Below are 144,179 nucleotides of genomic sequence, written 5' to 3' on the forward strand. Positions count from 1 at the left end.
ATATGTGTCCTAAGACCATGATGTTACTTTCAACAACCCTGTGAGGATGATGCTCTTATTATCTGCATCTCATTTTGCAGGTGAAATGATATAATGTCTGGGATGGGTTTTAAGATACTTGAACAACAAGTACAAGAAGGGAGGGTGGAGTCGATGAAACAAAATTAGAAAAATAATAAGTTGTAGAACCTGGATATTGTGTACATAAGAGTTCATTATTGCAATTCTCTCTTTATGTCTGGAAATTGCCATAATTAAAAGTAAACTTATAAAAATAAAGAAGCAGAAATGGCACATAGTACATGCTCATTAAGGGCTTTAAGTATGTACTATCTCATAAGGATTAAGTGAGGTAATGTGTGTAAAGAAACTAGTATAATTCCTGTACTCCAGAAAAGGGCAGGAGGGCTGTGGTTTCCCTAGAGCAGGCCCCTCCTGCTGTCCTATCACCCTGTCCTGTGCCCTTACCGACAATCTCCTACTCCTGGACAGGCCTCGGATCCTGGTCTCCACCCACCAGCTCCATCCTGGAGGGCCCTGCAGCACTGCCATCGCCCTTGAAATGACCGAGTGGCTGTAAATGATGTGAGTGAGTACCCGTGCCCTGTCTCCCCGTGTCCCCGGGAGCCCCCTGAAGCGGGCACACAGGAGGCAGGAACAGCCTCTCTCCTGCATCCATTCGGCAAATACTTGTGGAGCCAGACGCCACCGTGGGAACGGCAGCCTCACGAGCTCGGGAGGTCGCGGGCTGCCTGGGGCGCAGCTGAGCCGTGCTAACGTGAGCCGGGAAGCAGCCCGAGGATCGTGACTGCCCAGAGTCCGGGGAGGCCGGGAGACCCGCGGGACCCCTCGTGTTCTCTACAGGCCCCGCAGGCCGCCCCACGCCCGGACACAGGAAGTGGGGCGGGGGCTCGCCTGCTGGCCCCTCCCAACATCCCAGACGCCCAAGGCAGAAGGCGGCCTCCTCTGGCTCTAATTTTAACCCCGAGGAAGGTGCCAATCGTTCTTTTTCAAAGCTGTTTCAAAGTGACTCTGATAAGCAAATTGCTGGCAGCCCTGGCGGGTGATTATTCCTGCATTAATCAGGGGGAAATTATGCCAGTTACTGATTAACTAATTACAGCAATCAGATCGGCTGGGAGAACAGGGCACAAGGAGGCGGCCAAGGTAAACACAACCTGGGAAAGGTGAAGGAGGCAATTAGGGGCGGGGGCAGAGGGCAGAACCCATGGTCTCTTCCTGCCTCCTCTTGCCCAGCCCCCCGCCCCCCGCCCCCCACCAGCTGAGCTCCCGGGAGGCCAGAGCTGTGTGTCCAGGCTGATGGGGGAGGCGGGGTCCGACGTCTGGGGATTAGTGCTCCTCTCCCAGCTTCTGCCAGTTCCCCATCTGCTGAAGGACACGGGAGGCCCCTTTCTGGTACAGGAGGCTACCCCACCCCACCCGTCTGAGGGAGGAGACTAGCGAGAGCCCACTAGGCACCTGAGGAGATGCATGGAGAATCCTTCCCGAATCCTCTGTGCTCACTCCCTGACCTCCTGCCTCCCAAATGCTTCTACTCATGATTGTCTGGGGTATGGGGGTGCAGGGGCAGCGGCGGGGAGGTAACCAAAGTTGGGGCCTGGTTCAGAAGTTGGCTGACTGCTACCTGACTCAGTACAGAATGTGTCACTGAATGAGATGCTGATTCTAGACATAGCAGAAGCCAGAGGACAAGGAGGGGCAGCCATTTTCTCCCCAAGGCTTCTAATTATGGGGAGGGGGTGAGAGGCTTGATGCCCTCTGATCACAGGACGCTGTGGAGGAGCTGTAGGAACCCAAGGAGGCCACTGCTGGCGTGTGTGTGTGTGTGTGTGTGTGTGTGTGTGTGTAGTTCAGTTAGGGTCATCTACAGGCTGGATTCACAGGGTTTCCCAGCTTAGACTAGGAACTTGCTCCTCTGCATGGGAAGCCCCTGTGTGCCCCTTCCCCAGAGTTCAGGATGATTTCTCTTCCTGGGGTGGCAGATCAGGGAACGGGTGCCCAAGGATGGGGGGTGAGGGTGGCCTAGCCAGAGGCTGTAGGGGTCAGCTGCCAAGGTGGGCACTGGCTGGCCCTGGGGGTCATGCAGTCAGGGTCTCAGACACCTGTTCTCTTCAGGGTTCCCAGTTCTCTTCAGGGTCTCTACAGGGTGCCCCAGTGCCTCACCCCACCCCCAGGAGGATGACTCAAGGTCCTGGGGATAGAAGGGAACCAGAGCCAGCAGCAAAGATGCTGCCCAGACTGTTGTGCTCTGAGAAGAGCTGCAGAAGGGTGAGGTCACTTAAGGGACATCACACTTCTGTCCTCCTCCTTCTCCCCTTGTTCTGCCAGCTTCCACATCAGGGCTGGTGGGAGATTAGGCTGGGGCTGACCTGACCTGTCCTGGACCTGGTCGCAGGGCTGGGCAAAGGATATGCGCAGCATGATTCCTCCCAACTGGAGGAGGGCTAAAGAGAGGAAGGAAGAGAGAAAGATTGCAGCCCCAGCTGTCTGTCAGTCAATTATCACTACCATTTGTTGAGTGCTTACTGTATGCCAACCGGCATCATGAACTCCAATTTACAGATGGGGAACCTGAGGCTTTAGAAAGTAATTGGCTTAAGTGTTATTACTTGAATCCAGGCAGCCTCCTGGTCTATAACCGCTACACAGTATTGCACCCCAATCCTATAAAATGGAGGATGATGGTACTGACCTGATGGGGTGATGTGAAGATTAAATGAGGCAACGTTTGTAGGGAGCATCAGGCACATCCGTTGAACATCTACTATGTAACAGATACTATGTGAGTGCCGGAGGATATGAACAAATGAGTGACAGTCCCTGCCCTTGAGGAGCTCCTGGTCTAATGGGGAAAGTGGACGCAGTAGAGATAAACCACTAGATGGCACAGCATCTGCTCTAAAAGAGGACTGGAAGCAGCAGGGTTGAGGGGAGTGGGGTTGACCAGCCAGGGCGAGGAGGGAAGATTTCTAGGAAATGACTTTTGAATGGCAGCTGTAAAGATGAAATGAAGAGCAGGAAGGACATTTTAAGAAGAGGAACCAGAATACACAGAGGTGGGGAGTTCCTGGGGAAAAGTGGGGGGTTCAATGTGGCCATAGCAAGGTACAGGGAGGAGAAAGGAACCTGCTAAGTGGCCCAGGCGATGTGAGAGGGCTTTGAATGCCATGCTGAGCAATATATTAGAGTTTATACAAGAATTACAGGAGCCATCAGAAAGGTTTTTAAGAAACATGTTATTGGGATTTTTTATTACAAAAGTAACAAAGTAACACTTTTCTTTTTTGGCCACGCTGCACCACTTGTGGAATCTTAGTTCCCCGACCAGGGATTGAACTCGTGCCCCCTACAGTGGAAACACAGCGTCTAACCACTGGACTGCCAGGAAATTCCCTAACACATTTTAAAATAATTCAGACAGGTAAAGTAGTAAGTGTAGGATGTAAAAAATAAAAATTAATATTTGATTACTCCCCATGCCCCTTCCCAAACACCCTCCCTAAAGTAATCAGTATAAAGTTTGTTTCCTTCCCCTGGGCAGAGACAATTAGTTGTCCCCCCCCATACCCATACTCTTCTTCCTGAAAGACTTTTAGCTGGGTACTTGGCTACTTGGGATGAAGAATATATTTCCCAGCCTCCCTTGCAGCTAGGTGTGGCTATGGAGCTAGGCTCTGGTGAATGGGATGTAACCAAAATTAATATATGAGACTTTGAGGAAATGACCTTTTAAGGGAAGAGGGCATGCTACTCTGGGTGCCTTCCTCCTTCCTGTTGGTTAGGATGATGGAGTGATGGCTGAAGCTAAAGCAGCCATCTTGGGCCATGAGGTAAACTTGGGAATGGAAGCTAGTCATGGTGAATAGAAGGGAACTAGATGACTTCATGAAGTAGAGCCACCACACAAGCTCTGAACCACTTACCTCCAGAATTTTAAGTGAGAGAGAAGGAAACTCTCCTGTTTAACACACTTGTTGTTTTGTGGTCTTTTTTTCTGTCATTCACAACTAAATTAATCCTAATGTGACCCCTCAGTCTGCTTTTCTCTACCTCCCCCCAAAATGTAAACATACAAATTTTTTTTAATAGAACCCCAATACACCTATTACTCTGCAACTTGATTTTCTCATGCACAACTTTCTAAGTCAACAATTAGGTCAACCTCCTTTTTATTTTTGGCTGCACTGCACAGCGTGCAGGATCTTAATTTCCCCCCCACCCCCCTGCAGTGGAATGGCACAGGGTCTTAACCACTGGACCATCAGGGAAGTCCCAAGGTCAACCTCCTTTTTAACAGTTGTGTGATATTCCCAAATTGGACCGTAAGGTATCCAACCATTCTCCTATTAATGGATATTCAGCTTTCCAGTTTTTCTGCTATCACCAGCAATGTGGCAATAGATATCAAGAACAAGATTCTTGTGGGCTAGTGATTTTGCTTTGTTTCTGTTAGATAAATTCTGCAAAAACAGGCTTGGATCAAGGGAAAGGGCACTGAGGACAGACCTGCTCCTGAGTCCTGAACCTCGAAGGCAGAATAGGAGGCCTTATTTGGGTGGCTTCCCAGTGTAGGAAGGATCTCTTCTTTTCCTCCTTCCTCTCCTCCTCTTCCTCTCCCTCAGAGGTTCCCCTTTTATCAGGATACAAGTAGTTTTACACCACAGGTGGAGAGAAAACTTGGCCACCTCTCAGAAAGAAGCCACTTAAACCCATTCAGAGGTACCAGCCCTTGGAAGCAGGTCATTTCCCCAGAGCAAACCCTGAGAGTGAAGGGGCCCTGGTCCCCTGAAGAGGGAGTGAAGAAGCTTTGAGACACAGAAAAGAGAATTCTGAAAGGGATACTGAGGAGTCCAAAGACAAAACCTTATGCAGAAATCCAGAAAACCAAAGACCAGGATTTCCAGCCCCTTCCATCACAACTTCCTGTGTGATTTTGGGCTAACCTCCCACTTCCCTTAGCCTCTGTGTCCTCAGCTGAAAATGGGGCTAAAATTTACTGTACATTTTGCTCAGGGTGCACCTGGTACATGTCTTGTAACTCGGGGCTCCCTCTCCCCTGCAACCCTCACCCCCACCACCTTGTTCTCCTACTGTCTTCTCTTCCACATGGCCTGGCAGAGGCAGAGTGATGTTCCCTGCCTCCGTTTCCCTCTAGTTCAAGTTTGAGGCCATCTTCTTTGTTTCCTGGGCAGGTAACAAGGGTGCAGCTCAATGAAGAAAGCTGCGCATATAATGCGGGGAGTCCCCGGCAGAGCTCTAGCAGGCTGTCAGGGGGCAATTTGGGGCAATTGCTTTCCACCAGGCTCATTGTTTCACCGCAGCAAATATTTCCTCAGCGTTGCTACAAGACATCCATTCGGCAAACCCCAGCAGGCCTGCAGGCCCTGCTCTCTGCCGGTAAAGAGGCGGGCGGCGCTATTGATGGCTACAGTAAATCTGAACTCACAATTAAAATCTCTTTAGAGATTGCAGCCAAGTGACTGATGGATAGGACCACAGGCTCCATCTGTCCCCCTCCACACTCCTCCGCCAAGACAGATATCGACAGGGCATCATAAATAGCCTCGCATATCCAAGGCCTTGGAGGCTGGCAGGAGGTGTAGTGGAAAAATTCAAGGAAAGGGCTGAATTGGGTTCTGCTCTTCAGAGTCCAAGTTGGGGTAAGGGGTTCTGTGCAAATCATCTTGGATGGGTAGGGAAGGTATCTGTGTCCCCTTTCTATAAATGAGAAAGCTGAGGCCCAGGGGAAGCAAAGCCAGACTTCCTCAACTTGAATTTTGGAACCATCCAAAACTCTATGTGGGCCCGGAGGGTCACCACACCCTTTGCCCTTGGTCACATTTTCCACCTCTCTGGCATACCCTTCTCCTCCAGCAGATGATGTCGGGGCCCCACAGCACCCCTTTATCCTTACCACTTCAGTATACACCAGCCTGACTCCCAACAGCCAGAACCTGCTTCTTTGTTTGAAGGATCTTTCTGGCCATCAGAGCCCACTTTGCCATCTGTGCAGCAGGCCAGGAGTGTTGAAGAATTAATGCCTCCCAGGGTGGCTCTCACCAATGATTGATGGGAATTGATGGGAGTATAAATACCCCAGCTCCCTCACCACTCAGTTGGGACAACTCTGAGACAAGTACTTCACAGTTCCCAGAGGGAGTGAGCCCAGTTGCCCACAGTGATAACTTGCTCACTGATATACCCTGTATTGACTCCCTTCCTTCCAGGTCTCTCTTCCCCACTCCTGCTAGTGCATCCTGGGATCCTCCCAAATTAACTCCTTGCACTCTTTTCCTTGCCTTAGGGTTTTCTTCTGGGTGAGCTCAAATCAAGACATCTACCCATCTTTGAATTCTCAGCCCAACTTGCTCTCCACCTAGGAAGCCTTTCCCACTCCCTCCCTGTGCCAGATGCAATGCTATCAGGCATTGACACAGTACCTCTAACATTTTCTGGCATGTATCAGCCCCCAAACAAGTCTCCCTAGCTAGATAGGAGCCTCTTGAGGACAGGAACATTGCTTTGTATTATCTTTATGTCCCCCGAGTCCCACAGCTGGTACACAACTGGGGCTCAATAGCTGTTTACTGAATAATTAACTGAATGAATGAGCCAGTGAGTGAATTAAGTGTTCTTGTCAGTTAAGGGAATGGGGATGAGGAAACTTTTCTTCCAATGAAAAAAGAAATAAGCAAGAAAGAGCCACATGAACAAAGAACAACTTAGCTCTGTTTTGGTTTAAGCAAGGAATATAAAGCATTTTATCGATCTGCCTTTTAAATTAAGAACAAGAGACGTACAGCCATTCAATAAATAATACATAATAAAAACACTTCGGTTCCAAAATATGGCTAATTAAGGGACACAGAGAGAACAAAGGAGGAGCGAGGAGGGGAAATGAGAGACAGGCCAGAGAGACAGGGACAGGATCAGACACAGTAGGACAGAGACAGTGAGACAGAGACAGGAAGACAGAGCAAGACTGTGGTGGTGGTGAGTCGCAGAGACAGTGAGAAATCTGAAGCTGGAGGTCACTCGGCAGCTGGGGCCGCTCCAGAGGCTAGGCTGCAGGGGAGAAGCAGAGGAAAGACGATTCTTGGCTGATGTTTAGGGGCCAAAATCAAAAGTCTGCTACAAAGGAGATGCCCACTCCAGATCTAGAAGGACAGTGCTCGTTCATTTGAGCCTTGGAAGGAGAATTATTAGGACTGGTCAGGACCATCGGGGATCTGAGATTCTTTGCGGTTAGAGATGAGGCCAAACTGGAATGCAGAAACTGAGTCACAGGTGGCGGGACACCTGCATTAGTTATTCTACTAACTAAGGCAGATTAAGCACTTCCTGCCTGCCAGGCTACATGGGCTAAGTGCTTTATGTGCATAAATGCATTTAAATGTTATAACAACTCTATAAGACAGGTACTGTTATCCCCATTTCACAGATGAAAAAACTGAGGCTCAGAAATGTTAAATAACTTTCCCAACACGTCACAGGGCAAGGAAGTGGTAGAGTCAGCCAGAGTCTGACCCCATGTCATCTGACTCCAGGGTCTGCGCCCTAATGCCTTCCTGCTGCCACTTTGGAAGCATAGGGAAGGGGACAGTCATTGTGGAGGCTCATGAAGGGAGAGGAGCTCTCTTACGGACTATAGCCTCTGAGACACTCAGCCCTGCACCGACTTCTCTCTCTGCTTTCTCTGTGCCCATTTCATATTTTTTTTCTAACCTGTAATAAGTTTAATTTGCCAAGTGGCCATGGAGGATCTAAAAAGCAAAGTATGGTGGGGGAGGAGAGGTTTACATTTTGACCAAAGGCTTGACACCCCTAGTTTGGGGGTGTTGGGAGAATGTGGGTTGGGAATCTAGAAAGATGAGGCAGTGTCTTCTCTAGGTATCATCACTCTGTGTCCTTCTGTGCAAGTCCATCTGTGGGACCAGGTATATACCTGCTGGACCTAAACTCATCGAGATACCCCCAAAGCCTCAGACTTGCCTTTTATGAGCTTAGGCTCTCCCCCAGCACCCCCCACCCCCATACAACTCCTCTCAGCCCTTCAGGTTCTGCTCTGGGTCCTTCAGGGTCTGCGGGCTGAGATATCCCCCCTTCCTCTCCTCCATCTTTTATCCAGCCCAGAATTAGCTGGGCTCAAAGTCCAAGAGCTCAGGACACTGCTGTTCTCTTAGAAAAGAAGTCAGGGGAGGAAAAATAACCTCCTATACCCAGTGACCCCGTGGACCTCATATGTCCCAATCTAAAAAGAATACTTTTTAGACAGAGTGGGGAGTAAAAGAGGAAGTCTGGAAGTTGGAAAGGGTTTTGTGACTGAGTTTCTTAATCCCCATCCCCAAACCAGCATCAGCCGACCAGACGCGAGACCCCTTACCAGTGCCTGCTTTGACCCACCCCACATGACCTGTGCTCCAACCTCAAACTTCACCCAACTCGGGTCCCACCACTCATTCTGTAACCTCCGGGGACCTCAGCGAAGTCACTGAGGATTTTAAAACCCAATGGATTTTAATAGCCTGACAAAAGTAATACCACTATTTATAAGGAACAAACAGATACCATAAATAAATACATTACTGACTCATTGGATTAGTGTTTAATTACTTGAAATTACCATCAGTTACCACCAATTACTTGAACAAGGAATGCATTCTTTCTCCATTACACATGGCAATTCCCAGGGTGAAATCCAGGGGGCTCAGGCCCCATTAGATCTCACCTGGCCCTTCCCACACTGCTTCCCTCTTTTAAAAATTCACTCATTTGCTCCTTCATCACATATTTGTTGAGCATTTATGATATGCCAGGCACTATTCAAGACATTGCGGATGCATCAGTGGGCAAAAATAGACAAAACCCTGTCCTCATGGACCTTGCAATCTGATGGGTGAAGATAAACACACCAACAAACAAAAATTATATGTCCTTTAGAAGGTGGTAAGTGGCATATAGAAAAATAAGCAGGGAAGAGGTATAGAGTGCTGGGAGTGATATTTAAATAGTGCAGTCATGGGTAATGACCTGACCACCTTCCCTTTGCCTCTCCAGACTCACTCACCACCCTTCTCCACCAGGTTCTGTGCCCCGTGAGGCCACATCACCTGGGCCCCCGGCTCTCTGGCTTCTGTTAAGTCTGGCCAATGGGGAGCCCCACAGATCAGAGGGAAAAGGGGGAGTACCCAGGCTGGCTGCATCCTTCCACCAAGGATCTCAGCCCCTAGCAGGTTGCCCTTCCCACTCAGTCCTTTTCGCATCCTGGATTTTATAACAGCTGCCTCCCTCCCACTGGACCTCCCCACCCTGTTGTCTGTCCTTGGGATGGTCATGGCCCCTCACTCTTAATAGCCTAGGGGTCCTGCTCTATCCTTTGTGGTTTCCAAACGCCCTGCCCACCTCTTTGTAAACTCTCCTCAAGAGATCTCAATCTGAGTGTGCCATCTGTTTTCTGCTGGGACCTGACAGATAGAGATGGCTTCCGTGATAAGGTGACATTTGAGCAGAGGTCTGAAGGAGACCAAGGAATACTCCATGTGGATATCTGGGGGGAAAGTTTTCCAGACACAAGAACAGCAAGTGCAACAGCCGGAGACAGGACTGTGCTTGGCGTCTTTGTGGCTGGAGCAGAGTGAGTGAGGGGGAGAGCGGTAGAGATAAGTCAGAAAGGAGGCAGGAGGCCAGGTCAGCTAAGGTCTGGTAGGCATTTTAAGGACTTTGACTTTTACTCTGAGGGAAACGGGGACCCCTTGCAGCCTTTGGAGCAGTGAAGTGACTTGATCAGACACATGTTTAAAAGAGTCACTCTGGTGGCTGTGTTGAGAATAGACTATCATGGAACAGGAGGCCACTCGGGACTATTATGGTCGAGACCATAATAACGACTATTAAGGCAAGAGGCCGTGGTGGGGCTTAGACCAGGGTGGGAGCGATGGGAGTGGCGAGAAACAGCCACACTCTGGATGGATTTTGAAGTAAAGCCAACAGGATTTGCTGATGGATTGGAATGACAAAAGAAGGGAACTGTGGACCCCTCCAAGGTTTTTGGCCTGAGCAAGTGGAAGGATTTACTGAGATGGGAAGACATCTGGAGAAGCAGGTTTGGGGGGAAGATCCAGAGTTCAAATTAGAGCACATCAGTAAGGGCATAGCCCAGAATGTGGGCACATGGTGCCCCAGGTGTTGGGGGGTCAGCTTGCCATCCCCACCCCAAATCCAGGCAGCTCCTCTCTCAGTCTCCCCGGCTGGGCAAAGATATAACTTCTTCTCATGTCCTCTCCTACCCCCTTCCCTGGTGGAGCTGCTCCTTTCACTAAAACGGAAATTTCAAAGGCGTTTGGGCTTCCCTCCCTCCCTGGCCCAGCCCCTCCTCCTCTCCATTTAATGGCGGAGTGCCCAGGTATGGCTGAGTCCTGGAGCAGGGAAGGAGAAGAAATTAGGGAACCTGGGAGACGATTCCTGCTTGGGTACAGTGGAGAAAGAAGGAGGTTGTTTTCTTCTCCCCACGCCTTAGGAAGCTTGTGACAAAAAAATAAATGTAGATCAAGAGTAACCCCAATCTCACTTGGGTCAGAGCAATCAAAACGTAATTGGGCTTGTGAATAACTAATGTTTACACTGATGTTGTCCTAATAGGACCATGAGACCTGGAGATGTGACGCTGCCGTCTCTGCTCAGTGAGAAACTTGGGTTTTCACAGAAACTGGGTCAGGCACTGAGAGATGGAGAGAGAAGCCACTGTCCTGGGTTAGGTGACCAGGATGGGGAGGTCCAGGAGATGCTCTGGGCAGACGCACAGAGGCTGTCATTTTGGGAACTGGGTGTCTAGGAGAGCGGTTTCACCCAGGAATAATGTAACTGTGATCATCATTTCACGTGCCACACATTGAGCACCTACTATGTGCCAGACACTTCACTCTGTTATCCCTACAGTAACCTAGTGAGGTGAATTTTATGCTCCCCTCTTTACAGACAAGGCTACTAAGACACAGGGAAGCATGTGATTGGCTCTGCGCCTCTCATCTGGTCACTGGCACAGAGGAGTCCAAGGTCAAGTCTGTCTGGAGCCAAGCTCCTCTCACAACCCCACTCTGTCTCCATAATACCAGGGAAGTGACACAAGAAGGACACTACTTCTAGGAGCCATGGAGGTCCCTTATGGAGCAGAAGTCAGGAGTGGAAATAGAAGCAGCTGTGAAATTTCTGACCGCCTTGTTTTTCTGAGCCAAGCTGAAGTGGGTAGTGAAGCCAGGCTGGTAATTACCTTCCTGTTGGTTATGATGGTGGTGATGGTGGTGCTGATGGTGGTGGTAGTGATGCTGGCTGCTGCCACATGACAGTGATGTCACCAGTGATGGTGTTAGTCTTACTGGTGGTGGCAGTGCCCAAGGTGGCGGGAGTGGGTGTCAGGATGCTATTCGAGATGCTGTTAGTGCCACCTTAGCTGTGGCAGGGCAAGTGATGTCCCACACTGCAGTCCTGGCAATGCTGTTGGAGACCTCCGGGGAAGCGCGACTCAGGCTGGCATTTCCACTGGTGCCTTGCCCCACCCCTGCCCCAACCTGGAGAGCCCCTCTGCCCCTCCTGCCCTCAATGAAGGGGACAGGCTCAGGGCCTCCTGTAGAACTGGTTTTATTGCGTTCCCTGTTCTGGACAGTGTAAGCGATGGCCCTGCCTCTCCAGAGGGACAAATGTGATAAATAACCAGAGAGGACAAGCGGGAGGAAGCCGCCCAGCCACCAGAAGTCATAAGTCTCTGTCCAGCCATGTGGCAGGCTTACTACAGAAAGCTCCGGGGCCATCCCGGGCTGCCTGGCCTGGGGCTCGGGAGAGCCCCCGATGCAGAGCTCCCAGCCCTGTTGGCTCTGCAGCTCTGCTCCTGGACTCACCAACCTCACCTCCTCATCCCCTCTCAGGACACCAGGCCAGGCACACCCAATACACCCTTGAGGCATCTAAGGGCTCAGGCCTATCTTATCCCCTCCCCCACCCTGAAAAATCCAAGGAGGCATTTGACAAGGCTTTCCTAATGTCCTTGGAAGTAGGGGAGACAAATATGAGCTAGATGGCAGCCCAGTTAGATGCACTGGGCTGCAACATATCCACAGAGGCCTGAGTTCAAATCCCACCTCAGGTACTCACCAGTCAAGTGACTTTGGCAATTCACTTAACTTCTTTTCACCCGCAAAATGGAAATGATAACCACACACTTTGCTTCATTAGGATGAAAATCTGAGATGGGACTTCCCTGGTGGCGCAGTGGTTAAGAATCCACCTGCCAACTCAGGGGACACGGGTTCGAGCCCTGGCCCGGGAAGATCCCACATGCCTCAGAGCAACTAAGCCCGTGTGCCACAACTACTGAGCCTGCACTCTAGAGCCCGTGCTCCGCAACAAGAGAAGCCACCGCAATGAGGAGCCCGCGCACCGCAATGAAGAGTAGCTCCCGCTCGCTGCAACTAGAGAAAACCCATGCACAGCAATGAAGACCCAACGCAGCCAAAAAAAAAAAAAGTGTGAGATGATGTAGGTAAGGTCCTGATTACAAATGTAATGTTAACATTTATGTGCCTTCTATGAGCCTGGTATAGGTCTTTACATAAATGATCTCATTTAATTCACGTATGGATGCTGTGTGGTTAGTACTATCCTATCCTTCTTTTACAGATACGGAAACTGAAGCACAAAGAAGTTAATCAACTTGCCTAATGACACACTGCTAGTAAGTCATGGAACTGGCATTTGAGCCCAGGTAAGCTGCCATCAGAGCCTCTTTACTATTAGATTGCCAACCTTGTATGCATCAGACACTCAACAATGCATATTTATTGAGCAGCTACTATATTAAGCCAGATTCATGAGGTCCTCCCAACTCTAAGACACATACAACGTTTGCATAGAATATTACATTTGATAAACTGTTTTCTTATTTAACCTTAGAAAACCCTGTGAAATGGGTATTATTATCTTTATTTCCCTGAGGAGGGAATAGATGCCTAGAAAGGCTAAGTGACTTCTCCAATATCAATGTTCAGAAGTGGTTAGGCCAGTGCCTGAGCTCAGGGTTTCTGACAAGGAACCTCACAGCGCTTCACTGTGGCTATTGGGCCTGCCCCCAAAGGGGTCCTGTTCCCTTCAACATGTGGTCTCTGGATCCTTTCATCTCCCCACACACCTGGACCACTTTTCAAGAGTAACAGGGGGCTTGATTATGAACATGACAACTGAATCACCAGCCCCTCTGTGACGTGGTTTCTCACTAAAGGGACACTCATTCACTCCCGGGATCAAATGCACTCATTTGCAAAAATAATTGGCTGAGGTTAAGAGCAGAGTCAGTGCACATCTAGATTGCAAAAAAGAAACTACAGCAGATCAATAAGAAAAAGGCAGAAAACCCAATAGAAAAATGAGCAAAAGATTTAAACAGACACTTCACAAAAGAGGCCATCCAAATGGCCAACAAGCACATGAAAAGATGCTCCACACCGTAAGTCATCAGGGAAATGCAAATTCAATAAGGTACCACTTCACACCCAGAGAAGGGATAAAATTTTAAAGATTGACAATACCAAATGTTGGTGAGGATGTTCATATATTTCTAGTGGGAGTATAAAGTGGTACAACTACTTTCAAAGACTGTTTGGCAAAATCTACAAAATGCATACATTATGACCCAGAGGTTTCACGTCTAGGGATAGACTCAAAATATGAGTGCACATGTGCACCAAATTATAAATAACTGTTCATAGGCATGCTGCTTATAATAGCCCCAACATCGAGTCAGATGGATAAATCAACTGTGCTGTATTCGTATAATGGAGTATTAAGCATCTATGAAAATAATACGGAGGAATCTCACAGATAATGTTGGGCAAAAGAAACCAGATCCAAATGAATACATCTTATATGATTCCATTTATACACAGTTCAAAAATGGGAGAAGCTAACCTATGGTGTTAGAAGTCATAAGATGATCACTCCTGGCGGGGGAGGTAATTGGAAATGTTAGAGATGAGGGGGTCTTCAGGCCGCCTGTATCCTTCCATTCCTTCATCTGGATGCTGATTACATTGTGTGTCACTTGTGAAAAATTGTCAAACTGTACGCTTATGATTTGGGGCCTTTTCTGAATACGTGCTTCAGTAAAAAGTTTTTCTAAAGTGTGGCATCAGTGACTGGGGAACAAAATCCACTTTTCTTTTCTTGACAGGGTTGCAGACTGACAGGAAGGAAACTGTGTCAGCCGTGGTGTGTCTGGACTTCACTGAGGAGTGTGACAAGGCATCTTGTGATATCCTTGTGAACAAGATGGACACATATGGCTGGGTGACCCTGTCATTAGGTGGATTGAACCACTGTCCCCAAAGGATGCTAATTAAGGAATCTGTGTCCACCTGGAGGGAAACTTCTAGTGCCTCCAGGCTCTGTCCTTGTCCTTGGCAGTCCAACACTGTTATCAGGGACTGCAATGAAGACGTAACAGGCAGGCTTATCACATTCACGGATGACATGAAGTCAGGAGGGAGAGAGAGGACAGGGCATGGCAGGAGCAAGATACGAAATGATTTTGGCAGAATGGCCAAGTGGAGGAAACCTAATAAGATGAAACTGAGTCAAGGATTTGTGGAAGGCCCTGCAACAGGAGCTAAAACCTAACTGCCTAGGAACAGGATGGGTTGGGAGTCATAACTTTATAGCTGCAGCTCTGCAAGTGGAGGGGGTGAGCTTCCCCAAGGGCAGGGACCCTCCTGTTTTCTCTCCAGATGCCCAGGGCCTACCTCAGGGCCTGGCTCAGACAAAGCACTCAGAAAGAGTTACCAAATTCGTCGTTGAATGAAGGATGGGGCAGTGCCTTGTTGTGACACCCTGGCCCCTAGGCCATCTGAGGGAACCAGCAGCCTGTCACTCAGTTCTAGATCCTTTTAAACAGATATAGACAAACTGCTACCAGGTCAGACAGGAACCAGAGACCTATCTTCAAGGCAGCATGGAAAGCACTGGCTGTGTTTCACCAGAAAAAGAAAAGCCTTGGGGTTCAGGGAGAGGGAGTCAGGAGTGAGGATTGTCAGGGTCCTCAAAAACCCACAGGGCTGCCCAGCCCCCTGGGGACTCACAGCTCACAGGCAGAGATGAATTCACCATGGAGCTGATGTAGTTTCTGATTCAGGGACCCTGACTTACACAGGCCCTTCCAAGATCCTCCAAGGGGTGTTGGCAAAAATGTTCACATGGTCATATGGCTTTGTAAAATTTGCAAACATAGATAATTTAACTCTCATCAGTTAAGAGCCGTGTCTCTTTCCTCTGTGACTTCCCCTTCATCACACTTTCACTCATGTTGGCTGGTATCAGAGTGGCCGTGGGCATTTATGGGATCCAGCTCAGGGGTAATTAAGTGAGGGACCCACTTAGGTAGGGTTTAGTGCATATGTTTATTTGATTCACGGTCACTTCCATATGAGTTGCTTTATTGGTAGCCTTCCTGGTGCAGGGATGACATTTGGGAATATTCCTGTGCTGTGCTGTGCTGACTGTGCTGACTTATTTGTAATGGGACACAAAGGAGCGGGGTCCATATATGAGTGTGTCCTGGATGCCTGGTCCTGGAAGTATTTGGAGAGGGGAGAAGAAGTCAAGTATGAAATGTATGGAGCCAAAAACAAAACAACAAAACAAAACCCTGCAGGGGGGGTCCTGTGAAGGGGACACTCATTTCCCATGGCCCTATGACCTGGAACACGGACAAAAGGGCAGAGGTGTGGGCTTCATACAAGGAAGTACAGACTTTGTAATAGAGCTCTGAAAAGAGGACAGACATTCTTCTCTGTGTTTGTCTGCATCTTCTTAGTATCCAGCACTAGCTTGCATTACTTTTGTCTTAAGCGTGGGTGGAGTGAGCACCTGTCACTAGAAGGTGTTTAAGCACAGGCTGGAAACCACCTACAGGGTTGTTGTAGGAGAGAGTTCAAGAATCAAATGAGAAATCTTGCCTTCTCTGATCTCAAGACTCCAAAGTTCTAGCCCGTTCATTCCGGAGGCCAATCCCTGGCCAGTACTATTAAAGGCCGGCCATTTATCCTCGAGAGCCCCTTGACTCCACAGAATGTCTCGAATTTTGAGAGCTATATTTTTTAATAATTTTTTAAATGGTGGCAAAATAGACATAATATAAAATTTACCATCTGAACCACTTTTAAGTGTACAGTTCAGTAGTGTTAACTATATTGACATTATTGTGCAACCAGTCTCCAGAACTTTTTCATCTTTCCAAACTGAAACTCTATACTCGTTAAGCAACATCTCCCCTGTCCCCTGCCCCCAGCCCCTGGCACCACCATCCTGCTTTCTGTTTCTGTGAGTTAGACTACTCCTGAGACCTCATATAAGTGAAATCATATAGTATTTGTCTTTTTGTGACTGTTTAGGACTTTTATTTTTGCATTTTAAGAAATGAGGTAAAATTTACATACAATAAAATGCATAAATCTTAAGTATAAAGCTCAGTGACTTTTTACTTATACACACATGGGTATCACTACCGCCCAGATGAAAAATACAGCCTTTCCAGTGACACAGGAGTCCCCTGAGTGCCCCATCCCACAACCACCCCCAACCCAAGGTAGCTACTATCTGACTTCTGCCAAAATTTTTTTTTTTTTTTTTTCTCTACACGGGCCTCTCACCGCTGCGGCCTCTCCCGTCGCGGAGCACAGGCTCCGGACGCGCAGGCTCAGCGGCCATGGCTCACGGGCCCAGCCGCTCCACGGCATGTGGGATCCTCCTGGACCGGGGCACGAACCTGCGTCCCCTGCATCGGCAGAAGGACTCTCAACCACTGCGCCACCAGGGAAGCCCCTGCCAAAATTTTTTATAGAGGAATACACACTGAGCTTGGAATTGAAAGGGCAAGTTCTCATTCCCTTATTAACAGTGTCACTTTAAGGCAAGTTATCCTGAGTCACGGTTTCCTCAGCTGTAAAACAGAGATGTTAATATCTACAACACAGAATGCTGTAGGGAGGGATCAAATAAAATAGCTTATGAGAGAGAGTCCAGAAGAGACTCAATACATGGTGGTTGACTATGAATGCCCTCCTCTTATAGTGGCGCCACGGTGGGGGATGAAGGAAGGGCGATGTACAATGAATGTAATGAGGGGCGTCCTAGGTTACAGAGGTCTGTGAGGGGTGGGTGGGGAGTACCACCACTGCCAGGAAACTCTAGTCAAACCAGCTGAGCTACCAGCCACAGACCTGGGTGCACAAACCCACAAGCAGACCCATGTGCATCCTGCCGGTCTGGCCACACTGGACTCGTCCCATGAGCCCTGAGATGGTGACTGCATTGCTCATTGTATATCCTGTAGTTCAGTCTCCAAAGTAAGCAGGTGTCAGAATTGTCAGGAGGGCTGTTGAAAACAGAGCTTAGAGGGCCCTATCCCCAGAGTTTCTATTTTAGGGTCTCTGGGACCAGACTTAACAATTTTCACTTCCCAGATGATGCTGAGACTGCTGGTCCAGAGACCACACTCTGAGCACCTCTGGTGCAGTAGAACCTGCTGATTAATGCCCAGATCCCCTGCACCCAGGTAGATGCACCATCCCTCAGCTGCTGTGGATTTTGGCTACTAATGGTACCCAGCTGCCCCTTTGCTAAAGGATCATCCTCTGCTGATGGGAAGCACCTTGTCCTGGAGGTTCCCCGCCTCCATGGCCCACAGCCAATGACCGACTGAAGAGGGGTTGAAAAGGGCTGGCCTTCCTCTCAAAGCGGGAGACAACTTTGCAGTGCGGTTTATGCTCCAGCGCCCCCTGGAGACCAGACCAAGGTGAGACATTTGCTGAGGCCACGTGCTTAGTTCCTGCAATGGACTGAACATCTGTGTCTCCCCAGCCCCCCGCATTTGTATGTTGAAGACCCAATCCCCAGTGTGACAGTATTTGAGGGCGGGGCCTTTGGGAGGTAATTAGCTTTAGATTAAGTCATGAAAGTGGGACCCTCATAATAGGGTTGGTGCCCTTATGAGAAGAGGAAGAGAGAGATATCTCTTCCTCTCCCTCCACAAGCATAAGCCAAGGAAAAGCCATGTGAGCCCAGTGAGAAGGCAGATGTCTGCAAGCCAAGAGGAAGGCCCGCACCAAAACTGAATTGGTTGGCACCTTGATCTTGGACTTCGCAGCCTCCATAACCGTGAGAAATAAATGCCTTTTTTTCAAGTCACCCAGTCTTACAGGATGCCATTACAGCAGCTCGAGCAGACTAAGACAGCTCCCTTCTCTACAAGGGGTTCCTGACAAGTGCCCCCTAATGAGCCACATGTGTCTGAATCCCTGTCTAAGGCTCAGCCTTCAGGGAATCTGACCCAAGACACACAGCAGGAGCTTAATAATGTTTGTTGAATGACTGAACAAGTATGAGACACATCAGGCTTGGGAAGATGACTTCCCTCTTCCCCTAGGCCCCTCTCAGACCACAGGACACTAGGTCCACATGGCGAAGGTTGGCAGGGTCCCAGGCCCTCGCCCAGTTGGCGTTGCTGCTGTTTCTGTCCACTGTGCTATGTCCGGGAGACACTGCCGAGGGCAGCCTTGGGCCTGTGGATGGATTGATTAACTAGTTACTGCCAGCACCAGCAAGAGACAGCAGCCAGCCTGACGGCTCAGGCTGCTGGCAGGGCCCACAGCACCCCTCCCAGCTCCTCTTGGCAGGTGAGGTCTCCATTTCCCAGCACCTGGCAGAGGCAGGCTGGGGAAGGGACAGGACTGAACTGGGGGTGGTGGGTGCATAGTCTGGAGAGAGAGAGGACACAGGGGCCTTTGCTAAGGCCTGGGAACCAGCATTTATTAGCCCCCTCACCCCCCCCCCACACCCCCCGCCCAGGGTCTCTTGTGGAGAATTAATCCCACTGTCCAGATAGAGAAACTGAGGCCTAGGGAGACACAGAGATTCCCTAGGATCGCAGGTTTGATGGGGGTGGGGCACCCCAGGCCCTCTGTCTCCTAATGTGGCTTTTGGCCTGCTTTAGAGTGTGGATGGTAAGGGGAGGGGGCAGGATTCCTACTAAATTCTCTCCCTTTCCTCCTCCTACTGTGAAACTTCCCCATCAGCAGGTGCCTTCCCAGCCTGAGACAGACCAGGAGAAAGAGCTGAGAACCCCGAGAACTACCGATGTTTGCTCAGGGGGGTGGTGAGGAATGATGGGGTGCTCTACCTCCAGCTCTGAGCTTCTCTGTGGCTTTCCACCCCTCCAACCCCCACCTCCTCTCTCCATCCCATCCACGTCTTCCTAGAGGCCTGGACCGAGCTGATAGCTGTTGGGCTGATAGGAAGGGCAGCTGCTTCGTTGATCACACACTGAGGAGGACAGGGGAATGTGGGCCAGGAGAGGGGAGGTCCCTTCAGCCAGAAGGCAGGGCTCCCACAGCTGGCTCTGGGTGGGAGGTTTGCAGGGTGGGCTCTGGGGTCTCTTTGTTGTCCTGCACACAGCTCTGTTGCGGTTACAAGCCTGGCATTGGCGTTTACAAAGCAGCCCATGGGGGGAGATGAGAATTCACCTCTCTGGGCCTCAGTTTTCCCATCTCTAAAGTGGGAACAGAAATAATTCCTATGTCAGGGTTGTTGGGAAGAACTAATGTGTTAATACATGTAAAGCAGTCAGAACAGCACCTGGCAGGCAGGAAGTACTGCAAACGTCGCTGTTACCGACTTTCATCAAATCTGAGCTGTCATGGTTTGGATACATCATGACTTTATGTACTTCTAAGAAAAATAAAACGCTCCTGACAACAACTATACCATTCACTGCTTGTAAGACGCATCCTGATTTGAGAAACGTTAAAATTGTGGGAAAAGTGTGCTTGTTAGAAAGGTGAAATATGGCATTATTCTCCTTCTTATTGCTCCCTAAAGGAAGCACTTAGCCCCCCACCAGCTGCACGACAGGTGCTGAAAAAACATTTGCAGAGTGAATGAATCAGTGACAGGGCAGCACCCACGCAAGTGTGGGGAGGCACATGTGCCTCAGTGACAGCCCCTCCCCCACTGCCCTCCCCAACTGGCTCCCAACTCCCTCACAGTGGAGCCTGCCAGGCCCAGGGCTTTTCAATCTCCGCCTCTCCCCCTTTCTCCACATCCAGACTAAAAATCCCCTCCAAACGCCTCGCCAGGCCTTGTGCGGCTCCCAACAGGTTAATTGGGTAGCTAATGGGCTAATGGGCCCTACCCCCGCCCCCACACACACACCCATACAGGGGCGCCTTACATACTCTGGTGCCCTGGCCCAAATAAAGCACACCTCTCTGCGGGACCCTCAAGAGTGATCAGGTCACAGGCAAGTGCAGTTGAAGGACTTCCTGAATTGACTGCATAGAAATGCTTTGGGGGTGGGTGGAGGGGGACGGAGGGCTGGGAACACTGTGTGTGCCTCTCTCTCCCCTTCTCCCCAATCTTCTAGGAGGAGATTCAAATCCCAGCTGACATTAGCAGCATAACCTTGGTCATGTTACTTCTCGGAACCTCAGTTTTCCCTACCTGTCAAGTGGGGGATGACACTAGCAGTTCCCTCTTCTGCTTGATGAGAGGGTTAAATAAAACAATATGCAGGGCTTCCCTGGTGGCGCAGTGGTTGAGAGTCCGCCTGCCGATGCAGGGGACACGGGTTCATGCCCCGGTCTGGGAAGATCCCACATGCCGCGGAGCGGCTGGGCCCGTGAGCCATGGCCGCTGAGCCTGCGCGTCTGGAGCCTGTGCTCCGCAACGGGAGAGGCCACAACAGTGAGAGGCCCGCGTACCGCAAAAAAAAAAAAAAAAAAAAAAGCAATACGCAGAGTGCCCTCCTGCCCTTCCGCTCCCGCTCCCCTCACTCCACGACTGCCTCACCTGCTTCTCTCTCTCTCCCGCAACCCCACTCCAGCCCTGCCCTATAACCTACTTAACACCAAGACTGATTGATTTTCCTTCAATCTAAGATGCACTTGAATCCTGGCGGGAGGGAGGGAAGTGGGGCCCAAGGCCGGGTGAAAGCCTGGGGCTGGGGGCAGCCGAGCCAGTGAGGGGCCTTCCTCACACAGGGAATCTGCACTCTGGCTATTCCCACAGATTTAATTTGTATCTTAATAGGCCTCAGCCTCCTTCATAAAAGCCCTAAAGTGCCTTTTTATTTAAAAAAAAAAAAGTTGCTGATTTTGTCTGCTGCTTCCTAGGGGATGGCAGAGGGAAAGGCAGGGGAAATAGGGGAGGAGAAGAGGAAGAGGTGACAGGGCCTTGGGGCTGTCAGATTCTGCTTTTCCCCTCGGCTCCCCTTGCCTAGGACCAAAGCCATGGGGCACTAGTTCTGGTGGGTAATGAGGAGGTGGCTTCTCCTTGTTGATCTGGAGAGTGCAGTTATGGCCTGAAATACTGGATCTATTTCCCTGGGTCCCAGTCTCCTGGGAGGACAGAGCATGTTGGGATGCAGACATTATACTCAATCCAACCAACAACCCCCACTGATCAGAACTCCTACACTGTATGAAGGTTTGGCTGGGGCCCCTGGGGCTTTAGGGAGGAGAAGAAAGAAGGGAAAAGGAGGAGAGGTTAATATATCACTAATGCTTAGTGGCTCTCACGGGAGGACGGTAGCCTGTTCCACCTCCCTCCCACCTTCCCCTGGCCCTCCACATAGTACCTGCTCAGCATCCCCTTCAAAGACCCGCAGCCATCAGCTAAGACCTTGGCCTCAACCACCTCTGCAACTCTGGCTCCTCCCAGAATCCTTCTTAAAGGCTTTTGTCTCTCCTGTAGCTGAAAAATCCCTACACCTTCCATTATTGGAGGCAGAGGGGTGTGGGTATTGCTGAGGAACCCAGAGTGTGGTGTTTACATGTCCCAGCTGGGAAGTACCAATTCTAAAAACAGGACCCCTAAACCATTGTCTCTTAGTATCAAGATTTCTCCTGCTGACAGACAGCATTCTAGGCCAATAGGGCCCAGGCAGTTAGTTCCAATGAGGAGGAACAGATGTATCTGTGCAATACAATTCAATGCTGATCAAGATAACTTGTGACACTACAGATTAAAACAAAATAGCAGGGACTTCCCTTGTGGTCCAGTGGTTAAGAATCCACCTTCCAATGCAAGGGATGTGGGTTCTATCCCTGGTCGGTGAACTAAGATCCCACGTGCTCTGGGGCAACTAAGCCCGCGAGCCGCAACTACTGAGCATGTGGGACACAACTAGAGAGCCTGTGTGCTGCAGCTACAGAGCCCATGCACTCTGGAGCCCATGCGCCACAACTAGAGAGAAACCCACATGCCATAACAAAGATCCCACGTGCTGCAGCTAAGACCCGATGCAGCCAAAAATAAGATAAATAAATTTTAAAAAAATAGCAAAGCTTCCAGCTTTCCTTCTGTTGAGTTTTTTTTTAATTGAAGTATAGTTGATTTACAATATTATATTAGCTTCAGGTGCACAGCATAGTGATTCAGTATTTTTATAGATTATACTCCATTAACAGTTATTGCAAGATAATTGCTGTAATTCCCTGTGCTATACAATATATCCTTGTTGCATATCTATTTTATACATAGTCATTTGTATTTCTTAACCTTATACCCCTAATTCGCTGCCCCTTCTCTCTCCCCTTTGGTAACCACTGGTTTGTTTTCTATATCTGAGAGTCGGCTTCTATTTTTTATATATATTTGTTTGTATTATTTTTTAGATTCCATATATAAGTGATACCATGCAGCATTTTTCTTTCTCTGACTTATTTCACTAAGCATAATACTCTCTAGGTCCATCCATATTCCTACAAATGGCAGAATTTCATTCTTTTTTTATGGCTGTTGAGGTTTTTTTATGTCTAATGTCACCATGCCAACTTCACTCCACTGGGCATGGATGAATGCGCTTATTAGCCAACTTGAAAAACTGAGGCAGAGGGAGAAAAAACAGGCAGGAGTCAGTAGGTTTTACAACCAAGGAATCAGAAATTCAACCAAGCCAAGGTGAACCATCCTGAAGTCCTTCCTCTCCTGCCCCAGTTTCCTAACTCTGATTTTTTTCTACTTTTCCAGCCTAGCTCCAGGATTTTTTAAGTGGAGAAAATTAGATAGAGGTTGTCTCACCAAGTACCACTCCCTTCACTATGGTTCTCTGGAGTTTTGATCTCTGGAGGTTACCTGAACCAGTGACAACAAACGTACATGCCTACAGGAGGAAGCCAGATGGGAAACACAAATGTACAAATCAAACCAGGTATAGCACTGCAGGGAGAGGTGAGGTCTGTGGCAAACTGGAGTACATGACTTTCCATATAGCAATCAAACTCAAATAATTAAAGAATATGAATCTTCTGATCATGTTACTAATATGATTAAACAAAGTAATTGAATGTACACATCTGTCTCTGTTCCTTCCTAAAACACCACTAAATGACAGTTAAAGATATTTTTAGGGGCTTCCCTGGTGGCGCAGTGGTTGAGAGTCCGCCTGACAATGCAGGGGACACGGGTTCGTACCCCGGTCCGGGAGGATCCCACATGCCGCGGAGTGGCTCAGCCTGTGAGCCATGGCCTCTGAGCCTGCGCGTCCGGAGCCTGTGCTCTGCAACGGGAGAGGCCACAGCAGTGAGAGGCCCGCGTACCGCAAAAAAAAAAAAAAAAAAAAAAGATATTTTTAAAGGCAAAAACCCACAAAAAGAAAGAGAATGAAGAAGAATTGATGGCAGATGAGAGATGTCATTAAAATTTTGGAAGTTGGAAAGCTGATGGATGGGTGGTAATGGATTTTTGCTCTAAAAAGCAGCATTTTAAGCCCACAAGTTGGAAAGCGTATGCCAACAAGAAGCTAGATGATTCACACTGCAGAACCTCAGGAAGGCTTGAGCATTAAAGATGCCAAGTACCACTGTAGGTGGAGGTGAGGGGTGAGGCTGAAGCCTGGAAGATTAATTTAAAAAGTTTCTAGTAGGAGCAATTATACCCTCAGGTGTCCTCTCAGACCTCGGTCAATTACTCCATCCCCACTCCAGCAGAAGACTGGCAGCTTATTCCCAGGAGAGGCTGAACCAAAGGGCGTCTGGTTTCAGGGATAACAGGCCAGCTGGAAGTAAGGTGCTATGTAAGTTTCCTAGGGCTGTCATAATGAATTACCACAAAACAATAGAAACAATATTGGGTGTCTTCAAACAATAGAAATTTATTCTCTCACAGCTCTGGAGGCCTGAATTATGAAATCCAGATGTCAGCAGGACTATGCTCCCTCCCAAAGCTTTAGGGGAGAATTCTTCCTGCCTCTTTGAGCTTCTAGTAGCTCTTTGAGCTTCTAGTAGCTCCAGGTGTTCCTTGGCTTGTGGCTGCATCACTCCAATCTCTGCTTCCATCTTCACATGGACTTCTCTTTGTGTCTCTCCTTTGTATGTCACTTATAGGACACTCGTCATTGAATTTAGAGCCCACCTTAGTAGTCCAGGATGACCTTATCTGAAGATTCTTAACTTAATTACATCTACAAAGACCCTCTTTCCAAATATGTTCACATTAACAGGTTCCAGGAATTACAACATGGACATATTTGGGGTGGGGGGTGGGGGCATCTAACAACTTGCTACAGATATTTTACTGGAAAAGACAGTAAATGAAAGTCTGTACTCTGAACAGTGGGACTCCAGCTCTCCTCCCCTATTCAGGTCTCAGTATCCTGGCAGTCAAGTTCATACCACCAGGGGGAAGATTGGAAATCTTTCCTAGAGAAACTGGTTGACTTAAGAGAAAAGTCTGTATATACTGACACTGGGCTTCTATCAATGAAGCAGCTAGGTCCCCACCTGACCATCCTTCCATGAGGCCTAGTGGTTGATAGCTTTCCCATGGAGCTGTCAAATGATTTCCTAGTAACCCACTATTAAATATGAACAGACAACAGACAACAGGGATCACCACATATGGACAGAGAGTCTCTAACCTGAAAGACAGAGACAAAACAGAAAAACAGAGAAGTAGAAATCAGAGGAAACAGAAACCAGGAAACAGATGAAAACTTAATAAAAAGCAATATAAAATCTATTTCAGGGAGATAAGAGTATGCTGTATCCATGAAATAAAAATAAAATGTTATAAAAGGAATCATTCAGAAAACAAGTGCTCTTAAAAATGAAAAATAATTTAAAAGAATAACTGCTTAAATTTAATATAAAAATTTAAAAATAAAGTTGTGGAAATCTCCTACAAAGTAGAACAAAAAGACAAAGAATTACAGTTGAGTCGTATGTGTATGATATATGTACATCTCTATATGTGTGTCAATAAAATGTTTAAAATTTAAAAAAAGACAAAGAATGAGAAAATGGGAGAGAAAATTTAAGAAAACAAAGATCAGTTGAGAAGATCCACATTTGACTAACAGGAGTATCAGAAAAAGAAAAACAGAGCCTATGGAGGGGAAAAAAGAAGCAAAGATATAATACAAGAAAATTTCCCAGTGAGACATGCTTGAGATCATCTAGAACAATGAACAGAAAAAGACCCCTACAAAACCACCTCATTGTGAAATTTCAAAACACTAGTGCTAAAAAAGAAATCCTAAAAGCTTCCAGAGAGAAAAAAAATAGGTCACTTGCAAAGAAAAGTGAATCAGAATGGACTCAGGTTTTTCAACCATACCAGTAGAAGCTGGAAGACAATGAATCAATGCGTTCTAAATTCTGAGGGACATGGTTTTCCCTTGCATACCCAGCAAAACTATCAACCAAAGGGAGGGTAGAATAAAGACATTTTCCAACATGCAAGATTTCAACATATATATATATATCCCCTGCCAGGAGCCTAGAGTCTCCTGATCCTGCTTTTACTTAAAATGCTGATATTTGGCTGATTAGTATTAGTTTCCTATTGCTGCTGTATCAAAATGCCACAAAACTTAGTGGCTTAAAACAACAAATTTATTATTTTATATTTCTGTAGGACAGAGTCTGACACTAGTCTGACTGAGCTAAAACCAAGGTGTCAGCAGGACTTCATTCCTTTCTGGAGGCTCCAGGGGAGAATCTGTTTTCTTACCTTTTCTAGGTTTTAGAGGCTGCCCGCATTCCGTGGCTCATAGCCCCATTCCATCTTCAGAGCCAGCAGAATCTTCATCACATCACAGTATGTCACATCACATCACATCAATCTGATTCTGCTTCTGTCATTACATTTCCTTCCCTGATTCTGGCTCTTTCTGCCTCTCTTTTCCACTTTTAAGCACCCTTGTGACTACATTGGTCCCACCTGGACAACCCAGGATAATTTCCCTATCTTAAGGTCAGCTGATTAACAATCTTAATTCTATTTGCAACCCTAATTCTCCTTTGCCATATAACAACGTATTCACAGGTTCTGGAAATTAGGACACAGACCTCTGGGGGGAGGGGGGAGGGGTAGTTATTCTGCGTAGCACAGTAATGGATTTTGTTTTGCATTAATTTTGATGTTTTTAAATATTGCATGAAAATATTTTGGGACACCCCTTAAATTTTATGTCTGAGCTGAGTGAGGCATCCTAATCCAGGCCCTATTTTTCCTTCTTGCCCATCCCTCCCGGCCTCAGACCCAGCCCAGCCAAGCAACCTGGGCCTCTGGCTGCCCAGAATCCAGCCAAGATCTACAAGCCCTTTCCCAGCTATGCATTTCTCTGCTCCCGTCTGAGAGAACAGGGCTCAGGTTGCCGGAAGCGAAGTTGTCCGATTACTCCCAGGCCCCAGGGAGGAGCTGGGCCCTTGCTGCCCAACACCTGATCCCCCCCTCAGGGCTGCAGAGATAGCAAGCCTTCCAGCCTGGCAGCAAGCAGGGAGGATTGAGGCTGGAGGTGGGGAGAGCAGATAGGAGAGCTGAAAGAGGATCCTGGTACTGCCTGAAGGTCAGGGGCAGTCAGCGGTGTCTATGCCACCGCAGGGGGGAATGCTGGAAAGCTGATGCTGCTCACTCTGGAGAGGCCCTTGGGAGGTGGGGGTCTGATTCTCAGCCTCCTAGCAATGTCACAAAGGACACTGCTGAGGGAGGGTGGATTGGGAGGTGAGAAAAAGCCTGGGAAAAGGGGGTCTCCACCCCAGAGATGGGGGCCAGGAGGGGGCTGGCCAATAGCGAAGGCACGTGTGTGTAACGGAGTTCTTAGAGTACGGAATCCAGGGTGTAGAAGGCGAAGGGCAGGTTTAACAAGCACACTCTAACTTCTACATCTACGTGAGCCTGCAGAGCAGTCCTCGTGGGAGGCTGTGCACTGGAGGCCTTACCCTTGCATAGATTTTTAAAGTCCCCAGAGCCCTTCAACATTCTCTTCTAGTTCTCACCACAACCCCAGGAGGCAGGCCAGGTAATCCCCATTTTGCAGATGAGGGACTCCATGCAGGGAGTCCCAGGTGTCATCACAGCTCAGACCCCAGATCTCCCAGTTTCCTCCTCTTCACCTCCTGGCCTCTCTTCCAGGAAGTGAAGGGAGAGTGATTTAGGAAACAGGGAACAGGAGAGGGTCCCTGGGCCAGATGAGGGACAAACACCACCGTCACCCCCAACAGCAAAATGTCTGGCTCCTGGTGTTACTATGTAGGACGATGTGAACCTCAGCTCTCCTCCTAGAGCCAGCACTCGATGGAGCCGGCATAGGAGCCAGAGGGGGAGCCAGCATGGGGATGTCATGGGGTCTGCCCCCTTCTGTCCCTCCACTCAGAACTGCCTGGTCCCCCCTTGCTACCCACGTCCACCTCTACAGAGGGTCAGACCGTGGGGTCCAGTGTCACTGGTCTCAGACCCCTGCAGCCCCCTCCCCTGGGGTGAAGGTCGGGCCAGTTGCCTCCCATCCCTACCCTCTGGCCTCCCTTACTGCCTGGCTTCAGGGCCTCTCACCTTCCCAGAGAATGACCCAGAGGCAGAGTTCCCTACTCAGGCCTGCTGGGCTACGGATCTCCCCTTGCTGGCAGGAAGGGTGCGTTGAGGAAGGAGCTTTTAGAATATGGCTCCTATGAAGACACCCTGCGCACCGTCCGCTCCCCAGCATGCACTGCATTTTACAGTCCCTGGACACTGCCAGGCGCACAGCAGGGACTTGGCAAATATTGATTTTCTTCCCCCCCCCTCCCAGCTGTGGCAAAGACTCCAGGAAGACTTTTCCCCCTCAAACAGGTGCTGGGAGAAGGCCTAGGTGTTCAGAAAGCCATGCCACCCTTCTGGGTCCTGCCAGCCTGGAAAGGCCTCTCTACATGTCCAGCATGGCCTGGTGGGAGGCAGGGGATGGACAGGGCGCCCTCTCGGGGTTCCTCTGTGCGGCCCTCAGAGGCAGACGTGACTGGCAGCTATGGGTTTTCTCGAAGAGCTGAGACGATAGAGCAGGTCCTCCTCCCTCCCACCCCCACCCCAGGGTTGGCTGGGCCTTCTGAACGCATCGAATTAGACCTAGGTGCAAATTAAGTGATTGCGGCACAAGGGCATCGAAGTTGGTAAATTTTCCATCAAGAGCACTGAGCGAAGGTCACTGGGAATAACTAACAGGTGGGCGAGGGAAGCAGGAGGTGGAGGTCTCCAGAGACTCAGAGGCTAGAGGGGAAGGGGCAGGGTGAAGGCAGAGGGAGAGGGAAGGGATATTCACACGCCCTGAAAAGGGAGGGGAGGAGAGGCCCTGGACTCTGGAGAGGGTGGCCAGTTTGCCGGGGTTTCTCTGAGACTCTGGCTGCCTGAACCCCTCACTGCCCAGGGAGGGTATCATGCCAGGGTGCCCAGGAGGGCTGGCAAGCTGAGGGGCCAGAGTTCCTGGTCTGGACCCATGAAGGCCACCCTGCCTGACCCTCCCCTGGGCCCAGTTAGAGGCTTAGAGCACAGAGCTGTCAACTTACTGCTCAAACGACCCAAGCTGTTGACCCACAACTGATCACTAATCGTTTGCATATTTTGCATATCATTTGCATTCTCCAGGGGGCTGTCATAATCTGCAATTGCTCCCAGAGGCCTCTGCCCCTGTTTCTCAGGTCTCCATCCTCCATCCCTGTGTCCCCCATGTCCCCCAAGCCTAGCCCCACAGACTCCCATCTCCCTGCTCTGCTCTCTCATCGGAGATCAGATAGGGCAAGCCATGGATGGGGGCATCTCTAAACCCCAAGGGCACCACTGGGGCAGCTGGGGGCAGCTTGGAAGGGGGTGGCTGAGACCTGCCTGGTGATTAATCCTCCCGCTATTGGAGGCTTCACTGCCACCAGGGCTTTTAAGGAAACTCAGGGAAGCCCCTTAGCACCATCAGAGCTGTCTCGCAGGTCCTCAGCAGGCTCATTAGCTGCCCTCTGCCTTGCAGTTAGCAGCCCCTCCTCCGAAAAGCTGTGGGAGGCGATGAAAGCCTCGTGGAGCCCTGAGTGGACTGTGGCAGCCTCCACTACTCCCCGTCCACAACCACTCACCAAATTCTCCGAAATGGAGTGAAACTGCCCCTGCCTCTCTTCCAAAGTACACGTTGCGTTGCAGCTGGAAAGGATTTGTATTCACCCTGACCTATCCTAGACAAGGTAAGCAAGGTCCAGAGAGGACATGAGGCTTGCCCAAGGCCAGCCAGGCCATGGGGCAAGCCCTACTGGAGGCAGGCGTCCAGCCTCCTAGCACTGTGTCCCCGACCTGGGGTCTCCTCTGCTTCCTCCCCCACCATTAGCAAAGGCAGCCCCTTCTCTAAGGGCTTTGCAAAGCAAGCAGGCCACTGACCTGGTTAGGACCAATCCCTGGGCTGGAGGCCAAATGTGATGACCCTGGGAGTCTCCTATCAGCCCAGGACACTGGGCTCTCCCACATGCTGGGCAAGAGCAAATGAGGTGACCCAGTTCACTTTCAAAACTGGCTATAAAGCTCCCCATTGTTGGTTGCATAGCAGTTTAAGGCAAAGGAGGCTCTCTAGGGGAGAAATCATATGCAGAGAGCAGCAGTCATAATTCCCTGAGAAAGCCTGTCCAGGAGGAAGGGTTGGGCATGGGAGGCACAGAAAGTGAAAGAGATGTGTCTTTGCTCTCAGGCCAGATGGATGAGCAAATCTTTTCAATTATTCTGAGACTCAGTTTTCCCATCTGTAAAATGGGAATCATACCTGGTACTTTAGGAAAGCTGAAAGGCCACAAAGAGTTGGTTTGAGAGAGCAGCCATGGATGATGGTAGAAATGACAGTAAAAGTCTACAGCACAGCATCAGCTGTGTGAGTGCTCAACAAATAGTCCTCGGTGTTGTCATTATTTGCTGTAATGGTGGTTGCTATGGAGATAGCTTTCTGACCTGAGGGTCCCAGGCTGGGAATTATATACTGCAACCTTTCCTCCCAGCTCCCAACAGATTACAAAATAGAGGAAATGGTATTTATTAAGCACCTACTGCATGCCAGGCACTGTGTTGGACAATCTGCATGTGTTATCTCATTTAATCTTCATGATCACTAACAGAATAATTAACATCCTCCCTCCTCATTTTAGAGATGAGGAAATTGGGGCTCAGAGAATTGGGGCACCTTGCTGGAAGATTCTGCATCCGCAATTCCAATGTGTGGGTGGAGCGGTAGGGGGAGGGGGTTTCCCACATACCACTAAATCGTTCTCTATGACACCAGCTGGGTGTCCTATAATTAAACTCAATTCTGACACTATCTACCCAGAGATAACATCAGATCTCACTGGTTAAGGGCTCAGTCCCACAAGGCTGCCCCCTGCTTCAGATGCCAGTCACAAGCCCCTGTTGTTAACTGTGCTTCTGACGAACAGACCACAGATGGGAGGTCCGATTAATTTGCTAGAGCATTGCACAGAGCTCAGGAAACTCGTTTATCCACTAGATTACTGGTTTATTACAAAGGATATTAAAGGATACAAATCGACAGCCAGATGAAGAGATACAGAGGGCAAGGTTCTGAAGGAAGGAACTGTGTCCTCATGGAGTGTGAGGCCCGGCACGGTGGCACCTGGAAGCTTTCTGTTTCCCAACCTGGAAGCTCTCCGAACCCCATTCTTTTTTGGGGTTTTATGGAGGATTCATCGCAAAGGCACGATTGATTAAATTATTGGCCATTGGCGATGGATTCAACCTCCAGCTCCTCCCCACTCCGCAGAGTTCCTGGGGCGGGGACTAAAAGTTCCAATCCTCTAATCATTTGGTTGGCTCCTCTGGCAACCAGCCCCTCACCCCGCCAACGCCATGCTTAGGTGCTTTCCAAACGTCACCTCATTAACATAAATTCAGATGTGGTGGAAAGGGGCTTGTTATGAATAAGGCACCCATTTCACTTTTATGGCTCTGAAGTGATTTCAGGAACTGAGGACAAGAGACCAAACATGATAAAAGATGTTCCTGTTGCTCTTATCACTCAGGAAATTCCAAGGGTTTGGAGAGCTGTGAGCCAGGAACCGTAGACAAAAAACATACCTATTTCTTACAAATCACAGTATCACACTTGCTTAAGGTAACACTGCTCTCAATATGCAGAGTATAACAGGTACAAGAATGTACCTGTTTTATTCATTATAGCCCCAAACTGAAAACAACCCAGATACCTATCAAGAGGAGAATGGTTGACTGAACCGTGATATAGATTCACACAGTGGACTATTCCATAGCAACGAAAAATAATGAGTTACTGCTACAAACAGCAACATGAACGAATCTCATGGTTGTAATGTCGAGCAAAAGAAGCCAGATACAAAAGGGTATCTACTGCATGATTCTATTTATTGATATATAAATTCACTGACAAGCAAAACTGTTCTGTGGTGATAGAGGTCAGAATAATAGTTACCTCGAAGCGTAGGGAGTGGAGTGGGATTTTGGAATGAAGGGGGCTTCTAGGGTGCTGGAGATGTTTTCCATCTTGGTCTAAGTGATTGGTGGTTATGAGTATGCGTGTACATATGTAAAAACTCATCGAGCTGCATCCTTAAGATTTTCCTCCATAAAAAAGAAAGAAAATGAACAAATCAGTAAATAAATCAATGTGTAATATATGTCATTTAAAAAGATGCCAGGCTCGGCCTTCCCTGGTGGCACAGTGGTTAAGAATCCACCTGCCAATGCAGGGGATACGGGTTCAAGCCCTGGTCCGGGAAGATACCATATGCCGCGGAGCAACTAAGTCTGTGCGCCACAACTACTTAGCCTGAGCTCTAGAGCCTGCGTGCCACAACTATGAAGCACGTGCACCTAGAGCCCGTGCTCCACAACAAGAGAAGCCACCGCATTGAGAAGCCCGAGCACCACAACGAAGAGTAGCCCCCACTCGCCGCAACTAGAGAAACCCCGTGCGCAGCAACAAAGACCCAATGCAGCCAAAAGTAAATAAATTAAATAAATTAATTTAAAAAAAATAAAGATGCCAGGCCAACAGTGGAGTAGCCAAGTAAACTCTGGCTTTGCATCTTGGCAGGGAATGGGGGTGGGGAGGCAGACCCTGTCCCACTCTCCCTTCATTTGGAGGGAGAGGTCCTGTGTCTTTGCAGAGAGGGAGGAGTGTCTGCATCCTGTGTTCCCCCCAGTGCCTCCCCCAGGGGAAGTGCCAGACCAGTGCCCCCCTCCATCCGAGAGGGGAAGAGGGAGTGAGAGGCAGGAAGAGAGGGAAGAAGAAAGAGCAGGGAGGAGAGAGGAGAAGGCAAGAGGTGGGTAAGGGCATGTTTCCTCCATGCCTCCTGTGGTTCTGACTCTCAGAGGATTAAGTTCAGGGAGAGCTTCTTGGTCACCCAGGGAGCAAGAGTGGGGCTGGCAGGAGCCTGGGAGGCTGGGAGAGATGAGACATTTCCGTGCATTTTGATGGGCCTCGAAGAGCATTCGCTCTGAGTGCTAGATGATATGCCAGTGCATGTCCCAGATGGGGAGGATGGGGAGGTTGGCTTGCTAGCGGATTTCCTGGAGGGGCAGATTCCTGCCGGCTTGTGTGCCCGGACCCAGCCACCCCCACAGGTGCAGTGTGCAGAGCCAGTGCCCGCACCCCCAGGGCCCAGGCCCAGCCCTCCCAGGCCTGGAGCCCACCCAGCCTGCCTTCCCTCTGCCTCCTTCATCCTCCTCTGCTTCTCTCCATCCAACTACCCGACTGTCTTTTCTGCTGTTTCTGTATTTCCTACCCCCTCCTCTACCTCTCTCCCTGTGCTCTCTCCCCACTTCCCTCTCTACCTCCCACCTCTTCTCCCAGCCCTCCCCCTGCTTGCTCCCCCTATTCCCCAGGCATGTGGATCCTCTCTACCCCAATATAAATAATAGAAATTAATTTGTCAGCCAGCACACGTGGCCCAGCCAGCACAGCAGCAAGCTGAGGAGGCAAGCTGGTTGAAATAATTATTCTTGACTTAAGAAATCATTCTTCTTATTCCTGAAGGCTAATGAAATGAGAGCAGCGCACGGCCAGGCTATGCTAATGGCGGACAGCGTGGGCCTGGGGAGGGGAGCAGCCTCTTCTGGTCCTGTACTGAGCAGACCCCCCCACACCCACGATCCACCCCACTCTCTATTTAAAAGACAAACGAAGCATTGAGCAGCACTCTCTAGGTTAATGGAGTCACACACACGGTTTGGGGACAGGATTTTTCATCAGGAGCACTCCCTCCAGGCCCTCACTCCCCCCTCTCTCCAGTACACAGCCCCCCATCCAGCCCCCGACCCAGAGGGGATGATCTCCCCGTCCCAGGTCAGGTGGAGGCAGATGTGGAGAGGAAGCCACTTCCCAAAGGGAAAAGAACCTAACACCTACCGAGGTTCTCCGGCATGCCAGGCACTGTGCTAGACCCAGGACTCAGGAGGACATATGGAATCCTTACAGCCACCCTTGGAATGAGGTCTGACAATCATCCCATTTACCCACCAGAAAACTGAGAGCTTAAGCAACTTGTCCCAGATCGAAGAGAAGAATCACCAGTGCCCAAGGGGAGACATACAGACTTCCTCACCCCAGCACGGGTGGAGAGTGATGGGATGGGGGAGGTGAGGAACGTATCCATCAGTCCTGGCCAGAAACACAGGGCATACTGCAAGGTTTCATCGAAGGCATGTAAATGTACTATTTACAGAGATATGGGCAGCTTTAAAGAAACTAATGAGACAATGAAGCCCTCAGGGCTAGTTACTATCCCAGGCATGAAGGGGGAAAAGGAGGGGGCTGGATAGAGCTGTAGCTATGGGAGCTGGCAGCCCACCCAACAGGAGCTGCAACCTATGGCCTTGGTGGGGAAATGCAGCCGCAGCCCAAACTGTAGCCTGGCGGGGAGGGAGGTGTGCTAAGTACCCTGGCCTTTCTCTCTTGCTGCTCTCAGATCTATTGCTAGTGTCTGCCATCAGCCAAGCCCAATTAGAAGCCAGAGAGCCAAAGAGACCAAAGGATGCAGTTGTGAAGGTTGGCCTTCCAGGGTTCAAAGTAGATCAAAAAGGAACGAGTAGCCAGTTTGGGGTGGGACATTCTTTCAGGGCTTTCTGAGAAAGGGCCAACTGGATCCAATAGAGATTGCGGAGTCTACAGGGGAGAGGAAGGGAGTGCCCCCAGACTTGGAAACCTATTTCTATCTATGGGGGCGACATCTGTTCCTGTCTAGTGGGGAGGTACCAAGCTGGGCATCCTTAGGCTGAGACATCAGTTGGGGAACCAGGGAAACCCAAATAGAACTGGGACCCCAAGAAATGGCTGAAAAATTAACCAGGAGAGAGTGAAGGTTCCCTGGAGAATGGGAGTCTGCCTGCAAGTTTGAAGGAGGGAGGTAGAGAAGGAGCGACTTTTCTTTTAATTATATGTTTCAGGTGTATAGCTTTAAAATCAACACCTGTATACACTACAAAGTGCTCACCACCACACGTCTAGCTACCATCCATCACCATCCAGTTGACCCCCTTCACCCACTTGAAAAGGAGCTAATTGAATGATTACCTGGCACCAAGCACAGACATACTTGACAGGGGGTGAGGGACAGCAGAGTTTGGTGGCAGAGAGGGCACACAATCTGCATAAAAGCATCCAGGTAGGAAAAGGTGTTGGGAGAAGGGTTGGTGGGGGGGCGGTTGGGGGAGAACCTAGAAATCAGTTTTCTCAACAAGAGGCTGAAGTCATGGGAAGGACTGGGGGCTCATCTAATCCACTACCCCACCCCCGCCTGCATTTTGGAGGTAAGAAAATTTGTCCAGAAAAGGCTGTGATTACCCTGCTGAGCCAGTGAGCATGGCTAGACCTCCAGCCTGGAGGATGGAGCGCCCAGCCAGCCTCCCTGCTGCTCTGCTCCTGTGGTCTCTCATCCCATCCATCTTCCCTCTGCACAGCAGCCTCCGGGATGTTTCCAAAACACCAGCCTGTTCATGTCAGTCACGCTTGAGTCCCTCCCATGCTCCCCACTGTACAGATCAAGCCTAGAGTCCTGCCCTGCTCCATGGCTGACAAGGCGAGCCCGTCGGGGCCCCTCTGACCTTACCCCTCGTTCTCCATCCCACCCGTATTGAATCACCAAGTGCCCAGAATGTATTACGTCTGCCCCTTATGTACGTTGTTCCCTCAGCTTAAAGTCTCTCCCCACCCCAACTCATACCCCCATCTGGCTAATGCACACTCTGTCTTATGGTAGATGTCGCTTCCTTCAGAAGCCTTTCCTGGCACTCCCCTGGCTTTCTATTTTAAAACATACTTCTCCCGTTATTAAACTAATTATACAGCAAAGGTTCTTATCTTTGTCTCCCCCTGACTGTAAACCCCATGAGGACAGGAACTTTTGAGTTTTTTATAACCCCACCACCTAGTGCAGTGCCTGGCACTTAGTAGGTGCTTTGTATTTAAGGTATCATCCATACAATGGAATACAATTCCGCTGCATAGAAATGAGGAAAGCTTGATATGTACTCATATGGAACCACCTCCAAAATATCCTGTGAAAAGTTGAGCACAGTATATGTTTGCATAAAATGGGGGAAAACAGAATATACATGAACTTAATGGGTCTATACATATATTTTCAGAAGAAAACTCAAAGAAACTGATGAAGTTGGCTGTCTCTGAGAAGAATTTGGGGGTTGGGGATAGGAGTGGAGAATCTGTGGCTTTTGGATTTAAGACCTATTCAGTAAAAAAAAAAAAAAAAAAAAAAAAGAAAAAGAAATCAATTAAAACTAAGTGGGAAATATTTGGTAATTAAATTGGTAGCCCAGAAGCCCTGGAGTGTGGAATGCATGGGTTTGGTTCAAGCAACTTGCTGCTGCCACCAACTCTTCCTGGGTTGTCCTGACCCTGGGCCTGCCACCAGTCACCTGAGCCCTCAGGAGGGCAGGAGGAGGGAGGTGTCATTTTTTTGTGTGTTTATTTTCAGCTCTCTTCTCCCTTAGGGTGGGGTGAAGGGAAAGTCTGAGCTTTCAATCTACCCCAGACACACCCATAACGAGCTCAGTCACCATACATCCGCCTTCCCACAGGCAGGTCCCAGGCGGAGCTGCTTTCTCACCAGTTAATGGAGAAGCCCTGCCCTCACAGAAAGACCACCCCCACACACAAGGAGCACACTCCGACCTCAGCTCCAGCATCCTCCTCCAGCTGAAGGGAGCCCTCAGCAAGGAGAAAAGAGACTGGGCTCCCACCCAGCTCCCCGCTAACTCACCAGGAGACCTTCAACAGCAATAAGGTCCTCAATTCTCAGGCTTCTTTCCTCAATGGTAAAATCCAATAAACTCCAGAGGTTTCAATGAGGTAAAGCACCTGCAAGGGCTCTGAATGCTGTCTCTTCTTAAAAGAAGATCTTCATTTGGATTTGCAGGTTGTCCGTGCCATTTGTTTAGTTTGCTTAGCGTGTCAGGAGAGAACCCCAGGGAACAACCCCACAAACCAAGGGCAAGACCCCCTCAAGGTGATTTAGGGGATGGTTAAGGAAAGAATCTTAGAACAATGGGCAGGAGTCTGAGAACAGTGGATGCCCATCTGCCCCCTCCCCCCGAGAGAGCCCCTGATCCTCCCCACCTGCCCAGACCCCCGCCCCTCCCTTAGGCAAAGCTTTCATTATCCATTCAGGAATCCGGAAAAGTGGCAGGGCGTGGGTTAACACCCTGGGAGACGTTGACATTATTTTCTAAATTGAGATATAACATATATGTGGAAAGTGCATGAACCTTAAGCACACAGCTCAATTAATTCTTTTTAATAAATTTGTTTATTTTGGCTGTGTTGGGTCTTTGTTGCTGCACAAGGGCTTTCTCTAGTTGCAGTGAGCGGGGGCTACTCTTCGTTGCGGTGCGCAGGCTTCTCCTTGCGGCGGCTTCTGCTGTTGCAGAGCGCAGGCTCTAGAGCGCAGGCTCTAGAGCGCAGGCTCAGTAGTTGTGGCGCACGGGCTTTAGCTGCTCCATGGCATGTGGGATCTTCCCGGACCAGTGCTCGAACCCGTGTCCCCTGCATTGGCAGGTGGATTCTTAACCACTGCACCACCAGGGAAGTCCCTCAATTAATTTTTACATATACATATACTCAGGTAACCACCACCTCGATCAAGACATAGAACATGTCCACATTTCCAGCACCTCAGAAGGTGCAGGTGTCCTCCCAGTCAACACCCCTGCAAGGGTAGCCACTATTACAATTTTTATTGGCATAAATTAATTTTGCCTCTTCTCAAACTTCATATTAATGGAATCCTAAAGTGTGTGATGTTTCTGGTGCCTGGCTTCTTTCACTCAACATTACATCTGTGAGATTCATCCATGGTGTTGCATGTGGTTATAGGAATTCTTTTTCATTACCGAGTAGTTTCATTGTATACTATTAGCAGTATTACATTGTGTGTAAATGCATATAATACATAAAATCACAATTTATTTATTTAACTTCTTGTTGGTGGGTATTTGTGTTGTTTCCAGTTGTTGGCTATTATGAAGCTGCTCTGAACCCCGTTGTACCATCTTTTGATGAATCCATTAACATTATTTTGAGACACACACTTGACTTTTAAAATAAACAACAACATACCACTTTCCACTTCCTCCCACTGAGCTGGGCCATGCTGGGATGAGATTGCTGCCACTCCACAGTGTGGAAGAGCCTGTGGGAGAAAAGGCAGCCTCAGGACCCCCTGGACACACCCCATAAACCTCTAATTATAGCCTTGGGTCTTTGTGCCACTAGATAAGGCCCTAGCCAAGTTCTGTACCCAGAACCTAAGGGCAGGGAAAAGCAGAACAGGTTCTAAAACCTGCCTGGGTGCGACTAACATGGATTTTATGATATGTATACTATCTCACAGATGAGGAAACAGAGGTTTGGAGAGGCTGAACAACCTGGGTTCAAATCATCGCTCTGCCAGCTTCTAGCTGTGTGGTCTTAGATAAGTTTAAGTTCTCTGAGCCTCCATTTCCTCACTTAGAAAAATAGGAATAGTAATATTTACCTCATAAGATTGTCAGGAGAATTAAATAACAGATGTAAATCACCTAGCACAGTACTTTGCATCTATAATAATGATTTTTTTTCTTGTTTATTTTTTGCTCAAGGTCACACAGCTAGTAAGTAGAAACAAAACAAAACAAAACAAAAAAATAAAACCAGAGCTCTTAAAGGGAAGGGGAAAAAGTGAAAAGGAATATTTTTTGAGCGCCAAATTAGGGTCTGTGACTATACTTTGTGTCTCTGCCTTCTCCGTATCTGGCATAATACCCAGCATACAGTTAGCACTCAATAAATGCTTACTGGATGACTGAATGGAGGAGTGAACAAATAAACCCAGTCATTCACACCCAAATTGCTTTGAAGCCTTATTTTAGACTGGCTACCAACTGGGATTTATTAGGATGGAGAAACTGGCTGGGTAGGACCGCAGGGTTGATGGGTGTCCCTGGCAGGCTCTCACCTCAGCCAGGAAGGATTTATTGGCTGAATGAGGTTGGGTCAGAGAGTATGTGTCAGGGAGCAGGTAGAAAGGGAAGGTAGGAAGAGAGAGCGGCACTGGAGCAGGTGCCTAAGGGACAGTAGGGGAACCACATTGGCAATGAACCGGGCTCTCATGGAGCCACATTAAATATGGGAGTCCCAGATCTCAGCTGGCTGGTCAAGAGGTCAACCAGGGCACCTGGGAGATAACACTGCCATTCTATCCCTCTGTAAACTCAGGGGCCAGGCAAGCAAGTTTGCAAAGAATGTGAAGAAAGGCAGGGAAGCCGTTCTGGGATTCCTACCTCCACCTCAAGGAGGTGGGGCTGGTTCTCCCACTCATTTATCCTTTGGGATGACTCATGGTTGAGCTGTCATGAGTGCAGAGGGTTCCAGAGAGGAGGGGCAGCCGCCACCTCGCCCATCTGTGCGCAGCTGGTGCTGGCAGCCCAGCAACACGACTATTCCCAGGCTGGCCACAGGGGGGCGGGGGAGAGCCAGGCCTGGCGTTCAGGCCATCTGGGCCATTCCTGTGCGGGGAAGAGCACTGGGCTGGGAGTCGGGGCCTGGGCGCTAGACCTCCATGGGCCTCCTGCATACTGGCCACGGTGGTGGGCAAGCCCTTTTCTCCCTCTGTGCCTCAGCTAACTCCAAAACGGGCATGATGAGACCTCTCCTGCCTCATTTGTCCTTTGTGTTTATGCCTCAAGTTTGATTAAGTCAGAGAAGTTTTCCTGGTTGATTGATGTAGTTAATCACAGTCCCAGCTTTGTTCCCCAGAAAGACTTAGAGAAACTGCTTTCATTTACAAAGTCTTACAAATCCATCAGGGGTACAAATAAGGAATAAGAGAACACAACAGTGCCAGGCAGACTGTGTGAAATGCTTTGCTTTCACCCTCTCTGTGAATCCTCACAACGGCCCTTCAGGCTGGACTTGAGAATGAGGGGGATCTTTTCTGATTCTTTACTTCTGTATAAGCTGTAACTTACATGCAGTAAAGTGCCCTAACCTTAACTGCACATACAGCTCAACAAATCTTTACCTGTATGTATACCTGTGTAACCATCACCCAGATCTAGATACAGGAATTTCCAGTGCCCCAGCAATCTCCCTCATCCCATCCCAGTCAATAATGCCTACAGGTAACCTCTATTCTGAATGCAAAGTAGTATTTTTTTCCCATTACCTGGATGAGGATACTGAGGCTCAGCAATGTGAAGTGACTTGCCCAAAGTCATGTAGCTGGAAATAGCACTATATATGTTTTTGGAATGAGAGAGTGTTTGGAGTGCTTGAAAGAGGATGCAAGTGTGCTGGAACCCAATCTCATCATTCAGCGCTGTCCAGCGGGCTCCCACCCTTCCTGCAGCAGCCAGCTTCAGGCAGGGAACAGCTTTGCCTCCACTGGCTGAGGCTGCATCCTCCCTCACCCCCTCCTTCTCATCCCCACTGGCAGCAGGGTGCCTCACCTTCCTTGGAGGGTCCCCCAGGAGAACAGAACCATGTCCCATCCCAAATGGCTTTAAGCCTAAAGCTTTTACTGGAGAAGTGACTGAGGCTTCATTCTGGGAGCAAAATCCAGCAATTTCCTGTCAGTGGTTGGTAATCCCTCTCCATAGCCCAGTACTAGGCCACCTGGAATGCTGCAGACGGTCATCAGGAAAACTTGCCCTGTACTGGGTCCTCCCTGGGGTCCTGTCTGGGCTTGGGCTGAACTCTCTGCCCCTTGAGGCTAGCACCTCAAGGTGCTAGCACCTGGGGAAGTGACCCCAGTCCTTCTGGGAGCCTTGGCCCGGAAAAGCATATGAGAGGATGCTCCAGCCACTAGTGTCATTGTTATTTGCCAGCCCCGCACGTGGAAGTCATCCATCCCTGGGGGGCTGACTTAGAAACTGTTTTTAATGTACATATGTGTGTTGATCTTTTTTTTTTTTTTTTTTTTGTGGTAAGTGGGCCTCTCACTGTTGTGGCCTCTCCCGTTGCAGAGCACAGGCTCCGGACACGCAGGCTCAGCGGCCATGGCTCACGGGCCCAGCTGCTCCGCGGCATGTGGGATCTTCCCGGACCGGGGCACGAACCCGTGTCCCCTGCATCGGCAAGCGGACTCTCAACCACTGCGCCGCCAGGGAAGCCCTGTGTGTTGATCTTGATCTCGGAATTCTCTGTCTCCAATCCCTAACATGCTCTACCCCCTCCTTAAAGTTTTGTAAACACCTTGCCCTGTCCTTCTGATTGCAAGAGGCAGCATAATTTACCTAAAGGAATCCTGGGTCTGGTGTTTCACAGAGATGTGCTTGAGTTTCAGCTCTGGCAACTTCTCTACTGGGTGACATTGAATAGATTACTTAAACCTTTCTGTGACAAATACTCTCTTCTTGCCTCTCTTCTTTCATAGTAGTAGAACCTCCAAATTTTAGTTCAGCACATGGCCACTCAGAAGACAGTTCTCAGCCTCCCTTGTATGTTCATAGGTGGCCATGTGACTAAGTTTTGGCCAATGGGAAATAAACAGAAATGTCATGTGACAGCTCTGAGGAACCTTCCTTAAAAGTCAAGCATCCTTTTACCCTCTTCTTCATTCTCCCTTCATCCATATTCTAGCTAGAATGAAGATGTAATTGGCTGGAGCTCTAGCCACCATCTTGCACCATGGTAACAAGGGCCACACTAGGAGTGATGGAACAGCAAGCCCTGAGGACTGGGCGCAGAAGAGCTGCCATACCAGCCTGGACAGCTCACCTACGGACTTTCGCATAAGCAAGAAGCAAACTTCTCTCTTGGGATCTTTGTTACTTGCAACATGACCTATTCCTCACAATTATACCTTCTAAGCCTCAGACTCCTGATCTGTAAAATGGAGATAACAGTGTCTACCTTGAAGACTGCTCTGAGGAGGATCAAAGGGGGGATAGCTAGTATAGCGTAGTAAATACTAATTTACTAAAACATGCTAATAGTATAAATAGCATATATAGTATAAATAGTATAACAGTAATAATACTAAAACATCTGTCTACACCCTCCACCCCAATGTCTATACTCATTCAGTGCAGTAGCATCAAGTATCCCCTTTGCATCCGATATTACACTGGGCGTTGGAGATTCAGAAATAAAAGCTGCAGTCACTACCCTCAGGGGACTCCCAGTTCACGAGAAGTCAGATGGGTAAACGGACACAGTGTGGCCAGTGCTCGGTTGGTGAAATTGTCACCAAGGCACAGAGAAGGAGTGCCGATGGAGGAAGAGGAGAACAGACTGGGCAGAAGGGGTAGGGCCTGGGGAGGCTTTCTGGAGGAGGTGATGCTGGAGCTGAACCAAAACTGAAGGAGCAGTTAGCCCAAAGGAAGGCATTCTGGTAGACGATGCCAAGTGTGCAAAGGCGTGGAGGCATGGCTGCATGAGCCATATTTATGGAACTTCAGGAAGCCATTAGGACTGAAGCCTGAGTGGGAGGAAGCAGCTGCAAGAGATGAAGGCCTTGCCTGCCGTAAGCATCTATCTTTTGGCCCCAGGGGCAAGAGTACCTGCGTGACCTTGATTAACGACAGGTAACAGAAATTGGAAGTGTGTGTGTGCGTGTGTGTGTGTTTTGGAGTGGGAGTATATATGTGAACACACACACATACATACACACACACAGAATAAGATTATACATGTATATGAGACTGTGTTTGTTAATACTCTGGTTGCAAGCACTAGAAACTAATTTAAGGAAGAAAGGGGAAATTTATTATGATGAAGACAGAGGAGTGTCTTGTGGAACACACAGGTACCATCACAGCTGGGCCCCAACATAACGAGGCCTCTGCCCCAAATGAGCTTAGATTAGAGGACTAGCCTCAAGAGGCTCCCTAGAGCCCTCTTTCTTTCTCTCCATTTCAAATGCTTAGGCAGAGCCTTCAAATGTCAAAGCTCAGGGCAGGTACCATCCCTGATCCAATCCTAGGGGCCAGTGGACAGGGCCATAGTTAACTAACTTGGCCCCTGGAGACTTTCCCTGTGAAAGTCAGGAGGAGGGAACAGCCCCACAGGAGAGTTCGAGGTAAGAAGGAGGAATCTCAGAGACTAAGGTGAGCTCAATGTGTGCTCATTCTCAATTCAGTGTCTTACAACTAATAATTATGGTATAAAATACTAATAATATGTGGTATAATAATACTATTAATAGTAGAATAATAATGGTAATGATAGGAACCATGCCATACTGAGGACTTATTCTGTTGCTGGGTGCTGTTCTAAGCTTTTTAAGTGTATTAATTCATTTATTCTTCAAAACAACCCTATGAGGAAGGGGCTGTCATCACACCCACTTTACAGACAAGGACACTGAGGTGTAGAATGCTTTTAGTTAAGTCTGCACACTTAGAAGCCAGTATTTGAATCCAGGCGGTATGGTGTCAGATTATGCTTTTGTAATCGTGGTGCTCACCTCCTCATCCCTATAACACAGGAGATTCTACTTTGTGTCCCAAAGTGTGTGTCCCAAAGTGTGTGTTTGAGCCTTGGCCCCCAACCCACATGCACATGCACACACACGCACACACAGCACCACTTAGGTGTGCACCGTTATCTATTTGGCTCCCAGCCCAGAAAATGCCTGACCCTGGATGCTAGGGGTCTATATCCCATTTATTTTGGGGCCAACAGTCCCCAGGCCAAATTGTCCCAGAACCTCATGCTTTCTCTCTTCTTCTCTGGTATCAGCGCTGCTCCCATGAAAGTATTTGCAATTCATTCTCACAAACACGTAAGTGACTGAGAAGAGTTTAAAATACTACCCTGTCCTGAGTAGTCCCTGAAAGCCAACCCTATGGATGCTCAGCCTGGACCACACATGCTCTTTCTCTAACATCATCCACAGCTCTCCATTTATTTCAGAACAAAACCCAAACCCTAGCCTAGCATTCAAAGCACTGAATCCAAACCATCTCTTCAGCCTTATCTCCTACTTCATACAACCAGTGTGTCCATTTTTTAAGGCACGTAGTTCAAATAAATAGAAATACTTGTCCAGTTTAGCAAGGAAGTGCAGAAGAGAGAGAACTTTGGGAGTTTTCAGGAAAAATGTGTCCCCACAGATGGAGAGTGGTGCTGAGAAGTGTTGGCAGAGGGTCTGCTTGGCAAGAAGGACATGGGCAGTGAGCGGATGGGGTAAATGGAGCCAAAGGAGGCTTGTCTTTCTCTCCACATGTTCTGTGCCCCAAGGCTGAAAACTAGAGACGATGATGATAGTAACAATAGTGATGATGAAAGGAAGAACTAATGTTTATGGTCAATAAAACAGCCAGGCACTGTTCTGAGCATGTAGGTATATTGATGCATTTGATCCTCACAATAACACTGTAAGGTAGCTACTACTGGCCCCATTTTATGGATGAGGAAACTGAGGCACAGGTGGGTAATAAACTCAACTTCTCTGGCTCCTCTGATCAACTCCGGTCTCTATTAGATTCCCATTTGACTCTCCTCTCCCAACTCATCTCTTTCTGTTTTTATTCCTCAGTCAAGGTTTGTATCTGGGCCTCTCACTCTGCCTCCTGTTCCTGGCCTCCTTCTATTTCTGTCTGCCTGCCCCCCCCCCCCACCAGCTGTTTAGTACAAGCACACACACTTCCCACTCCAATCACTCATCAACCATCAAAGTCAAAAAGGGAAACTGGCACTGTGACCAAACTCTGTGCCATCAGTAATATGCTAACGCCTCACCCTGGAGGAGGCTGCTGGAGAGAGGGCTGGGGGACAGGGATGCCTGGGGCTGGGGAAGTCAGGGTGGGAGGGTGGTACCCTGGTGGGCATAGAGTATCTTCCTTAATCCTGTTTGTCCTGAATGGGCTTTGCTGTGAAAGATGCATGGATTTAACCTCAGCTCTCCAGGAAGGTCTGGAAAATGATCTGGATCTGGATTCCTTATTTCTGGATGCCTCCCAGATTGAGATAGGGCGACACAGCGTCCATCAAGTTCCAGGTCCAGGCCCCCTAAGGATGAGGCTCCTTCCAGAGCTGGAAGGCGGGGACAGCCCAGGGAGGGCCGCAGCAGGAGGGAGCAGGCAGGCAGAGACCAGGGAGCCATGTGTCTGTTACAAAGAGGGATTCCACAGAGGAGCTGGAGGAGTCACTGAGAGCCCGGGCAGCTTCAGCTTCAGTCCTTCCCACTGCACTTTAAACCCACTCCTTTCCGTCTGTCCTCAGGAGGGCGGGGCACAGTGTGTCTCCCAATGACAGGGTGGGGGGTGATCAAAGCAGCTCTTCTGTACGCTTGGGAAGGGTGGAGGCTGTACTTGGAAGTCACTGCTGTGCTGATGGACCGAGATGAAGGTGTGTGAAGTGCTCACCCTTTTGTCTTGTCAATGGTTTCTTTATCATCTGTATTAGGGTCTCCTAGCATGGCCAAATTATCAGAGAAAAATTTCAAATTAGCCCAAAAACTTAGCACAAGTGCAACTGGGTCCAGATCTGCACATTTTGGTAAGGTAGTAAGTCCAACAGCCATGGGTCAAATAAACATCCTACAAACATGAAGCTGGTTGGACCACCTCCAGATAATGAACGTACTTTTGGACAATGATTTTTACTGACTCTCAAAGATCAGAAATTCTGACAGGAACAGACTTTGGCAAAAAGTAGAAATATAGGGCTTCCCTGGTGGCGCAGTGGTTGAGAGTCTGCCTGCCGATGTAGGGGACACGGGTTCGTGCCCCGGTCCGGGAAGATCCCACATGACGCGGAGCGGCTGGGCCCGTGAGCCATGGCCTCTGAGCCTGCGCGTCCGGAGCCTGTGCTCCGCAACGGGAGAGGCCACAGCAGTGAGAGGCCCGCGTACCGCAAAAAAAAAAAGTAGAGATATAGCAAACATGTACACAGAAAACAGATTATGATGAAATCCAAGGATGGGGGATGGGATTTTAATTATTTTTGTGGTAATGAATCCAGTAGGAGGTGGGGAGCCTTCCAGGCTCCTGGACTTCTGGGCTCAGGCTTTGTCCTGTGATTCTAATTCATTTTCTTTGATTTCCTCTGTGTAAGCTGGAATGCTCTGGGAGGCCTTCTTCAGGACCACATGAAAGCTTTAGGACATTTATAAGTAGAGTTAAAATCCCAGATTGTTTTCCCACAATTTGGTTCTGTACATTGAGATGGCTAAGTGAGGTGGCAGGGCCCAGCGTGGAGGGGACTTGCCCTGTTCCCCCCATCTCCCGGGGCAAATTCACTGCTATTGCCTGTGCTATCAGGACCTCTGAATCCTGGAGCATAAAGCTCCTCTCCCTTCCCAGCTTTCTCCCCACAAGGTATGAGGGGGCTGCACCCTGGGAGAGCTTTTGCCAGCCCCCAACGTGCCCCCTCCTGTCCCTACCCCCAGCAGGTGAGTACTAGGAAGAAACTGAGGAATTCTAACAGCCCGGTCTGTAAAAAGTGTTGGGGGCTATTTCTATTGGAGAATCGCCTCCTATTTGGAACTTCCTTCTTTGGGGAATCTTCTTTTGGTAAGAAATTTCTTCCTTCGTGGGGAATCCCAATCTACTGAGAACTCCTTTACTTGGGGCATCTCTACCGATGGAGAAATTGGTAGAGGAATTGGTACTCAAGGAAAACCCCTTTCTTGGTTTCTTGGTGGGCAGTCCTCGAGTCTGGGCTGGGTAAACTGGGGGACTGGAGTGGGAGGGGGCGGAGAGAGGCTTCTGGATGGAAGAGGTCAGGGTTCCTGATGTTTAGTCCAAAGGTTGGATGGTCATTTATTACTTCTGTTAGGACCATGTTAATATGTTTTAAGAAACTGTACCGGGAGGCAGGATAGGTGAGCTTGGTGGATAGTGAAAAGGTCCCATAGGGTTTTGTAGCCCACCTCTCCCTCTTCCTCCTTCCTCTGGTCTCCCCACTCCCCTCCTCCAGGGCAGGGGTTCCCGACTAGTGGTGATTTGTCCCCACTGGGGACATTTGGCATTCAATACCTGGAGACATTTTTGGTTGTCACAACTGGGAGAGTGGATGCTGGTGGCACCTGGTGTGTAGATACAGGACAGCCCCCATAACTGTGAATTATCAGCCTAGAATGTCAATGGTGCCAAGGCTGAGAGTCCCCAGGCAAGGGCAATGGAGTCCACTCTGTGCAAGGGTGGGGAGACCCAGGGATCAAGTCCTGGTGAGGGGGCCATCTGTGGCTCTTGGCTTGGTGGGCAAAGAAAAAGCCATTCTGCTCTGTTCCAAAGATCCAAAAACTTCAGAGGGTCATGGGGGGCCATGGGAATGGGGGTATCTGCAGAGAGTAGTTAGGTGGTCAGAGTTGGCTTGGTCTCAGGTGGAGGAAAAAAGGGTAGAAGTGATATGAACTCTCCCCACTCCCCAGAAGGGATGAATCTGGACAGTGTGGCCTGTCCTTCCAGAACACGGAGGATGGGGAAGGGGTTGGGAAAGAGGGACACAATGCTGGTCACACTGCTATTATCTGGGTTTCTCTCTCCATAGCTGATCTCAGGGCCAGCGTTACTGCAGCCCATTACAGCCCTAACCAGAGACAAATACAGTAGCGTTAATTTAATTTTATTTACGTTTCAGAGCCATTTAGAGGGAATAAATTGAACCGAAGTTGATTGAAAGTGTCCTACAAGATAGGCCCTGAGCTTCCTTGGGCTGCCAGGCCTTGATGAATGATATCAGCAGCTTCTGCCCAGAGCACCAGTCTCCCTGGAAGGCTGGGCAAGGGGTGGAGGAACCAGTGGGAGCAGTCCGCTCCCTCCAGAAGCCAGTGGGTGGTGCCCCACACCTCCCCACTTCGCTGCCCTCCACCAGCTCCTTAAACAATTTGCCCTTTTTTCCTCTCCAGTTTTCCTCATAGGCTTAGGATGCCTTCCTCCCGCAAATCCATCCTTTAATTTGGATTCAACTACAGGATGCATTCATTGAGCTCTGACAATTTGCTAAATTCTAGGGATTGGAGGTGAACAAGCCACCTTTGTGGACTTTGGAGTCAGGACTCAACTTCCAGTTGTACCCATTAAGAGTTTTGTTTGTTTGTTTTTTGTTTTTTGATTATTTATTTTTGGCTGTGTTGGGTCTTCGTTGCTGCATGCGGGCTTTCTCTAGTTGTGGCGAGCGGGGGCTACTCTTCGTTGCGGTGCATGGTCTCCAGGCGCTCGGGCTTCAGTAGTTGCAGCATGAGGGCTCAGTAGTTGTGGCACTCGGGCTCAGTAGCTGTGGCTTGCGGGCTCTAGAGAGCAGGCTCAGTGGTTGTGGCGCACGGGATTAGTTGCTCCACGGCATGTGGGATCTTCCCAGACCAGGGCTCGAACCAGTGTTCCCTGTATTGGCAGGCGTATTCTTAACCACTGCACCACCAGGGAAGTCCCCCATTAAGAGTTTTTTGATCAGGACAAGTTATTTATCCTCTCTGGGTCTCAGTTTCTTCATCTTTAAAGTGAGACTAAAGCAGGGAAAACAAAAGTGCTATTTTTTAAAAAGCTAATACAGTCTCTTCTACCTTCTGAGTAGGTGGTTCTTTCATTCAGGGAAACACCTTGATGAGTCCCATAGGTGATTTTGGCAGGAAAGAGGAGGTGCCCTGGGCCACCCCGAGTGAGGAGCTCTAGGCTAAGGGGAACTAAATTGTTTTGCATAACAATGTAGTGGGGGGCAGGAGGCCTGAAAAGGGGAAAGAGAAAAGCCAGAAGGGTCTGGAGCCAATAATGCAAACTGGCTGAATGCAGAGACTTTTATTAAAAACACGCCCCTCGGGCTTCCCTGGTGGCACAGTGGTTAAGAATACGCCTGTCAATGCAGTAGACATGGGTTCGAGCCCTGGTCCGGGAAGATCCCGCATGCCACGGAGCAACTAAGCCCGTGAGCCACAACTACTGAGCCTGCGCTCTAGAGCCCACACGCCACAACTACTGAAGCCCACGCACCTAGAGCCCGTGCTCCACAACAAGAGAAGCCACTGCAATGAAAAGCCCACACACCATAACGAAGAGTAGTCTCTGCTCGCCACAACTAGAGAAAGCCCGTGCACAGCAGCGAAGACCCAACACAGCCAAAAATAAATAAATAAAAATTTAAAAAGGGAACAATAAGGTATTAAAAAATTTTTAAAAAACCACTCCCCTCATCCTGCCTTAGGGACATAGAGGTGGAGCTGGAAGTGGCTACCCTGGTCCCTGGGTCCCATAGTCTGGAGCTCATCACAGTCCTTCCTTACACCCAGGCCACTTCACCTATGTATGTTACTTTCCTGTCTCATGTAGGATTTGGAGTTTGGGATCCTTACCGGGCATGGGGAGCAATCACATGATGAAGGGACCTGGGAGGGACCCATGAAATGACAGAGAATGGCCAATGCAGTTCTAGGGCTTGTGGCACCTACTAAGGAACTTTAGGTTGTTTTCTATCCTGTGTTGTATTTGCTCCCAATTGACTAAATCTTCAGTAAAAATCGATACTGTCACAATGTGTTAGTGGCACTTCGAGGGGATGAAGGAAGACAGGTGGTAACCAGTGTGGGGCAGAGTGTTGCAATAAGATGATAGTGGCCAAGGGACTTCCCTGGTCATGCAGTGGTTAAGGCTCCGTGCTACCAGTGCAGGGAGCCCTAGATCCCACATGCGTGCCACAACTAAGGAGCCCACGTGCCACAACTAAGGAGCCCACGTGCCACAACTAAGGAGCCCACATGCCACAACTAAGGAGCCCGCCTGCTGCAACTAAGACCCAGCGCAACCAAATAAACAAATAAATATTAAAAAAAAAAAAAGATAGTGGCCAAGGAGCCCAGGGCCAACATTAAGAGCCACGTGAAAGTAGAAATGGAGGGTGACAACCCCTGAGTGCCTGCTCTCGGGCAGTATTGTTCCAAGAACAGGCAACACTCCTCTATGGTGACAAAAGTCAGAATGGTGGTTACTTTTGTGGGGGACTGGCTAAAAGGGGCCTTCTGGGGTGCCAGAGATGTTCACTGTCTTTATCTGGATGGTAGTTATGGAGGGGTGTTGGTGGGGGAAGGGTGTAAGTCAAACTGTACATTTAGGGTTTGTGCATTTTTTGTATGTATATTACGCTTCAATAAAAACAAACAAACATTAGGGAACAGCAGGAGTAAGTTAAGTTACAGAGTTGTGCAACCCTCACCACCATCTTTGTGCCCATGTGCTATCATTCCCACCCAGCCTCTGGCAACCACAAATCTACTTTCTTCCTCTATGTATTTTCTTTTTCTGGGCATTTCATATTAGCGGAGTCATAAATATGTGGACTTTTGCATCTTTCACTGAGCATAATGTTTTCGATGTTCATTCATGTTGTAGCAGGTATCCGTGCTTCTTTCCTTTTGTTGCTGAATCATATTCTAATGGATGGATATATCATTAACCAATTAATGAATATTTGGGTTGTTTCCATTTTTTGGCTATTATAAATACTGTTGCTATGAACACTTGTCTACAAGTCTTTGTGCAGACGTATATTTTCATTTCTCTTGGTGGGTAGATTCTAGGAATAGAATTGCTGGGTTGTATAATAAGCCTATGTTGAGCCTATTAAGAAACTGCCAAACTGTTTTTTGTTTTGTTTTGTTTTGTTTTTGCGGTACACGGGCCTCTCACTGCTGTGGCCTCTCCCGTAGTGGAGCACAGGCTCCAGACGCGCAGGCTCAGCGGCCATGGCCCATGGGCCCAGCTGCTCCGCGGCATGTGGGATCTTCCCGGACCGGGGCACGAATCCGTGTTCCCTGCCTCGGCAGGCAGACTCTCAACCACTGCGCCACCATGGAAGCCCTGCCAAACTGTTTTCCAAAGTGGCTGACACATTTTACATTCCTTCCAGCAATCTATGAGGGTTCCGGTTTTCCCACATCCTCACCAGGACCTATTAATGTCTGTCTTTTTGCTTATAGTCATTCCAGTGCTTGTGAGTGGTATCTCATTGTGGTTTTAATTTGCATTTCCCTAGTGACTAATGATGTTGAATATCTTTTCATATGCTTATTATCTATTCATGTATCTCCTCTGGTGAAATGTCTATTCAAATCCTTTATCCATTTTTAAATTGGATGGTTTGTCTTTTCATTATCGAGTTTCAAGAATTCTTTACATATTCTGGATTCCAGTCCTTTAGCAAATATATGATTTGCAAATATTTTCTCCCGGTCTGTGGCTTGTCTTCACGTTTTTGATGGTACCTTTTAAAGCACAAGTTTTTCTGGACTGCTCTGAAATGAAGGTGAAATAAACTGCCGTCGTGTTTAAGACATTATTATCTGGGTTTTATGGTATAAGCAGAAAAATAACTGATGTAAGTCGCTTTCCCTTCTCCAGGCAGCATGTCCCATAGGCCATACAGTGTGTGCACTATGCTACAGGAGCATGAAAGAGAAAGTGTAGACTTCTAAGTGGAATGAAACTTCTTGGGGTAGTTGGCATTTGAGTTAGGGGATGAGTCAGAAAGTTCTTCCTTAGGTATCTCATCTGTCAGCTGTGTCTTTAGAGGGTTCATGCTCTGTCAGTCTGGCCAAACTTAGTTTCTTCACCAGGTTTTTGTTTTTTTTTTTTTTTTTTTTTTTGTGGTACGCGGGCCTCTCACTGCTGTGGCCTCTCCCGTTGCGGAGCACAGGCTCCGGACGCGCAGGCTCAGCAGCCATGGACCACGGGCCCAGCCGCTCCGCGGCATTTGGGATCTTCCCGGACCAGGGCACGAACCCGTGTCCCCTGCATCGGCAGGCAGACTCTCAACCACTGCACCACCAGGGAAGCCCTTTCACCAGGTTTTAAAACAAATTCTATCGGTCTCTGATTCTATGGAAAAAATTTGAGAAGTAGACTCCAAGTGATTTCCTAGAGGAAGAACTCCCCCCCCCCCCCACAGCACGCAGCTTCGTAAGCTTCCATTAAATCAGACAATTCTTCCCCAAAGTCCCTCTCTGGCTGGGCTCCCAATCTGGAAACCTCTCCCCGCTGCATTGCAGAGTGGATCAGTTTGTCCCAGCTGCCACCGCTAACTTTACTTCTTCCCACCCATCACAGCCCAGGTCCTACCTCATGGATGCTACCTCAGTCTGTTCAGGTACCAGAGTGAGTGTGACGCACCTTCCACCTGCCAGACCTTCTGATATTTGAGGGAGCTCTCAGATTCCAGAGCATCTTTTCTTCTACCTTCCAAACATACCTTTGCTGAATGCCTGCCAGGTACCGTGCTCTGTGCCAAGTGTTTTAACTATATCATGTCATTTAATCCTCATAGCAGGCTTTGGTCTCGGTGACCCATTGCAGAGGGGAGGTAACCAAGACTCTAAAAGGATAAATAGCTCTATCTAGGTCTCCAGTCAGTAGAGGATGGAGCCAGGAGGTCAACCCAGGTCTGTTGGGCTTCAAAGGCCATAATCTTCTCTTGGCCACTACATATCAACCACCTTTGGAAGCTTCTGTTGTGCCCTGGTCTGTAGACTCAGAACCACCTTTAATTCCGCTAGGCCCTTATCATGCCTCTTTGCCAGGCCCCGGGAGTACTCGGCTTGGAGTCCACTAACCTGAACACCCCTCCCCACTCCATAGCCTAGGGGCTTCCTGAGGCTGTGTCACCTGATTAGAACAAGAGCCCCCCACCACCACCACCAAGGGCAGGCTCTGGGGTGCTTCCTTTCTCTGAATCCCTCATAGCCCCTGGAAAGACTTTTCTTCCATTTTGGGATTTTTTTTTTTTTAAGGTGAAACATTCATACAGAAAAGTACACAAATCATACATGCGCAGTTCCTGAATCTGAACAAACTGAATGCATCCATGTAACCAGTACCCAGGTCAAGAAATAATATATTACCTATTCCTAGCCCCCAGAAGCCCCTCCAGTGCCCCCTTCCAATAATTCTCTGTCCCCTGCAAGGGTAACCACTCCCCTAACTCTGGACAGCATAGATCAGTTATGTCTGTTTTTGACCTTTACATAAATGGAATCACGTAGCAGGTATTTTGTGTCTGACTTCTTTCGCTCAACATTAGTTTTATATGAATTGTTCATGTTGTCACGTGTAGCAGTAGTTTGTTTGTTCATTTTCATTCTGAGAAGATTTGGGAGGAGATGGAAATTATATATCATGCACTGTGGAATCAGAGACATGGTCTGGAATCCTGGCTCTACCACTTAAAAATTAAGTCCTCGGGCAGCTAATTTAGCCTTGAGAACTTTGGTTTCCTCATCTGCAGGATGAAGAAGATAAACTTTTTCTTGCATGGTAGCTGTAAGGTTTACATTTACTACAATAACCAATGTATGTAAAGCATCTACCGCAGTTACCGGTATGTAGAAGTTATTCAAAAAATTGTAGCATTATTGTTTATCAATGACTTATTTGCTAAATGATCTCTGAGAAGGAAACAGAACCACAATGGCTTTGAACTCCCAATGTTCACATCCACATCTAGGTGCACATGTGCACACATACACACACCGAGGTTCACACCTGTGTACACAGCTGTACCTGTGTATATATACACACATGCCTACCAGTATGAGCAGTATGCAGATTTTTCCTTCCAGCAGCTCTTTGAAGAAAGATACACCAGATGGGATTGGGTCTGCTACACAACTGAGCAGCCCACACATCAGAAAGTCATAATCAATGAATCCATCATGGGGTGCAGCCCTGGCGAGGGCATGGCTCCTCGTCCTGCCTGATGGGCCGTGGAGGAATTCGTCCTCCTCCAGAGCAAACAGCAGACATAGGTGGGCAGTTGCCAGGTAGTGGAGCCAAGAGAACAGACGGCAGTTGCACAGCCTCCTCCTAACCCCATTCCCTGGCTGCCGGGAAGAAGCCCAGGCAGCAGGGATCTGGTGGATACCTCTCTCCCTTCACTAGGCTGGCCTGTACTCTGTCCTCTTAATGGGCTTTGGAGTAACACAGACCAGGCCACAATCCTGCCCCAGCTCATCACCTACTAGCTGGGTAACTTCGGACAGGATGAAGAGCCTCTGAGTGCCCTTAACAGAACCCTAATTCTCTAATCCTATTGTAATCTTATCTCTGCTCCCTAACTCCTAATCAGAAGGCAACTAGCCTTATTGGATTAATCACAGCCTTAGGAAGAAAACTCTGGATAATTTTACCAAGTATCATACCCTCCAAATCTACTTACACACACAGTCCCCAGCTATTGCAGACACTGTAGGTGCCCCCTCCATATCCCTTGGGACTGACCACTTCAGAATGATCCCATTAACTTCCAATGGCCAGTCTCTGCACCTCTTTGTCTGAAGGCTTTCTCTGAAACAAGGAAAGGGTGCTTTGCCAGCACAAGGCAGGCCGAAGTGCTGCGAGAGAAGCGGGTGTATAAATACTCAGTCTCCCCTCCCTCAGCTGAGATACCATTAAGGTGTGATTTTGCCCAGTCCTCACAGGACTAGTCACTGAGCTCTAGCCACTCCCAGTGATAGCTGGCTTGATGACACACCTTTTATTGGTCACTTCACCACACCTAGAATTGTTCTCTGCACCTCCCAATCTTTGTATCCATGTCAGCTTTCGTTGGGGGGAAGGAATCCAGTCTAAGACACCAGCCTTAGCCTTTGAACCCCATCCTGGACATCTAAGCCTCTTCCCCAGTCATAACTGTTTCTCTGAGCCACCAACTCTGCTTGGCATTCTATATGTCTACTCCTCACTCCCCAGCCCAGTCCCTGCAACACTGGCTTCCCCCCTAATTTCAACCTAACAATTAATTTTAACCCTTTTCCCTAGCCACTCTGCCTTCCTCAAATACCCTTGGTTCTTCCCATTGGGTCAGTTCGTGGAGCCCAGCCTGGCCGCATGTGGTGCTATTCTCTCCTAGATGCTGTGTCTGCAAACTTAAGCAAGGGACTTGATGGGGAACTTCAGGTCAGTCCCTGGGGACTGACAGAGCTATAAGGCCACTGCTTCTGGCTGTTTTTCCACCTCTAGACAGGAAATCAGGAAGACTGAGGTCAGCCCTGGACGACTCACTTCAGGGAGCTCAGGGCTGGCACAAGCCTGAGCAGCTAGCTGACCCATGGAGGCAGAGCTGAGCCTGTCTGACATGAGGTGGAATTAGGGGCTGAGAGGATGGGGTTCCCCTCAGTGCTTGTCCCCCAACTCCTGAAATTTCCTGTCTTTCTCCCTTTAATTTTTTTTCCCTTTAATTCTTTTTCTTTTTAACCTATAAGCAGCAACTAGAGGCCTTAAGAAAGAGCACCCATGCTGGCAATTCAAATATCAGCCAGAGTTAATTCACATAGTTCCCCTGAATTTTTAGACTCTTGAAAACCAAAAGCCTAGTTAAGAAACAAATAACAGAGAAATAATTTGTAGTACGTATGACGGAAGGTTAATATTCTCAATATCAACAAAAATATCTTAAAGGAGAAAAAAAACCCTTATAGAAAAATTGACAAAGGCTATAAACAGATAATGTACACAAAAATAAATCCAAATTAAAATTCAACTATTTTTATATCTTATCATATGATATAAAAACATGATAGGATATAAAAGTAATCTGGTCCTCATTAATAATCAAAAGTGCAAATAAAACATCCATTGGGTGTCATTTTTCACCTTTGACCTTGGCAATGATTAAAAAGATTAATGATACCCCAGTACTACTGAGGTGTGGGGAAATCCGTCTTCCCATTCACCGATGGAGGGAATGTAAATTGGTACAACATCTCTGGAGGGAAATTTGGGCAAATGTAACAAATGTTAAATGGTATTGCAATTCTTTTTCTAAAAAATTTATCCCAGGGACTTCCCTGGTGGTGCAGTGGTTAAGACTCTGTGCTCCCAACGCAGGGGGCCCGGGTTCACTCCCTGGTCAGGGAACTAGATCCCACATGCATGCCGCAACTAAGAATTCACATGCCACAACTAAGGACCCTGCCTGCTGCAACCAAGACCTGGTGCAACCAAATAAATAAGTAAATAAATATTAAAAAAAATTTATCCCAGATATTAATAGGACTAATGGGGGAAGATTCGGTGTAAAATTTTTGTAAAAGTGGAAAGCTGGACCTAGGTGTCCTTCAAGACTTTTTTATTTTTGGCCACGCTGCATGGCTTGCAGGATCTTAGTTCCCTGATCAGGGATTGACCAGGGATTGAACCTGGCCCCGGCAGTGAAAGTACCAAGCCCTAACCACTGGACTGTCAGGGAATTCCCTCAAGACTTTTATTTTATTTTATTTTATTTATTTATTTATTTTGGCTGTGCCGGGTCTTAGTTGCAGCTCACTAGATCTTCATTGCAGCATACGGGCTTCTTAGTTGCAGGCATGTGGACTCTTAGTTGCGGCATACATGCAGGATCTAGTTCCCTACCAGGGATCGAACCTGGGTCCCCTGCATTGGGAGCATGGAGTCTTACTCATTGGACCAGGGGGAATTCCTTCTTTCTTTTTTTTTTTTTTTTTGATGTGGACTATTTTTAAAGTCTTTATTGAATTTGTTACAATATTGCTTCTGTTTTATGTTTTGTTTTTCTGGCCAAGAGGTACATGGAATCTTAGCTCCCCTAGCTCCCCGACCAGGGATCCAACCCATACCCCCTGCATTGGAAGGCAAAGTCTTAACCACTGGACTGCCAGGGAAGTCCCAAGACATTTTAAAAAACTTTAAAATTGCCTGCCTCCACCCCTAGAGTAGGGAAGCTTATGTGTCTCATACACTGCTCTATCCTCAATGCCCCAAACAGTGCCTAACACACAGTAGGGGCTCAATTGTCTGCTGAATGAATAAGTGAATGAATGATAAGACAAATGAATCAAGAGGGAATTCATTAAATGGTTCACCCATGTATAGTGGTCAGCAGCCATTAAAAAAAAAAGAATAATAACAGTGAATGTTTATTGAGCTTGTACCCTAGGCTACACACTATGCTAAGATCTCCTCATGGATTATATAATTTCTCACAATAAACCTATGACATAGGTAGATACTATAATGTATAGTCAGAACTTTTCTCGTTGAAACATACTGAAACCTAACTCAAATTAGGTTAGGGGGAAGAAAAGGAATTTATTGGTCCAAGTAACTTGAAAGTCCAGAGGGTTGTTCTAGCTTCAGACTTGGCTGGATTCAAGGACACAAACAATGTCTTTTTTTTTCTTGGTTACGCATAGTCAAAACATTTAATTTTTCATTTCTCAGTCAAACAATGTCTTGATGATTTAGTTTTTCTCTCTCTCCATCTCTCTTCTTTCTTCTTCGTTGTCTTGGTCCCCTGGCAGCCTAGTTCCACATAGAGGGTCCCTGGTAGCTCTGGGTTACATGGGCCCAAGGACACTTGCTATCAGAAGGCAAAGCTAGCAAGGCCAGGGATGGGCCTGGCTCTCCTTGAGCCATTCTGAATTCTTATGGCCAGAGGTTAGGGCTCCCTGGCTAAAACTAGTTAGTGTGTGCATCTCTGAGAAGGCCTGGGAACAGGAAAAGTGGGACCACCAAAGAGAAACTAGGCAGATGCCAAGCACTGCATATTACAGATGCCTCCTGTAACAGATGAGGAAACTGAAGCACAGACAGGCTAAATAATTCCCCTAAAGACTGAGAGCTAGTAGGTGGTAGGAGGCTGATTCAAAGTCAGGCAGCTTGACTTTGGAGCCCATGATTTTAGTGTGATGTTTAATTTTATGTGTCAACTTGACCTGGCTGTGGAGTGCCCAGATATTTGGTTAGACATTGTGGGTGTGTCTGTGAGGGTGTTTCTGGATGAGATTAACATTTGAATCAGTAGACTGAGTAGGGCAGATTGCCCTCCCCAACATGGGCAGGCCCAGTCAACCTGTTAAAGGCCTGAGTAGATCAAAAGGTTGAGCAGGAGAGAATTTGCTCTCTGTCTGATGGTCTCTGAACCAAGACATCAGTTTTCTTTGGGCTTGGACTGGAACTTATACCGTTGGCTTTCCTGGTTCTCAGGCCTTAGGATCTCAGATCCTGGGACTTCTTAGCCACTGTAATTGCATAAGCCAACCCCTTATAACAAACCCCTTTTTACATATATGGTAAATATAAATAAATGAATAAATAAAATTAATATATATAATAAATAAAATCTCATATATATGGCTATTATATATATTTTTATATATGGTTTCATATATATACTAGTCATTAGGAGATAGGAGATATGTATATGTTTATATATAGAGAGATCATATGTATCTCTGGAGAACCTTAATACATTTAGCTATAAGACAATATTGCAAAGCTATATGCATAGATATGGAAGATGTTCAGGATATAATTCTAAGTTAAAAATAATCTGCTAGAATATACTATGTGTTGAATGACCACATTTATATAATCACATATAAATGAAGAGCCTGGAGAGGTATACACCAAAGTGTTAACACAGGGTATATCTGGGGAGGGGGATGGTATTAGGGAGAACTTCTCCTTTCTCATTATTTGAATTTTTTTCCCACAAAGGTCAAGTATTTCTGGGAAAAACAATATTTCCATTCTTAAAAAGAAATTTTACGAGTCAGTAAAATCAAATTTCACACCAAGATGGGTGTGAGCAGCAGGGAAATCAGCGATTGCTTCACGAACAGAACACAGGATGTGAAATGGCAGCATATTCTCTGCTCTTCCCCTCTCCTCCCATCGCAATCTTCATTTTATATAATTTATTTTTAGTTTCCTGAGAAGGGCTGGAGACAGTATGCTCAGTTGCTCTTCTTTTCCCTTGGCTCTGAGAGTTTATCCATGCCAACTGGACTGTAAGTGACTAAAAAAATCAACTGCACATCAGAAAACTCAAGGGCCAGAAGGAACCTCAGGGAGGGGCTGGCTCAGTGACTTTAAAAAAACAAAATAAAAGATTTTTTATTTTCCTTTGGAAAACCATACTCAAGTCAGGGAGGAGAGCAGAAACCAGAATTCTTGCTCTGAGAACATGGCTTGCCAGTCACTCATCTAATCTAACCCGATCATTTTGCTTAAGGGTGTCAGGTCTCCTGCTCTTGGCCAGCTGTACCAAAGTTCCTGAGTCTATACTTGGATTGAATTTTTTTCTGGATTTTCAGAGACCAAGAAGCTCCTGAATTAGGCAGCAAGTCATGTTGTAACTGTGGACGGTCTCTGCATCCTGCACAGGTGAGAGATGCCCCCCACTTTCTCTTTCCTGAAAGCCCAAGGCTCTTTTCTTTTATAGGATTGTTGAAGAAACTGGCTCCCATTCTCTCCAGGGGTCCAGGATATTATAGAGTTCTCTGTTCCCCGGAGTGGGTCAGGGTCAAGGGATATAAGAAAGAGAGCAAGGGAAAAAAAGACTGTGGCAAGGCAAGGAGCCTCGTTAAGCTCTTAGAATTAGGGTTGAGATTAGGCTTAAAACCTAGGGTTAAATTTTACAGATAATATTAGGATTAGGATGAAGATTGAGGCTAGAGTTTGGATTGGACATTGGGACTAATACCAGCTTAGAATGAATGTTAGTGATGAAAGAAAGGGTTTAAACTGGGAGTTAGAGAGAGTTGTGGGGTAAGGATTAGAATCAGAGTTGGAGGACCATCTGCTTTGTCTCAGGTCTCTACATGTGCCTCCTTTTTGGTTGTGACTTTCAGGACTAAGCTCTTTGGACTCAGTATTACCAAGAAAGCAGCACTTGTGAGCCCCTGCCCTTGAGCCACACCTGGCTCTTTCACAGCAGCTCTGGCTGCTGAAGCATTAACATTATCCTTTCCTAAACCCTACTGAGCATGTAGATGGCTCCTTTTGGGCCAGTGGTGATTGCAAACTACCCCCAAGAGTCACATCACAGGTTCACCTGGAATGTAATCCACAGTAGAAAATAGTCAAGACAATTATGACAAAAGTACTTCTGCCAATTACCCCCGCACTTTGGTCCCCTAATTTGATGATGCCCTGGAATTTTATGTCCTCTCTGAGTTTTTGGCCAACTGAGTGGGCACGTTATAGGAACTGGTTCAAGGGCTCTTCAGACAGAAAATTTGGGAACTGAGAATGAAGAGTTAGCCGGCTAGGAAAGTAATGAGAAGAAGCAGATGAACACTGGGTCTCATTTCTTACAACTGCAGTGTGACAAAAAAGCTCACAGCGAGTTTCAGTGTCTTTAGGGAAGTTGGGTGGTGATGGAGATGTTCCCTCAGGATAGTCTGATTAGGATGCCAGTTCATATACGGGTCTCGCATTGATTAACAAATTATTGTGCCTTTGTATTCATTCAACAAATATTTATTGAATGCCTACCAAATGTGCCCTAGGGATTATGTATATAGCAGTAAACAGACATAATCTTTGGAGAGGAGACACACAAATAAATATTTAATTATAAACCGTGATAGGTGCTGCAAAGAAAGAGTGTCATAGAAGATAAAAATGGGGCAACATAATTTTAATTGGGGCTGGGTGTCAGTGAAGTCTCCTCTGAGGAAGTGCCATTTAAATTTAGGCCTGAAATAGCTCAACTAGCAGTTCCTTTGCTGGAAAATTCTTGAACTTTTCCATTGTTCTATATGCGTTTGAATTTCAGGCTGCAATATACTCCTGTTTTGGTCTGTTGTAGACACCTTTTGGAATCTTTGCCAAGAACATAACTGATCTTCTTTGAGAACTATAGGCTACAAGGATGGGTCTCTGGCAGCCATGTTTGAATTACAAAGCAAAGAGCCTTCACTACACAATGCTCCACTGGCTAAAGGAGACTGTACCAGAAATAGACAATCTGACATGAGCTAGACTAATAAGGATCTTTCTCCTGGGAATTGGGATTCATAGATACTAATTAATCTTTGCTACTTTTTTTTTTAAGATTTTTTTTTTGATGTGGACTATTTTTAAAGTCTTTATGGAATTTGTTACAATATCGCTTCTGTTTTATGTTTTGGTTTTTTGGCCTGGAGGCATGTGGGACCTTAGCTCCCCGACCAGGGATCGAACCCGCACCTGCTGCATTGGAAGGCGAAGTCTCAACCACTGGACTGCCAGGGAAGTCCCTCTCTGCTAATTCTTGAAATGAGGATAGGTAAGCTTGGACAGCCATGTTCTACTATGTTCCTAGAGAAGCAGTGAAAACAGGTCTCCAAAGAGGAATGAAGCAGCACTGTAGAGAGAAGAGCATGTGACCAGGGAGAAAAGAGATAATGAAGGAATAGCTACTTGGCTTCCTGCTGGTATTTCAGATCCTCTTTCCAGTCCTTCCTGAGATCTTGTTGATCTCTGTGCCCTTGGGCTCTATAAGATTATTCCTTAAAAAAATTTTTTTTTAGCATGAAGAAGTTTCAGTGGGTTTCTGTACTTGCAGACAAAGGAGCCTTGACTAAGAGTGGGTTTGTTTTGTTTTGTTTTGTGGTACGGGGGCCTCTCCCCTTGCGGAGCACAGGCTCCGGACACACAGGCTCAGCGACCATGGCTCACGGGCCTAGCTGCTCCGCGGCATGTGGGATCTTCCCGGAACGGGGCACGAACCCGTGTCCCCTGCATCGGCAGGAGGACTCTCAACCACCGCGCCACCAGGGAAGCCCTAAGAGTGGGTTTTTATCAGATTAGCTCTTTCGTTCAACAAACATAGATTGAGTCTGTTTCAATCCCACTGAGATTGGTGGAGCCCACAAGTCCACAAAGCATGCACAAACAGAATGGTATGTACAGAAATAAAATAATAATATTTATTAATAAAATTAATCTAAGTAACACCCTCTGAGTCTCTGCTATCCCCACTGGGTTGTGGGTACATTAACAGCTATTTCTAAGAGCCAGTTCTTTTGGAGCTAGGTTTTGTGAGGAGAGACAGACATGTAAATTTCCTGGTCCTATAATGGAGACTACATGGGCAGAGGGAGGAGGGACCAATTCTGCCCTGCCGAGTATGGGAGGCATAGAGGTAATAAATGCCTGAAGGGGCAGTAGGAGTGTGCTGGGTAGGACAGGAAGGGGCAGAGGGGAATAGGAGGGACAAAGCCTTAGGAAATGCCTTGTACATACTGGGCACTTAATACATGCTTGTTAAGTTGAATAACTGGCAAACAGGTAGGCGAGCAGTTTGTAAGATGACAATCATGTTTTATATAAAATTTTCCTTTTGGTTTTAGGGTTTCCTTTTCCACATACAAAAGAAAGTCATCAAGATGTCAATAGCGAGAGTCCCACTTAATCTGTTTGTTAAACTCAAAGCCTGTAAATCATCTGTGAATGTGGCAATTTTATGTCAGTTTAGGTGGGGATTTAAGGAAATATGAGTCCAACGAGAGCTGGGTGTGCCATATGACTTCATCCATTCTATGGGCTTTTGACAGAAATATTTATTGAAGGCTTGTGAAAATCAACAAAGCCGAAACTAAATATTATGCAAAATAAATCAGCATTCACATTTGGAGGGTGCTTTGGCTTTAAGTCGTTTGATCTTTGCAATTAACTGTCTTCATCAGCAGGAGCCTCTTTAGGAGGATGCTCAACTAAGTGTGATCCTTGCTCTTTATGAGGTAGGGGGTAGATGGGCCCCTAAGATCTCTCTTCAGAGCTATTCACTGCTGTCTCTCTAAGATCATTTAGAGGCCAAAAGAAGCAACAGCAATGTTAATAAGTCCACAGAGCATGTACAAACAGAAGGGGCAGGTACATGACTCTCCGTATCACCAGTGCTATGAGTGAGTGAGCTGAGTGGTGTCAAGTTTCTGCTTTCCAAAAGCAACTGGAAACCCAGGCATTAAGAGAAATCTATTGAACTTTAAATAATTGTGACTATTTAGAAAACTAATTGGTGGGCGGTAGGAGGGGAAAGCAAGCAACACCTGCTTACAATAGGGCTTGTGGCTGTCAACTGGCAAGGCCTCCTTCTCTCTATCCCAAGAAAAGGGGTTCAAGGCCCCCCGGATGGGGTTCGAGAGGGTCTCTGTACACGCTCAGCTGTGGCGGGGTAGGGGCGGGAAGCCAGGAAGCCTTCCTAGAAGTAGCAGGGACTGAGAAGTCCGCGCATAAGGGCCTCAGCTATGGGTCACCTCTCCAAGAGGTCTGGTGGAAGTTTGCTCCTTGTTGAAATTAGTCATTAACAATCGCCTTCTTCTCATGATTGGCTGAAGCTCAGAATGGGTTCAGGATAAAAGACAATGAGCGTTAAAGGACTCGGTTTTTAGTGCCTCAAACTTTTTGGTCATTTACCAGTTTCCATCACTAATTTGGCCATACCTACCCTCCCAAAACCGAAATGTCCACTCCAGAAAGAAGAGAGGTTCTCCTAGCCTAGGCACAGGGAGTGGACTTGTGTCTCTGAGGATGGGGACACCGATGGGGTTAGAGGGGCACGGAACCTGACCAAAACACTAGCCTCTCTCCCCCCGCCACTGCGGGTGCGGAGGAGGGGAGGGACGTTTCCCAGAAGTTCATCATTGCCAAAGAGAAACAGGTTCTCTGGGTGGAACAGGAAGAGTGAGTTGGGTGTGGGAGGCCTGGGAAGAGAGATTTCCTGGGGTTAGCAGTTCATTGAGAAATGTTCTCCGGCATCGCCCAGGACCAAAAGCGAAGGGCTCGCGGACCTCTAGGATAGCTGAAGACCCCAGCAACCCCAGGAAGACCGAGCCCCACTTCCGGGTTTGGAAACTCTCCTCCCGGCCCTTCCCCGTGCCGGGTAATAGGATTCTCCGAGCGCATGCGCGGTGTTCGGCCGCCGCTCCGGGACTGGTTCAACTAACCCTAAACAACTAATCTGCTCCTCCCCCTCTCGCTTGGGGCGTACCATTCGCGTTTGGGGGGGAGGTAACGTGCCCCAGAGTATTCAGAAGCCTGCTCCCCTTCTTCAGACAGGGGAAGGTAAGTTTCTTTAAGATTTTAAAAGTCCCAAGAATAAGAAAGCCTCCGAGGCCCGTCGCTGAGTGATAGTTCTACGGCCCCGGCTTTGCCCACGGCCCCGTCCTCTTCCTTTGAGGCGCTGAACAAAGTGGCACGCCCGGATCCCAGCTGATCAGCTGCTGGGCTTTGGCGGCGGCTTCCCCCCGGCGAGACCATTGTGACTCCTTGGGAGGGGTGCGTGAGGAGGGGAGGGGGCGGAGCGGCCATTGTCCGGTCAGCGCAGCCTCCGAGGGAGGGGAGGGTGTTACGGAGCGAGCGGGGCCCGTGGCTTCACAGCTGCCGCCGCTACGCTAAAGGCGGGGGGGGCCTCAGGTCCTTCCCAGCGCCGCCGCACGGAACATCGCTCTGGCTGGGAGCGGCGGTGGGAGCTGCCGAGGCGCCGGGACTTCCCTCCTCCCCCGTGGTCCTCGGTTCACCCGTACGCCCCACCTCCTCAGCTCCCCTCCCTCTACTCCCCCCGGCCCCCCCATCTCCGAAGGCCGAGTGGTGCGGCCCGCCTCCAGCTGACCGGCCTGGAATCCCGGCTCGGAGCCCCGGACTCGCGCCCGCCCGCGCTCCCGCTCCCTCCCCCTCCCCCCGCCCCGAGCCCCCCGACGCCGCCGCCGCCTCCGCCTCCGCCTCCGCCTCCGCCTCCTCCTCCTCCTCCTCCTCCTCCTTCGAGCGGGGCCCAGGCCCAGCCGCTGCCACCGCTGCCGCCGCCGAGCTCCGCCGCCGCCGCCGAGCACCATGGGAGATGCCGGGAGCGAGCGCAGCAAAGCGCCCAGTCTGCCGCCTCGCTGTCCCTGCGGCTTCTGGGGGTAAGTGCCCGGCTGGGTGGGTGCGGGGGCCGGGTCGCGGGCGCCGGGGCTGCTTGGGCAGGCCTTGCGGCCTGGGGAGGCCGGAACCCTGGGGGCTGGGCCCAGGCCGGGCCTGCGGGGAGGGGCAGGGGCCGCGTCCTGGGGAGGAGCACCGGGTGGGGAGCTGGGGGTGGGCAGAGAAGGCCCTGCCGGAGGTGCGCTGCCACCCTCGGAGACTCGCCTGCCAGAGGGTCGGGCCGAAAGGGGCCGCCTGGGCTACTGGTGAGGGGGGCAGGGCTGCGTTCAGGGATGAGGGGGCGGCGTTGGCACCTCCCGGTGGAGCTGGGGTGCCCCCTTCCCTTGGCTTGTGGAGGCCAGCCCTTCCTCTCCTCCTTGGTATGAGTTGGTGCCCAGGAACCAGGAGGGTATTTCCTCTGACTTTTTCACCTCCCCTCCTCCCTGTCCCCCAGAGACTTGCATCATCACTTCCTAAATTATATCCTAGTGCCCCATTTGCTTTTAGGAAGCTGTTCACACGTCACCCATTTTTAAAAGTCGAGCCCAGAACCCAGGCTTGGGTAAAGTTACAAGACTGTTGAGGTCTCACTTTATTTAAAACACGTTTGTTTCAGAAGGTCTGTAAGATTCCCTTGTCAAAAAAACCTCAAGTCAGCTTGGCTTAGGAACGTGAGAGCCAATTTGCTTAATTGTCTCAAATTCCCTTCTGTCCCCATTTTTTTTTAAATGATAAAAATATTCACCTTGGCCAGCCTGTGTTAGAGTGAAAATATTTGAGGTGGGAAATCAACTTTTCCATCTGTAGTTACAGTTTAAATTCTCCTTGTTACACTTGGAGTTTTTATGGATTGCCACCCCTCTTACCAGACAGGTGCCTCCATCATAACTTATGATTCTAGATCTATTGTAAGGAAACTGGAGACTTTGAAGGCCAGCTTTTGTGATTTATCTCTTTTTTTGTTTTATTTTCCAAAGATTCAGTATATTTGGAGGTGCATAGAGGCAGTAAGGAAATGATTATTTCTGGTGAGGGCATCTTGGGAAGATGTATTGAAGTATTTTACCTTTACTGTCTCTCAAATCCTAGGGATGATTGGGGTAAAAATTAAGGCTATGGTTTTTGGGAGTGCAGAGAAAGATTAGAAAGTGGATCTTAGTGTAGATTTCTGTGGAGTTTGTCATATCCAAAGGTTATGGCAAAAAAAAAATCTCATTTTCTCATCTTTCAGCCTTTTCTTTCTCAAAAATTATAAGTTACGGCGTTACCAAAAGTTCTGAAGATGTGAAAATATCTTAGGTTTTATAGTCTCCCCTTCTTTTTGACTTGAAAATAATTGTGTTGCTAAGTGCTTTCATAGGCAATCTAATTCCCACAAGAACCTTATTAAGTGGGAACCATTCTGTCTTTATTTGTAGATGGGAAAACTGAGGCATTATTTATAGATGGGAAACTTGCCTTTGCATTCAGGGATTTCAGGGTGGAGCTAATGAGCTCTGTAGAGTGCTTAGTACCATCACGTTTATGACATCAGTCTGCTGCCCTGGAAAAATCTGGTGTCACAAGCCTCAGATTGTAACTCATAAGAAGATATGTGGCTCAGAGAAAGTAGCTGCCAGTGGCAGCTAATGCCCAGGATGTATCAGAGGTCTATTTCCTGGCAACATGTTAATGTCTTTGGGGCCATTATTATGAGTGGAACCCACATTAAAAGATTTACATCAAGTCCTAGAAACTGAGCAAGGTTCTGAGTAATGCAAGGAGAGTTTGGTAGTAGAGAGGAATAGTTACACTGATGCCATACTTGACTGATAAGCAACCAGGGCTGCTTTTTTTATACTTTAAATATGGCACTCTTTACGAACTGCAATTTGCCTAACAAGAGTTAGGCGAAACTAATATCTTTATGGTGGAAGCTGTTCTTTTTAATGTGTAATGTTTTAACCTTTCCTAAAGGCGCCTGTGTAGTTTGCAGTTTATACCAAAGTATAAGGAAATTGCTGCCTAGTTTCCATTATATCATGACTGATTTTGAACATGTTTCCCTTATTGCATGGGCTACATTCATGTTATATTCATTAAGTAAACTTATAATGTCTTTAGCAAATATTTGAGTGCCTCTGATATTATGGTAGACAAGAGGGGCACTGGCACCATTATCTGGGAGCAGGGGGCATAGAGGAGTAAAAACACCAGTTACAATGAAGTGTGTTAGGCTTGGAATAGGGTTTGTTGGGAGGGGCACCTACTCCAGTTGAGGTGGATGTAGAGGAAGGTAGCCTGGAGGGTGACGCCAGCCTAAGCCTGCAGGAAGATTAAGAGAGAATGGAAATAGTTAGGGAGAAGAGTGTTTTCTCTCAGGCAGAGGGGAGAGCATGGATGAAGGCCTGGATGTTAGAGAGAGCACTACACATTTGATCAGCTGAAAGTTCATTGTAGAGGATTGGTAGATTGTGAAGAGGGGTCAGCTAGAAATGAGGCTGAGATGGTGAGAGCAATTGGTGATACAGGGCCCCATACGTGATGCTTATGACTTTGGATTTTTATCCTGAGTGCACTGGGGAGCTGTTGAAGAACTTTGAGTGGGTTGTGAGGTGATTTTCTTTAATGTGAAAGATTACTGGATGATCTTGAGGGTGGCCTGTGTATGTGGGTATGATTATGTGTGTGTGTTTGAATGTGGTGTCTGTATGTTTGTGGCATGTTGTAAAGTCCAGAGGTACAGAAGACTTGTCAGGAGGAGTGATCCCCAGGGGATTATTATACCTGTATAGTGGCCAGGGAGCATGGAGAGAAGTAGATGTCAAAGCCATTCAGGAGGTAACTTGCCTTTTCCCTTCATGAGCATGAAGGTGAGTGTGTTCTCTGGAAACTTTAGTCAGCATTGCACTCTGCGGAAGCCGCAGGTCTGTGAAGTCAGCTAGCCAGGGCCCACACCCAGCCCTTTGCTGAGGAGCCTCTTAGCAGAATGTTCTGGCACTAGCAGACTAAAGGCAGTTCCTTTAGGATTGCTCTTCTCTCTAGTGACTTAGGCAGAAGGACTTGCTGCCCGGCATTGTCCACTCAGGACACCAATCAGTGGGGGTTGGTTAACATAGGAGAGCTTTCAGGTGGGTCTTGTGGGACTGCAATGAGAAAGGAGAATGCCTAGAGGAGCATGCAGTGCAAATGTGTTAGTGCTTCAAACACTCAAATTTTCTAGTTTTCTCCTTGGTTTTATATTGTGAAATTGAGTGTAGGTAATTAAGTTAATGTGTTACAGAGAGACCACTGGGAAACTTTGCTACCTTGGAAATTGTTGAATATTTACTAAAGTTGCAAGGTGTTTATATAGCACATAAATGTTTTTAGGGTTAATGACCATAAATGGTTTTTTCCCTGAGACATGGACTTAAAACTTTTAGTGAAATGTGAGCATGAGCATTTTCTTGGCTTATTTTAGGCATTCAGTAATCATGCAAAATATCATGCTAGTTTATAATTGTCAAATCTGAAATGAAATAGTCAATTGGTGCATTTTCTTTAGTTGAAATACATATGTAAAAGCACTTTTAAATCATATAGATATAAGTGGTATTAGTTGAAGCTACAAAATATACTGAGGGATATAGATTCTTCACAGATATTTTCAAAAGTTTTTGAAAGAGCAGACCTAGAATATTATTTAAAAAAGACAGGAAGAAGACAATAAGAATGTCCTGAGTGTATTATAGGGTGATAGAACGGGTAATTCATTAGGATGGGGGAAAGATGGACTTTATTTTCAAATTCTGTGTATTAAGTATAAATATCTAATTACAATTATTGATATTCTGCCTTTAGAATTGGAGACAATCTATCACAGTGTAATTTAATGGAAACTTTGAGAAGTGTTATTCTTTTCATAAGTAAATTTAAAGCGCGTAGTAGACATAAGTGTTCAGTCTGATATTTAGGGAATAATGGAGTATTTTATTTTATTTTTAAAATAAATTTATTTATTTATTTTTGGCTGCGTTGAGTCTTGTTGCTGCGCTTGGGCTTTCTCTAGTTGTGGCCAGTGGGGGCTACTCTTCGTTGCAGTGCTCGGGCTTCTCATTGCGGTGGCTTCTCTTGTTGCGGAGCACGGGTTCTAGGCACGCAGGCTTCAGTAGTTGTGGCACGCGGGCTCAGTACTTGTGGCTTGGCTCTAGAGCACAGGCTCAGTAGTTGTGGCGCACAGGCTTAGTTGCTCTGCGGCATGTGGGATCTTCCTGGACCAGGGCTTGAACCTGTGTCCCCTGCGTTGGCAGGCGGATTCTTAACCACTGTGCCACCAGGGAAGTCCCTGGAGTATTTTAGATATGGGATTTATTAGGTAAACGAGTCATTGTTTTGATAAAAAAAAAAAAGATGTTCATGATTTATTTTCTAATGAATCCTGTCATAAAAGAAATATTACGTGGGTACATTTTCTTTAGGGAAATAGATTTTATTATTTCATTTTTGTGATTTGTTCTGTTGAGAAGCATTTTACTTACCAACTAGATCTGCTACATAATGATGAATTTTATTTATTTATTTATTTATTTATTTTTTGCGGTATGCGGGCCCCTCACTGTTGTGACCTCTCCCGTTGTGGAGCACAGGCTCCGGACGCGCAGGCTCAGCGGCCATGGTTCACGGGCCCAGCCGCTCCGCGGCATGTGGGATCCTCCTGGACCGGGGCACGAACCCGTGTCCCCTGCATCGGCAGGCGGACTCTCAACCACTGCGCCACCAGGGAAGCCCGATAACGATGAATTTTAAGGAAAGATGGAGTTAGGACAGAGATCAAGAGAATCTCACAAAATAAATTCTGTTCCTGAAATGGTTACTAGTAGAAAGTTGATTCAACCAAGATACTGACTAGTTAGCTTAAACAGAAGTTATTTATTTATTTTTATTGTTTGTTTTATTTTCTCCGAGCCCAGGCTTTGGGAGTTGCTGTAGAACTCTGTTTCTGTCACTCTGTGAGTTATATGGCAAGTTTGCTGGGCTCCTAGTAGTGTGTGGCCCTCACACTCATTTTTGATTTATCAGTCTCTGTCTCCCAATTGGAACATGTTGCCACACTTCAACCAGCTTAACCTGGGCTTTCAAATTCCATGTGAACACAGCATGAATCACTAGTTAATCAGTAGAATGTTCATTCCAGTGATGTCACTAATTATTCATCTGATTATAAAACCCCCTTAAACATTCTCCTAAACACAAAACAGCTCATTTGTACAGTTTTCCTTTTTTTTTTTTTTTTTAAAGATTTTATATTTTTAGAGCAGTTTTAGGTTTAGAGCACAATTGAGAGTAAGGTACAGCGATTTCCCATATACCCCCTGTTCCCTCCCATCCACAGCCTCCCTTATTATCAGCATCCCCACAACAGTGGTGCATTTGTAACAGTGATGAACCTACATTGACATGTCATTATCACCCAAAGTCCATGGTTTACACTGCGGTTCACTCTTGGTATTGTACAGTCTGTGGGATTGGATGAATTATAGTGACATGTGTCTATTACAGTGTCATATAGAGTAGTTGCACTGCTCTAAAAATCCTCTTTGCTCTTACCTATTCATTGCTCCCTCCTCCCAACCCCTGTCAACCACTCATCTTTTTACTCCATTGTTTTGCCTTTTCCAGAATGTCATATAGTTGGAATCATACAGTATGTAACATTTCCAGATTGACTTCTTTCACTTAGTAATATGCATTTAAGGTTCCTCCTTGTCTTTTTGTGGCTTGATAGCTCATTTCTTTTTAGCACTTTAAGATTCAATTGTCTATATGTATCACAGTTTATCCATTCACCTACTGAAGGACATCTTGGTTGCTTCCAAGTGTTGGCAATTTTGAATAAAGCTGCTATAAACATCCATTTGCAGGTTTTTGTGGACATAAGTTTTCAACTCCTTTGGGTAAATACCAAGGAGTCATGCAGTTTTACTTTGCATTTTTGAATTTTGTGTGCATCTGAAGATGCAACATGATTTAAATGAAGTATTCACTGTCAATACGTTTATCTATCTGCCCCATTTTCCTGATTACATTTGGATATCCAGAAAAATTTGCCCCTTTGCAGTGATGGAACACGGGGAGATAATTTTATTTTTTAAGAAAACATGTTCTTTGTTTACATTGGTTTGAGACAATAGCTTTTTAGAGTTAGATCCAGTTAACATATAGGACATAGGCTCTTTTGGTATAATTCTCTTCTCCTCTCCATTCATTCTTCTCCTTCCCATTCACCACTCTCCTCCCCTCATCGCACCCCCCCCAAAAAAAGAGAACACAGCACTTTAAGTCTACTGAAAAGTTTTGACTAAAAATCTCTTCATAGTCTTTAATAGTATTAAAGTTAACATTAATTTTTACAAGTTAACTTTTTTCTAGCTGGAAAAATCCGAGGGCTAAGAATCCTTTGAATAAAGTTTTTTGAAATGAAACCCTAGTGTATTAAATATTATTTATTGAGGGCAGAGTATGAAGATGGTGAGAACTAATATAATTAGGAGTTTTTTATTAGGTCATACGGAGGTGTGTCTGTGCAAACTGATGCAAAGTTTTGAACTACCACAATAATTATAGATCAAGATTGAGGTTAAAAGTTCTTTTTTCTTTTGAAGAAAGGTTAAGTTCAGTATCTCATCAAAGCTACATTTAGGAATTTGACCAGTCACAACTCAAAACTTGTATAATTTTAATCATACACTTAAAAAACTGTCCAGGTTCAGGCTTGTTGTGGGACTTTGTGTCAGAGTGGTTTGCAAAAGAGGGCCTTCATTCCAACTGGGTGGATGACACTGATGTCTCTCGGTTCTGGTAGGGGCTTTGGGAAACAGGCTGATCCTGCTTTGGGCTGGGTCCCTATGTAACAAAGTTATGTTGCTGAATGAGATATTTAGATATAAGGAAGAAATTACCTATGTGTGTTCAATGCAGAAGGGAGGTTAAGCAGCTTTATTTGAAGTTTTTAATAACCAGAATCTAAGACTGCATTCTAGAATTGTTCTGTCCAGTATGGTAGCCACTAGCTACATGTAGCAGTTTAAATTCATACTAATAAAAATTAAATAAAATTAAAAATTCAGGGCTTCCCTGGTGGCGCAGTGGTTGAGAGTCTGCCTGCCGATGCAGGGGACATGGGTTCGTGCCCCGGTCTGGGAGGATCCCACATGCCGCGGAGCGGCTGGGCCCGTGAGCCATGGCTGCTGAGCCTGCGCGTCCGGAGCCTGTGCTCCGCAACGGGAGAGGCCACAACAGTGAGAGGCCCGCATACCGCAAAAAAAAAAAAAAAAAAAAAAAAATTCAGTTTTGAGTTACACTAGCTATATTTTAAGTACTCTGTATCTCAGTAGCTGGTGGCTACCTCATTGGGGAACACAGATATAGAACCCTTCATCCTCCCAAAAAGTTCTGTTGGACAGTGCTCTTCTAGAGTGTTGATCTGATAGGCCGCCAGGATTTTCAAGCCCATTTTTTTTCCTTTTTTTCTAGTTTTATTAAGAAACAGTTGACATTCAAGCCTATTTTCTTGTGAGTTCTCTAGATCCCTGTTTTCTCTCATATTCTGAAAATGTGGGGCTTGTTTGATTTAGCTCTGTGTTGTTGTTTTTTCCCCCAGCTCCAACGTATTTTATTTCCAAAGGGGGAAGCCGTCCTATTGTTAATTCAGATAACTGGGAAGTGCTCCTTTGATCAGTTTTGGGAACTAAAATTTCAGTACAAGTTAGTCTATAATTTGAACTTCTTTTTTCATGTTAGCTTTTGGGTCAGTCATCTTTGCCCCTTTCTTAAGTCTATTAAACTGGCAACCTCAGAGGCTTATACAGGGAGACATTGGACTAATACAGAATCTTTTTTTTTTCTGTTTTCTTTTTTTTTAGTGAGAGAATTGTTGAAGGTATTCGCCTTGGACTATGACGTTTGTAGATTCACAAATGTAAATCTCATATGACAGCTTTTGATATATGATTAAGGATAAATGCATTGGATTTTCTGGTAAATTCAAGTCCCTCTGTACAGGGGAAGGTGGAGTATGTTGGAATATCCAGCAGCAGTGGGCAAAACCAGACTGACCTGTGGTGCACCAGACTGAGGGAATAGAACAAGATGAATGAAAATGCCATGTCATCCTTGAGGCCAGGGGACAGAGCTGCAAACAGTGCCTGACATCTGAAGTTGTGGCTGCAGCTGTCCACCAGAGGAAGGAAGAATGCAGTAGGAAGAAGATGTAGTACTAGCTAACTGCATTTGTTCATTCAGCTGTACCAAATGTCCTGTATTATAGACAGGTGCAGTTTTGTGTTAGGGCAGAAGAATGTCCTGGGAAAGATCATGGATTACAGCTGTGACCACTCTGGTTGGGGGAGGAGGGGGGATGAGGGCAGACCACACCACAGCATTTTGTGTTTCTAGTTTGTGGACAGGCTCTATTTAGCCTCATTGCTGCCTCATTAATGTCCTGGTGAAGAGTTAGGTTGGTGTTGTTGCACTTGGGACCTTCTGGGGAGTGCCTTTTCTCATTTCTTTCTGCTAAAGTGGAGTGATATGGAGTAACAGTTGTTCATGTCTTATCTACCTCTTGGACTCTTACACACTGGTAAGTTGAAGTGCATTTATATAAATAATCGCACTCTTAGCCACACTTCCTGGAAGGAGAAGTATTCTAATCATTCAAAAGTATCGCAAATACTCTTCCTGCAGTCATTTGGTTTTCTTACATGGTTGTGCTGGTAGCATTCCTGAACAGGGTGTGAGAAGTTTTCTCTAGCTAATGGGTACCTAATGGGAAGAGTGGGGCAGGAATTTGGAGAACATAGATTGGGTGGGGGGCTTTGCTGATCATGTCCATGCTTTCAAAGTCTCTGCCTATTTCAGGTCATTGTTTTTCAATTTCAGCCCTTTTTAGAGTGCTTTATATAGATAGATGTGCTGGGAAAGTTCTCTCCTGAAAGAATTTTTTTTCAACGTAATGAATGAGACACAAAATAGATTGAATAATACAGTCATTCTTAACTGTCCAGGTGTGTATTAACCAGCGAGAAATAATAAACTGGAGGTGGGAGAGAGTGTGGTGTATTTCAGTGTATGTTGTTTCTAGATTTATGATTGCTTGGTTTCTGTCCTGGGGATGGATGGATGGTATTCTTCCTTTTCTTCAGATGCCACTGAAATTCAGAAAACCAGGTTTTTCAAGTCTTTGTGTTTCCATATGAAACTTTGCGTGTATATACAAAATCTTCACGGTGTATGACCCTATACAGTTTTATCTAGCTTGCCTTTCCCTTTTAACATAACACAGAGCTGTGGTACTCACCTTTAAAAATAAAGGTGTGTTTTTGCATGTTGATCCACAAAAATCCTTGCTTAGAGGAACTTTTGTTTTATTCTTTTGTTGATTAGGGGGACATAATCATGTACTCTCTGAGGCCTTTATTCCCTGTTTCTGTGTATACATCACTGTTAATTAGCTTTACCTGTTGTTCATGTCACCCCCCCCCCCAGTACTGTAGCACTTTCAGGATGTGTTTAAACTATGCATTTTATTTGTAAAGCTAATCTTTTTCTTCACTGAATGTGGGGCAGGATCTAATCATGGAACAGTTGCTGTAACAAGTGATAAAGATACAGTCTTGAGTAGGAGTGTGGAGTGTTACACAATGTATACTAAGAGTCTCTTTGGGGGTTTATAATCTCAATAATATCAGTATGGATTAATTTAGAAAATGATAGTCACAGTAAAACCTTTTCTGTGGAAGTGTGTGTCCCTAAAGGCTGCATTTTCTTCTTCTTGGTTTTAAGCTGTCTGGTGACTAGATATTTATAATCCCATAGTTGAAAGGCCCCTAGTTTTACCTGAATAGTTTTCATTATAGATAAATTAGATACTTACATTGTATGTGTTTTTGGTTGGAGTTAGGGACAGGAAGAATGGACTGTGTTGGTTTTGTGTTGAAATTTGGGATGCAGAAAAGTCACTGGACAGTATCAGACACCCGATTTGGAGGTGAGTTGGAAGAGTAAGGACACACAAGGTGGTCAAGGGGGAAACTGGGGTGCAAGGGGGATGAGGATGGGGAAATGTGGAGTGGTGGTAATTAGGAATGAAGATGCTTTGTGATCACCAACTTCTAGTCAAAATATGAGAAGTGACCACATCTGTAAGGGCTCGAGAAACTAATGTGAACAGGTGGTGTGGGTGAGATTAAAGAAAACATTCTGTTTTTTCTTGAAGTGTAGGGTGTGAGTCCGCAGAGGTCTTACAGGGAAGTACTAAAGGTCATAGGATGAGAGCTGTGGTGCACGTTCCAAACTAAAGTTTCGTGGAAGTGGCAGCAGCTTTTAGCAAAATCGGTGTTCCATCTGTTAGAAGCCCATGGGCTGTTTCTTCTGCTAAGCCTTCTCAGCCAGTTAAAGGATGGTGCTTCGTGGTGTCTCTGCAGCAGACCATGGAGACTCTGCCTTCTTTCCTTTATTGGTATTGTCACAACCAACTCCATTCCTTGGGATATATTGATATTTTTTGTCTTCCTTTTCAACCTCCAGGCCTGGTGTGGAGAGTTCAACAAAGTTTTGCTCACTTCCTCCTTTACTTGCTGTTCTTGGGGGAGAAAACTCTCACAAGCCCTTCCCATTTAAAAGATTTTTCAATGAATACATATGGGGGAGGTTACATTAAATTTTAAAGAATTTAATAGTAGTGTGTAGTGTTTGTTGGAGGAATAAGACCTTTCTTATTTGCTGTGAGGCTAACGAAGGGCCCCCTTTCATCCAACCTAGGCTCTTCCAGAATGCCTCCAAAGATGAAGGGCATGCTGATATCTCATCTCCAGAAAAGCAGCTGAGCTCAGTGGCTAGGCATGGGCTTTGAAATCAAAGACCTGGGTTGAAAACTTGACTTTATAACTTTCTGCTTGATTTTGGGCAGTTTACCTCTTTGCCTCTTTTTCTTTAAAAAAGAATATACTAGAGTTGTTTTGAGGTTTAGTGAGCTCTAATGCCTGTCAAGCCCCTTGGCACAGTGCCTGACCAGGGTAATTAAATTTATTAAGGGCTGACTTCCCAGCCTTGAATGAAGGAGCATTGGTGGCAGATTAATAGATGCAGAACTTTCTTGCCTCAACTGGCAATTTGCATTTATGGTAATCTCCAGACCGGTGCCACCTCATTAGTTGATGAGGTTTCTGACTGGACTTTGGCTGGTTTGGCTGTTTTCCAGAGCCTATCCCTTGTTCAGCAAGCATTTGTTAAGCATTCTGTTGTGTGTCTTGAGCTCTGCTAGGTATGTTATACTGTTTTAGCTTCCGCCTTAAGAAAGCTCACAGGGTGGAAGGGGTGGCAGACAGTAAATGGACAAAACACCATGAGGAAAGTGCTATGGGAGATCATCACAGAGTACTGTGAGAGCACTGACTGGACATCTTACCGAGACTGGGAGTGGAGGAGGGCCAGGAGGGCTCTCTGAGGAGATGGTGCTTAAGCTGGGAGTAAACGATGAGCAGGAGTTAACCATGTGGAGGTGGTGAGGAAGGGCTTTCCAAGCAGGGGGAACAGCTTATGCAAAGGCAGAGAGGAGTGAGAAAGCTTGCTGAATTCAGGGAATTGCAGATTCAACTCAGGATGTTAGCTGCATTTGTGGCGGGAGGCAAGATGAAGCTGGGGGGATGAGCAGGGGCCAGTCATGAACCTACTTGATTGTTGGATGGTTGAGTTAAGATTTTATCCTGGAAGCAGTTGGTACCATTTAAGGATTTAAGTATGGATGACAGATGATATTTATCTTTCAAAAACTTTACCTTGGCAGCGGTGTGGAGGAGAGTTGGAGGGTATAAGCATGGAAGCAGAGTCCAGTTAGAGCCCTTAAACCTTTTTGGGCCGTGGATGTCTTTGGCAGTCTGGTGAAGACTGCAGCCCCCTTTTCAGGACAATGCATAAAATAAATTACTTAGGATTACAAAGGAAACCAGTTAGATCTAAATGCATTTCTGTATGTGGATTATAGAGTCTGTGAACCCTAGATAAAGTAACCTTGAGTGAATGCTGTAGTAGGAGAGCTGAGAATGAATGTAGGCTGAAACGTGGGTAGTTTAGTCCATTTGGGCTGTAATAACAAAATACCATAGACTGGTGGCTTATAAACAACAGAAATTTGTTTCTCGCAGTTCTGGAGGCTGGAAGTCCAAGATCACGGCTCCGGCGGCTTTGGTGTCTGAGGAGAGCCAGCTTCCTCATTGATGCTGTCTTCTCATTATAACCTTACATGGTGGAAGGGATGAGAGACCTCTCTCTAGCCTCTTTTATAACGGTACTAACCCCATGATCTAAGCAGAGCCCTCATGATCTAATTGTTTCCCAAAGGCCTCACCTCCAGATACCATGACACTGGGTGTTAGGATTCAACATGTGAATTCCGGTGGGGGAGCACAAACATTTCACTCCATAGCACTGGGACAGTGGGGACTGCAGAGGAGGGCTTGAGTGTAAGAGCAGAGACAGACTGGATGGGGGATGGGGTAGGGGGGTGGAAAGGAAAAGAGAGGCAGCAAGATTTCTGACATGGGCAACTGGGTGAAAGATGGTCAGTCACATATGGTGGGTATAGAAGTTCTGCCTACACACTAGTTAGCTTTTGAAAGGTCGTTTGTGAATCCATTTATTTCTAAGTCCATCGTGAAACTGTAGAAGCAGGCACTAATGCCGTCTGTCACTGGTGTGTGAAGTTTGGTTCGGTAGAAGAAGGTTTATACTTTGGAAGTTCGTAAGTTGAAGTGATTCCATCTGGAAGATGATGAGCATGTTGTGGGAAAGAGATGATTAGTTTTAGAAAGGTTGAGTATACATTTTGATGAATTAGATAGCATGTCAGTGTACTTTAATCGTATTTTTAAATTGAGGTGTAATTGATACATCATATTATATTAGTTTCAGGTGTACAACGTAATGAGTTGATATTTGTAGGTATTGCAGAATGGTCACCACAAAACATCTAGTTAACATCCATCACCATACGTAGTTACAAAAATTTTTTTCGGGACTTCCCTGGTGGCTCAGTGGTTAAGAATCTGCCTGCCAATGCAGGGGACACAAGTTCTGTCTCTGGTTAGGGAAGATACCACATGCTGTGGAGCAGCTAAGCCTGTGCACCACAACTACTGAGCCTGTGCTCTAGAGCCTGCGAGCCACAACTAATGTGCCCGCGTGCCACAACTACTGAAGCCCGGGGCGCCTAGAGCCCGTGCTCCGCAACAAGAGAAGCCACGGCAATGAGAAGCCCGTGCATCGCAATGAAGAGTAGCCCCCACTCGCCGCAACTAGAGAAAGCCCGTGTGCAACAACGAAGACCCAATGCAGCCAAGAAATAAAAAAATTAAAATAGGTGAGGGCTTCCCTGGTGGCGCGGTGGTTGAGAGTCCGCCTGCCGATGCAGGGGATGTGGGTTCGTGCCCCCGTCCGGGAGGATCCCACGTGCCGCGGAATGGCTGGGCCCGTAAGCCATGGCCCCTGAGCCTGCGCGTCCGGAGCCTGTGCTCCGCGGCGGGAGAGGCCACAACGGTGAGAGGCTCGCGTACCGCAAAGGAAAAAAAAAAAAAAAAAGAAAAAAAAAATAGGTGAAATTCTGAAGGACTCTTTGCCAAGCAACTTAAAAAAAATTTTTTTTCTTGTGATGAGAACTTTTAAGGTCTACTTTCTTAGCAACTTTCAAATATGTAATACAGTATTATTAACTACAGTCACCATGCTGTCCAACACAGTCCCATGACATTCATTTTATAACTGAAAGTTTGCACCTTTTGACCCCCCCACTCATTTCTCTGCCCTACCTCCTGCCACCGCCAGCCACCAATCTGTTCTCTATATGCGACCTTCTTTTCCCTAAAGATTCTGCATATAAGTAAGATCATATAGCATTTGTCTTTCTCTCTCTGACTTATTTTCACTTAGCGTAATGCCCTCAAGGTCCATCCATGTTGTTGCAAGTGGCAGGATTACATTCTTTTTAATGGCCAAATAATATTTCATTGTATGTATATACATAACATATATATATGTGCGTGTATATATGTGTGTGTATATATATACATATATATATACACCCCACATTTTCTTTGTTCATTCCTCCATTGATGGACATCTAGGTTGTTTCTATGGCTTGGCTGTTGTATATAATGTTGCAGTGAACATGAGGTGCATCTATCTTTCTGAATTAGTGTTTTCATTCTCTTCTGGATCATATGGTAGATCAATTTTTTAATATTTTGAGTAACCTCCATGCTGTTTTCCATAGCAGCTACACCAATTTACATTCCCACCAACAGTGCACAAAGGATCCCTTTTTTCCATGTCCTTGCCAACATTTGATATTTCTTGTCTTTGTGATAATAGCTGTTCTTAATGGTGTGCGGTGATATCTCATTGTGGTTTTGAGTTGCATTTCCCTAATGATTAGTGATGTGGAGCATCTTTTCATGTACCTGTTGGCCATCTGTATGTCTTCTTTGGAAAAATGTTCAGATCTGCCCATTTTTAATTGGATTGTTTTTTTGATAGTGAGTTATGAGTTCTCTGTATATTTTGAATGTTAACCCCTTATCAGATATATGATTTGCAGATATTTTCTCCCATTTGTAGATTGCCTTTTTTTTTTTTTTTTTTTTTTTTTGCGGTATGCGGGCCTCTCACTGTTGTGGCCTCTCCCGTTGCGGAGCACAGGCTCCGGATGCACAGGCTCAGCGGCCATGGCTCACAGGCCCAGCTGCTCCGTGGCATGTGGGATCTTCCTGGACCGGGGCACGAACCCGTGTCCCCTACATCGGCAGGCAGACTCTCAACCACTGCGCCACCAGGGAAGCCCTGCCTTTTCATTTTGTTAAAGGTTTCCTTGCTGTGCAGAAGAAGCCTTTTAATTTGATGTAGTCCCACTTGTTTATTGTTGCTTTTTTGTATCTTTTATTTTATTATTTTTTAAATTTAATTTTTTAATAGCTTTATTCTAGACATAGAATATTTATTTGCAGATAAAAGGATAGATAGAACAAAAATTAACGTACTATAATAACATTTTGAAATAAATAGAATTTTACTTGGAAGAAAAGAAATTAAAGCTATGCTGAACTTTAGATAATTAACTTCCTTACCCCATGACATGTTAGTTCTACTTTTTAAATTTAATTTGTATTAGTCATCCATTTTATACACATCAGTGTATACATGTCAATCCCAATCTCCCAATTCATCACACCACCACCCTCACCCATCTGCGGCTTTCCCCCCTTGGTGTCCATATGTATTTTCTCTACTTCTGTGTCTCAATTTCTGCTCTGCAAACTGGTTCATCTCTATCATTTTCTAGGTTCCACATATATGTGTTAATATACGATATTTCTTTTTCTCTTTCTGACTGACTTCACTCTGTATGACAGTCTCTAGATCCATCCACATCTCTACAAGTGACCCAATTTCGTTCCTTTTTATGGCTCAGTAATATTCCATTGTATACATGTACCACATCTTCTTTATCCATTCGTCTGTCGATGGGCATTTAGGTTGCTTCCATGACCTGGCTATTGTAAATAGTGCTGCAATGAACATTGGGGTGCATGTGTCTTTTTGAATTATGGTTTTCTCTGGGTATATGCCCAGTAGTGGGATTGCTGGGTCATATGGTAATTCAATTTTTAGTTTTTTAAGGAACCTCCATACTGTTTTTCATAGTGGCTGTATCAATTTACATTCCCAGCAACAGTGCAAGAGGGTTCCCTTTTCTCCACACCCTCTCCAGCATTTGTTTGTAGATTTTCTGATGATGCCCATTCTAACTGGTGTGAGGTGATACCTCATTGTAGTTTTGATTTGCATTTCTCTAACAATTAGTGATGTTGAGCAGCTTTTCATGTGTTTCTTGACCATCTGTATGTCTTCTTTGGAGAAATGTCTATTTAGGTCTTCTGCCCATTTTTACACTGGGTTGTTTGTTTTTTTAATATTGAGCTACATGAGCTGTTTATATATTTTGGAGATTAATCCTTTGTCCGTTGATCCGTTTGCAAATATTTTCTCCCATTCTGAGGGTTGTCTTTTTGTCTTGTTTGTAGTTTCCTTTGCTTTGCAAAAGCTTTTAAGTTTCATTAGGTCCCATTTGTTTGTTTTTATTTCCATTACTCTAGGAGGTGGATCAAAAAAGATCTTGCTGTGATTTATGTCAAAGAGTGTTCTTTCTATGTTTTCCTCTAAGAGTTTTATAGTGCCTGGTCTTACATTTAGGTCTCTAATCCATTTTGAGTTTATTTTTGTGTATGGTGTTAGGGAGCGTTCTAATTTCATTCATTTACATATAGCTGTCCAGTTTTCCCAGCATGATTTATTGAAGAGACTGTCTTTTCTCCATTGTATATCCTTGACTCCTTTGTCATAGATTAGTTGATCATAGTTGTGTGGGTTTATCTTTGGGCTTTCTGTCCTGTTCCATTGATCTGTATTTCTGTTTTTGTGCCAGTACCTTATTGTCTTGATTACTGTAGCTTTGTAGTATAGTCTGAAGTGAGGGAGTCTGATCCCACCAGCTCTGTTTTTTTCCCTCAAGACTGTTTTGGCTACTCGGGGGCTTTTGTGTCTCCATATAAATTTTAACATTTTCTGTTCTAGTTCTGTAAAAAAATGCCATTGCTAATTTGATAGGGATTGCATTGAATCTGTAGATTGCTTTGGATAGTATAGTCATTTTCACAATATTGATTCTTCCAATCCAAGAACATGGTATATCTCTCCATCTGTTGCTATCATCGTTAATTTCTTTCAACAGTGTCTTATGGTTTTCTACATACAGGTCTTTTGTCTCCTTAGGTTTATTCCTAGGTATTTTATTCTTTTTGTTGCAGTGGTAAATGGGAGTGTTTCCTTAATTTCTCTTTCAGATTTTTCATCATTAGTGTATGGGAATGCAAGAGATTTCTGTGCATTAATTTTGTATCCTACTGCTTTACCAAATTCATTGATTAGCTCTAGTAGTTTTCTGGTGGCATCTTTAGGATTCTGTATGTATAGTATCATGTCATCTGCAAACAGTGACAGTTTTACTTCTTTTCCAATTTGTATTCCTTTTATTTGTTTTTCTTCTCTGATTGCGGTGGTAGGACTTCCAAAACTATGTTGAATAATAGTGGTGAGAGTGGTGTCTTGTTCCTCATCTTAGAGGAAATGCTTTCAGTTTTTCACCATTGAGAATGATGTTTGCTGTGAGTTTGTCATATATGGCCTTTGTTATGTTGAGGTAGGTTCCCTCTATGCCCACTTTCTGGATAGTTTTTATCATAAATGGGTGTTGAATTTTGTCAGAAGCTTTTTCTGCATCTATTGAGATGATCTTATGGTTTTTCTTCTTCAATTTGTTAATATGGTGTATCACGTTGATTGATTTCCGTATATTGAAGATTCCTTGCATCCCTAGGATAAATCCCACTTGATCGTGGTGTATAATCCTTTTAATGTGTTGTTGGATTCTGTTTGCTAGTATTTTGTTGAGGATTTTTGCATCTATATTCATCAGTGATATTGGTCTGTAATTTTCTTTTTTTGTAGTATGTTTGTCTGGTTTTGGTATCAGTGTGATGGTGGCCTCATAGAATGAGTTTGGGAGATTTCCTTTCTTCACAATTTTTTGGAAGAGTTTGAGAAGGATAGGTGTTAGTTCTTCTCTAAATGTTTGATAGAATTCACCTGTGAAGCCATCTGTTCCCGGACTTTTGTTTGTTGGAAGGTTTTTAATCACAGTTTCAATTTCATTACTTGTGATTGGTCTGTTCATATTTTCTATTTTTTTCCTGGTTCAGTCTTGGAAGGTTATACCTTTCTAAGAATTTGTCCATTTCTTCATTTTATTAGCATAGAGTTGCTTGTAGTAGTGTCTTAGGATGCTTTGTATTTCTGCGGTGTCTGTTGTAACCTCTCTTTTTTCATTTCTAATTTTATTGATTTGAGTCCTCTCCCTGTTTTTCTTGATCAGTCCTGCCAGTGGTTTATCAATTTTGTTTATCTTCTCAAAGAACCAGCTTTTAGTTTTATTGATTCTTGCCATTTTTTTCTTTGTTTCTATTTCATTTATTTCTGCTCTGATCTTTATGATTTCTTTCCTTCTGCTAACTTTGAGTTTTGTTTGTTCTTCTTTTTCTAGCTCCTTTAGGTGTAAGGTTAGATTGTTTATTTGAGATTTTTCTTGTTTCTTGAGGTAGGCTTGTATAGCTGTAAACTTCCCTCTTAGAACTGCTTTAGCTGCATCCCATAGGTTTTGGATTGTCGTGTTTTATTTGTCATTTGTCTCTAGGTATTTTTTGATTTCCTCTTTGATTTCTTCAGTGATCTCTTGGTTATTTGGTAACGTGTAGCCTCTATGTGTTTGTGTTTTTTACGTTTTGTTCCCTGTGATTCATTTCTAATCTCATAGCATTGTGGTCACAAAAGATGCTTGATATGATTTCAGTTTTCTTAAATTTACTGTGGCTTGATTTGTGACCCAAGATGTGATGTATCCTGGAGAATGTTCCATGCACACTTGAGAAGAAACTGTAATCTGCTGTTTCTGCATGGAATGTCCTATAAATATCAATGAAATCTATGTGGTCTGTTGTGTCATTTAAAGCTTGTGTTTCCTTATCAATTGTCTGTTTGGATGATCCGTGCATTGGGGTAAGTGAGGTGTTAAAGTCCCCCACTATTATTGTGTTACTGTCAATTTCCTCTTTTATACCTGTTAGCAGTTGCCTTACATATTGAGGTGCTCCTATGTTGGGTGCATAAATATTTATAATTGTTATATCTTTTTCTTGGATTGATCCCTTGATCATTATGTAGTGTCCTTCCTTGTCTCTTGTAACATTCTTTATTTTAAAGTCTGTTTTATCTGATATGAGTATTGCTACTCCAGCTTTCTTTTGATTTCCATTTGCATGGAATATCTTTTCCATTCCCTCACTTTCAGTCTGTATGTGTCCCTAGGTTTGAAATGGGTCTCTTGCAGACAGCATATAGATGGGTCTTGTTTTTGTATCCATTCAGCAAGACTGTGTCTTTTGTTTGGAGCACTTGATCTATTCACGTTTAAGGTAATTATTGATATGTATGTTCCTATGACCATTTTCTGAATTGTTTTGAGTTTGTTTTTGTAGGTCGTTTTCTTCTCTGGTGTTTCCCACTTAGAGAAGTTCCTTTAGTATTTGTTGTAGAGCTGGTTTGGTGGTGCTGAATTCTCTTAGCTTTTGTTTGTCTGTAAAGCTTTTGATTTCTCCATGGAATCTGAATGAGATCCTTGCTGGGTAGAGTAATCTTGGTTGTAGGTTCTTCCCTTTCATCACTTTAAGTATATCATGCCACTCCCTTCTGGCTTGTAGAGTTTCTGCTGAGAAATCAGCTGTTAACCTTATGGGAGTTCCCTTGCAAGTTATTTGTCGTTTTTCCCTTGCTGCTTTCAATAATTTTTCTTTGTCTTTAATTTTTGCCAGTTTGATTACTGTGTGTCTCAGCATGTTTCTCCTTGTGTTTTTCCTGTATGGGGCTCTCTGTGCTTCCTTGACTTGGGTGGCTATTTCCTTTCCCATGTTAGGGAAGTTTTCGACTGTAATCTCTTCATGTATTTTCTTGGGTCCTTTCTTTCTCTCTTCTCCTTCTGGGACCCCTATAATGCGAATGTTGTTGTGTTTAATGTTTTTCCAGAGGTCTCTTAGGCTGTCTTCATTTGTTTTCATTCTTTTTTCTTTATTCTGTTCTGCAGCAGTGAATTCCACCATTCTGTCTTCCAGGTCACTTATCCGCTTTTCTGCCTCAGTTTTTCTGCTATTGATTCCTTTTAGTGTATTGTATTGTTCATCTCTGTTTGTTTGTTCTTTAATTCTCCTAGGTGTTTGTTAAATATTTTTTGCATCTTCTCCATCTTTCCATCCATTCTTTTCTGAGGTCCTGCATCTTTTCACTATTATTCTGAATTATTTTTGTGGAAGGTTGTCCATCTCTACTTCATTTAGTTGTTTTTCTGGCGTTTTATCTTGTTCCTTCATCTGGCACATAGCCCTCTGTCTTTTCATCTTGTCTGTCTTTCTGTGAATGTGGTTTTTGTTCAACAGGCTGCAGGATTGTAGTTCTTGCTTCTGCTGTCTGCCCTCTGGTGGATGAGGCTATCTAAGAGACTTGTGCAAGTTCCCTGATGGGAGGGACTGGTGGTGGGTAGAGCTGACTGTCGCTTTGGTGGGCTGAGCTCAGTAAAACTTTAATCCTCTTCCTTGCTGATGGGTGGGGTTGGGTTCCCTCCCTGTTGGTTGTTTGACCTGAGGCAACCCAACACTGGAGCCTACCTGGGCTCTTTGGTGGGGCTAATGGCGGACTTTGGGAGGGCTCATGCCAAGGAGTACTTCCCAGAACTTCTGCTGCCAGTGTCCTTGTCCCCATGGTGAGCCACAGCCACCACCCGCCTCTGCAGGAGACCCTGCAACACTAGCAGGTAGGTCGGGTTCAGTCTCCCCTGGGGTCACTGCTCCTTCCCGTGGTTCCCGATGCACACACTACTTTGTGTTTGCCCTCCAGGAGTGGAGTCTCTGTTTCCCCCAGTTCTGTCGGAGTCCTGCAGTCAAATCCCACTAGCCTTCAAAGGCTGATTCTTTAGGAATTCCTCCTCCCATTGCCCGATCCCCAGCTTGGGAACCTGACGTGGGGCTCCGAACCTTCACTCCAGTGGATGGACTTCTGTGGTATAAGTGTTGTGAGTCACCCACCCAGCAGTTATGGGATTTGATTTTACTGTGATTGCACCCCTCCTACTGTCTCATTGTGCCTTTTCGTTTTTCTTTGGATGTGGGGTATCTTTTTTGGTGAGTTTCAGTGTCTTCCTGTCAATGATTGTCCAGCAACTAGTTGTGATTGTGGTGTTCTCGCAAGAGGGAGTGAGAGCACGTCCTTCTACTCCACCATCTTGGTTCCTAATCTAGGTTATATTTCTAAAAAACCCAAAGCTTGAACTTCCAACATCTTAGATTTTAGGAGGTACCTTGTTCTTAGGTCCTTTAGTTTCTGGTGGACAAGATTGCATTCACTTCATTTGTCTTGATATTTTACTTAATTTTATAGATTTAATCCTCCTTTCTCAGCTTTGGGTTTTCTAGAAAGAAGTCTGTTTAGTCTGCACTTCCATCCGTGTAAATATTTAGATGTCTTTTCTGAAGTCTTTCCAATTGCATGTTATATTTTTGAAGTGCATCTATGTTGCTGAAGACAGTAGATAAATATATTCTCTCTATTCCCCCCCAGCTCCCGCCCATAGGTTGGGATGGCGTAGAAAGAAACTGATCATGTGGGAGGTAGTAAAATTTGTTTCTTAAAAATGAAGTTCAGTATATATTTAGGAAAAATTAAGTGAGGTATGAAGTAATATGAGGGCCCACACTTCTTGGCTGATACTGATTTATACTGTTTTACTCATTATTATGGTTGTGTGTCAGTATGACACAGAAGAGAGTACATATTAGTCCATACATAGTGTGATTGAGAGTTAAGGTCAAACTGCATTTTTCAGGTATTGTGAAAATACTATTTTGCTGCATGTTATTTTCTATAAAGTCTTCTGTTTATTTCGCTATGTGACTGCTATATTATGACTTTAAGGAATTTTAAGCATTTCAGCATTTGAATTCTGTGATCAAGGACAGTTGGGTCATTTGAATTTTTAGATGAGCTCTTATTAAAGTACAATTGTATACTTTTGTGTTAATGGTAAATACGTTAATGTTAAATATGTGTTAATGGTAAATACACAAAGATACACTTTAAATTTGTTTTAAATTATATGGTTATGGTTTAATAGTCTTATAAGTACATTGGCAACTTGCTGTTGCTGGATTTTAGAATATCCCAGCCTGAAGCTGTTTTGACTCCCTGCTGCTTTACAACATGGAGACTGACAAGAAGGTCCAGGACATTGGCTGGATCTGCAGACAAGGACAACTTGCAGTATTTTAACCCAGAAAGATTAGAAAGGTGGTGCTTGATCTGGCTCAGAATTTCATGCATGTTTGAAGTGCTGCTGCTGCCATTTGTTTTAGCTAAAACTTTGGGATTATCATTTTCTAGTTAAGAGATTGAAAAATTTTGAATATGGCCTTAATATTACATTATTGAACATAGAAAGTACAATTCACATACCTTAAAATCCATCCTTTAAAAGTGTACAATTTAGTGATTTTTAGTATATTCAGAAAGTTGTGCAGGTGTCACCACCATCAAGCTCCAGAAAATTTTTACCTCAAAAAGAAATCATGTACCCATTAGCAGTCACTCCACATTGCTCTTTCCCTCTGGCAGTCACAAATCTAACTCTGTTTTTATTGATTTGCCAGTTCTGAACATTTTATATAAATGGAATCATAAAATATGTGGCCTTTTGTGTCTGCCTTCTTTCACTTAGTAGAATGGTTTTAAGTTTCATCTGTGTTGTAGCACATATTAGTACTTCATTTCTTTTTATGGTTGAATAATATTCCTTTGTACGGGTATACCACATTTTTAAAAAAAATTATTTATTTTTGGCTGCGTTGGGTCTTCGTTGCTGCGTGTGGGCTTTCTCTAGTTGCGGAGAGCGGGGGCTACTCTTCGTTGCGGTGGGCGGGCTCTAGGCGTGCAGGCCTCAGTAGTTGTGGCCCACGGACTCCGTAGTTGTGGCTTGTGGGCTCCAGAGCACAGGCTCAGTAGTTGTGGCGCATGTGCTTAGCTGCCCCACGGCATGTGGGATCTTCCTGGACCAGTGCTCGAACCCGTGTCCCCTGCATTGGCAGGCAGATTCCCAACCACTGCACCACCAGGGAAGTCCCGGTATACCACATTTTGTTTATCCACTCATCAGTTGATGGACATTGTGGGTTGTTATCACTTTTTGGCTAGTATGAATAATGCCATGAACATTTGTGTACAAGTTTTTGTTTGAACACCTGTTTTCAACTTCTTGGATATATACCTAGGAGGGGAAGCTGGGTGATATGGTAATTAGATGTTTAACTTTTTGAGTAACTGCCATATCATTTTCCAGAGTGGCTGCACCATTTTACATTCCCACCAGCAACGTATGAGGGTTCCAGTGTCTCCATATCCTTGCCCATCTTTTTGATTATAGCCATCGTAGTGGGTATGAAATAGCATCTCATTGTGGTTTTGATTTGCTTTTGCTAATGACTAATGATATTGAACATCTTTTCATGTGCCTCTTGGCCATTTGTATATCTTCTTTGGAGAAATGCTTGTTCAATCCTTTGTCCATTTTTAAATCGGGTTATGTGTTTTTATTGTTGACTTATAAACCTTTTTTTATTGGTATATATTTTGGTTACTAGTCCCTTAGCAGATATATGATTTACATATACTTTCTCCCGTTCTGTAGGTGGTTTTTCACTTTTTTTGAGATACTGCCCTTTTAGGCGCAGAAGTTTTTAATTCTGATAAAGTCCAATTTATCTTTTTTTTCTGGGTGCTTGTGTCTTTGATGCCATATCTAAGAAAATGTTGCCTGATCCAAGATCATGAAGATTTACAACTGTGTTGTATCATTAAAATTATGTCTTAAAGTCTTAGCTGTTTTGTTTAAATTGTTGATCCATTTTGAGTTAATTTTTGTATATAGTGTGAGACAGGGTTCCTCCTTTATTCTTTTGCATGTGGGTAATCTGATTGCCCCCACACAGTTTGTTGAAAAAACTATTCTTTCCCCATTGAATTGTCTTGGCACCCTTGTCAAAAATCAGTTAACTGTAAATGTAAAAGTTTACTTTTGGGCTCACAGTTTTATTCCATTGATGCCTGTATCCCACTGTCTTGAATACTTATTTTCTAGTAAGTTTTGAAATCAGAAAGTGTGATTCCTCCAACTTTGTTCTTCTTTATCAAGATTATTTTGAGTATTTTGGGTCCTTTGCATTTCCATATGAATTTTAGGATCAGCTTGTCAATTTCTGCAAAACCAGCTAGGAATTTGATAAGGGATTGCATTGCATCTCTTAGGTTAATTTGGGGACTGTTGCCATGTTAACAGTATTTAGTCTCCCTACACTTGAATGTTGGGGAATCTTTTCATTTATCTCTGTATTCAATTTCTTTTACTTTGTTTTTGGCCGCACCACGTGTCATGTGGGATCTTAGTTCCCTGGGATTGAACCCATGCCCCCTCCATTGGAAGGCAGAGTCTTAACCACTGGACCACCTGGGAAGTCCTATGTCTTCAGTTTCTTTCAACAATGTTTTATAGTTTTCAGTGTAGAAGGCTTGCACTTCTTTGTTAAATTTATACCTATTTTATTTGTTTTGATACTCACTTTCAGATTGTGCAGTGATAGCATATAGAAATACAATTGATTTTTGTGTATTGTTCTTGTATCCTGCAAACTTGCTGAACTTCTTAGCTCCAGTAATTTTGTAGTGAATTCCTTAGGATGTTTCTATATACAAGATCATGTCATCTGCAAATAGGGATAGTTTTACTTCTTTTTTCTCCCCAATCTGGATGCCTTTTATTTCGTTTTCTTGCTTAATTGCCCTGCCAAGAACTTGTAATACAAGGTTAAATAGAAATGATGAAAGCAGACATCCTTGTCTTGTTCTGGATCTTATGGGGGGAGCTTCCAGTCTTTCACCATTAAGTAATGAAATTAGCAGTGGTGATGATTTTAGCTTTTTTGTAAATCCCTTTCATCAGGATGAAGAAGTTCCTTTGTATCCTTAGTTTGTTGAGTTTATTTATTTCTTTATTTTCATGAAGGGGTATTGGATTTGGTCCAGTGCTTTTTCTGTGTCTAATTGAGACTGTCATGTGGTTTTTTGTCCTTCAGTCTTTCACTACATGATCTGTTAGTTTGGTTAATTTTCTGATGCTAAACCAGCCTTGCATTCCTGGGATAAATCCTGTTTGGTTTTAGTGTATAATCCTTTTTACTTGTTGCTGGATTTGGTTTGCTAGTATTTTACTGAGGATTTCTGTGACTATATGATATTTTGATTTCTAGTTTTGTTTTGTTGTGATATCTTTGTCTGGTTTTGGTATCGGTAATACTGAGCTCATAGAATGAATTGGGATGTGTTCCCTCCTCTTCCATTTTTTGGGAAGAGTGTGAAGAATTGGTATTCATTCTTCTTTAAATATTTGTTAAAATTCATCAGTGAATCCATCTGTGCTTGGGCTTTTCTTTGTGGAAAGTTTTTTTTTTTTTTTTTTTTTTTTTTTTTTTTTTTTTTTTGCATTACGTGGGCTTCTCACTGCTGTGGCCTCTCCCGTTGCGGAGCACAGGCTCTGGACATGCAGGCCCAGCAGCCATGGCTCACGGGCCCAGCCGCTCCGCGGCATGTGGGATCCTCCCAGACCGGGGCACGAACCCGTGTCCCCTGCATCGGCAGGCGGACTCTCAACCACTGCGCCACCAGGGAAGCCCCCTGTGGAAAGTTTTAAAATTACCAATTCCATCTCCTTACTTGTAGGCCTATTCAGATTCTCTAATGTTTCTTGTGAGTTTTAGTACTTTGTGTTTTTCTAGAAGTTTATCTATTTCATCAAAGTCATCTTCCCTTATATCTTTTTAATTATCTGTAGCATTGGTTTTGATGTCGTCTTTCATTCCTGAGTTCAACAGTTTGGGTCTTCTCTCTGTTTTTTCTTGGTCAGTCCAGCTAAAAGTTCGTCAGTTTTGTTGATTTTTTTCAAAGAACCAACTTTTAATTTCACTTACTGTATAGTTTTTGTCTTTTTTTATAGCATTACTTTCTGTTCAGCTTTATTATTTCATTTCTTCTGCTTTCTTTACGTTTAATTTGTTCTTTTTCTCGTGTTTTAAGGTGGAAGATTAGTTTGATTTGAGATCTTTCTTCTTTTTGATATAGGCATAGACAGGTATAAATTTCTCTCTAAGCACTCCCTTAACTGCATCCTGTAAATTTTGATGTATTGTTTTCGTCTCAGAGTATTTTCTAATTTTTGTTTCAGTCTTTTTTTTTTTTAAGGTATTAGCTCAAATGTACATTAATACTGGAAGCAGTAACGTTGCTACCATTTACAGGATGACTGTCACTTTATATGTATTATTTTCCTAATCCTCATAGGAATTGTGTGGTTGTGAAATAGTGGTTTCCTGTTTTACAGTGAAGGAAATTGAAGCTTAGTCAGTTTTCCAAGATTTTGCATAGCAAATCAGTGGCCTGACTCTTCAGAGCTTGTATTCCTCTCACTATGCTACACTCCCACTCTAAACTACTTGGTAAGTAGTGGTAATTCCTTTACATAGAAGGTTAAATGCAAGTAGCTGGACTGCATTTAATATTTGTCACATTCTATTCACATATAGCATGCTATCTTTTCTTCCATTTAAACATTTGAAATTTAGACTTTCCCTCCCAGATGTTACAAGGACTTTGGCTGGGCTTGGCTTTTAAATGTGTGTTTTGTGGGAGCCCTGCTGAATCAAAAAAGAGCTTTAAATGGTATTTTGTATTCAGATTCTGATATGAAAGATAACTTATGTCCACAATTTGTTAACTCTTGTTTTAGGTGGGTCATTGCTGTGTTGAAGAGCAAGTGTTTAAATATTTTCATCTTTATTTTTAATTTTTTTGTACAGTTGAATTGCTTGTGGGACAAAGAAGAGCCTTTGTTGACCCTTGGAAAAATTGGCCAAGGGAATTAGTATGCATTTCCTGCCTCTTACCAGATTTCTGTTATTATAAGGTTGTATAGAGGATACATTTTTGTATCTTTTGTAATTTATAATGGTGGTGAGCACATTATAACTAATCAGTAAATAATGAATGATGAAGGCCTTGGGATAAACTTTAATCAGCCCCTTTTTCTTTTTGTTTCTTTTGTCCACAGGGTATGTGGTGATTATAAACTTTGAGCCTAGAATTTTAGGCTTAAACTAAAATTTTTAAAAGAAAGTTTATTTTTTCTTCTTCAATCACTACTTTAAAAAAAAGAGAGGGAGAGAATTTTTTTTTTTTTTTGAGAGGGAGAGAAATTGTACTCGTAAGTATGTCTCAGTTTTCTGCAGATGACCCTGTCTTCAAGTATGGTACTATTTCCCATTTGAATGAATAATCTTTTTTTGTTTATTTTGCAGATTATGTTCATTATGGGTTATTATAAGGTATTGGGTATAATTCCCTGTGCTATATAGTAAATCCTTATTGGTTATCTATTTTAAGTATAAAATATCTATTAATCCCATATTCCTAATTTGTCCTTCCCCCTGCCTCCCCTTGGTAACGTAAGTTTGTTTTCTGTGAGTCTGTTTCTGTTTTGTATATTGATTCATTTGTATTATTTTTTAGATTCCACATATAAATGATATCATATTTATTTGTCTTTCTCTGACTTATTCTCTAGGTTCATTCATGTTGCTGTAAATGGCAATATTTTTTTATGGCTGAGTAATGTTCCATTACATATATACATATATATTTTATATATATATATAATATATGTATGTGTGTATATATGTGTGTATATATATATATATATATATATATATATATCACATCTTCTTAAGCCAGTCTTCTGTTGATGGGTACTTGGGTTGCTTCCATGTCTTGGCAGCTATAAATAGTGCTGCTATGAACATTGGGGTGCATGGATTTTTTCGAATTGAAGTTTTCATTTTTTCCCACTGTATAGCGAGAATTGGAATTGCTGGATCATACGGTAGTTGTACTTTTATTTTTTTAAATTTATTTTAATTAATTTATTTTTGGCTGCATTGGGTCATTGTTGCTGTGCGTGGGCTTTCTCTAGCTGCAGTAAGCGGGGGTTGCTCTTTGTTGCGGTGCGTGGGCTTCTCATTGCGTTAGCTTCTGTTGCGGAGCATGGGCTCTAGGTGCATGGGCTTCAGTAGTTGTGGCTCGCAGGCTCTAGAATGCAGCCTCAGTAGTTGTGGCACCTGGGTTCAGTTGCTCTGTGGCATGTGGGATCTTCCTGGACCAGGGCTTGAACCCATGTCCCCTGCATTGGCAGGCGGGTTCTTAACACTGTGCCACCAGGGAGGTCCCTACTTTTCGTTTTTTAAGGAACCTCTGTACTGTTTTCCACAGTGGCTACACAAATTTATATTCCCACTAACACAAGGGTTCCCTTTTCTCCACATCCTCTGCAGCATGTATTGTTTGTAGACTTTTTGATGATAGCCTGAAATGAATAATCTTAAAGTTATGCTGAATCTGTTGAGTAGCTGTAGGGATTAGGAGAAATTTATTTTCAAAACCATGATGAGGTCGTGATATAAAGCCTTAGGTGCTGCTGCTGATCTTCATGGGGAATCTGTTTGAAATGGACAAGATAGTTTACTTGGTGACAGCTGCTTGAATTAGGGCCTTTTTAATTGTTTCGTAGTGTTGTGAACCTTGGATTTGCAAGAGGTATTTAGTAGCACTCCCAGAAAAATGCCAGTAAGCTATTAAACTCAACAGTGTCTGTCTCCCCTATTACTTTGTGTACTTGAATGTGGGTGAGACAAAAAGACCTGTTGTAAATGGGGGGGTAGTAGTTCTTGACTCATAGAGATATCTGTGAGTCAACACTGATCACTGTGGGTCAGGTGTTTGTACTGGAAAGTTCTCTTAAGTGACCTTATTCCTTTATGGTAATAATCTGTTTAAATAATTCTTTCCTTATTTGTCCAGCAACACAGGTGGTTTTGAGAGGTTGTTAGTAACATCATGGAATCATAATAATATATAACACTTGTGTAGAACTTTATTTTTAAAATGCTTTCATGTATGTTATCTTATTTATCCTCACAAGCCTGTTTTGGGCAGGACAGATATCAGAATTTTACAGGTGAGAAAACCAACTGGCTGCTTCAGGCATGGTTACCTTCACAAGGTTGGTGCTGCCTTTTTTTTTTTTTTTTTTTTTTCCTTTAAATTACAAATTTACACTTACTTAAAAAAAAATTAATCTAATTTTGGCTGTGTTGGGTCTTTGTTGCTGCGCGTGGGCTTTCTTTAGTTGTGGCGAGCGCGGGCTACTCTTCATTGAGGTGTGCAGGCTTCTCATTGTGGTGGCTTCTCTTGTTGTAGAGCATGGGCTCTAGGTGCGTGGGCTTCAGTAGTTGCAGCACACGGGCTCAGTAGTTCTGGCTCGCGGGCTCTAGAGCACAGGCTGAGTAGTTGTGGCACACAGGCTTAGTTGCTCTGTGGCATGTGGAATCTTCCTGGACCAGGGATCGAACCCCTGTCCCCTGTATTGGCAGGCGGATTCTTAACCATTGCGCCAACAGGGATATCTTGGTGTCTGTTTTTGAGACATTGCTGTCTGTGGCCTAGTCCTTTGCTTCCGAAACTAGAAACTTATATTGAAGGTTTCCTAAGACTTTTGGGGAGGTAATTATGCTAACTAGACTCATAAGAGACCGGTTGATTAGAAAAACCAGAGATAAGAGGAAGATTAATTACATTAATAAAGCATGGAACCAATTGATTGAAAGCTTTTTAGGCTGTACTTCATCTGTGACTATAATGCTTTTATATGTTTGCCTTAGTCCAGAGCATCCCTTTTGTGAATTCAGGGTACTTGAGGAACAGTAATTGGTTAGAAGTTTGTTGGCTGATAGAAGAATCAGCACAGAGGGAACTGGATGGTCTTGAGTAAATATTTTACTCCAGTAATGAAGGTGGGTAATGATAGTCCCTATTCCAAAGAGAGGCTCCAAATGAGCCTTAATTCTTTGAGTAATAGCTTAATGGAAAGAGACTGTTTTTCTAATATCGAATTTTCTTTTTTTCCCTAACATTTTATCATGAAATAATTGTATTTATCATGAAAAACAAAAATTGAAAGAATTGTACACAAATTGTACACCTGTTTACCTACCACCCAGATTCTGTAATATTTTGCTTTATTTACTTTCTATTCTGCTATCTTATTTTTTTATTTTCCAAGTAAATTGCAGACATCGGTACATTTACCCCCAAATATTTCAATATGCATATTATTAACTTTTTTTAACTTTAAAAAAAATTTGAAGTACAGTTTAGAGTGGAAAACAGAAAATTTTAAGTATATTGTTTGATGAGTTTTGACACATGCACTTATCTGTGTAACCCAAACCTCTATCAAGATATACATCATACTGTATATACTATATTATATTGTACTCTCACTGTGAAAAGTTCCCTCATGTTTCTTTCCAGTCATTCTGCTCCCTGTTCTTCCCTCCCTGGGAAAAATTTTTTTCCTACTGTACATCAGTTTTGCCTGATTTGGAAGTCATGTAAATGGAATCACATGGTATGTACTCTTTGTAAGGCTTTCTTGACTCAGTGTAATTTTTCTTTTTTTTTTTTTTTTTTTGGCGGTACGCGGGCATCTCACTGTTGTGGCCTCTCCCGTTGCGGAGCACAGGCTCCGGACGCGCAGGCTCAGAGGCCATGGTTCACGGGCCCAGCCGCTCTGCGTCATGTGGGATCTTCCCAGACCGGGGCACGAACCCGTGTCCCCTGCATCAGCAGGTGGACTCTCAACCACTGCGCCACCAGGGAAGCCCCAGTGTAATGTTTTTGATATTCATCAATCTTGGGTATATCAGTAGTTTGTTCCTTTTTATTGTGTACTTTTTAATAGTTTCTGTTGTGTGAATATACCACTATTTTGTTTCTCTGTTCTCCTGTTTATAGATACCCTAATTTGCTTTTTAAATTATAACTACAAAAGTCACTTATCAGCAAGCATTCTTACCTGACATCAGGAAATGGGCTAGAATTGATTGTAATTTTCTTAGGTAACTTTGTATTCCAGCCTAGTTTTTTTCTAGTTGCCTCGATTTGATTTTAGGTACGGTTTGTGAGATACCCTAGCCCTTTGTGCACCCCGGTTGCAAAACCGTGTCTGATCCGTTGTGTGTTGATTTCTACTAGGGGATGATTTTTTTAAAATCTTAGTGCCTTTATCCCACTGTCTACTGACTATTAAGGTGATTGGCTTTTTAAACAAAAGTGTGCCTGTCCTCACTTCTGGTCCAATTTTGTAAAATCCTGCCTGTCTCCCTGAAGCCAAAGACAACACTGAGAGCTAATATCACAGTTTTGTTTTGGGAACTTTGTGGTCCACTGTATTCTTGTTCAGAGACCGTGTTTGCCTAATGACTTGACATTTGAGCCTGTTTTGCAGTTACTTGGCATTTTCCTCATTAAAAAAACCTTTAATATATCCAACAATCTTTGGTAAACGAGACCTCTTTTCCTTTTCTTCTCTGGATTAGACATCCCATGTTTCTTTAACACAAAGCTCTGATAATTTTTCTACCATCAGTGTAGATCCTTGTAGTTTCTTTTTTTTTTTTTTTTTTTTTTTTTGCAGTACGCGGGCCTCTCACCGTTGTGGCCTCTCCCGTTGTGGAGCAACAGGCTCCGGACGCGCAGGCTCAGCGGCCATGGCTCACGGGCCCAGCCACTCCACGGCATGTGGGATCTTCCAGGACCAGGGCACGAACCCGTGTCCCCTGCATTGCCTTGTAGTTTCTTAAAAAAAAAAAAAAAAAAAAAAAGGATTGGAACATATCCCAAAAGTTAATAGATGTCTTACTGATGCTGGGTGTAATAAGATTATCTCTTAACTTTGCACGTGTTATACTGCTTTAAAAATAACGCTACATGATTCCCTCTCCTCAGTCTCTTGCTCTCCAAGTTGCTCTGTATTATTAATGTATTTAGCATGGGTGATCCTTTGGTCATTTTTAACTAATCTTTTTTTTAACATCTAAATTTGCTAAACTGTACTTAGACATTCTTCTTCATTTATCAGGTTTTTAAAGAACTCATTTATCAGTTCATATTTTATCTTGATTTGTGTATTGTGTATTTTCCTCTGAGAGAAACTAAATTGGAATATTAGGGTTTAGTAAGTGGAATAACTTGAATCTGAGATCATAAGACTCTAATAAATGATGTTTTGGAAGAAATATTGGTAGTTGGAACTTGCTGAACCTTTGTTTCTATCCTTTTAGGGAATCTGCTGATAAACTGAGGGTTGGGAAGGGCCCTTGCAAGTGCTTATAGCTAACAGTGAGTCCTCAACGCTCAATGATAAGTCAGAGAAGAACCTAACAAAACCTGTGATAATTTCAAAAACTTGTAACTTTTCTTGTGGTTATTTACTTTCCACCTTGGTTCTTTACTTGACATTAATAACCAGAAGCAGAGCAAAATGTTCTGAATTTCATCTTTCCTTTATCTGTTTCCTGATGGAATTTCTTAGGAACAAGGAATTGGTCTAAAGAGAATAGGTTAGAGATATGGATAGTTTATGAAAACTTAAAGATATTCAGGGGAGAAACTATTTTCCTTTTTTTTCAGCCCCTCATCTTTCTGATTTGACTTTTTGCCAATCTTTTTCATATGCATCCAGCCGTGTTGCTAACTTTTGGGGGTTTGGGAGTATGGCAGAGGCCTCAAGAGGAGAACACCATGGGAAATGGTTTGCAAGGAGGCCTAGCACAGAGTTGCTGGAGGCATGGGGGGAGGTTCTGAAACTGCTCTCCTTTTACCTAGTACCCGTCAGAGCTTGAAAGAAGGAAGTGAAAGCAGTTTCCACTTTCACAGTCCTCCTCCCTTTGCTGGGCACTGTGCTAACTGGAAGTGCCATACTGTGCAGGAGAATGTGGCTGGTGGGATGAGAAAGAGAAATAAGTTAGAGCCCAGGGTCTACTCATTGTTAAAAATAGGTATCTATTTGGGGGCTGATACCATCTTTCATTCTGTGAAAGCATAGCTAAGAATGGCATTGCCATCATCTTAGTGCACCAAAAAGGCATTTAAAAGTTGTTAGGACTACAATGGTTTGGTTTTTTTCAAAGGAAGTATCTTTTTAAAAATTTAAAAGTGTTATTACATGCTTATTTTAAGCAAGGCAGAGTTGTATATAGCATAAAACGAAAGTTGTTTCTTACCCACTTCCTTTTTTTTATTTTTCTCATTAAACTTTTTTAATAGGTCTCAAATTCTGTGACAGAGTTTTGGTCAAGTTGTTTCCATTAAAAAGTACTGATTTTAAAAACTAATAAAACTGCCTTGCACAAAACAAATGGTCCACAAAACATTCTCCTTTCCTTCTGAAGGTTTTACGATGCATTCTTATCATTAACCAGTCTTTCGCTATTAACACTTAAATGGCCAATTGAGACAAACAGTTCTGAGACCTTCTTCCACCACTGATTAAGACTTGGGTGGCAGGTATTGGGGATAATATTCATTTAGCCTTCTGAGCTTTCTGGGCAGACTTGGTGACCTTGCCAGCTCCGACTGCCTTCTTGTCCACTGCTTTGATGACACCCACAGCAACCGTCTGTCTCATGTCACGAACAGCAAAATGGCCCAGAGGAGGATAGTCAGAGAAGCTCTCAACACACATGGGTTTGCCAGGAACCATCTCAATGATGGCATCATCACCAGATTTCAAGAATTTGGGGCCATCTTCCAGCTTTTTCCCAGAACGATGATCAGTCTTCTCCTTCAGCTCAGCAAACTTGCAAGCAATGTGAGCTGTGTGATAATCCAGCACAGGTGCATATCCACCACTGATTTGGCCTGGGTGGTTCAAGATAATCACCTGAGCTGTGAAGCCAGCTGCTTCCGTCGGTGGGTCATTTTTGCTGTCACCAGCTGCATTGCCACGATGAACATCTTCGACAGACACGTTCTTGACATTGAAGCCCACGTTGTCCCAACGAAGGGCTTCACTCAAAAATTCACAGTGCATTTCAACAGACTTCACTTCAATTGTCACGTTGACTGGAGCAAAGGTGAGCACCATGCCAGGTTTGAGAACACCCATCTCCACTCGACTCACGGGGACAGTGCCAATACCACCAATTTTGTAGATGTCCTGGAGGGGCAAAGGCAAGGGCTTGTCAGTTGGGCAGGTTGGTGGCAGGATGCAATCCAGAGTTTCAAGCATTGTGGTTCCACTGGCATTGCCATCTTTACGGGTGACTCTCCATCCCTTGAACCACGGCATGTTAGCACTTGGCTCCAGCATGTTGTCACCATTCCAGCCAGAAATTGGCACAAATGCTACTGTGTCAGGGTTGTAGCCACTTTTCTTAATATAGGTGCTGACTTCCTTAACAGTTTCCTCATATCTCTTCTGGCTGTAGGGTGGCTCAGTGGAATCCATTTTGTTAACAGTTAGTTTCAGACCCAGAGTGTAGGCCAGAAGGGCATGCTCATGGGTCTGCCCATTGTTGGAAATACCTGCTTTAGATTCACACCAGCAGCACCAATCAGGACAGCACAATCAGCCTGGGATGTGCCTGTAATCATGTTTTTGATGAAGTTTCTGTGTCCTGGGGTATCAGTGATGTTCACATAGTACTTGCTGGTCTTGAATTTCCATAGGGAGATATCAGTGGTGATACCACACTCGCGTTCAGCTTTCAGTTTGTCCAAGACCCAGGCATACTTGAAGGAGCCCTTTCCCATCTTGGCAGCCTCCTTCTCGAACTTTTCAATGGTTCTCTTGTTGATCCCACCACATTTGTAGATCAGATGGCCAGTAGTGGTAGACTTCCCCGAATCTACGTGTCCAATGACAACGATGTTGATGTGGGTCTTCTCCTTTCCCATTTTTGCTTAGGTTTAGCGATGTTTTTCACGACACCTGTGTCCTGGTGGCAAACCCATTGTGAAAAAGGCCCCACTTCCTTTTTAAATACTACTTTCCGGAGATGACTACTTCCTGGTACCTAACCTTCCAGACCAGAGGGTTTTCTTTGGTGTAAAGAATCATTGCATCACTTGGGTATACTCAAGGAGTTTGATTTTTATAACCTTTCAGAGGAACTTGACTGATGTTAGGTCATTTTGCATTTCTAAGGAGGAATTAGGACACTTTGGTCATTTTTTTTATGCTCTGAGAGTTGACAGCATATTCTGTTAGAAACCTATCCAATATGTTGTAACTTCTGAGTTTTTATTTCCTTTTATAAGTGAAACAGTATTTTGGTTGTGGTGTGGTGAAAGCCCTGAAAGCTGGAGCTGCGACATGGTTACTGTTCCAGTTATCTGGTGCTTCTTAGCAAACTACTCTAAAATTTAGGGCCTTAAAAAAGCAATTTAGGGCTTCCCTGGTGGCACAGTGGTTGAGAGTCCGCCTGCCGATGCAGGGGACACGGGTTCGTGCCCCGGTCCGGGAGGATCCTGCATGCCACGGAGCGGCTAGGCCCGTGAGCCATGGCCGCTGAGCCTGCGCGTCAGGAGCCTATGCTCCGCAATGGGAGAGGCCACAGCAGTGAGAGGCCCGTGTACCACACACACACACACAAAAAGAAATTTATTATTATTTCTCACAGTTGACAGGCTCATCTGGAAACTGGTGTAGCATCACTTCTTCCATATTGTAATGGTCAAAGCAGTTACCTGCCCAGATTCAAGAGGGCGGGAGTGGGGATGAGGACTGGACTGCATCTCTCAGTCAGAGGCCTAGCAGAGAGTTGGGGGCCATCTTTAATCTTCTACTGGTGGTGTGGCTGATGCAGTGGCAATCTTGAGAGAGAGAGGTAATAGTTATAGAACACCCTTCTTATTACTCATTAGTCTTCTGGGTTAAAATTTACCATGCTTAGGCACAGTTCCAAGGTAAATTAATTTTGTTGGTGGTAAAGGGGTAGAAAACATGAATAAAATTTGTTTACGGGAAAGGTTTTAAATGATGTAAGTAAGAAAATAAACTCTAGAGGAAGAACGTAAGATTTCCTAGTCCCCACTCCCCTTGAGGAAACATATGTAACTTATTCTTTTAAGAATTGCTGTATTGCTTTTTCTTACTGAGAACGGTGATAACTTGCAGAATTTAAGAAAATGGTTTTTGAAGCAGGTTGATATATTGCATGTGTCATCAAGGGAGACAGGTATGCCAGTCCCCACTTCCTCAGAGACTTGCTAGGCCAGACATCCCTTTCCTGTAACTCAGTCCCCTCTAAATATATCCTCTTAGACATTGTAAAATGCTTTGAGAAATGATGATGAAGTGGGTTGAAGCTAGCATGGTTCATAATTTTTCCAACTCTTTGGCTTAAAATGAGCCCCCTTGCTTATCCTTCAAGATGCGTACTTTTTAGAGACTTAATGGGAAGGTTTTTCTTTTCCTGGTTGGATTTTAAAAATGAAATTCTTCTTTTGTAATTTGTTTTAGAACTTGAACTGCCCTGCATTCTGGGGTGTGTGGAGTGTTCTCTTACCCCTCTGTATCTGTGCTTTTGCAGTTCCCTCTGTTACAGTATCTCTACCATCACATACCCAGGCCCTTATTAACTACCTGTGAAACTTTTTCTCATTCCACAGTATTCATGTTGGTTTTCATTTGTTCCTCTTACAGCACTGACTTATCATGTATACGTGTTTGCGTTCATTCTAAACTGTTTGAGTGCTGACACCATCTCAGTCATCTTTATTGCTTATTCTTTGCTTAAATTTAATGTGTTGAATGAAATGTACTACTAGGTGCACAATATTCCACTAAACCTGAGGCTTAGCAGAAACTAACACTGGAGTGTTATTAAAAAAGTAGATGATAATATGAAGAAAGTTACTGAGCACGTAATAATGGCAACTGATATTTCTATAGCACTATACAAACTGTTCTGCCTAAGTTTAATTGTATACTTTTGACTTCTCTTGGAGGGTTGCAGATATTTCCTCTCCTTAACAGATGAGTAAAGAGAGTATGGAACTTGCTCAAGTTCACTCATCTAGAAAGAGGTGGAGCTAGAACTCATTTAGTTACTTAATTGTCTGAGACAATCCTGTAATGTATGCTTGTGATTTTTATTCAGGTAGGTTCTGTTTTAAGAAGAAACAGGATCTGAGGATACAAAATGGATTGAAAGATGATAATTGAATTCTGGCCTTTACTAAAGGAATTTCTTTATTATTTCTAGCAGTATATTAACCAGAGATTTAATTTGCAACAGTTTGATTTCTGTTATCAATCGACAATATACTGGATGTGAAAGTTCCTTTTTATATTTTGAGACTTTAAGAAGAGTAACTTTTAACTTGTGTAAAGTTATTTGCCCAAGTTAACAAGTGCTAACAAAATCTCATCAGTTAGCTTCATACTAGATAGTATTATTCTATTAGACAATCAGAGCACTACAGACATGCAAAAAATGATTTGAGTGACTATTTCTCAATTCTCTGTAGTATGGTGTGTAATTAGTATCATTCTGCATGCGTAAGAGAGAAGCTAATCTATTAATACACAAAGGATGGCTTAGGGAGTAGGTCGACAAACTGCTCCTCAGAGCTAAATCTAGCCAAAGAACTAGGAAATTTTTTATAAGAATCATTTTATGTTTTAAAATCATTGCAGAAGAGAATAATTCTGCGAATATTATATGAAATTCAAATTTCAGTGTCCGTAAAGTTTCATTGGAACAGTTACCTCATTAATTTACTTAACTATTGGCAGCTGCTTTCAAGCTCCAATGGCAGAATTGAATAGTGACAGAGACCATGTGGTCTGAAAAGCCTAAAACATTTACAGAAAAGGTTTGCCAACCTGTGCCTTAGGGCATTAGTGCTTAATTTTGTCCTGTGGAACCTCAGTTGAGAAAGGCTAAGCTTACCAATGAAGACACCTGTTCAATTGCTGCGGTAGTTAAGAGTATTTGTATTTAAGAGGAGCACTATATGTATCACAACTGTTTTGAGAATTTGATCCTTTCTTTGCTCTGGAATGATGTTCTTTTGTCCCTTGGCTTTGACAGTTGCAGCCTGGATTGGGCACCCGAGTTTTATTTTGTTCTAACGTCCTGAGTTTGACTAATTCATTGTATCTGACGCTTTGAAAAGCACTTTTTAAAAATGACTCACATTGAGATTTGCTTTTGAGAAGCGACTAATTGGCAGTTCCAAACTGGACAGATTGAGGCCAGGTAAAGCCTGTAGGTGCCTGTCAGGCAGCAGTGAAGTTAAAAATCACCTGCTGTCAACATTAGGGAGTTTTACTATCATTTTCATTTTTGAAAAAATGAAGGATCATTAGATTCCTGGAGTTGCAGCACTAAATGGGGAAACTGGGTAGTTTGCCTCTGTGGAATGTTCCTTTTGTTTCTGTAGCCTAATCATGAATTACTTTCTGCTAACCTCTTTCTGGCTTTGGTTAAAAATCATTTTTCTGGTGAGTTTCTTAATTAGGAAATGTAGAAATAGAACTGCTTGAGTTGTCATAACTTAAACTAGCCACGGAACTTTTAAACGGAAGAGGGAGCTAATGAAGACTTGTTTGAAAAAACGGGAGGGATGTTTTTGCTGCCTTAGCGCTGGTAGTTTTGTGTTACATGAAGCTGAAGACAATTATAGATGGGGATAAGGACTGTTGAGGAGAAAGCTGTCGACTTCTTCCTTTCAACTTCTGTTTTCTACGGAACTTTTATAACTTTGATCTAGTTTTGACAAGTGAGGTTCTTCGACATCCTGTTTTCCTGTAGAAGTAGATCTTTAAACAAAAATCAACTCCAAGGTTTGACAGAAGTCTTAAAGCATATCAGTGAATAGTGTTTTATTATTTGGGTAATTAAAATAAATTGCCTTGCAGGTTGAAGGAATTAGCTCAGATTCTACATTCCTACTGCCCTTCAGCAGTAGCAGCAGATGGCCAGAAAGTTGGAGTGAAGATGGTGGGAAAGGTGGGGAGTATAGATTCATCACATCCTAGAGCCAGTGTCCTTTTAGAGTTGCTTTGTGATAGTTCTCTCTTTTTTTTTTTTTTTTGGTCTGCCTTCCCCTACCCCTTCTTTGGGGAAGGGGGGTGGTAAGTAATTTATAAACACTTATCTTCCCCAAATGATTTGCCTCATTTAATAATTTATGCTTGTGCCATCAGTATTTTGATTTTGTTTAAAACTTCATATTTAAGATGAAATAGAGTTGTGGTAATAGCAGGAAAATGTCCTGAAGGATAGCCAATGGACTTATAACTTGATATAAGTGCCTGTGGGAGGGATTATGATGGTCCCAAGGAAAGAGTGAGTGAGACTCTGGGTCCTGCTACCCTCCCCCCTCCTTTCCCATAGTCTCATCTAGATGTGGTCTCTTTCTCTGCCAAATCCCTTCTTCTCTGCTTCCTTCTGCTCCGTGCTTCTGCCACTACTGCCTGCTGCGGGTGAAGTGGCTGTGTTGTGTCTAATTAGCAAGTTGAGCAATGGATCATGAGAGAGAACATTGCATTCACCCTGGGCACAGCCTTGGCAGGTTTACTACTTCAGTAGGGGCTTGCTTTTAGGCCTTGAGTATCTTATCGAAAACGGAAGATAGATAAGAATAAAGCATAGGTGATTGAAACATACCAGTGATAGTTGTACATAAGTATTAACAGAAGCAAGATGGTTTTCTTTCAGTCGAAGCTCCTTGGAGCCAGTCAGGAGAGGCTTTTTGGAAGAGGTGAGCTTTTCTGAGGAAGGATAGACTGAGATTAATAAAGAGATTAAAAGAACAAAACAAAACTGGGATTAGGAGTGGGAGCGGGGGTCAATCAATTAACACATACTCTACTGTTCATTTTGTGCCTGACATGGTTCTAAGCACTGGGGATACAAGTCCCTGCCCTCATGTAGCCTGCGTGAGGGTGATGCATCTTATGGGTGATAGAGTTACTTAATGCGGTAGAGGGCATAAGTGGGGGTTTGGTGGGAAATAAGAGAGGTGGAATAACCCCCACCCCTGCTTAAAAAAAGACCATGGTTAGTAATTTAAATATGATTTATGAGACAATTGGAAGGTGGTCTCATTAGGAGGCCTCTGAGGGACTATAATATATATTTTTTAACATCTTTATTAGAGTATAATTGCTTTACAGTGGTGTGTTAGTTTCTGCTTTATAACGAAGTGAATCAGTTATACATATACATATGTCCCCATATCTCTTCCCTCTTGCATCTCCCTCCCTCCCACCCTCCCTATCCCACCCCTCTAGGTGGTCACAAAGCACCGAGCTGATCTCCCTGTGCCATGGGGCTGCTTCCCACTAGCTATCTATTTTACATTTGGTAATGTATATATGTCCATGCCACTCTCTACTTTGTCCCAGCTTACCCTTCCCCTCCCCGTATCCTCAAGTCCATTCTCTAGTAGGTCTGCATCTTTATTCCCGTCTTCCCCTTAGGTTCTTCTGACCATTTTTTTTTCTTCTTTTAGATTCCATATATATGTGTTAGCATAGGGCATTTGTTTTTCTCTTTCTGACTTACTTCACTCTGTATGACAGTCTCTAGGTCCATCCACCTCACTACAAATAACTCAGTTTTGTTCCTTTTTATGGCTGAGTAATATTCCATTGCATATATGTGCCACATCTTCTTTATCCACTCATCTGTTGATGAACATATAATGTTATTAATACAGTATTTGAGAAAGAGGAATCCTTCTGTGACATACAGAGAATTGGAGTTCAGGGGTTTGACAGTAGAGGCAGCCCCCTGCCCCTGGGCCCCCAAAAGTTTCATTTGGTTTTGTTTTATTCTTTTGCCTTTTTGGGAGTAAATTTCTGCTGTCAATATTCAGAGTATCAGCAGGGTTAGAGAAGAGGGTAGAATTCTGCTTCTGAGAGCTCTCAGAATTTAGTCTGGCCACTCTTATTTTTGATGGTTATGTCCCTGATCTGTCAGCTACAGCAGAGTTTCAAGGTATAAATTATTTCCATGGTGTGGTGGAATCTTAAGGTACAAATTACATACAGATCAGGTAAATTATTAGATACATAGACTTTTTCACTCCTCATTGAGACAGAGGTCAAAGTCTTTATTAACTTCCTAGGTTCTTGAAAAAGCATAGCAGTTTTCTGTTTTGGCCTCAGAGTCTATACAAGGTCAAATCACAGTTCCTTATAGCTGCAATTTCCTTGACCCTGTTATTAAATTCTCAATTTTGCCCCTTGAAATTCCTTCACTTTTTCTTTTGGACAGGGTATGTTTCTTAGCTTTTTCTTCTCAAAACAGTGTTCTAGCTCTCTCTACGTCCCCATGGACTAGCTCCATATGACTTTGGCCATCTTGTGTGTACCCTGCCCCCACTCCCCATGCACATTGCCTAATTAAGATTCTTTGGTTACAAGAAACAATCCCATTAACAGTAGTTCAGTAAGGGGTAAAGTTTATTTTAAGGCCGTTCACTCATTCACTCAACAAACATTTATTGATTCAGGCATTCTGTGTCAGGCACTATTCTAGGTATTCAAGGATACAGGGAAATCTCAACATTAATCCAAGCACAAGCTCCATGGTATACTTAATAAACCGGGATTTAAGGAGGCTCAGAGGATCTTAATAATAGGCAGGCTTTAGGGTGTATCACAATCACCTGATCGCTAGGCCCTATTCCTAGAATAGGGCCAAATAATATGCATTTCCCACAAGTTCCCTTGCTTGTGATGTGGATGCTGATGCTGCTCCGCTGGGGACCACACTTTGAAAACTTTAGTAAGCTCCTTTGAGGGATTATCTGATTGTTTCACCTCTGACGACATATGGATGTTTTCTGATCTCCTTTTGCCATCGGGGTGTCTGGTATCCATCCTTCATCTAAACAGGTATTTTTCTGGTGGGCAGTTACTCTTGAAGGGCATGATGGTGGATACAGGGCATGAGACATGTCCAGTGAAACATATAACCAACTCTGGTGGGTTGTGTGTTGTAGTCATCTAGTTTTCTATATTTTGAGTTCTCTTCCTTTTTTCCTACCCACGCTTTCTTACTGTTTGTAAAACTTCTGATTTTCTTTACAAAGTCTGAGTCAGCTTTGGAGGTTCTTTTGGGAGGGAGAAAGTATGATGTTCCAACTTTCTACAACCCTTTTCTCTCTTGAGGCTTAATACAAAGAGGAACACACATTTACCTCAGTGATTCTCCCTTTTGTCCAGATGAGTCAGAACTTCACAGCCAGGAGGATTTTTTTTTTTTTTTGGGAGGGGGAGTGTAGTGGGGTGAATTTTTTTTTTAACTTTTTGGAAAAAGTTGGAGGCTTATGGGGCTATTGTAGTATGTAGTGCAGATTTGAAGTAGGACTGGGGTAGTAGGAAGTAGAGTAGACAAGATAGAGTAGAAGAAACACATAGAGATGAAAAATGTGTTAATGGAAAAGAAACTTTCAGAATTAATATCCTTATTGTAGTTTTCCTAAAACATTCTGTAAAGAATGTCAAGGCAGAGGTGAAACACAGTGGTGAAATAAAGCAACCAGTACAGTGGAATAGAAATGTCCAGGAAGAAGCTGTTGGTGGCTTGAATGTGAATTATTTTAGGGTGATTGGAAAGATTTGTGATAGGGAAATGAAGGTACCCCATGAATCTTGTTCTTAGTGGTAGTTTTGCCAGGAATAATAAAAAAAGAGGAATAGTCATTTCTTATACTAGACTGGTTCTTTCCAAAGTGCTTTTACTGTGTTATTTAATCTTCACACATAAATTGGATGTGTGTTATTTTTCTTCACTGAGGGTGAAATTTAGTAGAAATTTATCTTGACTTGCTTAAATAAAGCCTAGGTTACTGAGTTCACAAGGCTAGACCTTAAAACCCCAATCTAGCCCATTATCTTTTTCCTTGGAAATGAGGCTCTTTTACTGTTTTCCCAGTCTTAGTTATATCTATGTAGCCGGAAGCCAGTGTCATCTTTGACCCTTTATATCCCCTCCGTTTTCCATCCGTAGTTTACCAAATTGGTCTTCCAGCTATATTTTCTATTTTTTTCTCCCTCCTTGCCATCACTGCCACCCTAGGTCAGGCAGCCTCTGCCTTCTTCTTGGCCTGTTATGTCTAAATGGAGCTTCTTACTGGGTTCTGGTCTTTCTCTCATTCATTCATTTATGATCTTCGGAAAACAGACCTGTTTATGTTATTTACCCACCAAAAGAACAGGATGAGTGCTTACTCTTTGAGATAAAATTCAAACTCCTTGGTCTGACTCCACACTATACTGTTTTACCTAATTACCCAGTTTTATCCACATGTACTTTCCTTGAACCACATAAAACTTGTTGTTCCTTACTTATAATATTCTCTGAAGATCTCAAAGGCTTATAATACAGTTATGAATGGATTTCACAATGACCCTGAATCTTAAAATAGAGTTAAAATTTTCTTTGATATTCTTGCTTAAGGCAAGGTTGTATATAAAAATAAAAATATAATATTTTATATAAAATTTTTATATAAAATATATTTTTAAAAAAACCCTCCAAGAGAGTTAAAATTGGAAAAAAGAGATACTTGGTACTTACAAGGATAGATTCTCAGCTATTAGGAAAAATTGGTTTCTTAGAATACTCAGGTGCTCGGGGATCTGACCAGTTAGTGTTTTAGCGTAGTTGCACATTTCCTGCTTTGGTTCCTTTCGTAGCTTAATATATTTTTTGCTTTGTTTGGGGATTTTTGGTTAAAGATTGATTCTTTAAAGCAGGTTGAATTTGTCCCCTGGAGGACATGTGACAATGTCTGGAGATATTTTTAGTTGTTATCACTTAGTGGAGAGAGGTGTTAATGACATCAAGTGGGTAGAGGCCAAGGATGCTGCTAAACATCCTACAATATATAGGACATTCTCCAAAACAAAGGATTACCTGGAAGTGGTCCAGTTTTTGGTCTGTTCAATTCTGTACTGTACTGTTTACTTGAAGTCTTTTTTTTCTACTTGGTCCCGTATACCTCCAGATCAAAACCATGTTCCTTTCCTTTTTTAACCCAGTGTGGTATCTTTAACACCTCATGCACCTGTCTTGCTTTTTCTAAATTCCTTGCCTTCTTATTTTCTCTCTTCCTGGAATGTCTTTCTGCCTCCTACTCATATACAGTTGACCCTTGAACAACACGGGTTTGAATTGCTCAGGTCTGCTTATATGCAGATTTTTTTCAGTAGTAAATATTACAGTACTAGATAAGCTCTGGTTGGTTGAATCTCCAGGTGCGGATGGCTGACTGTAAATTATACGGAGATTTTCGAGTGCACGTAGAGTCAGTCAGTGCCCCTGACCCCACATAGTTCAGGGGTCATTTGTATTTATAATGTCTCTTAACACATAATTTTTGTGTTCCCTTAGCATTTAGTGTTAATTTAAACGAAATCATAGTTCTTTAGTTTCACATGTTCTTTGTGTACTGCATTTTCTAAACTTTTAAGTTTCTCAGAGGGTGTCCACTCTCTGCTTTTAATCTTTTCTTCACGGTAGATGTCTTTGACGGTTTTAGTACTTTTCAAAACCTGGTGGGCTTAGAAAGAAGAATATAAAAAAAGAGTTGTGAGAAGTTGATTGTGCCTGGTTCCCTTGTAGGTCAGTAATGTCTGTTTTGATGTGGCCTGAATATTTCACTTCATTTTATATGACCAGAAATGCTCCAGCTTAGAATTAAGGGGTTCAGTGTGAGTTGGTTCATTCATATTACTCTATATTTAATACCTAAATGTGATCACTTACATTGGTAGGATAGTTGGGAAAAGAGGACTGGGTAAGATTGCATCATGGGAGACCAGGTTTGGATGGAGTTTCATGATAGGTGGGCATAAGGGGCAACATGAGAGCAGGGGGGCGCAAACTAGAGGGCAGTCAAAAGATAGCAAAGCAAGCTGCCTATTGAAGAAAATTGCCAAGGGATATTCCTGAGCTTCAAAAAAGAAGCTGCATTTTTAAAAAAACTTCTGTTTCTTTCTATTGTATGTCTTGACCCTGGATTTTGAAACCTAGGTCAATAACCCTATTACTAGAATTCAGTAATAATATGGCTAAATAATCTTTCTGGCTTAATCTAGGAACTTCAACCATACTTACAACATTGTTTTTAAGGGAAAATGAGTTCTGAGGTCCAAACAATTGAATTATAAATAGATTGTACTCTAGAGGGGAACTTCTGATATATAAAATTTACTTATATAATATGGTTTAGTAAATGTGTTTTGTTTCCAAGTCTTTGCTTGTGAGCAATGTAATATGTAAGAAGTAGGAAGAAAATACTAAAACCTCTAAGAATCTATTTTATTAGGCACTTGGATAAATAAGTAGATTGCATAAAAATTCCTGACTGCCAAAATAAATTATTGAGGGAAAACACTAATCTTACAACATCTGTTTTTTCTGATTACAAAAGTAATGTATGTTAGGGATAGAAAACTCAAACACACAAAAATACAGCTTTTATGGTTCTTTGCCATTTATAGTGTTCTAACCCACTGTAAGTCCACCAGATAGAAATCAACAGACAAAATATTTTTCTGAATGTGCCATCTTTAGGGAGACATAAATTCAGGTAAAAAGCGCATACATTGATTTAATTTAAAAATGTAGTGGAGGGACATATTAGGGCATGATTATAAAATCTCAGGTCCCTGTACTCCTTAGAGGTTCTTGGAGGTGGTAATGGAGATCCCTAGGTGTTTTTTTTTTTTTTTTTTTTTTTTTTGGCGGTACGCGGGCCTCTCACTGCTGTGGCCTCTCCCGTTGCGGAGCACAGGCTCCAGATGCGCAGGCTCAGCGGCCATGGCTCACGGGCCCAGCCGCTCCGCGGCATGTGGGGGTCTTCCCGGACCGGGGCACGAACCTGTGCCGGCAGGCGGACTCTCAACCACTGCACCACCAGGGAAGCCCCCTAGGTTGTTTTAATGCATTTTAAAGCCTAAACAAATGTGAAAAGTGAAACTTTCACTGAATATTTTCTATTTGTGAAGCAGTGTTCAAAGAACATTACATGTATTGTCTCCTTTCAGCCTTAACAACTCTGTGAGATAGGTATTAGTAATACCTATATTTTGTACATGAGGACACAGACTTAGATCTAAGTTACTCGCCCAAGATCAGTCAGGATTGTAACAGAAGAGTTTGACTCCAGAACTCTCTCTTAACTACTATATTAATGAGACTACGTAGGCTAAAATGTCAAGCTTAAATTAAAAAAAATTTTTAATTTCTTATTTCTCTTTTTCTTTTATGAGGACTGGGCTGGCCTAAAATTGTATCACTTAGTTATGGTTGTGCTGATCAGAAGCTTCTGCAATTCTACATACTTTGGTCTAAAAAAGCCAAAGCCAATAAATTAGTAATAAGAGCATTTTAGAAGGCAAGCTATTAGAAGTTTGAGGTTCACAAGAGAAATATAATAGTTCTTTGGTGAGGCATTCAGGATCTTGCTGGATCGTGATATAAATGCTCATTGAATCTCCTTTCCAATTTCTGGTGATCTTCTCTAATATCAGCCGTCTAAAATCCTGCTTTCTGGAAGATTGCACTGAGGGAATTACTTTGGATTCTGTGACAGTTGAATTTTATGTCCATAATTTAATTCAACTGTTAATTAAAAAAATTTTTTTTCAGTCATACTAATTCTTTGATAGCGATTTGAATCTAATGAAAGAGGAAAGGAATTTGGTTTTGATATTAGGAATTTTTTCTTAACCAGAGATACCTGCTTCAAAGGTTAAAATTTGAAGAGAGGAAAGAGCAAGTACCCTGTCTGATTTTTGTTAGATGAAAAGCATTACCTTTTCTTTCTTTCCTTTTTTTTTTCGGGGCGGCAGGCTGCAGTGACTTAATGCATTTAAAATCTGGGTTGCATTTTGAAGTGGGAGAGCATATGTAAAACTTTATGTATTATGAATATACACACTTAATGTACTTTGTAATGATTGCTGCCTCATTCTGAAAATACGAAGAATTTTCTTTCTGGATAGAAACTTGGTAAAATAAAGACATTGTTCATAATCATGCATAATACTGCATTATACTCTTCTTGAACTCCGGCATCACACACGAGGATGATCTGTAACCCACTGTCTTTATTTTGCTCTCCCTCTTTTAGACCTAGCCCTTCCTGTGTTATCTTTGGTATTGGTTTTGTTTCTTCTCTGTTCTTATTTCCTGTCAGCTCATCTGTATGGCTTCTTGTAGGAGCATTCTTCTTGGATTCACGTTACTCTCCTTTCTAAGCACCTAATATTCCTCTTCTAGCTATGCCAGATACCTGCTTCTTTCAGTATTTAACATATTTATATTTAGCTTTTTCTGACTGCTTCAGATAACACTCAAAACACTACCTATGCAGTGAAGCAAATACCACCTGCTGACTTTCACTTTGCCTTATCTCCCTGTCCTTTTAGTCAGGGTACCCTTCATCTCCACAGGCATACTGTTCGTACTTACCTTAGGTCGTCTGTTAAGTTCTAAATTCCTTAGGGCACATTCTGATTTTGTTCTCTTGATATTTTGCATTATGTTGCTGCCTAATACCGTTGTGCTTTGTAAATAATTATATATATATATCTCATTTGTTTATATGCAATAATTTTGTAAGGATTTTCTTTCTTTCTTTTTTTTTTTTTGCGGTACGCGGGCCTCTGTAAGGATATATTTTATAATGTTACTTAGCATAGTAAATACTGCACCTAAAATGCAATCCATGGTTATAACTGTCCTTTTTACATTTTTGTGCAGCTGTATTAGAAAATCCGGAATAATGGAATAGTAAAAATATCCCATATTCAAATATCCTTCGAAATAATCTTATTAGGATAAGTATTATCTTTATTAACAAAATTGTTCACTTGTTGAGGTTAAAACAGTCTTGGATTTGGGGAAACATATAAAAGAATAGACATGATATAGACTTTAGTTTATTTGCCTTGTATTGGGGAGACAAATGCTTTTTACTAGTGGATCTGAAGAATATCGTTCTGTGGAAACAATTACAAATAAATATACCAGTCAAACCATATGGGAATAAAGGTCTCTATTAAAAAAAAATTGAGGCCCAGCAAATTTCAGATAATGTTTAAGATGAGTCAAGTTCTGTGTTATTGGAGGTTGGACTGAATCTCAAGAGTTGATTGAAATGATGTGTGATTTATAGAAAAAACTAAATGGAGGGGGTCACAGAATAAAGTAGTAATTTAATGTCATTTGGATCCGTTGGAGAAGTCTTCTTGAAGGAGGTGATTGTCAAGCAGCTCAGGCTTACTTTATGGATTATTGTGATGAGAGAGAATTTTAGGTAATTGGAAGGGTCTCACTGCAGCTTTACCTGCCTCTCCTGCCAGAGGAGCACAAAGGTGTGTGTGAAGGCTTGGCTCTTCAGTGACCAAGTCCTTGGGTGTGATGACTGGAACATGTTGTGCCTAGAGAAGTAGATCAGTTGTATTAGACTTTTCTGGATTGTGCAGAAGAGATGCCTTCAGGATTGGGACTGTGCAGTAGCATAAGATATTATTTGCTTGTTAACTGTGTATTCACTCAGGGTCCTAATCCTTTTCAGGCTAGAATATGGAGTAGGCCTCATGGACAGCTTAGAATCACTTGGAGCACTGCCTGATCTCTAGTGACTGCGTTCCCTGTGCCCTAATTTTATGGGAGGGTCTGAATATATTTGTCACCATTCTCTGTGCAGTTACCCTCTTTGGACCAAGTTGGACCCTAGCTGTTCAGTTAATCCATGGCTGCCTTAGGCTGGTGCACCAATCCCTGGTTCAGTCTGACACAACTGCAATAGCTGGGTCAACTTCACTGATACACAGGCAACTTTATGCCAGAAGAACCTCTGGGGGCATTTTTTCTGGGGTGGGGGATTGTAAATTTTAGATGGTTTGCAGCAGATACTGAGGGCCTTCGAGACTTCTCACCAGAATGCCAAGATGTGGTGGGAAGAGGTAGACTTGAAATGCACAAAGGTTTGAATAAGATTTAAAACAAAACAAATAGCATTTGAATAGATTGTGGGGTATTATATGGCTTTGAAATCTGTCCTTCTTGAGGTTTTAGTCTTATGAAAGACAATGGCTTCTAACGGTGGAGGGTAGTTTTTTCTTTAAAAGTTTTAATTTGCAAATATATAACAAAAGCCTATATTCCCATCTAGATGACTAAAAAGCAGGGCATTGATTATAAAACACATCCTGTTACATACTTGTATTTGTTGATTTGAACTTGAATGGCATATATTGCTGTCCAACTTTTCTCACGCTGTGAAACCTATTTGTTAAACTAGGTAAAGAAAAGGTATAAAAGGTTAAGCTGTTGTTTTAGAACAGTCCTTTATGTAGTGCTTTGAAGACCAATATGTTTATTCCGCAAGGAGCTATTAATGCTTAATCGGCTCATTTGTGTTTACAGTTCTCTGCTGCAAACATTATTTTTGAGTTTGCCAGTAACTGCACTGTCATTTCTTTGGACTGGAAGAACTAGAAAGAATAGATATGCTACCAGAGCCAGCATTGGGCATGTCACATTGACTTTTATACATGTATCTTCTATTATGATTATGATTATTTTTATGTACCTTTTTACCAACCTGTCCCTATTTCCCCCACTCCCAAGCCCTTGGCAACCACCTTTCTACTTTCTGATTTTGACTTTTTTTTTTCAGATTCCACACGTAAGTGATACTATGCAGTATTCACCTTTCTCTGTCTGGCTTATTTCACTTGGAATAATGCTGTCAGGGTTCATCAGTGTTGTTGCAAATGGCAGAATTTCCTTCTTTCTCATGGCTGAATAATATTCCATTGTGTATATATACCACATGATCTTTTTCCATTCATTCCTTGATGGACACTTAGGTTGGCTCCATATCTTGGCTGTTGTGAATAATGCTGTAGTGAACCTGGGAGTGCAACATCTCTTTGATACCCTATATTCATTTCCTTTGGATATATACCCAGAAGTGGAATTGCTGGATTGTACAATAGTTTAAATTTTTAATTTTTTGAGGAACCTCTATACTGTTTTCTATTATGGCTGCACAAACAGTGTACAAGCATTCGCTTTTCTGCATGTCCTCACCAACACTTAGTCTCTTGTCTTTTTTTTTTCTTTTTTATGCCCCTGCCTCCTCCCCTCAAAAGTCAGTTTTAAAAGGTTACATAATCCAAGGTATTTAAGATATAGTTCCAGCAGAAAAACACAAGCTCTGCAGCAAGAGTTGTGCTGTCTCAATATAATCAGGTTTCACAGTTCAGGCAATTCAAAATTAACTCACTGTCGCCCCCAAACTGATTAAGAACTGTTCACTGGCAATTTAGAGAATCCAAAGAAGTCAAGTGGAAACAAAAACATTTTGTAGGTTTGCATGTACGTTTATGAGCTAGATAATGAAAATGACTCCTGCAAAGTTAAGACAGCCACACACATAAGGCAGCAGTGGTTGTGACACACAGAACGAGTTGCTTAGTAGTCAGGGTCGGTTTTTTCTTACACTTCTGCTCAAAATATGAGCTCCCTCTTGTTCCAAATAATTTTTACTAAAACCTAAAATAAGAATAAACCACATAAGGACTAAAATTCTGTTGAGATGACCATGATTTAAACAAAAGTCACTGGAGGTTAAAGGAGAAGGTACTAAAGATAGAACAACTTGGTGCCTGCTTCTGTTTACCCACTGCCTTTCAGACCCTTGGTATACCACCATGTTAACAAGGGAATGATTTCAAACCACAGTCTATATAGACCAATTTCTGTGTAACACTATTTTTAAAAGCTAAAAAATGTTCACCTTTGTCCCTGATGCTCCTTTCAGATCACAACAAAAGTAAAAACGTAGAAGGTTTCCCCTAGGCCCAGATAACACACATCCCTTAGGATCGATCTGTCTCATCAAGCAGGCAGGGAACAAATTTATTTACTTTCTTCCTTATCCATTGATTAAACATTAAAAAAAATTACTTCCCAACTGGTGTCTTATAATGCAGTGTGCTGGAAATGTAAACACTGGCCTTTCTGTTCAGGCTTTTATACTTTGGGAGCAGCAGGTTCACTCCTGATGTCTTTGACATCATTGGATCTGCCCATCAAATAGAATTCTTTGTTGGGAACAAGACTGACGAAATGAGCAAGGTGGTTGGACATAGCATAAAAAGCCGATATTGCAGCCATATCCCAGGCATCTTCTTGGTTGAAGCCATGCACCTCGAACTTTTTGAAATGGTCATCTGTTATGTCATCAGCTCGGGAAATAGCAAGTGCAAGTTCCAGCATTGCCTTTTCCTGGGCAGGGAGGTCAGACTTTCTCCAGTTCACACAGACCCATGTTCACTGTGTCTTTATCCTCAGTTCATTTCTCTGGGAAGAATTAGCATGACCTCTGACACCCAAAAGGCCTGACTTTGGATGAAACAAGGAGAGAGTAACCTGTTGGCTGGGGGATTGAGACCCATTTCACAACCAGTCTTGGAGGGAAAGAGTCGAGGGAGGCAGATCCAGTATGGGAGTGCTGACAGGCCCAGGCTTGGGGCTGGCTGGTCAGAGAGCACTGGCTTCTTTGAGAAGACCCTGTACCAGGCACTGTGAACAACCATGCTGTATGAGCACCTGTTGGCCAGACTGGTTACCACAATGATGAGTTCCTTGTCAGCTTGGCAGAGCTGGCCTGTTTCCTTGTTACAGATGGCATTGTAGTCAGCAAAGAAGGCTCTGAATTCCAGTGGCCGGTGAGACAACACTTTAAAATACATTTGGTAAAAATCCTGTCATCAGCCGCACGACGCCAAGGCGGCAAAGCACTGACATGGCAGCACATGGCGTGAAGGCCAGGTGGCCCTCCCGTGTTCCCCTCTCCTATCTTCTTGATAATAACCATTCTAACAGGCATGAGGTGACACTGCATTGTGGGTTTTTTTTTTATGTTTATACATTCTTTTTATTTTATTTTCTTATACAGCAGGTTCTTATTAGTCATCCATTTTATACACATCAGTGTATACATGTCAGTCCCAATCTCCCAATTCATCACACCAGCACCCCAACCCACCACTGCTTTCCCCCCTTGGTGTCCATACGTTTGTTTTCTACATCTGTGTCTCAGTTTCTGCCCTGCAAACCGGTGCATCTGTATCATTTTTCTAGGTTCCACATATATGTGTTAATATGCGATATTTGTTTTTCTCTTTCTGACTTACTTCACACTGTATGACAGTCTCTAGATCCATCCACATCTCTACAAATGATCCAATTTCGTTCCTTTTTATGGATGAGTAATATTCCATTGTATATATGTACCACATCTTCTTTATCCATTCCTCTGTTGATGGGCATTTAGGTTGCTTCCATGAGCTGGCTATTGTAAATAGTGCTGCAATGAACGTTGGAGTGCATGTGTCTTTTTGAATTATGGTTTTCTCTGGTTTTGAATTATGGTTTTCTCTATAACAGTAGTGGGATTGCTGGGTCATATGGTAATTGTATTTTTAGTTTTTTAAGGAACTCTATACTGTTCTCCATAGTGGCTGTATCAATTTACATTCCCACCAACAGTGCAAGAGGGTTCCCTTTTCTCCACACTCTCTCCAGCATTTGTTGTTTGTAGATTTCTGATGATGCCCATTCTAACTGGTGTGAGGTGATAACCTCATTGTAGTTTTGATTTGCATTCCTCTAATAATTAGTGATGTTGAGCAGCTTTTCATGTGCTTCTTGGCCATCTGTATGTCCTCTTGGGAGAAATGTCTATTTAGGTCTTCTGCCCATTTTTGGATTGGGTTGTTTGTTTTTTTAATATTGAGCTGCATGAGCTGTTTATATATTTTGGAGATTAATCCTTTGTCCATTGATTCATTTGCAAATATTTCTTCCCATTCTGAGGGTTGTCTTTTTGTCTTGTTTGTAGTTTCCTTTGCTTTGCAAAAGCTTTTAAGTTTCATTAGGTCCCATTTGTTTATTTTTGTTTTTATTTCTATTACTCTAGGAGGTGGATCAAAAGAGATTTTGCTGTGATTTATGTCAAAGAATGTTCTTCCTATGTTTTCCTCTAAGAGTTTTATATTGACTGGTCTTACATTTAGGTCTCTAATCCATTTTGAGTTTATTTTTGTGTATGGTGTTAGGGAGTGTTCTAATTTCACTCTTTTACGTGTAGCTGTGCAGTTTTCCCAGCACCACTTATTGAAGAGACTGTCTTTTCTCCATTGTATATCCTTGCCTCCTTTGTCATAGATTAGTTGACCACAGGTGCATGGGTTTAACTCTGGGCTTTCTATCCTGTTCCATTGATCTATATTTCTGTTTTTGTGCCAGTACCATATTGTCTTGATTACTGTAGCTTTGTAGTATTGTCTGAAGTCAGGGAGTCTGATTCCACCAGCTCCGTTTTTTTCCCCTCAAGACTGCTTTGGCTATTTGAGGTCTTTTGTGTCTCCATACAAATTTTAAGATTTTTTGTTCTAATTATGTAAAAAATGCCATTGGTAATTTGATAGGGATTGCATTGAATCTGTAGATTGCTTTGGATAGTATAGTCATTTTCACAATACTGATTCTTCCAATCCAAGAACATGGTATATCTCTCCATCTGTTGGTATCATCGTTAATTTCTTTCAACAATGTCTTATAGTTTTCTGCATACAGATCTTTTGTCTCCTTAGGTAGGTTTATTCCTAGGTATTTTATTCTTTTTGTTGCAGTGGTAAATGGGAGTGTTTCCTTAATTTCTCTTTCAGATTTTTCATCATTAGTGTATGGGAATGCAAGAGATTTCTGTGCATTAATTTTGTATCCTGCAACTTTACCAAATTCATTGATTAGCTCTAGTAGTTTTCTGGTGGCATCTTTAGGATTCTCTATGTATAGTATCATGTCATCTGCAAACAGTGACAGTTTTGCTTCTTCTTTTCCATTTTGTATTCCTTTTATTGGTTTTTCTTTTCTGGTTGCCGTGGCTACGACTTCCAAAACTATGTTGAATAATACTGGCAAGAGTGGACATCCTTGTCATGTTCCTGATCTTAGAAGATGTGCTTTCAGTTTTTCACCATTGAGAATGATGTTTGCTGTGAGTTTGTCATATATGGCCTTTATTATGTTGAGGTAGGTTCCCTCTGTGCCCACTTTCTGGAGAGTTTTTATCATAAATGGGTGTTGAATTTTGTCAAAAGCTTTTTCTACATCTAATGAGATGACCATATGGTTTTTATTCTTCAATTTGTTAATATGGTGTTTCACATTGATTGATTTGTGTATACTGTAGAATCCTTGCATCGCTGGGATAAATCCCACTTGATTATGGTGTATGATCCTTTTAATGTGTTGTTCGATTCTGTTTGCTAGTATTTTGTTGAGGATTTTTGCATATATGTTCACCAGTGATATTGGTCTGTAGTTTTCTTTTTTGGTAGTATCTTTGTCTGGTTTTGGTATCAGGGTGATGGTGACCTCATAGAATGAGTTTGGGAGTGTTCCTCTGCAATTTTTTGGAAGAGTTTGAGAAGGATGGGTGTTAGCTCTTCTCTAAATGTTTGATACAATTCACCTGTGAAGCCATCTGGTCCTGGACTTTTGTTTCTTGGAAGATTTTTTTTTTTTTTTTTTTTTTTGCGGTATGTGGCCTCTCACTGTTGTGGCCTCTCCCGTTGCGGAGCACAGGCTCCGGACGCGCAGGCTCAGTGGCCATGGCTCACGGGCCCAGCCGCTCTGCGGCATGTGGAGTCTTCCAGGACCGGGGCATGAACCCGTGTCCCCTGCATCAGCAGGCGGACTCTCAACCACTGTGCCACCAGGGAAGCCCTCTTGGAAGATTTTTAATCACAGTTTCAATTTCATTACTTGTGATTGGTCTGTTCATATTTTCTATTTCTTCCTGTTCAGTCTTGGAAGGTTATACCTTTCTAAGAATTTGTCCATTTCTTTCAGGTTGTCCATTTTATTGGCATAGAGTTGCTTGTAGTAGTCTCTTAGGATGCTTTGTGTTTATGTGGTGTCTGTTGTAACTTCTCCTTTTTCATTTCTAATTTTATTGATTTGAGTCCTCTCCCTCTTTTTCTCGATGAGCCTGGCTAAGGGTTTATCAGTTTTGTTTATCTTCTCAAAGAACCAGCTTTTAGTTTTATTGATCTTTGCTATTGTTTTCTTTGTTTCTATTTCATCTATTTCTGCTCTGATCTTTATGATTTCTTTCCTTCTGCTAACTTTGGGTTTTGTTTGTTCTTCTTTCTCTAGTTCCTTTAGGTGAAAGGTTAGATTGTTTATTTGAGAGTTTTCTTGTTTCTTGAGATAGGCTTGTATAGCTATAGCCTTCCCTCTTAGAACTGCTTTTGCTGCATCCCATAGGTTTTGGCTCGTCGTGTTTTCATTGTCATTCGTCTGTAGGTGTTTTTTGATTTCTTCAGTGATCTCTTGGTAATTTAGTAACATATTGTTTACCCTCTATGTGTTTGTGTGTTTTACGTTTTTTTCCCTGTAATTGATTTCTAATCTCATAGCGTTGTGGTCAGAAAAGATGCTTGATATGATTTCAGTTTTCTTAAGTTACTGAGGCTTGATTTGTGACCCAAGATGTGATCTATCCTGGAGAATGTTCTGTGCGCAGTTGAGAAGAAAGTGTAATCTGCGGTTTTTGGATGGGATGTCCTATAAATATCAGTGAAATCTGTCTGGTCTGTTGTGTCATTTAAAGCTTGTGTTTCCTTATTAATTGTCTGTTCGGATGATCTGTCCATTGGTGTAAATGAGGTGTTAAAAGTCCCCCAGTATTATTGTGTTACTGTCGATTTCCTGTTGACAATAGCTGTTAGCAGTTGCCTTATGTATTGAGGTGCTCCTATGTTGGATGCATATGTATTTGTAATTGTTATGTCTTCTTCTTGGATTGATGCCTTAATCATTATGTAGTGTCCTTCCTTGTCTCTTGTAACATTCTTTATTTTAAAGTCTATTTTATCTGATATGAGTATTGCTACTCCAGCTTTCTTTTGATTTCCATTTGCATGGAATATCTTTTTTCATCTCTTCACTTTCAGTCTGAATGTGTCCCTAGGTCTGAAGTGGGTCTCTTGTAGACAGCATATAGATGGGTCTTGTTTTTGTATCCATTCAGCAAGCCTGTGTCTTTTGGATGGAGCATTTAATCAATTCACGTTTAAGGTAATTATTGATATGTATGTTCCTATGACCATTTTCTTAATTGTTTTGGGTTTGTTTTTGTAGGTCCTTTTCTTCTCTTGTGTTTCCCACTTAAGAGAAGCTCCTTTAGCCTTTGTTGTAGAGCTGGTTTGGTGGTGCTGAATTCTCTTAGCTTTTGCTTGTCAGTAAAGCTTTTGATTTCTCCATCGAATCTGAATGAGATCTGTGCTGGGTAGAGTAATCTTGGCTGTAGGTTCTTCCCTTTCATCACTTTAAGAATATCATGCCACTCCCTTTTGGGCTGTAGACTTTCTGCTGAGAAATCAGCTGTTAACCTTATGGGAGTTTCCTTGTATGTTATTTGTCGTTTTTCCCTTGTTACTTTCAATAATTTTTCTTTGTCTTTAATTTTTGCCAGTTTGATTACTGTGTGTCTCAGTGTGTTTCTCCTTGGGTTTATCCTGTATGGGACTCTGTGCTTCCTGGACTTGGGTGGCTATTTCCTTTCTCATGTTAGGGAAGTTTTCGACTGTCATCTCTTCAAATATTTTCTTGGGTGTTTTCTCTCTCTCTTCTCCTTCTGGGACCCCTATAATGCAAATGTTGTTGTGTTTAATGTTTTCCCAGAGGTCTCTTTGCTGTCTTCATTTGTTTTCATTCTTTTTTCTTTATTCTGTTCCACAGCAGTGAATTCCACCATTCTGTCTTCCAGGTCACTTATCCATTCTTCTGCCTCAGTTATTCTATTGATTCCTTCTAGTGTATTTTTCATTTCAGTTATTGTATTGTTTATCTCTGTTTGTTTGTTCTTTAATTCTTCTAGATCTTTGTTAAATATTTCTTGCATATTCTCCATCTTTGCCTCCATTCTTTTTCCGAGGTCCTGCATCATTTTCACTATCATTATTATGAATTCTTTTTCTGGAAGGTTGCCTACCTCCACTTCATGTAGTTGTTTTTCTGGGGTTTTATCTTGTTCCTTCATCTGGTACATAGCCTTCTGTCTTTTCATCTTGTCTATCTTTCTGTGCATGTGGTTTTTGTTCCACAGGCTGCAGGATTGTAGTTCTTCTTGCTTCTGCTGTCTGCCCTCTGGTGGATGAGGCTATCCAAGAGGCTTGTGCCCCGCCTTGTAGTTTGATTTGCATTTTCCTGATGATTAGTGTTGTTGAGCGCCTTTTCATATACCTGTTGGCCATTTATCAATACAAGTCTTCTTTGGAAAAATGTCTATTCAGTTCTTCTCATTTTTTAATTGGGGATTTTTTTTTTGCTGAGTCATGAGTTCTTTTTTTATATATATATATATATAAATGCATTATTAGATATATGATTCATAAATATTTTCTCCCATTTGTAGGTTGCCTTTTCATTCTGTTGATTTCTTTCGCTGCACAGATGCTTTTTACTTTGATATGTCCCACTTATTTATTTTTGCTTTTGTTGCCTTTGCTTTTGGTGTCAAATGCAAAATATCATTGACAAAAGTGATGTCAAGGAGGTTACCCCCTGTGTTTTCTTGTAGGGGTTTATGGTTTTAAGACCTGTGTCCAAGTCTTTAATCCATTTTGAGTTGATTTTCTGCATCTATTGAGCTGATCATATGATTTTTATCATTCAGTTAGTTATTTTTTTGTATCACGTTGATTAGTGGATATTGAGTCATCCTTGCATCCCTGGCATAAGTCCCACTTGACCATAGTGTATGATCCTTTCAATAATATTGTTGAGTTTGGCTTGCTGATTTTTTGTTTTTTGAGGATTTTTGCATCTATGATCATTAGCGTTAATTAGTTTATAGTTTTCTTTTCTTGTAGTGCCCTTGCCTGGTTTTGGTATCAGGTGATGGTGGCCTCATAAAATGAATTTGGAAGTGTCCCCTTGTCTTCTGCTTTTTGGAGGAATTTGAGAAGGGTTGGTATTAATTCTTTTTTATTATTTATTTATTTGGCTGCATTGGGTCTTCGTTGCTGTGTGCGGGCTTTCTCTGGTTGTGGCGAGCAGGACTACTCTTTGTTGTGGTGTGCAGGCTTCTAATTGTGGTGGCTCCTTTTGTTGCGGAGCACAGCCTCTAGGCATGTGGGCTTCCGTAGTTGCAGCACGTGTGCCCTAGAGTGAGTGGGCTTCAGTAGTTGCAGCGCGCAGGCTCTAGGGCTTGTGGGGTTCAGTAGTTGTGGTTCGTGGGCTCAGTAGTTGTGGCACAGTTGCTCTGTGGCATGTGGGATCTTCCTGGACCAGGGATCGAACCCGTGTCCCCTCCGTTGGCAGGTGGATTCTCAACCGCTGTGCCACCAGAGAAGTCCAGTATTAATTCTTTTTTAAATGTTTGGTAGATTTCACAAGTGAAGTCATTTATGCCCGGACTTTTGTTTGTTGGGAGGATTTTGATTACTGATTCATTCTTTTTACTAGTAATTGGTTTGTTCAGCTTTTTCTGCCTTCATTACTCATTTTGTTAGGTTGTATGTTTCTAGACATTTATCCATTTCTTCTAGTTTGTCCAGTGCCTTGGAATATAATTGTTCTCGTATCTATTATTGAAAAATAATTTCTCTGTCTATGGGAGCAGGTTAACCACATTTCCAATACAATGTTCTAGCCCACGCTTCAGAAAGACATCATGTTGTGATGCATAGAGCTTTTTGCCTTTGGAGCCAGAAAGCCCAAGTTAACATCTTTTCCCCACCACTTGTTAGCTTTGTTATTTTGAGTAACACAATCTCTGCACATATTAATTCTCTTCACTGTAAAATAGGCATGTTTCCTGCATTTCAGAAAGGTTGTTTTAAGGATCAAATATGGTAACGTGCATGGAAGTACTTTTAAGCAGAACAGAGAAAATTTGGGTATTACATTAAGGTTTTGTTTGTCTCAGTCCTTTTTAATAAAGACAGTCATGACTCACCTTTGCTTAGAGCAGGTTTTATCTGAGTAGTCTGTGTTTGGCAATTTGAACTTAACTTTCAGTATTTCCTATTGTTGATCCCCCTGTTGTACCCTCCTCACCATACCATTTGTAACTATGCTTGTCTGTAATTGTCAACAGAGACTGTGATGCTCCTTAAATTGTGTCTCAGAAGTATATGATTTCTAGGGCCCTAGCTATTTTCTGATGAATGTTATGGTCACAGACTTAAAATGAGGTTTGCTTTTGGGGGAGGGTTATGATAGCAGCAGCCTGGAGACCAGCTGGTGAGGCTTTGGGATGAACAAATAGATGAAGACTAAATTGATGAGTGGCTGCTGGGATTATGAGACTGGCCTTGTGCTTCTGTCAGTTTGGGTAATGTTTTAGAAAGCGACTTTTCTCCATTGTCATTTGAATTTTGATTAATATTGGTTTATTTTTCTGGCTCTAAAAAGGATGTGCGTTTACATTTTATTTGTTTGGAATGTACCTCTATATCCCAAAAGAACTTGAGGTAAGAAGAGTGACAGTTTTATGGAGTACTTACATGATATAGAAATAATATTATGAAATATTATAATTTATAAGTACATGGGCACTGGTGATTCTTGTGATTAATATTCAGAAGTTTAATTTTAAAAAATTTCCACAATTTCAAAAATTTGTTAGCCGTTAGTATTATGTGACTACGTTGTTAATGAACTCCCACTCCCCCTGCTGGCTGACTCTTTAGAAGTACAGTGAATTAGGGAAAAGAGGAATACTAATTCTGAGCTGAGAATATTTGTCAAATTTATAGTCTTTGTAGAAGTGGCTAATATTATAGGAGGTGTCATTTGGGTAAGGAATTGATTGCATTATGTCTTTCTTCATTTGTAACTTGTTTGCAGTGGTATTTAGGCCCAGAGGGTATTCATTTAGCATTTTTTAAAAAGGTAAACTAGATTTTAGTTATAGCATGTGTCATAAATTTACTTTTCTGTGTTCTCAAAAGCCACCTCAGCTACCTTTTTCAACCAACACCTTGTAATTTGTGTGCCTTTACTTGGTCATTCATTCATACGGCATTTATTTACTGAATGTTGCTTAGTTTCTGTAAAGCCCTGATAGGCATTGAGGTGAATATTGAAGGATGAGGTGATACTGCATGAAGGCTTGGAGCTTCTTCTCTGCTTGACATCTATACTCTATGCCACTGAAATATTAAATAATATTCAGAGCTGTGTCTCATTAAATAGTATGATGAATGCTATTGGATATTAAACACATTTGAATATTAAAGATGAGGAAGGTCATTGTGGTGTTAAAGTTAAAAGCCAGGCATCAGAATGACTTAAAAGACTCTGAAGAGTGGATGTAGTTTGGATAGGCAGAAGGGGGGAGGTGAAGGACAGGCATTCCAGGCCAAGAGTAGAATATTAGTGTATTTTATTTAGGGTACAGTGGAAAACACTGTCCCAACAGCTTTACACACTCAATTGAGTTAATCCTTACATTAATCCTTTGGTGTGGTGTGACTCTACATTTCACAGATAAAGTAAGAAAGACTTACAAGGGTTAAAACTATTGTTAACATTTCCATTTACAAGTCATGAAAGTTCTAGGATTTTTATCCTGCATATGTCTGGGTGCAGACGAAGCCTTTTTCTCCTCTGGCTGTAACTAAAGAGACAGTTGGATAGGGCCATGGAGCATAGGTATTACGATGTGTGATTTTCACACTCCAAAATTTACTTACAAATATTTCTTAGTAGCCATTAAGTCTGGGTAACTGGAGCTTCATTCTAAAATTTCACTGCTTTTAGGGCTTGCTAAAATTTTATTGACCTAGTGGTAGTGGGGATAGAAAATATGTTGTGTTCTGCTCTGCATCCCTTTTCCCCACCAATGCACTGGGGGAAATGGGATAATTGATATATGGCACTGTTTCCTGTTTAGTCTGGATCTGGCCTCAGAGTTCTTTTTATATATTTTATTTATTTATTTATTTGGCTGCGTTGGGTCTTCGTTTCTGTGCGAGGGCTTTCTCTAGTTGTGGCAAGCGGGGGCCACTCTTCATTGTGGTGTGCGGGCCTCTCACTGTCGTGGCCTCTCCTGTTGAGGAGCACAGGCTCCAGACGCGCAGGCTCAGTAGTTGTGGCTCACAGGCTTAGTTGCTCCATGGCATGTGGGATCTTCCCAGAGCAGCGCTCGAGCCCATGTCCCCTGCATTGGCAGGCAGATTCTCAACCACTGTGCCACCAGGGAAACCCAGAGTTCTTTTTAAAAAATGCACTCAAGGAGGGAATGACATAAGAAAATTTTGTGTGAGTTTAATTTTATTCTTTAAGTTATACTTTGATTTGTCTTTTTAACAATGACCTGTTTGGTGTTATTGTTGAAAAGCTTTAGCTTTCACAGATTTTCCATCCAGTTTAACCAAATTGATTTATCAAACATATTTTCAAATGGGTGCTCATGGCTTTGATTATAATAACTGCCTAACTCTAGGGCTAGGCATCCATGTGTTCTGGGACACAAACTAGACAGTCCAGGACAAGTGGCATTTGGACCATTTGCTGACTCCTGTCATATCAAATTGTTTTTGTCTAAAATGGGTGGATGGATTGGATTGATGGCATACACTAACCTCCATGAGTGCAGGGCATTCTCTGTATCATTGAGGACTAAGTTAGAGACATTTATTCTTTCCCAAAAGGTCATTTAAGGGTAAATGTTTACAAAGTTTATGACATCAATGAGACATACCTTGATCAATTTTAAGATTAGTGACAACGTAAAAGTTCTGTTTTTGAATTTAAATGAAAAATTAAATAGGGCTTTTGCTTTGAGGCCTGGATCTATCTACATGATTTATTTTTGCATTCACATATATAAGCAATTTTCCTTTATGTTCTTACCAGATAACCTTCTCCATAATTGCACACTTATCTGGGGATCTAAGACAAGCAATATAATGGTTTCCTAATTAAACATGAGAACTGTTAAGTAGTTACCATAATTCTACATGGGAAGGCTTAAAGATTTCCCTGTAAGATTCTTCTTCCCAATGGGACATGATGAAGAATGGTTAGGAGAAGGGATATAGCATATTGTCAAATGTATTATATCTGTGTTGAGCAGCCTTTTAAAAAAAACCTGAGATAGGGCTTCCCTGGTGGCGCAGTGGTTGAGAGTCCACCTGCCGATGCAGGGGACACGGGTTCGTGCCCTGGTCTGGGAAGATCCCATATGCCGCAGAGCGGCTGGGCCCGTGAGCCATGGCCGCTGAGCCTGCGCGTCCGGAGCCTGTGCTCCGCAACTGTAGAGGCCACGACAATGAGAGGTCTGCATACTGCAAAAAAAAAAAAAAATCCTGAGATATAATTGACATAATATTTTATTAGTTTTAGGTATACAACATAATGATTTAATATATGTATATGTTGTGAAATGATCACTACAATAATTTTACTATCCATCATAAAACATAGTTACAAATTTTTTTTTCCTTGTGATGAGAACTTTTAAGATCTATTCTTTTAGCAACTTTCAAATATACAATACAGTATTGTTAACTGTAGTCACCATGCTGTACATTATATCCCCAGGACTTATTTATCTTAAACTGGAAGTTTGTACCTTTTAGCCACCTTCACCACCCATTTCAGCCACTCCTCCCCCTCCCCCCGCCAAGCAACCACTAGTCTGTTCTTTATATCTGTGAGGTTTGTTTGTTTTTTAAGTTTCCACATATAAGTGACATCATACAGTATTTGTCTTTCTCTGTCTGACTTAATTCACTTAGCATAATGCGCTTAAGGCCCATCCATGTTGGGTCAAATAACAGGATTACCTTCTTTCTCATGGTTAAATAATATTCCATTGTATCTATAAAACACATTTCCTGTATCCATTCATCCATTTGTATACACTTAGGTTGTTTCCATGGCCTGATCATTGTAACTAACGCTGCAGTGAACATGAAGGTGCAGATATCTTTGTGAGATAGTGATTTCATTTCCTTTAGATAAATACCCAGAAGTGGAATTGCTGTTTCATATGGTAGTTCAATTTTTAAGTTTTTGAGGAACCTCCATACTGTTTACACAGTGGCTGCACCAGTTTACGTTAGTACCAACAATGCACAAGGGTTGAACAGCCTTTTTTGTATGAAGACCAATTCAGGAAAATTATACAGACACATATGTAAAATAAGACTTCTCTACATTTTCATATATATATAATTTTTTTCTCTGTTGAAATTATGCTTTTTAAACCCAGGTAAAACAATATCTGTAATTGCAAATAAGCATTGTCTTAGCTTTTCTTTTTAACTGAAGAATTCCCCTTTTTGATGAAAATTTAGAAACTGTTATTTCACATGTAATATCTGTAATGCTGTATCTTTGAACAAATTTTATGTGAAATGGAACTTTATGGCTTGGGGATGTGGTCTGAACAGTTTGAGTGAAGAAAGTAAATTAGCTTCAGAATTTAGTTCAGAGTTTAAAGGTTCTGAGGAGGCAGGAATTGCCATTGGGAATGGAGAGCAGGGTTGAATAGGAGTGGGTCCAGATAATGTGGTTCAGCATGTTTGGTGGTGAAAGAGTGGGTGCAAAAATGTCTTCTGTGCTCAGACTATGAAACTGGGAGTGGGGCTTTCATCCTTCAGTCTTCCTGGATCTCTGACTGCTTTACTTAATTTCTGGTCTATGAGCCCCAGCGCCACATCTCTAGTGGCAACTCCTGCCTGTTGTTAAATTTAATCTTGAGACAGCAGCAGCTCTGCCAACCTCAGGTTGAGAGGGTTGATTGGAATTATTCAGCTAGAGGCAGGCATTACAAAAAAGTTTGTTAGAAGGTGATTGGTTGAGGTTATCATTCTTTGAACATTTTTAATTTCTTCCTGAAATTAGATTTGAGGGTGATACTGTAAAGTTAGGGGTATTGGTCTATAGTTTGCTCAATGTTGTTACATGGTGTGCTACTTAAGGGAATTTTGAATTAACTTGATAACCCTTCCTCTCTTTTTTTCTTAGATGATTAATAAAAAAAATTAAATTTTAAAAGAGCATCTTATTTTCAAAGACATTAACCAGACATTTCTGAGCCCTTGTTGGAATTAAAGAGAAGTTTGAAGTTATAATATTGGCTTATCCATAAAGTAATCATAATAAAACTATTTTGTCGAATTCTTGATTAAAAATTTAGGTCACCCACTGGTTTTCATAGGACACTTCCAAAGATTGTTGAAAGCAGACATTTTAAGTACAGACATATCTGAGATACTGGTGTACTCTACTTGATAGTACATTATCCAGTGAACTTTGAATTTTCTGTGTCACTTGGAGGAAAGAGGTCCGTATTTTTACTTCAATCACTATAAATGTCAGTGAGTGATACCTCATGGTCACTGACTTTCAGCAGGAGTAAGGTCAGATAAGAAGCCTTTTAGGAACTTGTGTATAAAGGACACTGTGTTATCAAGAAACACTTGGACTCCTTTATAAGGGCCTGGGATGTTCACAGAGAAGACAACTCCAATTGTGGAGAAGGCTTATTTTATCTTAATTGTTTAATGTTTTGTCCTAGACAAATGACTCCAGGTCAGATGTTCACCTTTAGGGAACACAAGAAGATGCATAGAAATGATTGGTCTGTAGGCAGCTGGGTGGCAAAGCTAGTTTAAAGAATAATTCTTCCTATCTTTTTTTTGTAGTTTTGTTAGCAGGTTATTTGAAGACACTCGAATTTCCCTGTATGCTTTGAAGTGAAGTGCATGTTGAGCAGTAAAGAAGCAAATCCAGCCTCATTGTGGAACTCGCTGGCCGTGGGTGTATCACAGATGGAAAGATGTTAAGACAGCATTCATATATTCTTGCATGAAAAATTCACTTGAATCAGAAACAGAAACTCAGAAGTAGCCATGTCACTCTGGTTTCTTTTTAAGGAGCTGTGGGCCGAAGCTTCCAGCTGACAGCTGCTCAGTTAAGGCATGGACAAGTAGCAGATTAGAGATGTAAATTCAGATAAGGCCTTGAATTACCTATCTGCTGCATTTTAGACCTATAAAGGGAAATATTACACACCATTCATTGTGCCCTTTTCTCTTTGTGGCACAGCCATTTGAGAAAAGGAGATTTGAGGTTTTTCTTATTGTGGGCTTAAAATTTTTTTCACTCCATGTTACTGTTACTTATCCTATTTTATTTTATCAACTAATGAAATATAATAGCTGTTTGAATATCTTATTATCTGCTGTAATCACCTAGACTAGATGGCATACTATAATTGAAAAATACTTTTGGTCAAAGACTGGATTCTAGTACTGGCTTTCTTACTTTGGTATATCATTTACCATTTCTGACCCAGAGTTGCTATTAATACCATTTGAGAGAATAATAGCTCCCTACGTAAAAAAAAAAACACACTTTTTTTTTAAACAGGGTTGTTGAAGGACCATTGACGATACAAAAGCATATATAAATGTTGAATATTGTTACTGAGGCTAGTGCTTCTTGGAAGTTAAGTATAATGTTAGTTGTGGATTTGTCTTAGATGCCTTTATTAGATTGAAGACATTTTCTTTAATTATTAATTTGCTGAGAGTTTTTTTTTCTTCACACATGTGTATTGACTTTTGTCAAATGATTTTCCTTTATCTATTGAAATGATCATATGATTTTTCCTTCTTTATTCTGTTAATATGGTGAAAAGATGTGGCCTCTGATGTGATAGTTGAATAGAGAGAAAAACAAAGAAATAATAGTAATATCTATTACAATTGAGAGTTGCAAAAGATGCAGTGGGAGTGTAGAGAGAGAAGTAATGAAATCCACCTGACGAAGTCAGGAAGGCTTTCAGAGGAACTCAGCTGAGGTGGAGACTTGGAATTTGTGAGTGGAAGGAAGGAGAGGGGAGTGCCACATCTTAGAGGGCATGGCCATTGTAGCTGGAGTATGGGATGCTATTGGAGGTTGGTAGCCAGAAATGTGGCTGCTGTGCAGGGGGAGGGTGATGAACCTTCCATGCTATGTTAAAGTTTCTGTCTTGTATTTGGGTGTGGGGAGTCACCAAAGAGTTTTGAGAAAATGGGAGTTACATTATTAGATTTTTGTGATAAAGAGATCTCTTCTGCAGTGATTAGTATGGATGACGATGAGTTATTTGTTTAATGCTAAAACAACCTTACGTTCTTGGGATAAACCTCATTTGGTCATGATGTGTTATTTCTAAAAAAATTTTTATTTATTTATTTATTTATTTTTGGCTGTGTTGGGTCTCCGTTGCGGTGAGCGGGGACTACTCGTCGTTGCGGTGCGCAGGCTTCTCATTGCGATGGCTTCTCTTGTTGCGGAGCATGGGCTCTAGGCATGTGGCCTTCAGTAGTTGTGGCACATGGGCTCAGTAGTTGTGGCGCACGGGCTTAGTTGCACCGCAGCCTGTGGGATCTTCCCAGACCAGGTCTCGAACCCGAGTCCCCTGCATTGGCAGGTGGATTCTTAACCACTGTGCTACCAGGGAAGTCCCCGTATTTTTGGATTCCATTTGTTCAGTATATTGGTAAGAGTTTTTGCACATATGCTCGTGAAGAATATTTGTCTGTAATATTCTTTATCAGGTTTTGCTGGCCTCAATGTGAGCTGGTAAAGGTTTTTTCTGTTTTCTGGAAGAGTTTGTGTTCACTGTCATTAGTTACTCCTTAAATATTTGAGAGAATTAGCCAGTAAAACCATCTGGGCTTGTGGTTTTCTTTTTGAAAATTCATTTGATAATAGGGAATTCAATTTCTTTAATAAAGTCAGGGCTATTAGGATATTTTAGTCTACATTATGTCCATTTTTAAAAGTTGTATTTCTCATGGAACTTGTCCATTTCATCTTAGTTGTCAGATTTATTGGCATTAAGTTCATTATATTTATTTTTCACTTAGTATATGTAGAGTCTATAGTGATATTGCCAGTTTTCATTTCTGATATTGGTATATAGTTGTTTATCACTTTTGCTAATCTTTTGAAAAAACCCAACGTTTTCCTTTATTTTCTGTTTTTCTGTGACACTGGTTTTTGCTCCTTCCCTTATTTCCTTTATTTCTTTGGGTTTTCTTTGCTCTTTTTCTAGTTTCTTAGGGCAGACTCATCACATTTTATACCTTTCTTCTTTTCAAATACTGGCATTTAAAAGTATAACTTTTTCTCTCAGTACTGCTTTTGCAAAATTCCACAAATTTTGGTATATTGTATTTTTATTATGCATTAGGACAAGGTATTTTCTAATTTCATTTGTGATTTTTTTGATCCATAGGTTATTTAGAAGTGTGCTGGAATTGATGAAAAGAATGTATATTCTTGTTGCACTTGTTGAGTATAGTGTTCTATAAATGTCAATTAGTTCAAGGGTATTGATAGTGTTTTTGGACCTTCTATATTATTGATTTTGTAAATCTTGTTTTATCCGTTGCTGAGAGAAGAGTATTTAAATCTCCAACTATGTGGATTTGTCTTTCTTTTATTAAAATTCTGGAAATTTTTGCTTTATATATTTTGAAGCCTTAGTATTAGGCTTGTATCTGTTTATTATTGTCATTTTTCCTGATGAATTGAGCCTTTTATCTTTATGAAATCCCCCTCTTTCTCTCTGCCAATAAAGTTTACTTCCTCTGATAGGAATATAGCCACTTCAGCCTTCTTATGCTTTTTATTCCTTACTTGGTATGTCCTTTTGCATCCTTTTACTTTCAACCTTTCTGATTCTTTGTATTTAAAGTATGTCTCTCGTAGACAGCATGCATTTAGTTCTTGTTTTTAAAAATTCATTTGTTCAATATCTGCCTTTTAATTGGAGTACTTACTCCATTAACATTTAATGTAATTGTTGATGTGTGTTGTAATTGTTGATTTAGCTCTACTATTTTAATATTTGTTTTATTTGTCCCAACTCTTTTGCACCTTTCTTTATATTTTCCTGTTTCTTTTGGGTTACTTGAACATTTTTGGAATTTTATTTTAGTTTATTGGCATGTTTGCTATACCTCTTTTTATTTTTGGGAGGTATAATTCACTTACAATGCAATTCACCCATTTCAAGTATACGATGCAGTGGTTTTTAGTATATTCACAGGTTGGTACAGCCATTACCACAATCTAGTTTTAGGACATTTTTGCCACCCCTAAAAGAAATTATGTACTCATTAACAGTCACTCCCCATTTCCACCCATCCCCTTGCCCTCGCTCTAAGCAACTACTAATCTAATTTCTGTCCCTGTAGATTTTGCTATTCTGATGATTTTACACCTGGCTGTTTCCACTTAAAATGTTTTCAAGGTTCATCCATGTTATATATAAATACTCATTCCTTTTTTTGTTGCAGAATTTTGTTGTCCATTATGTGGTTATGCTACTTTTTATTATACATCAGTTTATTTTTTTGGCTATTATAAGTAATGCTTCTATGAACGGTTGAATAGAAGTTTTTATGTGGTTGTATGTTTCCATTTCTCTTGAATATACACCTAGGAGTGGAGTTGTTTGGTCATATGGTAACTCTATGCTTAATCTTTTGAGGAAGGGACAAACTGTTTTTCCAAACTGGCCACATCATTCATTGATCATTTCAAACAGCAATGTGTGTTGGTTTATGATGGTTCCAGCAGTGTGATGGTTCCAGTTTCTCTGCATCGTCATCAACACTTGATATTATCTGCCTTTATGATTATAGCCATCATAGCAGCTATCTCATTGTGCTTTGTTTACTAATGGCTAATGATGTTGAACATCTTTTCATTTGCTTATTGTCCATTGGTATGTCTCTTTAGAGGAATGTCTATTCCTTACCCATTTCTAAATTGGATCATTTATCTTGTTATTGAGTTGTAAGAGTTCCTTGTATGTTCTGGATGCAAGTCCCTTTGCCAGATATATGATTTCCAAATATATATTTTTTTATCATTCTGTGAGTTGTTTTTTCACTATATTGATTGTATGCAACATGAAAGTTTTAACTTGATGAATCTGATTTATCTTTTGTTGCGTGTGCTTTTTGGTGTCATATTAAGAAACCATTGCTTAATCCATGGCCATAGGATTTATACCTGTTTTCTTCTAAGAGTTTTATTAAATTTTTAATTCATATTTAGGTCTGTGATTGATTTTGTGTGTGTGTGTGTGTATGTATGATGTTTTCTTTGTTTATTGAGATGATCCATCTGGGTTTTTGTCCTTTAGTCTGTTAATACGGTATATTACATTAATTGATTTTAAGTAGTAAAACTTGCTGTCCTTGGATAAATCTCATTTTGTTGGAGTATGTAATCTTTTTTTGGTAGATTTGGTTTGCTAGTATTTTGTTGAAGATTTTAACATCTGTAGTCATAGGGATACTGGGGTGTAGTTTTCTTTTGTTGTGATGTCTTTATCTGGTTTTGGCTGAGGGTAATGCTGGCCTTATAGCATAAGTTGGCATGTGTTCCCTCTTCCATTTTTGGGGGAAAGTCTGTGAAGAATTGGTAGTAATTTTCCTTTAAATGTTTGGTAGAATTCACTAGTGAAGCCATCTGGGCCTGGCTTTTCTTTGGGGGAAAGAATTTGATCCTTTTCTTATAGATCTATTCAGTTTTCTATTTCTCCTTGAGTTGGTTTTGGTAGTTTGTGTTTTTCTAGGAATTTGTTCATTTCACCTAAATTACCTAATTTGTTGGCATAGAGTTTTTCTAAATTACTGTTCCTTTATGATCTGTTTTATTTCTGAAAGGTGGGTAGTGATGTCCCTCTTTCATTCCTGATTTTAGTAATTTGATTTTTCTCTCTCCTTGGTCAGTTTAGCTAAAGGCATTAAAAATAATATTGTCAAGGAACCACCTTTTTTTTTTTTTTTTTTTTTTTGGCCGAGCCATGCGGTGTGCAGGATATTTTTTTCCCAACCAGGGATTGAACTCGTGCCCCCTGCAGTGGAAGTGCAGTCTTAACCACTGGACCACCAGGGAAGTCCCTAGGAACCACATTTTGATTTCACTGATTTTTCTCTATTTTTCTTTTTGCTACTTCATTGGTTTTTACTCTATACTTTTCTTTCCTTTCACTTGCTTTGGGCTTAATTTTGTTTGCTGCTTTTTCTAGTGTTTAAGGTGAAAGATTAGATTATAGATTGAGTTTTTTTTTTTAAAAATGTAGTCATTTACAGCTATCAGTCTCCCTGTGAAAACTGCTCTAGCTGTATCCCAGAAGCTTTGATATGTTAGGTTTTCATTTTCATTGTTCTCAAAAGTATTTTAAATTTCCTTTGTGAGTTCTTTGACCCATTGGTAGTGTGCTATTTAATATTTTAAAATAGTCACATGTATTTAAAGAAATTAAGAGAGAAAATAATTTTTTATATTTACCCACATAATTACTATTTCCTGTGTTTTTCATATCTTTCTGAAGATTGGAGATTCCATCTTGTATCATTTACCTTCTGCTAAGTGAACTTCCTTCAGCATTTATTCTAGGTCTGTTGGTGATGAATTCTCTTAGCTTTTGTTTTTCCCCAAATATTTTTATTTTATCTTCATTCTTGAAGGAATTTTTGCTGAATATAGAATTCTGGGTTGTCAGAGTTTTTTCCTTTTAGCATTTAAAATGTCCTTCCAATGTTTTTTGGCCTCCACTATTTTTTTAAGTCAGAAGTAATTCATATTATTGTGATTTGTCATTCTTCTTTGGCTGTTTTAATACTTCTCTCTTTATTTTTGGGTGTTGGCAGTTTGGCTTTGATATGCTTAGATATTTTCTTTGTATCTTCCCTGCTTGTGGTTCACTGAGCTCCCAGAATCTATAAATTTCCATCTTATACTCCATTTGGGAACTTCTCAGCCATTATTTTTCAAATATTTTTTCTGCTCCATTCTTTCTCACTTCTGATTATAGAACTCCAGTTAATACCTATTACACATATGACTGTTCACTTTTCATATTGTTTTTTTCCTCTCTGTTGTTCAGATTGGATAATTGCTATTGATCTTCAAGTGTACTGACTCTTCTGCCACTTTTAATCTACATCCAATGAATATTTTAATTTTAGATATTTTTCAACCTAGAATTTACATTTGGTTCTTTTTTATAGTTTCTGTGTCTCTGCTGAGATTTCCTGTTTGTTGTAAGCATATCTTCCTCTTTAATTCTTGAGCATGGTCATAGTAGCTGCTTTTAAAATTCTTACCTGTAAAGGAATGCTGGGGAACTACCTCAGATTAAGGAGACTAACAGTACATGACAACTAAATGCAATGTGGGATCTTGGGTTAGATGCTAGGTCCAAAAAAGGATATTAGTGGATTGATTGACAGATAACACATAAAGTTTGTAAATGAATAGTTTTGTGTCATTAATTTACTGGTTGCTATAGCTGTACAAGCGTTATGTAAGATGTTAATGTTAAAAACCTTGGTAAAGGTAGTTTAAAAAAGTCTTCTCTACTAATTACAGCGTGCAAGTTATCTTGGTGTTGGTCTCTATTGGTTCTTTTGTCTTCTGTGGATTATGTTTCCCTCTTTTTAAAAAATAAATTTATTTTATTTATTTTTTATTTTTGGCTGTGTTGGGTCTTTGTTGCTGCACACAGGCTTTCTCTAGTTGCCGTGAGCGGGGGCTACTCTTTGTTGTGGTGCGCGGGCTGCTCATTGCAGTGGCTTCTCTTGTTGCAGAGCATGGGCTCTAGGTGCGCGTGCTTCAGTAGTTGTGGTGCATGGGCTCTAGAGCGCAGGCTCAGTAGTTGTGGCGCACGGGCTTAGTTGCTCTGAGGCATGTGGGATCTTGCCAGACCAGGGCTCGAAGCCTTTTCCCCTGCATTGGCAGACGGATTCTTAACCACTACACCACCAGGGAAGCACATGTTTACCTCTCTGAATTCTAGTAATTTGGAATTGCATTCTGGACATTATGAACAATTCATGTAGAGATTCTGGATCCTTTTTGTACCTCCAAAGAATATTGATTTTTGTTTTAGTAGGATGGGCTCGAACTCCAAATTATCCACACCTGTGGTCGGCAGTTTAGCTCTGTATTCAGTGTTTAGTCTTCTCTGGGATGTTTGTAGTCTGTTCCACACATGCATGTTTCAGGGATTAGCCAGAGATTTGGGCCAAGTTTATATGTAGATTCTGGACCTCTCCTTCTGTGGCTCTCTCCTTTCCTTGATTTCACCCCTCAGTTTCCACCTGGTGGGGTCACTCTGAACTCTACCTTCTGGTTCTTCATTTCAGTCAGAATGTGGTTTCTATTCAAATTCTATTACCTGACTATGCCAAACTGGGCCTCCCTTTAGGCAAAAGGCCAGGAAAAAAAAAAAGAAAAACTTTGTCAGTGCTGTTTCTTTTTTCCAGTGACCTTCCTAAGTGTCTGTCTGCTTTTGATTGCTCTCCAGTGCCTTCAGGTAGTTACTTTTTATATTTTGTCCAGAGTTTATAGTTATCTTTGGGAGTGTTAGTCCAGTGGGAGCATATTAAGTCTTAGGAAGCAGCTTCTGGAAGTGGAACTTAAGTTTTTGGTTAACCATTTTCTTTATTTCTAATAAATGTATTACTTTATTTATTTATTTTTGGCTGTGTTGGGTCTTTGTTGCGCAGGCTTTCTCTAGTTGGGGTGAGCGGGGGCTACTCTTTGTTGCGGTGCGCGGGCTTCTCATTGCGGTGGCTTCTCTTGTTGCAGAGCATGGACTCTAGGCACGCAGGCTCAGTAGTTGTGGCGTGCAGGCTTATTTGCTCCGCAGCATGTGGGATCTTCCCGGACCATTGCTTGAACCCATATCCCTGGCATCGGCAGGCGGATTCTTAACCACTGTGCCACCAGGGAAGTCCCGGTTAACCATTTTCTTGAAGTATGATATATCATACAGACATAGTGCACCAGTCATAACTCTATAGCTCAGTATGCCATTACTAATTGGACATGACTTAGGGAGCGAAATAGAACATTGCCATCATCTTAGAAGCCCCTTTCATAAGGGGCTTCTAAGCCCCCCAAATAACCCTTTCATGCCCCTTCCCAATCACTATTCCCACCTGCCTCTCTAGAGTAGCCACTCTTGGGAATTCCCTGGCGGTCCAATGGTTAGGACCTGGTGCTTTCACTGCCAGGGCCCAGGTTCAATCCCTGGTAGAGGAACTAAAATCCCACAAGCCATGTGCAGCCAAAAAAATGGTATTATATGTATATTTTGCTTTTTGTTTTAATGTTTTTGATATTATTCCATGTTGTGTGTAGGAGTAGTTCATTCTCATTGCCGAAAAGTATTTCATTGTGTGAATATTATAATTTGTTTATTCCTTCAACTGTTTTTAATTAAAAAAAAATTATTATTTATTTATTTATTTTGGCTGCGCCGGTTCTTAGTTGCGGCATGCGGACACTTAGTTGCGGCATGCATGCGGGATCTAGTTCCCCGACTAGGGATTGAACCTGGACCCCCTGCATTGGGAGCACGGAGTCTTACCCTCTGGACCACCAGGGAAGTCCTTCCCTTCAACTATTGATGGACATTGGAATTATTTCTATTTTGGGCCTATTTCAAAAAAGTGCTGCTTGAACATTCTTTTACATGTCTTTTGGTATACATGTGTATGCAGTTCTGTTGGGTGGTAGCAAGTAATTGAATTATTGGATCATAGGGTATATGACCCTTTTGTTTAGCTATAGTAGATACTGCCAAACAATTGACTAAAGCAGTAGTACCTAATTGTTTTTTTTTGAATGAACGACTATTAGGAAGTTTTAGCTTTTAGGAAATTGGAGCTAGAATTACTGCAAGCACAATTTATCATTCTTTTCATGTGCTAGCCCCCTAGTATTTGATAAATTGGTAGTTTGATAATAAAAGGCAAATATAGCCTTAACATGTAACACTTGTTTGCTTGCTTGCTCACTCTTACTGAGTTTTAGTGGAATCATTTATGTCATTATGCTTCTTGGATCTGTTACTGACAGTCATGAGGTGTGTTATTAGTTACATAAATTCTGCTAACATTGGTGGACTTATCAGGTTCGTGGTCCAGAAATATGTAAGTATTGCCCTTAAAATTGTTTGTTACAACTTACTTACGTTTTGTGTGGTGGAATTTTATAACTTTTATATGTTTATTATATTTTGTAGTTTAAAGAGGTATATACACTTATCATTCACTTAATCTATACACAGTAGCCTTGGAAAGTAGGTGTGATGTAACTAGTTTTTGGAAGAAAAGCAGGAAACTGAAGAGCAGCTGAGAGAAAGATGGAAAATTGTAAGAGACTGACGTTCCTGAGGTGCATCTACACTATATGGTGTGATGCTTTGTGACACAAAAGTTATTTCAGACTGGGAAACTTTTTCTATAAAGGGCTGGAGAGTAAATATTTTAGGTCATATACTCTGTTGCAGATACTCAGCTCTGCCACTGCAGTGCAAAAGCAGTCATAGGCAGTATGTAAGTGAAGAAGTGTGACTGTGTTCCAGTAAAACTTTATCAACAATGAAATGTGAAATTGTATAATTTTCACATGTTACAGAATACATTCTTTGATTTTTTTTTTCCCTAACTGCTTGAAAATGAAAAAAACCATTTGTATTAGTCTGCTAGGGCTGCTGTAACAAAGCACCACAAACTGGATGGCTTAAATGACAGAAATTTATTGCCTCAGGGTTCTGGAGGCTAGAAGTAAAAAATCAAGGTGTTGGCAAGTTAGTTACTTCAGGTGTTTAGGGATGTTTTTAGGGATGTAAGGGAAGGATCTATTCTAGCCTCTCTCCTTGGCTTGTAGATGGCCATCTTCTCCCTGTGCCGCTTCACATCTTCTTTCTCTTTTTGTGTCTGTCTCTGTGTACACAGTTTCCCAGTCATACTGGATTAGGGCCCACCCTCATGACCTTGTTTTAACTTCATTACCTCTGTGAAGGCCGTTATATCCAAATAAGGTCACATTCTGAGATATTGGGGGTTAGGACTTCAATATATCTTTTTTTTTTGGCAGGGAAGTGGAGGTGATACAATTCAATCCACAACCTCATTCTTAGCTGTGGGTCATTAAAAAATAGGTGGTGGGCTGGACTTGGCCAGCTGGCTGCACTTTGTTGGCCCTTGGCTTATTTTATTGGGGCAGAGATGATACCTGTAGGATTTACCAGCCCAAAAGGCTTGTCTAGGTGCATCTTTGGGTGAGATGGCTGATCTAGTGAACTTCTCAGTTTCAGTAGAGGAACAGTCATCAGTTTCATCTTTGGATATGAAGGACAACAGTTTATACTGATTTACCAGAGTATAGGATTATATCTTCTGAGACATATTTATAGTTCAGGTTCAAATAACCATTTTTATATTTTTAATTTTAGGAAGAATAAATCCTGTCTCCACCCCCTGTCCCCTACCTCCCCTTTGGAGATGTTCCTGGGAGGTGGGTCGGAGTTGTAATGTAATAGAAAGTGGCTTAGAACAGTGATTTGAAATAGTTGCTTAGTGTTCTGTGGAGGTGCTTTTTCATGGCTTTTGTAAAGATAAGAATTTTATTTAAAAAATAAACTCAATTTTAATACATTGGTTACCACTAATGCATTATTTGTTGCTATTATGTTGTCATTTTTGTGCAGATCTCAAAATTTTTGCCATCTCTCTCTTTTTTTAAATTACTTAATTTATTTTTGGCTGTGTTGGGTCTTCGTTTCTGTGCGAGGGCTTTCTCTAGTTGCGGCGAGCAGAGGCCACTCTTCATTGCGGTGCGCAGGCCTCTCACTATCTCGGCCTCTCTTGTTGCGGAGCACAGGCTCCAGACGCGCAGGCTCAGTAGTTGTGGCTCACGGGCCCAGTTGCTCCGCGGCATGTGGGATCTTCCCAGGCCAGGGCTCGAACCCGTGTACCCTGAATTGGCAGGTGGATTCTTAACCACTGTGCCACCAGGGAAGCCCTTGCCATCTCTTTTTAAAGAGCTTCCCAAGACTGTGAGGTGACCTGTTTAAAATAAAAATCAATCTGTTATTGTGAGCAACTTTTGTGTGTGAATCAGGATTTTCCTGATTGCCATCTCTATATTCTTATTTGTATAGTATTTAATATCTGTATATGATTCTTATCCATACCCTTGATTTCAATGTATGTTAATCAAATTAGCCTTTTTTTTTTTTAACAGTAGTTGACTTTATGTGAAGACTTTACATTTGAACTTAGAAAATATTTTTACTGTAGAAGACTCTATTTTCAATTTTATATTCATGTTCTTTGTAAGGTGTCATTTGAAAAGGAAGTTTTTTACTTCTTGAATATTTGGAAAGTTGCTGGTATAGCATGTGTAACCTAATAGGAAAAGGTGAGGCAGAAGATAAAGGAAATTGGTTATTTTAAGTTGGGTTAATATAATGATGGGGAAGGCACAGCAGAAATGAAATCAATTCAAGTTATCAGTTATCCAAATTTACTAAATTGCTTTGAAGGTATTACTGCTTCATTGTGGAAACTCTGGAAATGTATTAATTAATTCTGTGCCTGCAGCAGTCATTTCCTTGAGTGACACATGGATCCTGGATTTTAATGTTTGTGTATTTATGCAAGCAGTTTATGCATGTGAAAGGAAGGTGGAGAGTTTTGTATAGGTGTTCAATGGTATATATATTTTAAAGACGTTCTTGATAGTATGTTATTTTTCCAATGGGAATAAATACAGTGATGTTTACTGTTTATCCTGAGCATGGACAAATCGTACCACTTCTCATTTGGGAGCATTGCTTCATTGGTATTTTCCCCATGCTTGTGGAGGGAAAAATCCTTTAGTGTAGCATGCTCATTTATTATTTAATATGAGCCCCAGATTACCATGGGAACTATTTGCTTGGTTCCTGGTTGTATAGATATTTTTTTGAAACTGGGAGAAATAAGAGAAAGGAAGCAACTTCAAGCTGTTACGTTTGGGAGAATTAGTTTCTCAAAAGGATTTGTACTGATCTGGTTGGTCAGGTTTCTCAGAGTGGCAAGGGAGAGACACTTTATAATCAGAGATGGAAATGAGAGGTAAAAAAGGGGAATTTGCTTCATTCACTGCATAGGTAGTACTCAGTCCCCAGTGTTCCTGCTAAGGTTCTTAAAGGGCTAGGAAAGTGTCTCATTTTTGCTTCAGGACAGCTAACTGCTCCAGATAACCACTTCTCAATCCTTTGAATTAATCCTACAGACAGGGTTTGATTGGATTGATTTAACATTGTGACTGGAGCAGACATCCTTGCTGGTCAGAGTTGGGGTCAGGAACTTCAGAGGGAAACCCCTCATACCCAGCCCGTGTGTGGTTGACTGTCAGCCTGAGTAAACTTACTGTTCTTCATTCAACCCCTGTGACCTGTGTAATTGCTGGCTTTATGTTCCTAACAAGCTGAACCTTGGAGGAATTACAGTGGGAAGTGGATAGGATGGCAAAGAGAGAATAGGTTGGGACCACTTTGCTCAAAATTGTCTTTGTGTGAGGTAGGATGCTTCATAGATCTTTTGTCCAGCAAGAACAGGTTTCCACTTCACCTCTGATTTTCATTCCAAACGCAGAAGTGGTTTTTTAAGGGTTGTGTGGGAGATGGAATTGATTTTAGAAAGTAGCAGGATTGAATGGCACCATCTTTATTTGATGTCCTCAAGGATTTGCATACTAGAGGTAATTATTTCTTGTGGATATGCAATACAGTTTTTTGTCTGTAATTAACAAATATGTAGGTATCTCCAGGTATCAGAACCCAGCTAAATGAATTAACTGCATAATCAAAGTTAATTGAATGTGTGGGTCTGAAACTTTGTTTTGCCTGTATTTAGTGAGTATTTTAAAAGAGTATTCAAATAACTGAATGAAGTAGATGAATAAACATGCCATTTGTTTAAATATGGATAATAGTAAATAAATTCATTATTGGTAGAAGGTATTATCTTTCATGTAATAGATCTTTTAGAATATGAGTTTGGGTATGAAAAACTAAATAACATTTGTTACCAGATATATTTGATATTTAATTCTTTTGAACTAATTTTGAACTAATGTCACGATACCTCAAAGATGTTGATTTGGAATTTTTTGAGGGAGTTGTGTAGCAGGCTATGCATGGGTACAAACCATTAGCGCTAGCTGCATGGCTGTATTATAAGGATTAAAAGCAAAACCTTTGTACGTGATGTTTTGTATATTTGGCTTAAAAAAAACCCCACAAGCTTTTGGAGGTTGTGAGATATGGGTCATTTTTGTTCAGGTAAGAGTTAGGTCAATAAAGCATTTACTAACGTGAAATGTTTTTCCCCCCCTTTCTTGGTATTAAAAGAAAGGTGAATGGACAAAATAACCATTAAAGGATTTAATTTAAAAAATGTAGCAGCAAAACCACACACTCCGGCTGTCCATGTTACTTTAAGCTTCGTATTTCAAAACTATTTTCAAGCTTTAGAAATAAACTCTCCAGTAGCTGAGTGGTATTAACCAGTGCTTTTCTTCTTTACTTTATCCTATTGTGTCAGCAGGGATGCTGCAGCAGTTCTTTTTGATATAAAAACAACTTTGTTCTGGAACTGAAAAAGAAAAATGTCCTAATCTGCTACTAAAATTTTACCTGACAGTGAGGTCACTCAGACAGTGGAATAACTTGCTAAGGGAGTTCAGTGAGAATCTTCCACTAGAGATGTTTCAGAGTTGACTAGAATGAGCCACTTGGAATTGAAGATCAAGCTGGAAAAATCCTCCAGGATGAGATAACTCCTCACTAAAATTTTTAAAAGAATTAAAACGTTTGTATTACAAGTTTTGAGAAAATATTGCCTAAAGTAATTTATTCAGAATTTAGTTTTTCAGGTATGTTTTAAGCTCTTCAAACATTTTCCATTAGGATATATTGAATAATGGAAAGTATTTAAAAAAGCTATACAGTTCTAGATCATAAGTTGCTGTTGCATCTCAAATACTTCTAAAAGTTCCTTGTTAGGTCCCCTGCTATTGTGTGCTAGCGCGTCATAACAGATAGCCTGCAAGGGTGGGCTGGGATTATGAGGGCTGAATTACAGAGCTGGGTGGTGACTGGCCAGACTGTCAGGGTCATTATTAATGTCCCATAAAGTGACGCAAGAGATGCAGATTTGATTGCCTGTTCCTTCTTTCTGCTTAGGCCAGCAAGATGTAGCTGGAGGGAGGCTGTTAGCTCTGGGGCAAGGCTAAATCTTTAATTCCTCCACAGGTTCCCCTTTCACTAATTAGAAAAGAAAACAGCTGGGCTGTTTCCAGTCTCCTTAGTCAAAAGGTACCTGTGATATAGGGTTTTGGACATAGCAATAGACCACTAAGTGGTAAAAACAAGAATTATGTCTTTTGAACCTTCATTGAGATTTTTCTTCCTGGTTTCTTAGGGTTTGAAAGAAAAGATTCTGTGTTGAGAGAGTGAGGGCTGCAGGGGTGGGGGTTGAGGCAGGGGTGGGGGTTGAGGCAGGGGTGGGAATGAAGACTATTTGTATTTAGAATTTCAACAAATGTAGTTAAAAAAATATTCCTCTGGATGCTAGTATATGGTTAAATAAGTTCAAAAGTGTCCCTGTATAATTACATGAACAGGGTATTGGGGTGCACGTGGTGTGTGGCAGTACAGTTTTGTTCTTTTCACTTCCTAATAGACAATTTAATTTCACTGGTGATGCAGTAGAAATATGCCCAGTGTTGAATTTTCCAGGTTCTCTAAAGCATGGCTAGTGCAAAGATAGTGTGCTTTTCAATGACAGGCCAGTTGTGTTTTTAGGTTTCATATCGTGAGGCTGGGAGGTGGGCATTTTAATGTAGGGCCAGTGTTAACAAAAGTAATCCTCTTTGTGTCTGTCTCTAATGAAATTCAACTTCCTCCGAAATAGAAAGGATCAACAGTGGACTTGGGTTAATAACGCTGAATTAGATAAAAATGTTTAAAGCTGTTCATACTAGCAGTGGTTTCTTGTTTTCCCTCTTATTATGAGATGGCCAAATTAAGCATTTAACCTTAGGCTCTTCAGATTCTCTTCATTGAGGGGCAGTGATCAAATCAGATGCTTG

The 144,179-nt window shown here is 43.0% G+C and overlaps 1 protein-coding gene across 1 annotated transcript; it reads right to left on the reverse strand.

Moving 5' to 3' along the window:
• Positions 1 to 97,600: 97,600 nt before the first annotated feature.
• Positions 97,601 to 99,036, reverse strand: LOC307058531 (elongation factor 1-alpha 1-like; the record flags this gene model as incomplete). Its single annotated transcript, XM_079712035.1, is given in 2 exon segments — positions 97,601 to 98,676; positions 98,679 to 99,036. Coding segments are annotated over 2 exon segments (1,374 nt in total). The 3' UTR covers positions 97,601 to 97,660.
• Positions 99,037 to 144,179: the final 45,143 nt, after the last annotated feature.

Source organism: Hyperoodon ampullatus (assembly GCF_949752795.1).
Source record: "Hyperoodon ampullatus genome assembly, chromosome: 10".
NCBI classification, from domain to species: Eukaryota; Metazoa; Chordata; class Mammalia; order Artiodactyla; family Ziphiidae; genus Hyperoodon; species Hyperoodon ampullatus.